The sequence below is a fragment of the Phoenix dactylifera genome, chromosome 13 (genome assembly GCF_009389715.1).
Source record: "Phoenix dactylifera cultivar Barhee BC4 chromosome 13, palm_55x_up_171113_PBpolish2nd_filt_p, whole genome shotgun sequence".
NCBI lineage: Eukaryota > Viridiplantae > Streptophyta > Magnoliopsida > Arecales > Arecaceae > Phoenix > Phoenix dactylifera.
Window position 1 is genome coordinate 7673404 of NC_052404.1, and position 130313 is coordinate 7803716.

General features: G+C 38.6%; 13 protein-coding genes across 29 annotated transcripts in view; 5 read left to right on the forward strand and 8 right to left on the reverse strand.

Moving 5' to 3' along the window:
* Positions 1-5001: 5001 nt before the first annotated feature.
* LOC120112890 (galactinol synthase 2-like) lies at positions 5002-6783 on the forward strand. Its single transcript, XM_039132909.1, has 4 exons — positions 5002-5485; positions 5638-5961; positions 6052-6186; positions 6291-6783. Exons 1-4 carry the CDS (start codon positions 5147-5149, stop codon positions 6510-6512), a joined length of 1020 nt encoding a protein of 339 aa, XP_038988837.1. The 5' UTR covers positions 5002-5146; the 3' UTR covers positions 6513-6783.
* A 2409-nt stretch (positions 6784-9192) lies between these two features.
* LOC103709630 (trafficking protein particle complex subunit 4-like) lies at positions 9193-13226 on the reverse strand. 2 transcript variants are annotated; one of them, XM_039132910.1, is made up of 4 exons: positions 12737-13226; positions 12420-12588; positions 11630-11668; positions 9193-9581 (listed from the first exon to the last, which is right to left on the reverse strand). In XM_039132910.1, exons 1-4 carry the CDS (start codon positions 12794-12796, stop codon positions 9385-9387), a joined length of 465 nt encoding a protein of 154 aa, XP_038988838.1. In that variant the 5' UTR covers positions 12797-13226; the 3' UTR covers positions 9193-9384. The 2 variants fall into 2 exon arrangements, with proteins under 2 accessions (XP_038988838.1, XP_008793292.1); XM_008795070.3 differs by lacking the exon at positions 11630-11668.
* Positions 13227-19816: 6590 nt separating this feature from the next.
* Positions 19817-27221, forward strand: LOC103709631 (YTH domain-containing protein ECT2). Its single transcript, XM_008795071.3, has 8 exons — positions 19817-20112; positions 21846-21909; positions 22407-22554; positions 22657-22730; positions 22830-23339; positions 23634-24182; positions 24284-24496; positions 25779-27221. Exons 2-8 carry the CDS (start codon positions 21868-21870, stop codon positions 26853-26855), a joined length of 2613 nt encoding a protein of 870 aa, XP_008793293.2. The 5' UTR covers positions 19817-20112; positions 21846-21867; the 3' UTR covers positions 26856-27221.
* Positions 27222-30059: 2838 nt separating this feature from the next.
* Positions 30060-36070, forward strand: LOC103709632 (pyrrolidone-carboxylate peptidase-like). Of its 8 annotated transcripts, none has more exons than XM_039132916.1 (6): positions 30060-30166; positions 31413-31781; positions 32830-32934; positions 33041-33088; positions 35452-35670; positions 35838-36070. In XM_039132916.1, the coding sequence occupies exons 2-6, from the start codon at positions 31515-31517 to the stop codon at positions 35925-35927; spliced, it is 729 nt and encodes a 242-aa protein (XP_038988844.1). In that variant the 5' UTR covers positions 30060-30166; positions 31413-31514; the 3' UTR covers positions 35928-36070. The 8 variants fall into 8 exon arrangements, with proteins under 8 accessions (XP_038988844.1, XP_038988843.1, XP_038988842.1 ...); XM_039132915.1 differs by having other exon boundaries at positions 30143-30273; positions 31410-31781; XM_039132914.1 differs by lacking the exon at positions 30060-30166 and adding an exon at positions 30173-30508 and having other exon boundaries at positions 31410-31781.
* An 875-nt stretch (positions 36071-36945) lies between these two features.
* On the reverse strand, positions 36946-41025 carry LOC103709633 (zinc finger CCCH domain-containing protein 3). Of its 2 annotated transcripts, none has more exons than XM_008795079.3 (5): positions 40564-41025; positions 40353-40432; positions 39929-40007; positions 38226-38285; positions 36946-37599 (listed from the first exon to the last, which is right to left on the reverse strand). In XM_008795079.3, exons 1-5 carry the CDS (start codon positions 40691-40693, stop codon positions 37490-37492), a joined length of 459 nt encoding a protein of 152 aa, XP_008793301.2. In that variant the 5' UTR covers positions 40694-41025; the 3' UTR covers positions 36946-37489. The 2 variants fall into 2 exon arrangements, with proteins under 2 accessions (XP_008793301.2, XP_008793300.2); XM_008795078.3 differs by having other exon boundaries at positions 40353-40435; positions 40564-41019.
* Positions 41026-42328: 1303 nt separating this feature from the next.
* LOC103709635 (shaggy-related protein kinase alpha) lies at positions 42329-47914 on the reverse strand. The gene is made up of 13 exons (XM_039132911.1): positions 47603-47914; positions 45929-46119; positions 45711-45803; positions 45361-45420; positions 44825-45097; positions 44336-44410; positions 43979-44035; positions 43755-43895; positions 43606-43656; positions 43314-43409; positions 43131-43214; positions 42887-42989; positions 42329-42777 (listed from the first exon to the last, which is right to left on the reverse strand). Exons 2-13 carry the CDS (start codon positions 46040-46042, stop codon positions 42695-42697), a joined length of 1230 nt encoding a protein of 409 aa, XP_038988839.1. The 5' UTR covers positions 46043-46119; positions 47603-47914; the 3' UTR covers positions 42329-42694.
* A 2427-nt stretch (positions 47915-50341) lies between these two features.
* On the reverse strand, positions 50342-61575 carry LOC103709634 (protein FATTY ACID EXPORT 1, chloroplastic). Of its 2 annotated transcripts, none has more exons than XM_008795080.4 (7): positions 61284-61575; positions 55517-55715; positions 53835-54078; positions 51627-51794; positions 51111-51157; positions 50981-51021; positions 50342-50893 (listed from the first exon to the last, which is right to left on the reverse strand). In XM_008795080.4, exons 2-7 carry the CDS (start codon positions 55691-55693, stop codon positions 50800-50802), a joined length of 771 nt encoding a protein of 256 aa, XP_008793302.1. In that variant the 5' UTR covers positions 55694-55715; positions 61284-61575; the 3' UTR covers positions 50342-50799. The 2 variants fall into 2 exon arrangements, with proteins under 2 accessions (XP_008793302.1, XP_008793303.1); XM_008795081.4 differs by lacking the exon at positions 61284-61575 and adding an exon at positions 59661-60057.
* A 4192-nt stretch (positions 61576-65767) lies between these two features.
* On the forward strand, positions 65768-69058 carry LOC103709638 (probable protein phosphatase 2C 47). Its single transcript, XM_008795085.3, has 4 exons — positions 65768-66156; positions 67493-67684; positions 67772-68007; positions 68205-69058. The coding sequence occupies exons 1-4, from the start codon at positions 65953-65955 to the stop codon at positions 68800-68802; spliced, it is 1230 nt and encodes a 409-aa protein (XP_008793307.1). The 5' UTR covers positions 65768-65952; the 3' UTR covers positions 68803-69058.
* Positions 69059-72653: 3595 nt separating this feature from the next.
* LOC103709637 (ubiquitin-40S ribosomal protein S27a-like) lies at positions 72654-73490 on the reverse strand. The gene has a single exon (XM_008795084.4). The coding sequence runs from the start codon at positions 73357-73359 to the stop codon at positions 72889-72891; it is 471 nt and encodes a 156-aa protein (XP_008793306.1). The 5' UTR covers positions 73360-73490; the 3' UTR covers positions 72654-72888.
* Positions 73442-74974, forward strand: LOC103709710 (peroxidase 5-like). Its single transcript, XM_008795195.2, has 3 exons — positions 73442-73455; positions 73941-73968; positions 74213-74974. The coding sequence occupies exons 1-3, from the start codon at positions 73442-73444 to the stop codon at positions 74972-74974; spliced, it is 804 nt and encodes a 267-aa protein (XP_008793417.1).
* A 1816-nt stretch (positions 74975-76790) lies between these two features.
* LOC103709639 (protein WHAT'S THIS FACTOR 1, chloroplastic) lies at positions 76791-92052 on the reverse strand. 7 transcript variants are annotated; one of them, XM_026805634.2, is made up of 4 exons: positions 90305-92052; positions 85586-85760; positions 84420-84912; positions 76791-77645 (listed from the first exon to the last, which is right to left on the reverse strand). In XM_026805634.2, exon 1 carries the CDS (start codon positions 91941-91943, stop codon positions 90636-90638), a length of 1308 nt encoding a protein of 435 aa, XP_026661435.1. In that variant the 5' UTR covers positions 91944-92052; the 3' UTR covers positions 76791-77645; positions 84420-84912; positions 85586-85760; positions 90305-90635. The 7 variants fall into 7 exon arrangements, with proteins under 7 accessions (XP_026661435.1, XP_026661434.1, XP_038988845.1 ...); XM_026805633.2 differs by having other exon boundaries at positions 84420-85004; positions 85119-85760; XM_039132917.1 differs by adding an exon at positions 88852-88967 and having other exon boundaries at positions 84420-85760.
* Positions 92053-93624: 1572 nt separating this feature from the next.
* On the reverse strand, positions 93625-117105 carry LOC103709641 (calmodulin-binding transcription activator 1-like). Its single transcript, XM_008795091.4, has 12 exons — positions 116792-117105; positions 114180-114299; positions 112033-112148; positions 111006-111094; positions 106481-106526; positions 104950-105406; positions 104475-104731; positions 100569-101066; positions 99768-100459; positions 99037-99622; positions 95748-96056; positions 93625-94292 (listed from the first exon to the last, which is right to left on the reverse strand). The coding sequence occupies exons 1-12, from the start codon at positions 116829-116831 to the stop codon at positions 94209-94211; spliced, it is 3294 nt and encodes a 1097-aa protein (XP_008793313.1). The 5' UTR covers positions 116832-117105; the 3' UTR covers positions 93625-94208.
* A 5359-nt stretch (positions 117106-122464) lies between these two features.
* LOC103709643 (EEF1A lysine methyltransferase 4) overlaps positions 122465-130313 on the reverse strand; it is an 8200-nt gene continuing 351 nt past the window's right edge. Inside the window, exons 2-9 of the mRNA XM_039132918.1 lie at positions 129481-129594; positions 129220-129288; positions 129048-129067; positions 128734-128786; positions 128601-128631; positions 128406-128484; positions 122912-123045; positions 122465-122797 (exon numbers count right to left, since the gene is read on the reverse strand). Of these exons, the coding sequence (XP_038988846.1) occupies positions 122753-122797; positions 122912-123045; positions 128406-128484; positions 128601-128631; positions 128734-128786; positions 129048-129067; positions 129220-129288; positions 129481-129594 (545 nt within the window). The 3' untranslated portion in view covers positions 122465-122752. The remainder of the gene's footprint in view (positions 122798-122911; positions 123046-128405; positions 128485-128600; positions 128632-128733; positions 128787-129047; positions 129068-129219; positions 129289-129480; positions 129595-130313) is intronic.

Sequence of the window (130313 nt, forward strand, 5' to 3'; positions counted from 1 at the left end):
GGACCTTAGCCCCTCCAGGTCAGGGCTTTCTTTTTCCGGACTATGTTAATTAATGAAGTTACCCTCTGGGACTTTTCCAAGGCATCTCTGAAACGCCCTAGTGGGCTCGACACACTCTGTATGCCCTGGCAGCACAAGTTATATACCGATAAATCTATAAAGTCACCCATTTGAGCTCGCCTCGGGGACTTAGCGAGAGTCCAAGGGCCTCACAACTGCAGGTTCTATTTACAAAGTCATCCCTCGAACTCAGCTCGGAATGCCCTGCGGCATCAACGGGGAGCCAAGAAAGAGCACCCCCATCCGCAGAATCCTGCAAATACGCCCATGATTTGAGTGGGGGGCATCTACAAGTCATCCCTCAAGCTCGGCTCGGTATGTCCTACGACATCAATGGGGAGCCAAGAAAGAGCACCCCCGTCCGCAGGATCCTACAAGTACGCCCCTGATCTGAGTGGGGGGCATCTACAAAGTCATCTCTCGAGCTCGGCTCGGGATGCCCTGCAGCATCAACGGGGAGTCAAGGAAGAGCACCCCCGTCCAAAGGATCCTACAAATACGCCCCTGATCTGAGTGGAGGGTATCTACAAAGTCATCCCTCGAGCTCGGCTCGAGATGCCCTGCGGCATCAATGGAGAGCCAAGGAAGAGCACCTCCATCGGCAGGATCCTACAAATACGCCCCTAATCTGAGTGGGGGGCATCTACAAAGTCATCCCTCGAGCTCGGCTCAAGATGCCCTACAGCATCAACGGGGAGCCAAAGAAGAGCACCCCCGTTCGCAGGATCCTACAAATACGCCTCGATCTAAGTGGGGGGCACTACAAAGTCATCCCTCGAATTCGGCTCGAGATGCCCTGCGGCATCAATGGGGAGCCAAGGAAGAGCACCCTCGTCCATAGGATTCTGCAAGTACGTCCCTAATCTGAGTGGGGGGCATCTACAAAGTTGTCTCTTGAGCTCGGCTCGGCTCGGAAAGTCGTCGGGCACTTGCAGACTTCATTACGTCTGAGAGGTGCGGGTTATCGCCGTTATTGTGCGTCCGCCTCGGGGCCAGCTATTGAATGAGGTATTTTCACTCGAAATCCCCCTCTCCAAGAAACTGATAAACTCGATATCGATCACGAGCCTCAGAGCTTCCGGTACTGCAGGAATCTACCACAACGTCCCTTGAATTAAATTCGAGACGTCCGACCTTATATCGATCGCACACCGAAGGCATCTCCCCTGATTACTATTGCGATAGGAGCGAATCGCGCGAGCTCAGCTTGAAAAGCTCGACAATCGCGGTACTTGCCCATAAGAGCGCCTCCTTCGAGCTCGACTCGGGACGCCCGGGAGCTAAAGAACCCCGCAACTGCATGGTTTGCTCTACCTTCGGGGGGATTCCTACTCTCTGGTGAACGCTCATCTCCGAGCTCACCCCTATTCCCCAGCTGGCGTCGACCCTCGGACAAGCTTCTATCCTTAAGCTAGTCTCCAGTCGGTTTCTTTTTCCTCCGACTTCGCCCTCCTGGGCAGGGCTTAAAGTGGCCCACGATGTTGGACAAAGAGCTACAAGCTCGTCCTATGGGAGGGTTATCTCCGAATTGGAGGTATATGCTGTGCTCAAGGACTTCGGCAAATGCCAAACACGGCTCCCGCTATGCGGGATAGGCTGGGACCTAAGTTACGTAGTTCGGATTTCGATATCCAAGCTTGAAGCGGGACGAGCTCAAATACTTGATCAAAGGCGCAATATGCTGAAAGAAATGCAGACTTCATTGATGATAAATTAGATCGTCCAGCCCACAGCTAAAAGGCCACCCAGTTTTGGCCCAATAAACGCCAGTACCGACCGGTTGAATCCTCGGCCCGGCCTAGAATCTGCTCGACCTCGGACTCCGCCAAAAGCTCCATAGGCCTCGGATATTTACCGACTCGCCCGACCAAGTTCGGGGCGTCTCCAATGTTCGCTGACCCGCCCCGACCAAACTTGGGGCGCTCACTTCAGTAGCACGCCCTGACCCTCGAGCTCGGGGCGCTCCATCGAGTACATCTCGGAACCCTGGGAGCCGAGCTATCCTCAGCATCCGTCCAGCCGACCTCGCCAAACGCATGATGCGACCTCTCAATGGGTTCGGCCTCGCCAACAACTGCGCCCATGTGTGTACCCACGCCCTCCTACGTGGCCGTACATTACATCGCCTCTACGCCACGCTTCGATAGCTGGCCCTCGATAGTCAAAGGACAACACCACGACTACTTCGGCCATACCTTGCTACGACTGTCAACATCTTACCGTTCTTGAGAACGGACAGCACCACATGCCACCGGCCAGCCTTAGCTGCGCGCCATTCGGCTCAAAGCCACGCCCCCTCTTATGATGAGGGCGGACAATGCCTCTGCCACCTGGGCCTCTCAACCGGAGCTATAAATAGCCTAGTCAGGTACTTCTAAAGGACTTTTTGGCTGGACCAAATTTACCCCACTCTAACTTGACCGTCGAAGGGCCATTGCTGGAAACACCCGTGAGACTTTGTGCACGTCCGCCGTTGCCGCCGCGCAGGAGGTGGCTTCTATCTTTTTCCTCCAATCATCGATGGTCCTTCGACTCCACCGGCGTGGTCACCCTCGGGCCAAATTCGAACCACAACACATGGCATGAGCAATATTTGTGCACCATTGACGACCAAATTAATCAATAAGAGTATATATATATTTCTAAAGAAAAAAATTTTGTGGATTAGAGGTTGGCAAGAATTTTTTGCTATGGTCAACAGATTGTGATTGACTCAAGCTAGTGACACGCGTCCAAACCAACTAGTCTTTGCGAGGTCTAACAGACAGTCGAGTGGCACGTGGAAAAGATCACCGACCTGACATCATTCAGTAAGAAGCACGACACGCAGGCTCTTTTTTGTCTACGTGCCCACTTCCCGTTCGTGCTTGCCGCCACATCGTACGTGTCATCCGACGGTGTGCGAAAGCTAAAGGGGTAAAGTGCACCAAGAGTACGTTTTCTTTTGCCGCTTTTGGTCGCCCATCACGACTGGGCCCCACGAGCTCTCTTGGTCGGTCGGATTTTGTAATGATATTCGGAGTCTGAATTTTGCGGTCTTGCGAGCCTGGCGACCGCCGACTCGTCGAGTAACGGTATATTCGGAATCTTGCGGCTGGCACGTATTCGAACCACCCATGTCGGTAGACCTTGCACGTCATTTGCAAGCTAACGGCAGGAACGTAGAGAGGGACATAAAACTTTGCGACCGCAGGTTCAAGTCGACTAACCTAGACCAGCGATACTGACAAATCCAATCTGTTCAAAACAAATATAATTTTTCAGTTATGTCTTGTCTTACTTTATTTTTTTATTTTTCAAAAAATATCTATTTTTTTTATTTTTTCATTTTTAAATATAAAATAGATTTGATGTAATCAATTATTTTGAATGTATAAATATGATCATCATGGTCTACATGATGATAGTGATGGTAAAGATAATCGATGCTATAGTGATGGTGACAATAATGATGATGAATATTGGTGACGCGGTGATATGGAAGGAGAAGTTTTTTTCTCTTGATTATAAGGAGACCCTTTTCGAAAAACTATTGAAGCATCGACAAAGAAGCTTTTCCGTAGAAAAGTACATCTTCCGATTCCATGAGTTGATGCTTCGCAGCAACCTTATGGAGACGAAGCGACAGTCCCTAACTAAGTACCGATTCGAGCTGAGGGACGATATCAAAAAGGAGCTAATGACGACGCATATCTTCAGTCTAGAGGAGGCATACCAACTTATGTATTTTCATATCCACATTATTGATGATGGCATCAATAATGTGGGTATGATGGCAACGATGATGGTGGTAATACAGTGGAGGCTCTAGTAGAGATGACAATATATGATTTGACCCATCAACTTGATTCGTGAACAATCTGTTTTAAGCAAGTTTGGGTTTGATATAAATGGGTTTAAATTGTAGATAGACTAATTCGTTTAAACTTATTTATTAAATGGGTTGGGTTCATGTTTAAACTTTTGACCTATTTAACTTATTTAATAATTGGATCGGGTCATAATCCGATCCATCTAACCTGTTTAAAATATGTTTAACCAGTTTAAAACCTGCTCAATCTGTTTATGACCTGTTTAACTCAACCCGCTTAACATGTTTAATTTATTTAAATCTATTTAATCTGTTAAAATCCTATCTAATCCATTTAACTTGATTTGATTTATTTTAATAAATGAGTTATGTGGATTAGATCGGATTATCTGTTTAATAGATAGGTCGGATTTAGATTTAAAATTTTGATCTATATAATAAATCGATCGTTTTGAGTTGATAAAATTTTGGCCTAATCTACAATTAACTCGATTATATCTTACCCGACTCGGTCCAATTGCCACCTCTAAGCTTTAGTGGGGGTGACAATATGCGCAGATGGTGGTGGCAACGACTATAACGGTTGTCATAGCAATATTGTAGTGGTTATGGTATAGATAATGATGACTAACTATGGTTTTTTTCAAAATAATAGGAATGGTGGTCGAGAAAAAATGTATTAGTGTGATATAAGTTTTCTATTTTAAACTTAGTAAAATTAATATTAATTTATATTATTTAAAATATTTTTAAATAATAAAAATTAGAATATTTTATGCCGGTTTCTATAATTTTATTTTATAAATAATAATAATAATAATACCAAACAAGCCTTTAATCTCGAACGGTCCGTTAACCGGTATTGGAGGTCCAGGCGGGAGGGCTCCAAAGTTGTAGCGTTTTCTTTACTTTCCAAAAATATCCCTTTCACGAACATTCCCGGAACCCTCCTGCAACCGCTCGATCCAACGCATCCAACACGTGTACGGTACACATCCCAAACCACCGTGAAAAGCTACAGACAAAATAATCCATCTTTCCGCATTTTCAACTATACAGTGGGCCCTCCCGCTCCTCCCCCCCCCCGCGGTTATTTAAGACCCCCCAATCCCCCACTTTGAAAGGACTCACAACTCACAAGTTCCCCGATCCCTTCGAGTTCTTACTATTGCTTCTCTGATCTACTAAAGCTGTCAAGCTTTCCCTCTTTTGTTCGGTCTTCCCGAGCCTCCCCCTCCTCCTCTTTTCTTTAGTTCTCTTCGTTCGTTTTCTGCGATGGCGCCAGAGATCGTCAGGAAGCTGGCGGCGATGGCCGGCCGATATGGAAAGCCGGCGGCGAAGACGCAGGCCAGGAGGGCGTACGTGACGTTCCTCGCCGGAGACGGCGATTATTGGAAGGGCGTGGTGGGGCTGGCCAAGGGTTTGAGGAAGGTGAGGTCGGCGTACCAGCTGGTGGTGGCGGTCCTGCCGGACGTGCCGGAGGACCACCGCCGGATCCTCCGCTCCCAGGGCTGCCTCGTCCGCGAGATCGAGCCCGTCTACCCTCCCGAGAACCAGACCCAGTTCGCCATGGCTTACTACGTAATCAACTACTCCAAGCTCCGTATCTGGGAGGTAATCTCACCGCCTCTTCTCCGTCCTTTTGGCACGTGATATGGGCTGCCGCGTTGCATGCGTCCCTCGTGGCATTTTCGTAATAAAAACAAAATCTTGTAGCCTACGACGACTGTCTTATTCTGAATATGGTATTGGTATATGGTGTGCAGTTCGTGGAGTACCAGAAGATGATATACCTGGACGCGGATATCCAGGTATATGATAACATCGACCACCTCTTCGACCTCCCGGATGGAAACTTCTATGCGGTGATGGATTGCTTCTGCGAGAAGACGTGGAGTCACACGCCGCAGTACCAGATCGGGTACTGCCAGCAGTGCCCGGATAAGGTATCCTGGCCGGAGGACAAGCTGGGTCCGCCGCCGGCGCTCTACTTCAACGCCGGAATGTTCGTCCACGAGCCCAGCCTCGCCACCGCCGAGTCTCTTCTCAAGACCCTCAAGTCCACTACCCCCACCTCTTTTGCGGAACAGGTAATCCCGGACTCCTTTTTCGTCTATTACGCAAATCGCAAGGGCTTTTGTGTGAATTGGTACGAATTTTTATATATTTTCTGGGTGCAGGACTTTTTGAACATGTTCTTTAAGGATATTTACAAGCCGATCGCTGGGGTTTACAATTTGGTCCTCGCGATGCTGTGGAGGCACCCGGAGAACGTGGAGCTGGAAAAGCTCAAGGTGGTCCACTACTGCGCTGCGGTACGTTTGATGAATTCCTGACCGTCTGATAAATCTAATGGTTGTTGCTTTGAGCTTCGCGCTGATGATGATGGGTGAATTTTATTTTTTAATTTTGGATGCAGGGTTCGAAGCCGTGGAGGTACACCGGGAAGGAGGCAAACATGGACCGGGAGGACATCAAGATGCTGGTGAAGAAGTGGTGGAATATTTATAACGACGAGTCGCTGGACTACAAGGGGCCGGCGGCGGTGGAGGTGGCGCAGGATGAGTTGAAGCAGCCGCTCCTGGCGGTGCTGTCGGAGGCTGGGGTAGTGCATTACGTCACTGCGCCCTCGGCCGCATGACGTGGAAAATGGTGGAAGTGGATGTAGGTGCAGGGTTGAGCCGCAGTTTCCATTTTATATCTCTTTTGGAAAAATAGGATGTTTTTTGTATAGAATATGTTTTGTGCATTGTGCAGTGAAGCTCAGAGTCACTGTGAACATGTGTAATTGATACATAACATATGTTTGTATGTAATAGATTGATACATAACATATGTTTGTATGTAATGGATTGACAAAAGAAAAGAAAAAAAAAAATTGTACAACTAATTTTCTTTGATGGTGCAATCAATGATCTTCTTTTCTTTTGGGCAGACTGGGTAATGAATGAGCTTTGTTAACAATTTGGAATTCATGGTGTATGTTATGATCTCCCTTCTCTGATTTAAAATTTATGCGGAAGCGCTGCTCTCAATGAATATTAATGATTTGCACGGATCCTTTGGCCTGAAGCCATGTACAGTATGAGTGATTATAAGTAGTAAGGAGTGATTATTATGAGGTTTACTAGAACTTAGGGGGACTGTGGATTCTATGATTCCCATCTGGGATGTGATCATCCCTGATGTATATTTTAATCCATTCTTATCTTTTCCTTCGCCAGGGATCCTTCTTAGTTCTCGCCACAAAACATTAGAAACAAACCTTCCATCACAGTTGGTAACTGACTAACTAAAAACCCCGGAATTTTAGTTTTGAAGTTGTCACAAATAGTTTTGGAGAACAGTGCCAAAACAATGATTCTACCAACTGGCTTTGCCCCAAACTGCTATTTGTTTAGGTGCTAATCCTGTTTGCTAAAGATCGTCTATATGATAATATAACCAACAATTGTTAGTTTCACCAAAGGAAAAACCAAAAAAGCAAGGGTTAGATGCATGCAAGGTTGCAATCGGTGCAATCTAAATTGACGAGAAGTGTAAATTTTTTACTGTCCACTATATGTTCATCTATGATTCATGGCATGAGTAATATTTGTGCACCAATGACCACCAAATTAATCAATAAGAGTATATACGTATCTCTAAAGAAATTTTTTTTGTGGATTAGAGGTTGGCAAGAAATTTTAGCTATGGTCAACAGATTGTGATTGACTCAGGCTAGTGACACGCGTCCAAACCAACTAGTCTTTGCGAGGTCTAACAGACAGTCGAGTGGCACGTGGAAAAGATCACCGGCCTGACATCATCCAGTAAGAAACACGACACGCAGGTTCTTTTTTGTCTACGTGCTCACTTCCCATTCGTGCTTGCCGCCACATCGTACGTGTCTTCCGACGGTGTGCGAAAGCTAAAGGGCTAATGTGCACCAAGAGTACGTTTTCTTTTGCCGCTTTTGGTCGCCCATCACGACTGGGCCCCACGAGCTCTCTTGGTCGGTCGGATTTTGTAATGATATTCGGAGTCCGAATTTTGCGGTCTTGCGAGCCTGGCGACCGCCGACTCGTCGAGTAACGGTATATTCGGAATCTTTCTCCGTGTTGGGACCCGCTTTGGATTGCGATGTTAGAATAGGTCAGCGAAAATTTTGAAGCGGATAAGATCACCGAATTCATACTAGTCCTCGAATCTAAATCAAATCTTGTTTGATACAAAAGAGTATGTACTTAATTTATTGGATGGTGTAAGTTTTATAGTAATGCGATGCCCTCTCTTTCCTACAAAAAAAAAGTATTTCTACATAGTGTCACGTGTCAACCAACAAACCAAGGATAACCGAGAATTGTTGGATAGCCAAGCTAATAGAGGTTAGGTTAGAAGGGCGGTTCGAGGATTGTTTTGGATCGGTGGGTGGGGGATGGGAAGGAAGGTTTTTATATTTATCATGATTTTTTGGAATATAGTAATTTATTAAATCACTAATATAGGTTGTTGAGCAATACCAAATCGGCTACTTCAAAATGTATCTAATCGGATCGATTAGAAACCAGCACGATTCAGATTTTTAAAATAAAATGGTGCTGATCGACGTAGACTCTCCCCTCTTTTGGTTATTAAATATGGTTCGGCTTGCGTGCGGTAAAGACTCTGATGGGGGCATGGCAGAGGCCATGTTATTTTCCTTTTTTTTTTTTAATTTAAAACTCTTACAAGCCATCATAAAGCATGATGAGGTCAAAGAATATCTTGGAGACTACTAAATATTAGCTTATCTAAGGTGGAGAATGCTGCTTGGGTACCATATATATATATATATATATATATATATATATATATATATATATATATATATATATATATATATATATATATTAAAGTTTCACTACTTCACAAATGGTGATTTTTGTGTCATAACTTGATGGTAGATCTTGATGAGACCAAATTTCTCTAACTTCACATAATGATGTATCAAAGTTGCTTGATGTATGCTGGTAGACCTGCTAAAAACTTTATATAGGTTTTAAATGTGCAATGTCTGCTGAAAAACCTTGCAAAACAATTCAGTGGGTAAACTGAGGCCTAATTAAGCTTTCAAGCGGGCAGACTAAATTCTACAAGAGCACCTGGACCTTTATGATTTTGTTTCCACCTTATCATGCAAACGAGGATGCTTTAACAGTGTAACCACAAAAATTCTAACAAAAAGTTTGCCACTGACTACGTGCATAAATATTGATCTGCAAAGAAACATAATAGAAAACTTTCCATCCCAAAATGAAATGATGCATGCCTCAATTCAAAAGTATAAGCTGGACAGAACAGGATTAAAAATAATTAACTGATCCAAATCTTGAACATTTCGAAAATTATCCACATTAACAAACTCAATTATCCACAACAACAAAAAGTGCTTAGGTTCATTCATATTGATTGACAATACAATTATCCACATTAACAAACTCGATCGAGTTTGGGAAACGAACAAGTAAAAGATTAAAGTTGGGACTTCTTTTTCAACGCCCCAACAGGGGAACACGGTCTTTCTGGATTGCTTGAGAAAGGTTCACATCAAAAAGTTCACAACGGATTGGCATCTCCATTTCATAGAAAGGGTTCTTCAGAACATAATCCGTATACAACTCATAGATAACTTTTAGCAGACCTTCCATGTGTAGTGTGCTAGGTTCGCAAACAACAAAAATTTTTGTACCTGTCATATATTTATTGGAAAAAAAATCAACATATCAATATGATTTAAAATTTCTGTTGATAATTAAAAGAGATACAAGATCCAGAAGAACATTGACAAAAGGATTATATCATAGAATTTTGAAGACATCGTATCTGGTTAAGGAGTGTGCCAAGCATGGAAACATGCGAATGGGCATAAAAACATACTGCAGATTTAGGCTAAAATATAGGCACACTGATAATGATGGCCGGTTAAAAGCATTTTAAAAGGACACCAATAAGCTAGTAATGTAAGCTTCTCTCAAACTCCATGAATATGACTATCATAAAGATAGCTATGGTGGCAAATAGATTATATCTAATCTCTCATCAGGATCCTTGAAAAATTTAAGGGCAGGGCTTGGGTATCAAGCATTCTCCGGGACCATAGCAGTGGTACTAAAAAAAGTATGCCCTTTAGCTTTGGACAATTTACTTTTACCTAAATCTCAAAGCAACTTGACATAAGAACATGAAATTGCTGGTAAAATATATATGTGAGCTATTAACTTTTACGTGGACAACTATTCCTGCTTGCAGACTATAGAAGATAACCTATAAGGGAACTGGTAGGTCAAGTAGTGGTCACAGGTGCGTGAAGCAAATAATTCTCCTTCACACTCCATATGGTGGCTGATACACAATTAACATAAGGGGCAAAAGACTAATATGAACAGAATCCCACAGATACCAAGTTCATTGTCACTCAGCTTCCAAATAAGAAAAGCCTGGATGAAAACCTCGCTACCAAAATACATGAAATCTAACTATCAACTTTTGTTTTTCTTCAAAGCATGTCATAAGCCTGTTCTAGGACTTTGGTTGGTCTAACGACTGATACATCTGCATATCAAATTGTGAAAACTGATTGTAGAATGTGTTCACCATCGTCCTCCATAAAATTATTATCTTAGGTGGCTTTGGATAGGGAAGGGTTCTGATATGGACAATGTAGTAGGAGAAAAAACCATCATGACAGACTCTAGGCTTTACCTTTCCTCAATTGATATGGATTTTCACAAACAAAAATACTTCAAGATAATATCAAACAGCATTTGTGGTTGCTTGCAACATCATGCTCATGGAAATGGAAGATGTTATTCTTTGAATTTAGATTATGTCAACCATGCGATTCAACAATTTAAGAAACTACAATCTCTTTAAAATCTTCTACTTTGTGAGGAACTTACTAACTTACAATACGTCCGTCTAAGATGTAGGTGAGAATGAAAGAAAGAAGCTATTGAAGAAATCAAATAACATATAGGATGAACGGCTTCAAGAGTTATGGTTCTAGATTGGTGAGAGCTATCAGTGGAGAATAAGGAGAAGTAGGAACAATTCAAATGCCAAAGTTGCAGTGCTGTTAAGTAGAAGTGATGGTATTATGCAACAACCTGCAGGATGCTACTAGTAAACTAATGGATGATGTTACAACACTGCTTGAACATAATAATTAGTATCCGTAAGTCCACTCATTTCTCTCTCTCTCTCTCTCTCTCTCGCCCTCTCCCTCTCTCTCGGGCTGGGAGTGTTATAATACTTCCTTGACTCAATGTTGTGCATCAAAATTTTCAGAGTTACAATGAAGGAAATTTAGGAAACTACACAGCTGGGTTTTACAAGCAAAACCACTATTTTCTTGAATTAATCAGATTCAAATTGTCACTTTCCTGACAAGTCAAATCACTTTATTGCACTGAGACAAAGCAAGTATTTGTTATCTACTCAACATAACAAAATTTTCATGCTACCACAAACAGAAAGAGTTTAAAGGTTATTTAATTTCCACCAAAATGAAACAACAGAATCTAGTCAATTAATACTTTTCCTAAAAACATCATGGAATCAACCTTTCGCCTAATAAATGACATCCATTAGTTTATCTCACCCATGCAACTGGGTTAGAATATGCTCCTTTCGGTTTGTCTATTGCTGCAATATGGCATTGTAATTTTCTAAATGCATCAACCTTTAGTCCCTCATCAATAAACCTCCATTATGAACACCAATATGTAAATAGCCTACCATATTGCTTTTTGCCTTTTCTTTGTGTTGTTTGGCTTACTGCAACATGGCATTCAAACAGGTACCTGATTAGATCAAAGAAATGAATAGAGACACACATAAACATGTCAATTCAATATCTAGCCTTTCATTGGATACCTGCCCTTGGAATTAAGTATAAGAAATGAATAATTCTTGCATCAAAAAAATGTAAAAGAAATAAAAATTGCGTGTCCCTGAAAATGAAAAGAGAAAAGGTATCAGTGTTTGGCACAATGAATTGAATCAACACTTCATGTTATTTCCCACTAAATCAATTAGGACATTCCAGAGACTGTATATTTCAAGACCAAGTCCTCTTTTTCTTCAAATAAATCCCTCCAGTGCAAGACATCCAAATGATAGAATTCGCTACAAAGATCTTTGACTTTTCCGGTAGTCTTCTCCCATCATAACCTACTAACCCCGCTTCTTGACCTAAATAGGTAACTTAAAAATTGATTATTAGTCCTAGAAAACCTATCAAAGTGAAAAACCAAGCCAAACAGGTACATTAAATTTCATGATTTCCAAGCCCGCTCTCGAGCATTTAGCTCACAAATCATATAAAATTGCACACTAATCTATATTGGCAACTCAAATCCATAGTTCCCATGTTTGCTCTCAAACAGTAAGCCCAAGATTTTACCAAAAAAACTAAAATCAATTTAAAGGTCATCTATATCTGCCCTTTTCTAGTCTCCTCTCATACATCAACCTCAACAATCTAATCAAACTGGGAACAAATCATAGAGATGCGTCGACTTGATACCAGTAAGGGATTGGAAGCAGTGGAGATCGAAGGTGTCGGCCTGGAGGAGCTCGATCCCGCTGCATCCGGTGGTGGGTGATAGCTGCTGCGAGATCGCATGCATCGAGTGCCACAAGCTCGCCAGCCTCAAGCTATCGTTCGTGTCCATCCGCCCCGCCGATCCATAATCCTTTCAGCACCCCAAAACTCGATAAAAAAAAATCTAACTCTTTTGCTCAAAATTTATCGAATCAACAATTCTTACAAGAACAAAGCAAAAATCTGAGACTACCATTCAAAAAAACAAAAAAATGGTGGAATTAGGGTTTTAAATTTACCTTGTAGAATATGAGACCGCCGGATTTGTTAATGATGAAGAGACTGTAGATCGCCGCCATTGCGAAGACGAGATCCAAATTTCGTTCTATTGTCGAAGAAAGATTTTACGGGAGGAATCTTCCCCCGGATCGAAGGGTAAAAAAACCTGAGATAAGGGAAGGAAAGACTTCGATTCCCGCTCTCGATCCCGCTTCCCAATTGCTCCCGATATCCGAGAGCACCAAATTTATAGCTACTCATAGAAACTTTATGAGGACGTAAGATCTGCCGTCCGTGGGTTAGCTCCGTGTACACATTAACGGCCGGATCGGATGGGTACGCATACTATTTTTATGCAAGGCATCAGAAATTTGGCGGGTAATGGCACTCCCCGGAGGGTTGGATGGCCCAATTGGGTGATATTGCAACACTCCACGTCGCCGCTTGCAAAAGCATCACTGCCTCTTAACGTTGGGACTTGGAAGGTTCGCCGGTTTTGACTTTTGAGTAGGGTGGCACTTTGCTCAGTTTCATTGGTACTCGACTAATCTTGCATGAGCAAATCCAGCTGAACCACTATAAAGAAGACTACACAGTAGTGGAGGAGCAGAAGCATGCCCAGTCTAAAGATTTTATGGATAATAGCTTACTTGAATTGTACCTGATTCATTGCTATCTCTAGTTTTGAGAACTCCATGTTGCGAATTATATTAACCCTCGGGATGAGAAGATTGCTTAGCAGCCACTGTGCTCACCTTTAAGACCCCTTAAGCCTTAAGCTTGCTTCCCTTGAATGAAAGAGAAGTGGGAAGAGGGAGAGAAGATGAGGGAGGAGAATGGAGAGGTATTCGTCGGCTGTTGCGTTACTAGGAAATAATGTTAAAAGTAGGGCTGCAAATGGGTCGGGTCGGATCGAGTCAAATTGGTCGGGTCAACCCGTGACTTGATCTGATCCGACCCGATCCGAATTTTAGGACCCACGGGGCCAGGTCGGGTCCTAAATTTGGACTCGTTCTATTTTTCGGGTCGGGTCGGGTCCACCCAATTTTGATCCGGACCCAGACCCGACCCGACCTATTTTTTTTGGGTCAGTTTTTTTTTTAGAGAATGTTGCATTGATGCTTGGAACCAACTTGTTGAATTTAGAGAATGTTGAATTTGAACATGTGAATATAGCTTATCTAATAAAATATCTATTTTCTTTTCCAAAAAGAATTAGGACAATAATTGCTTGATGTTATTTACTATTATATAGTAGAACTTTGAATATAAAAATATATAAACCCGGATCCGACCCTATCCGAATGACCCGTCGGTCAAAATTTGTAGGCATGGATCCGACCCAATCCAACCCGACCCGATTTTCAATCGGGTCATGTTTGGGTCCAAAATTAGGATCCGAACAAGAAATCGGATCGGATGGAGGACACTCAAGACCCGACCCGACCCGACCCATTTGCAACCCTAGTTAAAAGTAAACAAAGAACGGAAGGAAAAGAAAAATTACAAAACAAGGAAAGAAACAAGAACATTAAACTACCAGCAGATTGAAGAAAGCTTATAACTACGACATGGCCACATCAGAGGTGGTTCTTGTCCAATCTTTTTGCCGAACAACCTGTCTATTGTCACCAAAATCCGATATGATGATTGGAGACATGGAGGGCACTGATTGATCTATTCTAGTGAAAGATGAAGCACTGATATGCACATAAAGAGAAGAGTAAATAAGGTTGCCGAAGCTAATCCGATCAGAGATCTTCTGATACTTGATGCAAATAGAGCTCTAAGGAACTGGAGATGTAGAAAAGATAAAGAAAAAGGGAAAGTAAAGAGTTTGTTGCCTTTATTCATATTTAGGGTCTTGAGCTCTTTTCTAGATGAAAAGTCCTAGTCCTGCTAAAGTTGGACTCTTTAAAGTTCCAACTGAAGAATTATCTTTTGATTTTTCTTATCCGGATCAGCCCAGAAATATAAGTCTGACTGAAGCTGGTTTTTGCTATGCCATATGCCAGCTTACGATTGGTAGATGAGATTTAGCTACATTACTCTCATTCCTTTTTATCCAAATTAACCAGCAAATAACTACGGCAATGGAGAACTACCCCTAATTGCCGGCCCTTTCTAAGTTCATTTAGTGGCCAGTCAAAGTGTTAAACCATCGAACTTAGAAACTTCTTTGGCTGTGCTGTTTAAGACCTAGTCCAATATCTCACGAAGCCCTGGAAGTGGCAGTGCAACCAAGAACTAACAAAAATTAACATTCATTATTTTCTTTCAGTTGCAAGGGTGAACGTACTCTATGAGTATTTTAAAGAGAAAGGAAAACCGAATGTAGTATAAATTGATGTGCCTTCATATTTTTTCAGCTGCGTCACTCAGCACAGCATGTTCGATAAGATAAGGCCAATCTTCATGCACCTGCCAAAAGAATTTAACATTAGCCCATGGTTGAGCCTCTTGTCAATATCCCTTATCAGAGGGTTATTCCGTGCCAAGTATCAGCAGGGCCACATAGGATAAAAATTGGTTCCGAAGATAAAAATCAGTCTAACCATTGTCACTAGAGAGCACCTCATCTCACAAAAATGTGTCTCAACTCATTGTCATTGTGGCATTAACTTTCTACTATTCTGTCCAAAATTTTACCAGATTGTCTGTGAAATTTCTACTATTCTCTATACTTTTTTGCTAGATTAATACTACATAAAGATACCATGTTATGGCTAGTATTTTTGTCACATCGTCTCGATGAATATTTGACCCTATCATGCATTCTTCGGCGATCTGTACTAACCACCTCTTAAATGCCCTTTAGCAAGGATTCAAGTCTCCACGGAACACCTACGGGACACCGGAATGGGGTACCATCCTATATGTTGCTATCATCCAGCATCTGGATCGGTGCATCTTGAGATTTCCTCTATCCCAGATGTCGAAATAGGGTTCATGTGAAAAACTTAGACAACTCCATCCCCCGAGATTTAAAACCTTGCCTTTTAGCATCATACTTTGTACCACGACAAATCGGCAAACCTCATTCACATTCTCACATATGGTTTGCCACATCCATGATTTCTTGTTTGCAATAAACTGACAACCGATATCGAGACCATTAAAGCATTAAAATTGTGAAGTGCTCAAAGAATAAGGAGAGATATCCACTATCTATACATCTTGCACTCACAATGTCCTTTCTCCTACGACCTCTGTTCGTATTTCATATTCCAACCAGCTTGCAGTGCAACCTGATACCTCCTTTAGAAGCATTTATCCAGTTCATAATGTTCCATTGCCGTAATGAACTATAGTTTCACTAAAATACTTGGTAGTGAATGTATTCCAATGGGAACAAACATGTCATCAAACTATCACGTTTTGGATAGCATATCAGCGAAACTAGCGTAGCTGGTATTTGACATGCAAGAGTCATGTGTACATTTATATGTGATGCCCTAATCAATGTGGTGACAACATTTGCGCAACAATAAACATGCTAGCCACCTAATCTGCTTTTAATCTTGTATTAGACAAACACAAATCACCATCCACTTCATCCAAGGCAGCCCCTTGATTGTAAAATTATATATACTAACAGAAGCCAGGGGCAACCATTCTCAAGGGATATCCCTGATTTCATTGTTCTTTTGTCAAGATGAAATCAATGTCAATCACGTAGATTCAATCTCTAAACCATGAAGGAGTTTGTGATCTGCCCGATCATATATTGGCCACGACTTCCCATCAAAGTAGATGGATAGCAAAGCTACATCATCATCGTCGTCGTCATCTTCCTTATCATCTTGAGTGAAAAGAGATAAAGAACACCTCTTAAAAACGATACAGGCGTGACCACCAATAACAAAATCTCGTACGATCAAGTTGTAATCAAACAGCCAACTCTATGTGCATGACAACATTCGAGAGGATATCACAATCAAAATCGCTACCTACTAGCCAATATGTAGGAAAATTAGATTCTCTGAAAACATGATTGGTATCAAAGAAGTCCAAAGATCCAGAGAGATGGAGAATATCGAGAAGAAGAAAATATGATGATCGAGAAGAAGATTTTCTGTTGATCCAATTAATGGCAATGCTAGAGTTATCTTCAACCAAAAGTTTTCTGCACTGTAAAATGTAAAAGACTTTTGCATCCACATACAAAACAATCACTAAGAATCTAATATTCCTTGTTCTTAAAAAAATAATAATAATAATTTCCCTTAAAGTCTTCTATGAGAATATGCTTCCATGTTTCTTCGAGGGATAGATTGGGGGCAACACATGCACCAACATTTTCTAGTCCATAATTAAATCTACCAACCGCTGAACCTTCTTATGTATGCCCTGATTTCTCAGATATTTTCTATTTCCAACAAAACTTATCAAAAACTTTCAAGGTGGGATAACTTAGAAAAAACTTAATAAAAAGCCCACAGCATAAACTATGAGTAGCAATAATAATAAATACAGGAGTTTAATGTAAAGGACTAGATTTTCGATGACGTGACCACCCGTTTCATTCAGAAAATTCTCGACAAAACCCAAATAACTTCCAACGTATGTGCCCCTGCCTCCTAGTTAAAGAAATCCAATATGACCAAGTAGTAAGATATCGTTTTATCTTTGGCGGCCAAGATCAGTTGCCACCTCAACATCGAAAGCAATACCTTTTTCATGAATACGACTCACATAGCCTACCTTAAAGAACGGCAATTTATGATTCGACCTGTCAACTCGATCCATAAACAACTTACTTTAAACAGATTTGTGTTTGATATAAATAGATTTGGACCGTGAATGAATCAATCTATCTAAACATGTTTATTAAATGAGCTGGGTTTAGATTTAAATTTTTAACTCGTTTAACCTATTTTGACTCGTTTGATAATTGAATCGGATCATAACTCGGCCCTTTTAACCTGTTTATGACCTATTTAACCCAACTCACTTAATTTGTTTAATTTGTTTAAATCTATTTAATCCATGAATAACCCATCTAACCCGTTTAATCTATTTAATAAACGGCTCATGTGGGTATGGTCGGGTTACTTGTTTAATAAAAAGTTGGATTCAGATTTGACATTTTGATCTATTCAATGAACAAGTCGGATTTGGGTTGATACATTTTTGACTCGATCTGCATCCAACCCGACCTATATCCAATCTAATTGCCACCCGTACCTTCTTCACACCCATGAAATATTTTTGGTTGAACCTGACATGGTGATTGCTCGCCATGGGTCCTCTATGTTGCACTAGCAGCACCGCAATACAGCTATAGATGGCTGCCATCAAAAAGATGGATGACCATGAAATAAGGCAATCTATGAGTGTATGCTATGTCATACATGGTGCGTGTTGTTTGATGGCTATTCATTTTCTGATGGCGGCCATCGAAGGATGTTTAGCACATCGCTGAGGATCCTCGTTGGAAAGGAAGACAAGCATTGAAAAAAAAGGGTGAAGTGTCCAAAACCTATTGACCTGGACAAGAGAAAAAGCCCACAGGTTGGACCAAAATCCAGGGGATTATTGTTTGCAGCCGAATTCATATGAAACCACCTCCACCCACGAGTTCTATGTCGCTCCCCAGCGATAATGAGACAATGGGAATTCCACTCCCGCTTTGCAGCAGCAGAGCACAGAGACTTCGCAATCTCATTTACTTGAAGAACAGCTATAGCCCTTCTTTTATAAGGGAAGATGGTTATCGTGTACAACAGTACAACTCATGTACAGCTGCAGTATAGGTCATCTACAGCTATAACTACAGTACAAGCTCTAACGGCTAGTTTACAGCTACAGCTAAGCTAACAACCTTGAACATATGTTTGAGATGAAGCTGCAACCCCACGACAATGGAGCGTCCCAAAAATGGGATGACTGGCAATTTAACATGCGAAATCACAAAGAAAGAAGGTGTTGCCAATCCCCACACCACCTCATTCTAAATCCGTGAATTGGGCCATCTATTTGGGAATGGCCCATATTAACTCAACACCATTGCAGCCCAATCTCGTCGGAGGGGTAAAAAAACATGATTAGATGAATAATTATATTTTTAATTGACTTGTTCATCCATTGGTAAATGAGGTACGTAAATTCTTTAAATTTAAGCTACTAACGAGAGGGTGGGATGTTGAACCACACCCCCTCCCACTTCCAAAAAAATTCATCTAGCACCTATAAAAAATTAAAGACAGAATTTTGTTAAAGAATGAGGACAATTTTGCAGTCTTATGAAAATGACGCAAAACTATAAAGAAACTAATAATGCTGCAGACTAAATTGTGACATATGTAGTTAACTATATTGGTACTATTTTTATGGATGGCCATGATAGATATGCCTTGTGAATTGTCGGTTATTTTATTTTTCGATTCCCTTAAAGATATTTATTCTAGACTATTTTAACAAATCTGGTTTATCAAAAAAAAAAAAAAATCAAGATTCAATCATAAGTTTAAAGAGCATTACCTTGAAGAACTTTTATTAATAGACTCGTTAATTTTTTTAAATTCATTTTAATATATATTTTGTCAATCCTATGTTTACTTCTTAAGTTAGTTATAAATTATATAATTAGACCCTAAACTTTCAATAGTATATCACAGTCAACACACAGGATTAGGGGGAAAAAAATCATGTGCCACCAACTTATATAACCAATGTGATCAATGTAAATGGCAGCATGCAATTTACCATTCTATACCTTCCAAATTTAGTTATAGATCCATAGATCAGAAGAACATCTTTATCATTGTTGATCAGATCAGGCACCTATATTTCATCCATCTGTGGTATCTGCGCGAACACGGTCGGTTGGAGTACGAGCGCCCATTTTTTCGGGACTCTACTTTCCTTTTACGGGAAAAAATCATCGCTTTGAGATTCGTGCAACTCCGATTGCAGCACTCAGAAAAGAAGCTGCGCACCCTAGTTCCATCATCGAATGACAAATGTACCCTTTCCATTGGAGAGATTTACGCCACGCCCTCTCTTCATAGTCATTTTTCCCTTGTAATTACAGGGAGAACAAAGGGGTATTTTCGATTTTCAGTTTGCAGTAAAGGAGGCTCTCCGCTCCCCCCATGACGCTTTCCGTTTGGGAATCTCCCTCCATTCCCCTGCCCCTGCCCCTTCACCTTCCCCTTCCCGTCTCTGCAAATCGCCTTCTGTCCGAGGCTCCTCGCTCGCCACTTTTGTTTCTATGAATTTTAGGGCGGGTTAGGGATTTTTGGAGGCGCTTCTTTGCACCAGAATTGGTAAATTATGGTGCACGAAATCGCTGCCGCCGTAGAAATTTCCCATCTTTCCCTCCCCCTAACCCCTCTCCTCCCCCTTTCGGAGTCATTCATGGATTGAGCTAAGGTTGTCTTTCAAATTGCTGGTAAGCTTCCCTCTCTTTCTTTTTTGATCCTCCTATCTTGTATCCATGGACAAAATATCACCTTTTCACTTACTATGCTGTGTTTTGCTATGTGTTTGGTGTTTAATGGAAGATTTCATGGTTTTCTTAGGTTCTTTATGGGATTTTGAATTTCTATGGGGGGGCAAATTTGATATTGCTTTGGGTTTATGGTATTTTGTGCTCTTAGATTGCATTTTATTAAGTCGTTTTGGCTCTATCTTATTAAGTTGTATTGTCTGTTGTTGTGGCTTGTTGATTTATTGATGTTAGCTTCTTATATAAGCGCAGACCTTGTGTCCCGGCTTTTATCTTTTAGAAAGGATAACAAGTATGAATATGATGTTTTAATTGCTTGATATATGACTATAATTTGTTTTTGGTGATAAAGGAATAATCTTGCCTTATGATATATGGACGGTTTCGTATTATGATGTTAAAGTTGATGCTTTGGGTTACTAGAGAGGTTCCATCATGTTAAAGTTAGCCTCTGCTTTGATCTAAATGGCATCATAGGTAGTACAGCAAACAGGTGGATATTTCATGTTGCTGTGCTGTACATGTTGATAACTTACTCGAGAATAGGTATTATCAGATGCAGAATTACTGATTCTCTGACAAAGTTTTCTTTTGAGTGAGATTTTGGAAAGTGCATCCTTTGCCATAAGCTAGAGAATGGATGGCCGCACATAGAAATACATATTTTTGTGAATAAATTTAAATTAATTTATGAGAAGAATGATATTATGCTTATCAATGTCATTGCATTCCACATTAATTTCCAGCCAAGACAATTTCAGGACAATTCTATGTAGGTATACATAATGTAGTATATTCAAAAGATACTGATTCTTATGTTTGCTTGCTTTATGCCAATCTGATTTTTATACCAAGGGAATTTGAATGATCATCCATAGTTGATTTTACACCTATTTTTATATTGAGTGAATTAATTTCTGCAGGTGTTGATTGCCAACTATTTAATCATTTTTCCTCTCCCATGGTAACTCTTGAATGTGGTTTCACTTTAATAGCCATTATCTACTTTTTGGGGGAAATCATCTTGTTGTTAGATACTGCAATCACGACCAGCATGCCTTGTCTAGATTGCTTTTTTCTACTTCACGAACAATAATTTTCTATTTGTTCCTACAAATGGTTCTAGTATTACTGCAGAATTATTCAAATCCTTTCAACCAGAGTCTGGTCATGGTGGCTTTGGTCTTCCTCTCCTTTTTTAAAGTTCCATCAACACAAGTTTGAGCAGCTCTTCTTACTAAGATATCTGATCTCCTTAGATCTTCATTTGACATGTCAATACCTTTCTAGTTAGTTCTGTATCACTTTGTCTGCAACTTGTGCAATTCCATTCCTTGTAATATACTTGTAGCATTCTATCCTTCGCTGCCCTCAAAATTCATCTCAACAATTTTCATCATTTAAATGATGCAACCTTGAGGGCCCTATTGCCCTTTAGTTTTATTAGGTTTGGATGATAAAGTTCTTGTAGGTAGTTGAATGTATTTTCAATAATTCTTCGTATATACAAGGTTCTTTTAAAACTTATGTCATGTTTGATTTTTTTCAAGATTTCTCCAAGAATTGGATTTCCTGTGAATACATTTTATTTGATTAATTTATTATATATTACGGTTGATGGACATGACTATTTATAAATCCATACTCTTTCATATTTCCTATTGTTTCCTCCATAGGGGCAGCTGAGCTGGTGCATAGATGCATGCTGGTTCTGAACGTGGACCTACAGAGACATACACGGTACTCTTGCCTCTCAACAGCATTTAGTTGCATTATGCCTTATAATATTCAGAAAAAAATGATCTTGATATCCACAATTTCAGTGAGTCTTGAATGAATCAGTGTTCCTTATTAGTCATGGAATGATTAAACTTCAGAAACTAATGAAATATTTACATAATTGATTGAAAACAAGGATCTGTAGAGCTTCAGATCAAGGATTTAAGTGCTGCCAGCATAGGGTGTGCTGATTTTTTTTTTTAAAGACTTTTTGTTTTGGTGCTGAGCAGCATCAAATTGTATTTATCCTTGCCGAAATGGCATGGGTTGATACAGACCACGACAGGTTGAGACCCTGTGACATGCAGGAAATCGCAGCATGCATTTTCTTTTTCTTTTTGCATGAGATCTTAGTTGCTTTTCTATGCTAAGCAGATCTTATTATAATTTTAACAAGTATTTTTGGTCATAAGCTTTCCATCTATTAGTAAGAACTGTTCCTGTCCTCTGGCTTACAGATGCCTGGTGGTGGTCCGAACCCCCGTATAGCATTTGTTCCACCTCCTGGTGGGGTTGATTATATGGGTAATGAAGTGGCACCAGAATATATTTTTGATCGGGGTCTAAACTATCCAGGTGCCAACAATTATGGGTATTATTGTACAGGTAAATTTTTTAGCTTCAGTGATTTTATTAGGTCATCGACTTAGATAATTATGAAAAAGATTGGGTGTGTCAGTTGCCTGACTGGTTTACTTCATAAAACAGGATTTGAACCGCCTGGTGAATGGGGTGAGGATCATAGGATTTTTGCATTGGATGGTCAAGATCTTCATTACTCAGTAAGGTTTAATTTAAGTGAACTCTGATTAGAATGACTGATATATTTGTTTTATTCAGCACCAATGATCTTGTAATATCTCTGCTCCTTGATCTTACAGGGTATGCAAACTGATAGTTTGCCATCTGGATATTATACACCTAGCTATGGATATGCGGAGATGCCTCACGGTCAATATAATCCTTACATACCTGGTGCTGTCGTAGGAATTGATGGCCCATTTGTAGGAAGCCAGCAGTATCTCAGCAGTCCATACCAGACTCCTGTTTCTTCACCTGCTTATGCTCCAGTCCTTGTTCGCCCTAGTTCAGATTTTATGCCTAGTAGCTCTGCAGACCCTCTGTTATTCAGCACTGGTGCATCAATTGCGAGCGGACCTGTTACTGCAGGCACAAAATCTTCACTTCTGCAAGCATCTATCGGTGCAGCTGCTTCTTCTCAAACAGCTGCCTTAGGGAGTCTGGCACCAGCGTTTGTGCCTTACCGGCCCTCGCATCGGAATCGTACCACAACAAAACCATCGGAAGGGCCACAATTTAATATACCACAAAGTAATCAACATTTATTGCAGGACTCCATGATGCATGGTAGTGTCTGTACTACAAATCAGGTATTATTACTAAAATTTAAGATAATTCTGGTTTCAGTTGGGGCGGAAGTCCATTAAAGGTCCTTTGTGCAGTTGATTTTTCAAGGGACCTATTTGGCCACTTAAAATGATGAGTCAAGGGCTTCAATTACTTTATTTTTAACAGTGCCATTATCATTTCATGGTCCTTGTTTTGTTTTCCTCTTTCTTCTTTGTGCATTTCCACATTGTAGGTCCCGTCAGATTATATTGCTAACCTTTTCCACATTTGTTTTTACTATATTGGGGCTTGTGTTTGAATATATTTGTTCACAGGATGGTCCTTCTTCTGGTTTGATGCAAGGAACAGATTGCTTCTCACATGGAGTTGCTTTTGTTACTGGTCCGATAAAAGTTACTGCATCTAATGACTTCACAAACACTGGATCCAATGTTCGTGGATGTGCCTCAGTGGATACATATAGACCAAGGTTTCATTTTAATGGGGTTGCAAACAATGAGAGTGGAAGCCCAAATGTATTAGTTGAGCAAAATAAGGGACCTAGGACAAACAGGTCAAAGGGTAGGTGGATTTCAGCAGGTTCTGATGGAGCCGAACCGAGTAAAGTAAGTACTAGTACTGCACAAGGAAACATCACGATTAATGCCGGCCAATTTAATAGGGACGACTTCCCAGTTGATCATCCAGATGCCAAGTTTTTTGTCATCAAATCTTATAGTGAAGATGATGTGCACAAGAGTATGAAGTATAATGTGTGGTCAAGCACTCCTAATGGAAACAAGAGGTTGGATAGTGCATATGAAGATGCACACAGAATATCTGTGGGAAAGTCAGGAAAGTGTCCTGTCTTTCTCTTCTTTTCTGTGAGTGATCTGCCTTTTCATTTGGATGCCTTGTCCGAGGCACTATTCTGTTGACGGGTGATATGGTGATCCTTAACTAAAAAGAATTCTGCTGTGTGTAGGTTAATGCAAGTGGACAGTTTTGTGGTGTCGCTGAAATGATGGGACCTGTTGATTTCAAGAGGGACATGGATTTCTGGCAGCAAGATAAGTGGTCTGGGAGCTTCCCTGTGAAATGGCACATCATAAAGGATGTGCCAAACACTAGCTTTCGTCACATCATACTAGAGAACAATGAAAACAAGCCTGTAACTAATAGCAGAGATACCCAGGAGGTTTGTGGCAAAACCTTCTTGCTTTACTATTTGCTGCCTTTTTTCCAGCATTGATTTAATGTTGGCCAAGTGCATGCATGTGAAAATTATTTTTGCATATTGAAGTGTTCCGTTCTATGGCAATGTTAACCAGCTATAGTGTGACAGTAGGTTCTGGACACTTGGACAGTTTATGGTCATTGAATTCTCCAAACTCAAAACTAAGGATTCTGGACATGTTTCACATATGTAAATTGTTAATTTTGTGTAAGTATTTGGATGTAGTTAAATGTTATATTGTTTTCTATTAATTGCAATAGCAGAGATAAAGAAACAGTTCACATATAATCCATATCATGTATTTCTGATTAACCAATAACATGGCATAGGTTGTCCATGAGTAGACATGGCTGATCAGTGCAACTAATTTGTCAATATGTTGAAATGCATGTGGACCTATGTTGAGACTTTAGGTTTCATTTTGTGTTCTTAGTTTTTCTCAGGTGTTTTTTGTTTATTAATTTTTTTCTAAAAATAATTAAATACGAGTCTAGAGGTGACAAATGAATGAGAAAGACTTAAGTTCTTTATGATTTGCTTTGTCGAATTTTGAATTCTTTGCCAAGACTGTGAGCATCAGTACACATATGGTTTGATGCTTGTCCCTACTCTTGCATTTTAGCCAAGTGAAAAACTAGACGTCACATTCAGCAAGTGTAGCTTTTGTTACACTTTTATAATTTGTCTTATCAGGGTATTGTGCATAGAGTTTCTTACGTGCAGGACTTTAATTAGGCTTTTCTTTATTGATCAACCTGGTCTTTTTATAATTTAAACTTCCATCACAAAGAGTTAAGCATCATTCTTCCATTTTTGGATGGAAGGTTGAATGATGATATTCTTGTTGCTTCTGTTTAGTTGTTGAAAGATTATTGGACAGGTGGTCTTTGTTTGGTGCTTCAGTTTCCATTTAGATTTCCATATCAAGTTCCTTGTTGGTTCTATTACTTGGAGAGAGCTCGTAGTGAATTGTATATTTTTGTTATAATATTTGTTCATTTCTTTCTTTCCTTTTTGTTTTTGCTTCTTTTTTGCTCTATTATCATCAATTAAACTTGTAGCACATCACCTGGTCCGTAATGACTCTCAGCTGCTACATTAACTGTAGAATGATAATCAGAACTGAATGTTTTACTACTACTTTCTGTTAGCTCATATCTGATGCATCTGTAATGATTATCTTTAAAGTGGAATTCCTATTTACTCCAATTTGAACTCATTATTTTGCCTCATTTATGTGCAGATACCATATAACTCAGGCATGAATATGCTAAATATATTTAAAAGTAGCCCTCTGAGGATGCCGATACTTGATCACTTTATGTTTTATGAGGAGCGTCAGAAGGTGATGCGTGAAGAAAAATACAGGCATCATGGAAGAAGCTTCAGTGGTTCTCCTTATGTGCCTGTATTTGTTCCTGCAAGCGAACCAGCTGGTACAGCTGAACACCTCCTGAAAGCAGGTGAAAAGCTATCAGTTACAGATCAGTCTTCAAAAGCAGTCAATGAAGGGCCTGGCACCGCATCTGGTTGGCCTCCACCTCCAGCTAACAAGGAGAGGCAAACTGATGGTGTAGTTAATCGTCCTCCAAATGGAAAACAGCTTGGTATTGCAATGGATCAGCTTCCTAAAGCAGTTGGACAACAGTCTTCCAAAGCCGATGGAAAATGTCTGAGGGATGCCTCCAATCAACATCTGGAGGCAGGCAGAACACAACCAAGCAGTGCTGTTGCTCAGCATTCAAAAGCTGATGAAGAACAACTAAATGCTACTGTTGATCAACATGCTAAAGTTGATGGAAAGCAATTAAATGCTGCAGTTGATCAACTTCGGAAAGCTGACATAAGAAAACAAAGTTGTACTATTCATCTGCCTCCTAAGGAAGATGGGACAAGGAATGAAGTTGATCAGCTTTCAACACCAGATGGTTCTATAAAGACCAAGGATGCTAGGAGTTCAGGTGAGTTACGTCCTAAGAGCGGACAGTTGACAGCAAAGTGGGGTTCCTCCAAATCATCTTACGATACCACCAGTGCTAAGCATGATGAGGCAGGAGATACAAAGGATGTGAATACTGTAATGAAGATTGGGTTCCTCTCTATTGATCCAAGGAAAGGTGATTCTAGAAGCTCTAGGGTGGTGGCAGCCGAGGCCACTCCAACGGATGTTGTCAAAGTTGGTTCAGTGCAAATCAAGGTGAAGGGCTTTGGTGAATCATCTTCCAGGCTTACAAGTGTAGGGACTCTTCCTATTGAACCTGAAGGACGAAAAGGTAATATGCAGGGATCGATGGCTGACATTCATCTGCCAAAGAAATGAAATCAAGGATTGCAATAGCAGGCTAATTGCTTTTGTCTTCTTTTATATCATCTCAGTGGGGCCTTTAACAGGGTTGTCAGTCAACTTACTGAAGCTTGTCTTTCTTTGTTGGTCCTATTCACCCCACTAAATCTCAGAACTTTTGTGGAGATTATTTGCTGCTTGTTTACTGCATTGCTAATTGCCCTGATTGATCAGTGTTTCGGGGAAATGGTATTGAGTGTTGGGCACTTGTTTTCATCCAGATCTGAAATTTCATTTTGGAAGCTTACAGGATGAATTCTTCTCTGTTTTTTTTATATCAATAGGCGAAATATTGATACTAAATTGCTGAGTTATTTCCTAGTCTATCTGGCATTTTCTTTCTCCTGCTGTGGTCTGTTAACAACTTTGATCCATCAGGCACATATTTGAATGAGTTTGTGGATTTTCTTCTATAGAACGAACCAAAAATCTAAGCCAAAAATATGATGTTGGGGTAGTATACTTGTAAATATTGTTCGATGGTGATGGGTCATTATCAAGCTGAATCCTCTGAAATTCTGAAGAAATACCTGAGTCCATGCAAGCTAATTATCCAGTTATATAACGGCCGGGGATATTGGCATAAGGCCATGCTTGCTTTCTTGATTAATGGTTAAATCTTTTGATTTTAATCTTGTGGTCCATTGCCCATCAAATGATTATATTTCATTGAAAGTAATATTTATTTATTTTTTAATTTCTTGTGCTCCTTGCTTTATGTTGAATGATTACAAAGCCAGTCTAGTAAGCTGCGAATGATACATGATGTTGAGTGCATCAAAGGTGGAGGGTATGAGTTATATTACAAGCTATATAAAAAAAAAAAAGCAGCTTTGAGAAGAGTGATATGGGGCTCTCTGACAAAAAAAAGAGGAGTTAGAAGCCAATGCTTCAAAAGAATGATGCCATACCGATGGGATAATTCTCCACAAAAATCATTATTAATCATCGTAACATATGTTATTTTCTCAAACTAGCTTGGACAATGATTATGTAGATTTAAAATAATAAAGCTTACAACAGTCATTACTGGCAGAAAAGAATGGTAAATAATGAAAAACTTACAATGCTAATAAAATTTTTGAATTGCAACATTATATTGGAAAGGTGAGCAAATGACAGACAGCTATTCCTAATGTTTACGGAAGTAGATAGAAGCAGGCTGATAGCTCTTGAACTTCTGTTTCTTTAATTTTTTTTTAATTTCAGAAATAATTTTATGGGACCTTTTATTTATTTATTTTCTCTCTATTAATTGTACTATGATTTCATCAAAAGGCATTATTATCTATAAAAAAAATTCTAGTCATGAGTTATTAATTAAGGTTTCAAGTGCCGTTTGAGTATCAGGATCTTTTCGGTGCACGACCGATGTAGGATTGAACGTAAACAAGAATAGCTCAGGAAGGAAGTAGGAAGAGAGCCGGAGGCGGATAAGCTCACCGGCGGCCGTGCGGAGCGAGGAAGGCCGCACGTCGGTGATCTCGCCGAGGTTCGGGTGGGCGCGGCCGCAGCGAAAGGCGGCGATGACACCTTTGGAGTCGGGTTCCTCCTGGTTCGCAGACAACAGTCCGCTGTCGGGTTTTCCGCTACGTCCGGCCGCAGAGTTTTCATTCTGGGGGCGGGTTTACCAAAAAGCACAAAAGGGCAAAAAAACAAAAAAATCCATCGATTCGACGGCCGTGAACACGAGATTGGCAACCCCGCGAGAAACCGGCGGCTTCGGCGGGATTGGTGGTTTCGGGTGCCCACGGATTAGGATGTTACGTGCGGCCTGCGGGCGTTTCATGGAAATTACGACCTTCTGATCTTGACACGTCACCGTGGGACCACCAATTCGTGGCCAGCGTGAGGATCACGGCGGATGGACGGCCGGGATTTGAAGGGGGCGGACGCCGGCAATGGGGTTACGTAGGATCCACGCGGCCGCCGAAGAAGAAGGTACGGTGGCGAGAAGGGCCGGAAATGAGTTCGGTTTCTTTCTCTTTTTTTATTTAATTTTTGTTCAATGGCTGGCTAAAATTGACTACATGGAGGTAAGGCTAATAATTAAATTGACCCTCTTTAGTGGGCTTCATGTCTTATTAGCTAGCATTGTCTTGCTATCCTATTCAAGAATACTCAAATATTTCTATCATATATTAGATGTCTTATGTACAAATAAAGTTCACAGATGCATCGATGGGAATAATTAACATTTAAAAAACAAATAAACAGAGGGTTTTCATGATTATTTGTCACTCTTTCAAATGTTATAGTCGTTTGAAATAAGGTGGCGAAACTATTATCATGAAAATGTGGCAATTGTGAATTATTTTTTTTATTTATTGCCACCACAAAAGTTGTCATACATAAAAACGCCGGCAAATGAGCAATGCTTTAATACTATATTATTTTTAAAAATTTATAGAGTATCTAATAATCACCTCCATAACGTGTCAATTATTTCGTAGAAACCGATAATAAATATATACAGCATCTATCTATTAAAGTGATATATCAGGATTCTTAGTATGTATGGCTTTCACTTATAAATACCAATATATTCTTACCTTTCTTATTCTATGCATTTGTTGTTGCCGCAAAAAATAAGATTTTGCATAAAAACAAAGAGAGATTTTTTTTTTTATTATTTTTTGATGAGTTAAAGGTGGAATTTTGACGCATTAATGTTTATTACCGCTCCATACCTTTTTTTTTTTGTGATAAATTTTTCATCCATGATATCTTCAAGGACTCACCAACTTTAATTACTTTCTAATATTCGTTTGACATCTTGATATACTTGCTCTTGTAGGACTAAACTCTAATCTGACATCATATAATAATTTTTAACACCTGGCTCTTATTTTTTTTTGTTGACACTCTCTTGAATCTACCAATAGTAATTCTTTTATATAGACTTATTGTAATCAATACTAATTTAATATATGGTTGATAGCTAAGATAAAATTTTTAGAGAGTGCGATCCACTAATTATATGGAGGCTATGCATCATATGTATATATGGATATGAATATATATATATATATATATATATATATATATATATATATATATATATATATATAAAAAGAATTAAAACAAAAGAAGGGAGAAAAGGAAGTAAGAAAAGCAAGGAATCATAACAAATGCGACTCGCAGGTTAATTTGTTCTCTTCCTCTTCCTTTATCGCTATCTAATCTCGTGTCCTTGATCTCTGCTGCAATCGCTATCCTGTTTGAAAGAGACCCAACACCATCTTCTGTCTGCTCGCTTTTTATATCCTCCCCTATCTCCCATCAAGGCGAGTTCTGATCTCGCTCATCGTCACCCACGACGGCCATTTTATTCATATAAAAATCGGTTTTTTCGAATCGTTTTTCGTTTTCTCCGTCTTTTGAATGGTAAAAGGTGAGAACCTTGACGGGTTGGTCGATGAACTGGTGCTGAAAATTTCTGTCAAAATACTTTTTTTTCCGTCATGTTTCTTGCGTTTTTTGATCTTCGATTGGATTTGCTAGGCTGCTTCGTGTGTGATGTCCTTTGATGCGTTTGAAATCTTTGATTTTATCGAATTGTGTCTCTATTTCCATGAATCAGTTCACATGCCCATCCTCATAACTAGAGCAGATTCCCGCCAATTATCGTAAGTAAAAGCTGAAAACTTTCATGATTCTATTGTTTTCTAATCTTGGGTTAGTTTCTTTAGTTCGCATCGTCTAATTCCGATGTCAGTGGTGTATTAGGCTTTCTTGAAACTTCCCAACTGGTTGCTGGGGCTTTTGATCATTGAGGGGATTCATGCTTTCTAATCCATTAAAGAGGGAGTAGTTGTTAGTCCATTCATGGATTTTAGTCTTCTGCTGTGATCAAATGGAGGCTTTCGATGGCCCAATTTATTGAACTATCTCTGATGCCTAGTTGTATGTTGATAGTCTTCTTTGCTTGCCCTTTAATTTCATTCAATCAAGTGCTGTGCTATTTTGTGTTATTTCATTTTCCTTTTTGGAATTTCCCTTTTTGTACTCTTAATCAAGTTTCTGTCTCTATGCATATGACTTGTCTCGGAGTTTCTGTAAGAATACTACGTTTTTTCTTATATTTGCGGCAAATATTTGCTGAGATGGTACCTCTTCCCTTCTATTTTTGGTGATTTTTTGGCAACTGGTCTTGGGTTGCAAAAAGGAGATGCAGTTATTACTGCAAGGGTATCTCATCATTCACAGGATTTGGCTCTGACAAATTTCTCAGTTTTGATGTCTTTTCCATCTAAATTCTACTTGTTTGGCTTTAGAGCGCCCACTGTTTTGGGTTTCTTTATGAAGATTTGTTCTAACTGGCCTGTTCTGAGCTCCTTCTAACTTTTTTGCTTGATCTCAGCATGTGTTATTGGTTCCAAGTCAACTGAAGTGGTAGCAAGAATTTCTTTTTTTTTTTTTCTTGTACAGTGGAATGCATTTGATATTCACAATCAATACTGTCTCTGACTTGATTTGTTTCTTCATCATTTTACTTGAATTGATTATCTATTATTTTCTTATCTGAAGCAGTTTGTAGAACAATCAACTACATTTGGTTGCTGGTACAAAGAGAGCATATATAATTGAACTAATTAAGGATTCATTAGCTTAATATACCTGAAATTACGATAAATGGGTTCGGAAGGGCCTTCAGTGATAACTGTTCATGCTACTGGATTCAAGAAATTTCATGGGGTTTCTGAGAATCCAACAGAAACAATTGTCAGTAATCTGAAGAAATTCATGGAAAAGAAAGGATTGCCAAAAGGCCTTGTTCTTGGGAACTGCAAGGTTCTTGACACTGCTGGACAGGGAGCACTTGGTCCACTTTATGAACTATTTGAGTCTTCTGTGAGTGGACGAGACAATGAATCTTCGAATGTGGGGCCAGTCATTTGGGTCAGTTGCTCAACTTCTCTCTCTCTCTCTCTCTCTCCTAGGATCAATCATCATGTGATTTAGTGACTATTTGAGGAAATTGTGCAAGAAATAGACATTTTGTCTAAAATTATCCAAAGAAGCATATAAAGAAAATAACTGTCCACCTTTTAATTCATAACAGAAAATCCTCTCTTTATAGCCCTCTTGGATTTTTAACTTCTCCAAGTACCTCATTTTGCAGCATTACATATTTAATATGTTGGACATCAGTGTTCTTGGTAAGGATTCATATTAATGTACTGAATCATACTTTAGATGACAAAACAAGGTGCTCTGAAAAGTATGCATCATTGGAGGCTAGTACCAGGATGGTATTAAGTAATCTAATAACATCTTTCAAGTGTTATTATTCTCGGGGAACAAATCCTGTTACTCCTCCTTATCTTGTTCTTTTGAGCTGTGATTTTGTAACCAAATAACATCAGCAGACATGACAACTTAGCTTGGATATGGCATTGTGACGGTTTAGAGCCGCCAGAAAAGCTTAACTTTAGTTCTATTTCAAAGGATCTATATAATGCATTCCATCTAGATTTCATGGCCAGATAGGTTCTATAAGATTCGTGAATTTTACAGTAAATGCTCAGTTAACCTGATTCTTAAACTTGATATGTTGACTGTTATTATATCAGTAAGAAAGTGGGTGCTATTTTCTTTATTAGCAGTTTGGTATCTGACCCACTCTAATTGATGAGTTTGGTTGAATCTGCTGCAAAACTTGTAATGATTTTTCTTAATAGGCCACTTGATTGTCAACAATGCATTATAGTTCTTTATTTATGTGATTTCAGTCACGTACTGCATCTAGTCAGTCACTATCCATTCACATCTCATCATGTACACTATTTCTTTCGCTATCACTTAGTCGTGTTTTTTCTGCTTCATCCTCCCTTAGCTATCCTTGCAGACTTGATTATTGCTTATTTTTAACATGGTTACCTACCTCCGATTCCAATTTATTTCTTTCATGCATGTTTTTTTTTATCTTGTTTTGATGCTTCATCAGATCCATTTTGGAGTCAATAGTGGTGCAACAAGGTTTGCCATTGAGAATCAAGCATTCAATGAGGCTACTTTTCGTTGTCCAGATGAGCTAGGATGGAAACCTCAGGTTAAATCTGCTTTGCAATGTTGTTCTTTTTATCATTAGTTTCTACATTAATTTTATATATTTTAAATTCTTTGATATCAATTTTTCTTTGTTGTTTGTATTGCAGAGGCTTCCCATTGTACCTTCTGATGGAAGCATCTCACGAACACGTCAGGTATGCTTGCTTTGATGGCACTTATATTTGTTTCTTTTATGTTGACAAGATTTGGTGGAGCCTAGTTCATACTGTCAGGTAATAGATAATTTCTTTTCAAAATAATTTTCTAATGATCTTTTTTTGACATATATATGGCCATTGAGAGGCTTCCAGATTCTATCATATTCTATCATGGTAGATTAATTTGTGGGCATTAATGGGAAACATATAAATAAATGTTGTGTCAGACATTTGGCCGTTTAATTCCCTTTTCCAGAAGTTGTACCGCAACTGTTGATCAATTTTTCTTGCCAACAGTTACTTTTCCTCAAAGCTTTATAATTTTCTTGTAACATCCATTATCATCAGGAGCCACAAACTCATTCATTTAGCCTTCTCATATGTTGCAGTGACATGAGCTTGTGTCTGAGGAGCCTGCAGCTCATCCTTGCCCATATTCTTGAGAACTAGGATGCCTGACTGAAATCGGATGTGGGTGGGATTCGAACCCATGATTCATATCAATGTCACTGGTATCGACAACCAGTGGCTTGACCAACTCAGCCAGTTGGTTCCCTCATGTCACACTTCATATTAGCAAGTCTTTATCTCAATGGATCTACAAGATTAATGGTTAATTGAGTAGTTAAAAGCTTCAAATGATGTAATGGGTCTATATCTAGGAATTTATGAGGACCTTTGCCGCACTTGCTGAGATAACTGTTGTTCCCAAGTTGTTGGATGGCCATCATTCATTTTTATTGGCTTGAAGGCTGAACTAAAGAATGACTTACTTTTTGTATGAAGACATTGAAGTTACTAAATAGCCTATCACAGTTTCACTCATCTCTTTCATCATGTTGTCAACTTTATAGTATTATTTCAAGTCTCATACAGACTCCTCGTTCCTTGTTTACAAGAACTCCCTATATCCGTTTTCGCACCTTTTTATTCTTTTTATAACAAGATCATTATTCAAGAAGCTAGATCTTAACTTCCTTTACGATATGTCTAGGCCTTTAGGTTACTTATGTTTCTCATTGTTATTATGCAAGGTCTCTAGCTGATCCATTGTCATATGCTTTTATGTTAGTCACTCAGATCTAAAACTTCTATAGGATGGGGTGAGTTGCTCATGATCCTACTCATAATATAAATTTGTTTGTTACTTAGTGTGTCTTACCATTTCTTGGTTAGAAATGACTGGTACTGAGGCATGTAATCATTGTTCTGTGCTGCATTCATTATGTCCTGAAGCTTGATATTTTTACTTGTCTCTTTTTTCCATCCGTTATTGACTTCATATTCTGGTGTATCTTGTTATTGTGTGATTGGGTTGCTGATGTCCTTACTCATCTCTATTTGGAGATTCTTTTCTCTCTTGAGAAGTTATGAAGCTGAACGTTATTTAGTTTTTGAGTGTCAAGATGGAATATTGTACTATGGTGATACTGCTCTGAACTAGCCATCTTTCGTGCCTGAGTACATGGGGCTTACTAACACCACTCCAACAACCTTAGTTTGTGACAATGAATAAGCTTATCCGGAACCATCCAAGTCAGCATGTGTCCCTGGTTACAACTTGTTGATATTTGACTCTTGGAAGTCCACGATGTCAAAATTTATAAACGTAATTAAGTCAATTAGATATGTAAAGAAAACAATGTACTTCTGAAGCATGATAGAAAATGTAGACATTGTAGCCACGAAGAGAAAATTAATCAGGGAAGATATTTCCTTTCTTTATTTTGGAAGATTTTATAATTTTAATCTATATTTTGGAAGATTTTATATTTCCTTTCTTTATTTTGGAAGATTTTATAATTTTAATCTATATTAGTTGATTAGATAAATATGCACTGTAAGGTCTTGTTCCTAGATCTTGATATCTTGCTTTTACTTGCCAAATTGTCCAACCTGTCTTGAACTCCAAGTTCCTGTCCATGTCTGCGCCATCGTGAAGATATATGGATTGAATACCATGTTTGTGATATGATTTCCCTTAAGTTTTCCTTTTAAAAGATTTCCATGTTTCTTCTTGATTATAAAGACATTTATCTAAGAGCCAACATATGTAATATCAACAATTACTATCAGACATTTATGGGACACTTGGTTTAGGCATTTAGCTGATACTGGTACTACCTTTGAATAAAAGTCATAATTTACCAGAAGAAAATTGTTTGGAAGATCATTCAAGAAGGTCGAACCGGAAAATTATTTATGAATATATATGATCACATATGTATATTTTGATAATTTTCCCTTTCACTATCTTTATTATTGTGGTTTGAAAAATTTATCAGAGAAAATCTTGCTTTTTCAGTTTCACATATTTTTCAAGCTTTAAGAAGGGTTCCTTTTTCTTGGTAATTTCACAGACTTCACTTCCTGTTAATGAAATTGTCAATGGCTTAGCCAAGATGGGATATGATGTAATGCCTTCAGATGATGCTGGTCGATTTGTGTGCAATTATGTCTACTATCAATCTCTCCGGTTTGCAGAGCAACACCGAATCAAATCTCTCTTTGTACATGTTCCTCTCTTCTTGACAATTGATGAGAATTCCCAGATGCAGTTTGCTGCTTCCCTTTTGGAGGTACTTGCTTCCTTGCACTAGTACTTCTCTCGTTTCTACGAAGAAAGGTCCCTCTGCAGAAAGCTCTTTTTTCCATTCGGACCTTTGACATTTCAAGCGGTTGGGTATTTTTAGGCTAAAGAAAATGCGCATTTGTTTGGTAGTCCAAGTCTTTGTATGTCTTGAAGGTATGTGCGCAAAGATGGCTGATGAAATCCACTGGAGAAGTTCATATGCTCGTGTTTGTTCCATCCTCGTATGTGCAGAAAGATGGCTGATGAAATTCCTGTATGCTTCGTAGGATGCAAAGCAATGCTTGTGTGTATGTATTTTCGTTAGATCTTTCTTGCAGGACATGAATCTTGTAAAGAAGTCTATATATTGCTCTAATAAATTTCGAGAAAATTGCTGTTGCCACTCATCTCAGTGGGTGTTATTATGGTTGGCATGAAGTTCGCTGCTATCATCATGCCCACCTTGTCCAGTTTCATCTATTTTGATTTATATCAACGCTTCATGGAGATTGGATACTATTTTTTCTTGTGATAGCATGACAAATTGAGTAGCACTTCAACAACTCGGCCTTCATTATCTCACAGACTAGCTTGAATGCTAGAAAGCAGCAAACTTGTTGCCATTAGATTCAAAGTTTTAATAGCATCCATCCAGATGGGATCTTATTCATGATAAGACACATTATCTAAATTAAATTCAGATACCCTAATAGATTGCTCTTCGCTTGGTTAACTTTTTGGGCTGAATGGTGGTGCTACCATCCTGGTACCTTATGATGATGAGCATTTACATCTATTTATTTCTTATGTACAAGATCCATGAATGCAAGTTTGTGCCTAGCCAAGACATGAGTTGAGATCTAAACAAGAAGAATGCCAAATTTCAGGTAATGTGGTACAGGATCAAGTCTTGCAGGCTAGAATGACTTTTCAAATCAGTTCTATGGCAAGTCGGGCGTGGCTGGCTGATATGTTGTTTGGTGAAGTCCATATAACAAGTGTTTCCACCATCAAACCTCAGCTCTGGCAACCAAACTTTTTTCTCAAGTAGAAAAATTTCCCTTCTTTGCATCTTTCATCTGACAGTTCAAACTCATCATATAGAAGTACTCAGCATCCATTTTAACAAATTCACCACAAACCTTGTCAAGAGTCCAGCAGAACTATTGATATGCCATACCCTGATGATGTTCAAATTAATCCAGTCTCCATTTAAATCAATAAGCTTCTTGCGATCAACCCTTTTCTCCATGGCATGTAATGCAAGCATATGATGTCATGCTTGTTTTCACCTGACATTTGCTTTCTATTTCTTCGGCTGCTCCTCCTTCCTGGTTAAATTTTTAACCGTTGCCATGTTCCGTGCCAAACAGAAAAAGGATCATCATATTCAAAAAATAAAAGAGCAGATAACAGTGTCTTCATTAGCATTGAAGGAGATTATTGGCTACAAAAAAACATCGTAGGAAATGAATAATAAAATCTTCATCAACTCTCATTATCATTTCTTTAAAATGTCCCGGCGCCTCCATACTTCTAATAATTGTTGCTTGCTTCATTCCGCAAATATTTTTTTCTGAAGTTCTGAACAAGAATCAGCACTATCAACAGAAAACATAAATATGGACATAACCCTGTTGATAATATTATCATTATGGAATTCCAGCAAGTCATGACAAGATCACTTAAAATTACAAGTTAATAAACTTCATGAATGTTTTGAGCATATGCCCTTCGGTATAAGGGTTCACTTGTCGTGGATTCAATTCTTCATGTACATGCACACTATGAAGTTGGCCACAGGCTTCTTGAGATTTCAACGAGATTTATCCCCAGTCCACAAAGGCAAGAGGTGAATAACCCCTCTCTGGAGGTGGTCTCAGTGATGGAGGTAACTTGCCCCATGAAACTCCTGTGTGATCTAAGACCATGTCCCCTGTGTATAACCACAAAAGGAAAAAAAATTAATGCACATGGATTAGTTATAGAAAAAATTTACTTGTGAGCATTGCCGTCAGGCAGTAATACACAGAAAGAGGATTTAAAGGTTAAGATTACCAATATCCACCGGGAAACTTTTAATGGAGTTAAAGCGACGTAGAGGGCTCATGGGCAACAGAAGAGCATTGTGACAGAGTAATTGGATGACAAGGAATTATATGGAACACAAAAGAAGCTATAATCATATCTATGTATCAGCATGAGGAATCCTACCATACTAGTTCCACACAAGGTCAAATCTTCTATCTGTGAGAATGAAGATGTCATTACTACAATCCATCGTACTGATAGTAGCAATCAGGTATCATGTAGTAATATATCTAAATTAGTATAGCTTTACAAATGTCATGCACCTATTTCTAAAATAGTAGAAAATGATAGCAAGATTTAGCTTCAAAGTATATGCTAATCAAATATGATAACCTGGATAGGAATCCAAAATCATCAATTTTTAATTTAATTTACTTTTGCCTCACCATTTACATTTTCTTCCTAGCTATCTCTTTTTGGTATGCTTTATTTTTTATACATGTATGTAAAACCTAGTGTCTGTTGATTTACCTGACAGAATTCGATTACCCAAAAAATTAGGTGATTGTACTGTCTCAACAAAATTCAACCCTGCGAAAAGAAAAAAAAAATAATTGTCAAAAGTTAAAGCAGAAATTTTTGCTATAACATTTTCAGCGATGGAACATGGATAATTCTATAAAGCAATTGAATAAATGCCGCGTAAAGTCATGAGCATCCTCATTCTTTTTGTTGAAGTTTCAAAAATATTCAGATTTCTTTAGATGTTGGCAATGACATGCCAAAAACATTTCTGAAATATCTGTGCATCCTGTTGTGATATCAAGTAATTGTTTCAACTTTTGAAGAGCACTTCTGATGCCCATTGATTAAGGGACAGACTTTAATTCAATGTCTACTTGAGCCAGCCAGAAGGAACTCGAGCTGTTAAATGAATCTGAGTAACAAATAAGTAAATCTAGTAATATCAAGGGTTAGAAGGGGACTCAATGCAGAGAACCAAATATGGCTTCAAGCATCCATCAAAGTATTGAATCCTCCAATATAGAGTAGCATCAGAACCCCAATGACAAAGCACTACTCATATTTGGACACTCATTTTCAGTAGACGACTAGTAGGTGCTGCCAGATCCCCCAGCGACAGACTACTAATAAACTGACATAAACTATCTGGATGCCAGGTGATGTAAACTTGCTAAGGGTGTAGTCAGATATATCCGGTCTACATCTAATCCATATCTGCTTCAGATATGAACCAGATACAGATAGAGATGTGGATACATAATTATGCAACTCTTTTTTGGATAAAGATATAAGAAGGATAATCCATATTTATATATGGATGCTGCATAATATTAATGTATACATATGCCTACCCATTCCAATATCAAGTCCATAATTCATGTTTACATAGCTTTAGATCTATATATTTTCCCATCCAGTTTGGAGTTGATAATGCCCTTCAAACAACATCCTTTTCCCATTCTCTCTCACCTTTCAAACTTCCCCAAGCTTGCATCCGATGCAAATCCTTGTATACTGACATGTAACATGGATATCGGTTGCCCTCACTTTGTATTTCTCTTAATCACACTAAGCATAAACATGATTTCAAGTATTTGATTAAGTCCTTGTACTCCTAGTTGTCATCAGAAAGCAGCTGTTCGTAAAATTATCCATGAGTCTCTTGTCTGTAGGTAATCTGCTCACCTAAGTTCAGTTAATTATGGACACATCAAGAAACCAACAGGATGGTGAACAGTCATGGCTTCAAGTAATGATCATATCATTACTTCAAGACTCAAGTCCTTTAGATGCTACTTCAAGTAATTATCATGTCATTTATAAACATAATATAGTGGCACTGCAAAGTCAATCACTTTTTAGTAAAACAAAATATGGCTGGTACTTCGAATGAGGTGTTCTGAAGTAATATCATGACAATATGGTCACTTTTCCTGCCACGATTATGGCTTTGCTAGAACCTAAACATGTTTGTAACTACATTCAGAAGCACAATCACTCTCTAAACCATCATGAAAGTCATTTTTTCCCACAAAAAAGAACTTGTCTACGTGCTGCCAGCGAGAGCTAGGAGTAATTAATAGTGCCAACCACATCACTGAATATTTACAACAATTTATTAACTTGTCATCTTTCCTTGAAAGGAATCAACAGATAATGCATACAATTAAACAATAAAAAGAATCAAAACTCTATCATAAGCAACTCACCGGATACTGCTGGAGTTGGATTTGCACCATCTCGCTTTGGATGAAAATATTTACATGCATCTCCATACTTGCAGGTTCCCTACCACACCAATCACACACATACTGGTAAAATAATTCCAGAATTTGATATTTGGAGAAAATCCCCCTAGTATAGCCCTAAATCCTTTCAAACCTGCATTCCTTTTTATTGAGACAAAGATCGAAGTTATGTCTTATTTATTCTTTTCTTTTCATTTTTTTAAACTTCTCTCAAATTTCTACTAAAATTATAACTATTATCCAATAAAGATGCAAACTTTTCCCCTAAAGTTGTCATCTTGAATGATGTATGCTCATTGAATACAGGCATTCTTCGATTTTCCAACCTTTTTCGCGAGAAGAAGCGAGGAAAGTGAAAAAGAAGAGAACATGGGTATTTCTTTACCGTGCGAACGAAATGATGGCAGACTCCTTTGGCCAAGCTCCCATCGGGTTGAAGAAGAGGCCCGCCACCATGTGCCTCCGCTGCTGCTCCATATATTATAGAAAGAAAAGATGTTAAGACCAAAGCACGCATGAGGGCTGTTTGTGGATATGCGTCAGAAAGAAAGAAAGGGAGCGTAGCATTCGACAGAAAGCTAATACTACCCTCCTACCTTTGAAGGAGTCATACCAGAGGGCACGGGCGCGCTGGTGCTGGAGGCCCTGAAGGTGGCGCCTCCGGGCGGAGGGCGTGTCCTGGAATTGCTTGTCGCAGTAGTCGCAGTAGTACTTCCCCAAAGGCATCCTCTCGGTCTCGCACGCCCTTCTCTCCCTTCCTCGCTTCTCTTATATGGGTGTCAAGGAGGTCAATTGGCTGCAAGGAGGGTTCCTTGAGGTTGGATTTTCATGTTTATGGGCTAGACTTAATTTCAACGGCTCGCGCAAGACACTAATTTTGAATCTTCAAATGCGTGCAGTTGGGTTTAGCCTGATGCCCGTTAGAATCCCAACTTTTGTGGCATAATACATTGCATAAGGGTGAGATTTGATAAGAAGCGAAGTGAAATAGAGAGTAGGGGTGGCATTGCATAACTGTATGCGTAATCTTTTAACATGTTTCAACCCATTGTAAATTCGATTAGATTATTTGTTTAATAAAATAATCATGTTCTTATCTAGATTTTTGACCCATTTCATAAATTATTTTTGTCTATTCTCTATTTGACCCAATCTATATCTTATCTAATCCGGCCCGAAGGATTTATGTTTCTTCATTGCACGTCGCTTCAAGATCTATGCAGGTAGATAAATCTAATAGGCATGATATCTGCCGTCTTGTTTTTGGAAGCATCCTTATGATTGATGGGATTTCTTAAGAAAATGCATGAATTCTTGCAATAACAAATCATATAATTCATGAATCATTGAATATATTCCTCATTTTGATTCTTAAAAAATATTTAGAAGTACTCAATTAAGAAAATTATTAAATATTTTTTAATTATTCAAGGAATTTCTTATTATAATTACATTTCCAAGGTCTTGAAGAGATCAAGAATGAATCCCTTTCTCTCTCTCTCATTCTCTCACAGCAGAGATTGCGACTTCTACTACCATCATGAGGATTCAAATAGACCAACTTTCGAGCCTAGAAGTACCTTGCAATGCGCATGCATGCAAAACCGACCTGACCCAGACCCAATCATGCGAAGAAAGACGACGATTTTGTGGCTAATGATATCAACAACGTTGGACCAACGGTCATCCACAAGATTGATCATGCATGCAAGCAAAATTTGATTTACAGGTTCATCATCATTCAGCCTCACGCAAAGCTAACGATTGCATGCGAAAGCAGATCATAAGGTGGAAGAGAAACATCAAACACTGGCCCAGAACTAGCGTTTAGTGCTCATGGAACTAGCTACATCACCCATGCATAGTTTCACGCCTGACCCCAAATGGAAGCAGTACGACTGAAGCTTGTGCCACATCACCGGATGAAAAAATTGGCCGGCATCATGGGTTAATGGTATGTAGCATGCATTCTCAAGGGTTATAACAGGACCAGGTAATTAACCAGTCCTCTGGTGTTATACTCCACTTGTTGCAGTTCACAAAATTTCAGCATTAGGATTCAAACATAACTTTTACTATGAAAATAATAATAATAAAAAACAATTACCTGAAGCCCCAGAAGCAGTAAAGAGGCTAACCAACATGAGCAAAGACTGAAACGATCCAAGACACGGCAGAACACTGTAGATGGCTAAAGCAAACTTCAAGATAAGTATTGTTTATATATATATATCCTCGCACAAAGTTGATGAAACAACCGAACGGGAGCTGTTCAATAATGATGGCCCATAATCCTGATTAACAAATCAATATGAGCAACCTTGAGATACGAATGATGCAAGATGAGCGGCGAAGGGGCAATGATGTTTTCCCTAACAGGAATAACACGACAATATCATATTGGAACCCGGAAACAGCATTTCGATCCATATTTCGAATAAATCAACAAAACAAAGGCAATCTCTCTACTCTCTACATATAATGTTATAAATCTACAGTGATGGATGACAGAAACCAAGGGTTAACAGAGACCCATAGAGGTTCTGGGCGTAGCAGAAGCTTCTCGGACTACTTCACAGAACAAGGCAGTGATGGAAATACACACAACATAGCAACATAGTTTCATCCGACCACCTCCGCCACCAACTCCCAAATCTCAGAAGATTCGCATTTCTTCCCTACAGCACATACCCGGGCTATTTTTAGGCAATCATTCTATCGACGAGCTTATAATCCTAGGAAGGCACATTGCTTTCTCGCATGCTCTGGAATCAACTTCGATAAGATCTCCATTGGCACACCTTTCAACTCTGATCATCAACATGGAACAAATAAATCACTGAGGTCATTGCAGGCAAACAAATTCTTGCTGATAGTGAAGCTACAGTAAAACTAACAATTATTTCTATCAAGACTTACCATGAGGCTTGAAATTAAAGAGAGGGGGCAGAAAACGACCATTTGGTAGACGGGTACTTGGATCACGAAGCTCATCAAAAAATGGATGAATCAATGCATCCAGCTGCAAAGATAAATAATATATTAGGCATGTGTGTGGACTCTTCTTCTTTTTTTTTTTTCAGGGTGGGGGAGGGGGATGATGCAGAGAAGCTTGTGTTTTGCTGTGCATAGTAATTGCATGGCATTCCCTCAGAATACTTACAGCAGTACATCGCAGGTTTGGGGAGTACTGAAGGAGTCTAGACACAAGATCCACAGCCTCAGGCGGCATTCTTTTATGGAAGATCTGATCAGACACATGAAAATATTAGATTACAAGAAATAAAGAGCCATCATAGAACATGGCTCCAAAATAAAGTAGGAAACAAGGGAAGCCAATTCATACCTTGTGCCATGGGTGAGCTTTAATCTGTGGGAATTTAAACTCTGTATAATTTGGGTTCATGCATTTGATTTCTTCCCTTGTTGGGGTGCCTAAGACCTGTAAAAAAAAAAAAATAAAGATGTGTGAGTTAAATACACATATACAAAAAAAAAATATAAATGCACATGCACACCCCCACATACATATATACATATACATGCAATTACACACACATATATGCATATGTATATGTACACATATAGCATGTTGAGAGGGTGTGCGCAGAAAAATACCCCGGCCAGAGTAACATTACCTTGATTATTTCAACAAGCTGGTCAACTCCACTGTCGCCAGGAAAGAGAGGCTGTTGAAAGACAGTCATATTTATTGATGAGTTATGGCAATTAAAATTACTAAGAGCCCAAGTCATTTTAGCGAGTAATTGTAGATGTGTTTGTCTACCTGTCCTAGTAGGAGTTCAGCAAGAACACAGCCAGCAGACCAGATGTCGATTGCTGTGGTGTACTCGGTTGCACCAAATATAAGCTCAGGAGCTCTATAGTATCTTGAGCAGATATAGGATATATTTGGTTCTCCCTTCACCTGTTAGCTCCAAAAATAAATATATCAACTAACACTACAATAAGAATAACATCAATCTCAGTTCCATGTACAAAAACACGTACCAAAACTTTTGCACTACCAAAGTCACAGAGTTTCAGCTGATGAGTATGTGGGTTGACCTGTTGAAGAATAAACGCATGGTCCAGTTATTCAATGTAAATTGCGAGTTAATGTAAGGAAACAACTTATAGAAATATGCCATCATATCTGTCAATGTATTTTGACACTAGTAAGTACATACGATATTTTCAGTCCACTACTGACCTCTCTAGATAATGAAACTCTCAATATGATTGATCAGTTTAAATTATCGTTTTTATGCATCCGTCTTTATCGGTAGGAATAAGGTGTTCATATTAAAATGCTGAGCTTAGCATGAACTAAGAGGAATAAATAGGCATTATGTTTAGTAAGCATACCAGAAGATTTTGTGGCTTAATGTCTCTGTGGCACACTCCAATGCTGCCATGAATATAAGCCAATGCTCTGCAGATCTGTTAAAATATCAAAACAGAATAAGAAAAAGCCAGCTTACATAGATTTCCAGAATTACTTCCCCAAAGCAATCAACTAAAATACTTGCAATTCAATGTCTTGAACAGACTGAATCTAACTTTAAAAAGCACATGGGTGTTTATCTGAACAAATAACAAAATAAATGTTCAGCAAGTGCAATACCTGTTGCAAGTCTTAAAATAATTATCAATTTAATAACTCTAGCCTCTATTAAAGTGTCTAACAATATTAATACCAAATTACATGTAACAGGAACAGCCTAAAAACAACAGAATTGTGCATCATTCTCACTTGATAAACTATGACTCACAGGGTAAAAAGAACATGAACAAAAAGTTCTCAAAAAGGAAATCACATGCAAAGACCACATAACAACAAAGACTCGTTCTTACCTGGTACATGTAAAGTTTCACATATATTAGTGGCATACGTTGGTTCATCTTGTTGTAGTGTTTGACAACACGATGAACAGTCTCGGGCACATATTCAAGTACCAAGTTAAGATATAGCTCATCCTTCTCAGTTGTTGAAAAGAAGCAATGCTTCAGAGAAACAATATTTGGATGATCAAGAAGACGCATGGTTTGCAGCTCACGGTTCTTGTACCTCTTGTCTTGAAGAACCTTCTTTATTGCTACTGTTTCGCCTGTCTCCAGACACTTTGCCTATTAAAGGGGAAAAAACAAAAGGTGAAAAAATTAGTACATTCAATCTCATTGGCACACAGATAAGTTTGTCAAATAAAAAAAAGAAAAGAAAATTGTAAATGATGCATATAGTAAGACTGGAATAGTCACATTAAACCAACATTATGCAGGCATGTTCTACTTATCTAATCAGTAAATAGACAAAAATGGTGCACACGCACATTCCTCTAACAAACTATGATGACATAACTTTAGACAACAGCTATGGTTATTAAACAAACCTGGAACACAATTCCAAATGATCCATGTCCTACGACTCGCTCAGCCATATAGCTTATAGTCTGCCATTAAGAGGGAGAACTTCTATAGTAAGACTTTGCAGTCAATACAACAATCAATAAATGAAATAAAGTGCAGAAATGAAGTGATATTGAAGATCATAGAAGTTGATAGCTATTTATGTTGCCAATCCCCATATAAGAAATCAAATTTAAGCAAAATGTTGTTCTGTGAGGTGTTAATAGCTCTACTCCACCATACCAAAAAGGCATTTCAACTGATTAAGAGTTTAAAAATCAAAAATTTCAGTATTATGTTGAATGTCATAACCAATAATGATTACTGCTTTTACCTGTTTTGGCTGGCCATTTCTTCCACCAATAGTGGTTACAATTATATGACCAGTTTCGGTCCCGTTGCCATCAACAACTGTTGCTTCCACCTCCTGTGCAGGTTCAGCAGATTAGAAATCAATACATGCGACAGGCCAATTTCTAAACACAAGATAATGTCTATTTCCAACCTAGTGTCACAGAAAAGCGATATAAATGAAAAAGCATGCCAGTCTACCTTGTCATCCCTTATCTTCATATCATTCATCTCATCTGGCAATCTGTCCATACCAACACTAGTGCCACTGGCATTTTTCATCCCTGATGAAGTCACCACACTCGCTGAAGACATCTGGTGCAAATACCTAAAACAATCTGAATTCAATGGATTGCACAAGCGACTTTGTCAAGGTGAGCCAATTCATTTACCTGGAAAATATATGATGATATTTGTCAGCATACACAGAAAAGATGCAATGTAATACTCACATTCATTTCTCTTCATGTAAAAGAATTAAATCATTGTATAAAAATATACACAGGAGATTCAATGAAGGATTAAAAATAAATTAGGCAGGAAGCATTAACAGGAACTCATGTATAAAGTAGGCTGAAAAGCACGATTAAAGTTTATAGAAAAACCAAAACAGAATGTAAGTTCAAATTAATATACTCACCCATGACTAGAGAATGACAAAGATACTCTGATGCCTAAAATGTAACACCAAGAATAATCCAAACTTGCAGTTGCATATTTTCATACATAGCAAAAAAAAATAGTCATCCAAAAAAGCCATCAGATGTCGAACTTGCAAAGCTTGACTACTTGCATCCTCATTGACCATGCAACCAAATTTCTCAAATCGACAATAGAATTTGCTTGAAATTAGCCAGCATACAAAATGTTCAATAATTATCCTTCAAACTGAATTCCAGAATATCTACAGTTCACACAAAATACTAATACTACTAAGATAGGAATGTGTATAATTAGTTCAATTCTAGCAAGATATCATCCATCCCCAATGGACCCAATTTTCCACATCAATCACACCATCCATTAATGGTAAACGCCTGTAATTATCCAAGCAAAAATACACCACCCGTTCATGCATGAATAACGACAAACAGAAGTACGCTACATCGTCACCCGAAACGGCAATTCAAGGTTCGAATACACTACCAAATTTCAGAGCCACAAAAACGAATTTTCATTCAGTCCACGATGAGTTTCTCGAAAGTACTTAAATAAATTTTGCTTCTTGTTGGAGTGATCAATTCTCGCACTATCTTCACAAAGAATGTATACATTTCCTAAACGAACGACAGAAGAGCGGCATAAGGAAAAAGACGCCCGAAATTGCTTGAATGCTGCAAAGATCGCATGCTACCACCAGCCTAACCTAGATACCGCCCTAAATCATAAAGACAGAAAGAAAAACAACAAAAAATGGAGGAAAAAGAAATCTTCCCCAGGATGCGGAGGAGGACAAGAAAGGGGAAAAAAGACTCAAACGATACAAGACCTAAAACCATATCAGACAATTCAGATCAAAGGATCGAAAAATATCCAAAAATCACTCTTTTCCTTAGAAACAAAAGAGAGAAGAGAGGGGGGGGGGGGGGGGTAGTATGGAATTTTATTCCAAAAACATTTTTTTGACAACTGCAACATCTCCACGGATCCGCTGGAAAGCAAGAATCAAAAAAGAATCACTTCAAAAAGGCAATCAAAACGCAAAAATCGGAAAACCCTAACGAAAAACTGCAACAAAGATCAGACATCCGCGGAAGACGGGAAGAACGCAACACGGATCCGCTCAGAAAAATCATAAACCGATCCAACGAAGCAGATAATTCTTCCAAAAACCACAGAAAATAAAACAAATGCGGGCGCAAAGGAGATCCTCACGAGATCCAGCCGACGCCTCCGGAGATCGCCGCTCCGATCTGCCTAATCACGTCAAAACAACGAAACGGCGACACAGATACCGAGCAATCAACCCTCCTCTTTCCCCTCTCGATTCCGACGACAAAGATCGTGTTGGCTTTCTTCTTATCTCTCGTTTTCTCTCGCTCAAATTTCTGGTTCTTTTTTCTTCGGTGGCGAGGTCTGATGACGAGTTGGAGGAGAGTGTCAAAGAAGAATGGGAGAAAAAAAAGGCTGGATTTTAAGGGTCGCTCTATGTTGACCGTTCAAACTCGAAGTGATTAAACCAATTTTGGCTTTTTCCTTTCGCAACTTTACTTATATGCCAATACCCCCACCGACGCTCCTCAACCCTCCGCTAAATACACCCCCCCTATTGCTCAGGACACCCTCCAAAAATTAAAAAAAAAATACCCAAACTAACCTTTAGTGTAATTACCATATTGCCCTTGAAATTTTCTCAGTACACCCCCCTTCCTCCTCCTCCGTTTCGTGCTCCGTTCGGCACTGGATCGCCGAACAAAATGCTTCTGTTCGGCTGAACGGTGCCGAACAGAAGGCTTCTGTTCGGCGATCCAGTGCCGAACAGAAGGCTTCTGTTCGGCAACCCTCAACCGAACAGAATCCTTCTGTTCGGCGGAGGGGAGGGGAGGAGGGGTAGGAGGGTGGGGAGGAGGCGGCGGAGGGGGGAGGGGTAGGAGGGGTAGTTGGAGGAGGGGGAGGTGGAGGAGGAGGAGGAGGAGGGGGAGGTGGAGGAGAAGGGGGAGGAGGGGTAGGAGGAGGAGGAGGAATGGGAGCAGGGAGGAATAGGGGGTGGAGGAGGAGGCAAAGAAGGGGAAGAAGGCGGAGGGGGATGCAGAGTAAGAGGGGATGGGGATGGGGGGCGGAGGTAGAGGGGTGGAGGAGTAGGAGGAGGGAGGAGGGAGGAGGAGGAGGAGGGTGAATAGGCGGAGGAGGAGAGGAGAGGGATGAGGGGGAGACAGAGGTGGGCGGGAAGAGGGGGAGGGGGAGGAGGAGGATGAGGAGGGGGGAGGAGGAGGAGGCAGAGGCGGGGCGGAGGAGGAGGGGAGAGGGATGAGGGGGAGGCAGAGGTGGGCGGGAAGAGGGGGAGGGGGAGGAGGAGGATGAGGAGGGGGGAGGAGGAGGAGGCAGAGGCGGGGCGGAGGAGGAGGGGAGAGGGATGAGGGGGAGGCAGAGGTGGGCGGGAAGAGGGGGAGGGGAGGAGGAGGATGAGGAGGGGGGAGGAGGAGGAGGCAGAGGCGGGGCGGAGGAGGAGGGGAGAGGGATGAGGGGGAGGCAGAGGTGGGCGGGAAGAGGGGGAGGAGGATGAGGAGGAGGCAGAGGCGGGGGGTGGGGAGGTGGGGGGTGGGGAGGGTGGGGGTAATTTAGGAATTTTTAATTTTTTAGGGGTGTCCTTAGCAAATGGGGGGGTGTAGAGAGTATTTAATTTTTTTTTAATTTTTGGGGGGTGTCCTGAGCAATAGGGGGGGTGTATTTAGAACTACCCGCTATATTGGGCTTAGCTTTCCACCTAATTACGTAGATGCCCTTGTACGAAGCTAGAATTACACCACGTTCTCGCTGCCAACCCGCGGTGACACGCCTGGAGTAAGCCTTATGATTTACCTTGGTGATCAGATCTCCGTCCGTTGGCGAAATACTCTCGACCGGTTCTACAAGGCTAGCCGTCCGATCAAAATCATATAGCTTCCCCTCTTCGGCATTCGCGAACTGCCGTGATTTTATTTTTTAAAAGCATGTTAAATGACGATTTTGCTCATATAAGTGTACTTCATTACAGTTATGCCCTGGGAAGTACATTTTTTTTGGTCATCACCGGTCGCTGTCGAGGATCGGACGGCTCAGCGGTGGCCTGAGCTCCGGACCACAAAGACCTCTGATCGGGACCACCGATGTCAGGCGGAGACGGCCGCGCCGCTGAGCCTGCGACTCATCATGGACCGTCGCCTCGGTGGACCCCTGCCGCACCCAATTTCCCACTGCAATTATTGCGGCCGTTGTTCGAGGACGGGGTCATGGACGGTATTTCCCGTAAAAAACACTGAGATTTCCGGTGTGGGCCCCACATGTCGGAACTATTCCACAGAGCCCATTATCTGGTGGTGGACTGACACCGACCGCCACCTCTGTCCTATCATGAGTCATGGGCTTCGAATCCCATCACCGAGAGGTACGGTAACCACTGTGCTAATTTAATCATTGTCTACTACAGATTTGGACGGTGACCGTAGCTTAATTGGACCGGACGATAGTGGGTTTGGTTGATAAAAAAATGGACCGGTCGTCAACCCGTGGTTAACGTGTCGTTTGACCCAGCCCCCCAGGATGGAGGCCGAAAGGACCGCCATGAGGTGGTGAGTATATTGGGAACAATAACCAAAATTTTAGCAAAACATGTTTCTAATATTTTATTAGATTGCCGACGGAATCATTAGGCCAGCCTCATGGCGATGGGCTTGTAGACCCTTATCCAAATGAACAAAAAATAAAGCGCGACAAGTGCTCTTTCATCCTTGTAACAGTTCTCTTCATGCAAGCAGCGGTAGACCGGCCGGCAAGTTTGGCCTCCTGTGGATGGGGTTCCAGGCAGAGGAATCAATCAATAGTTTAAGAAATTTCACCCTCTTTTGGTAATAAAGAAAGTTCAACTTTAAAGGCAGAAAAACTGAGTACGTTCCGCAAGATTTTTCAGACACTGGGGCCCAGAAATGCTTGGTGACGTTTCAAATACATAGCATAAAATTCGCACTTTATTACATCACAAAAAATACATAAAAGCCAGCTTTCTGACAATTTCGCAAGCACTAAAAGTATAATTTACCACTTATTTCACATCCAGCAGGTTTAACACAGGGAATGTCCGCGTAAGCCGTCTGTATTACATCAAATTTTTTTCCATGATCCTACCTTGCAACTTGTTTTGAAACTTTAAACATGCTATTTATGTAAAGCAGTATCAGTTGTAATACTTCAGGACGACGCACTGCTGCTGAACTGTCAAATAACATCAAATAACTGGGTCTTCCGCAATTTAAATCCAGGACCACATTTCTCATCTCTGACAGGCATAAGCCAGGGGAAGAACATGGGAGTGTGTGTGCAAACAAGCAACAATAGTGCTAACATGCTCTCAAAAGCAATGAAGTTATGCATGAATTTTACAGCTGTGTTGGGGGAGCTGCTCTCAACTTCTTTGGTGGTGGGTTTCCTCCAGCAATCAGCACATATGAATAGAAACAAATCATTGCAGCACTGTCATTAGGTACAAAGAAGGTTGTCATGAATGAGTAATATTCCTGAAATATCAATTAATCTAGAATAAGCATGTGACAGGAATACCTTATGAAAACATAAAGTCCTGAAGGAAGGAGTTTCTTTGTCTGCACCAAAGGAGGGGAAAAATAACATCCAAGGACTTAAAAGTGGATAATTTGTTAGATGATCAAAGGTGAGGAATAGCATTTCTTACCAAAGAGTATGACCGAAAATGCTTGCCAAGAAGTGCAGCAGCAATGGCTGCAACATAAGTAGCAGTAAAGTCAACTGACATGATACAACTTACTTGGAAAATTGTGATTCAACTCAAATGTTACTATGAAATTTTAACAATATCCAGGCACCACAACTGAAATAAGTTCAATTAATCCACTAGCTTATTGTAGAGGATATAACTGCGCAACCATAGAATCAAGAACTTCTCTGTTTGTGGATTTAGTTGATACTCTAGAACAACTACCAAGTACCAGGTCAATAGGAATTTAGCTCTTTCCTAGGCAAAACCAATTAAACTTGGATCACAGCATGCAAGAAAGTTTCTAACTCATTTTATAGAATTAAGTTTTGATTGAAAAATCTACAAAGGATACTAAATTTAAGAATTTTTTTTAGATTGAACTCTTTCAAGAACGGTTACCCCTGAATTCCATATTAAAAACTAACATCATTAGATATTCATTCTTGGATAAAGATAGCAGTACTTAGATACCTGCTTGCCCCAATATGAATGGTAAGCTGGATTGTCCTTTCCTCCAGACCTTTAGGCTAAGTACACCTAGGGCCAGTATAGCACTCCCAAACAGCACACCTGTAGTTAGACTAGCAGGATTTCTCGAGAAAATAAATCCAAGAAGCCCTCCACTGAATACAAATCCACCTGTGAAATAAAACATTATGATTATCATCCAGGATGCCACCAGCTGAATTTCTTTATGTCTAACACTATACAGAAAATATTACCAATTTATGAAATCTATAAAGGTGTGACAGTTTATATTACTTATTGTCTTTTATATTGAGAGGAAAAAAAAAGCTAATTTAAATAGCATAATTGATTAAAGAGAAACCGTTTGGCGATCATACGTTTTAAAAGTTTTAGAGAGAATTCAGTATGAACAACAAAAAGGGCAACTACAACCAACAGAAAAGAATAGCCTGTCTCAATAAGAAAACAACATTTTATGAAATGAAGAGTAATAATTTCCTTAAATATATCTTTAAGAAAAAAGAGGACAAAAATATTCTTATATCTGATTGACACAAAGTGCTCTTATTGAGACAGGCCATTGCCATGTATTAGCAAACCTTTCATTTGGATAATATAATTAGTCTTACCACTTTGACAGGCCATATACAGTACAAAGCAGGGATCTGATGTTTGCAAGGGCACAACAATTCATCTTGCTTCGAACAATCATATAGGTAAGAAACATGCTTAAAATGGAAAGAACGAATCAGCTAGATTCAAAAAAAAGCTGCTCGTTTTAGAGATTCAATACCAAGAAAAGCTAGCTGACAAGTAGATTGCTGAACCATGTGATCACAAACAATATTACTGCAATTGAAAGATTGGTGAACAGAAAGACTTACTACAGATGAACATGGAAGTAATTCATACCTCATATCAATGAAATCACCAACAGAAAGTACTAATTCCTTTTCTATGAATGGGTAGTGGTGCATGACATATTAAATTTGGAAGCAAAAAGCTAAAAATTTTAGTGCATGATGCCTTCGTATTGATGGTTTTAAGAGAATTTTTACCAAAAGAAGAGAAATCATCTTTTCTTTCTTGAAAACCCCATTCATGTGCTTGGCTTAAAGCAAACAAAAAGGGGGCTAAAGGTTACTGATTGACAAATAAATACAAAGCGATATACAAATATGGGAACAAATCATATTACAAATAGATATTATTTCCATTAATTTATGGACCCAAGATCTGCAATCACATTTCATTACTGAAGCTTCAATGTCGCACATCTTGTTTGCTATATATCCAATGCACAAATTTCTACAAGCTTGATTCAAACTATACCATTAATTTAAATAAACACATAAATCCTTGACAGTACTGAAACAGTGTCAAATGTAAATAAGCTTCACATGTTACAATCCTAAAGGTATGACAAATTATTAATAATCAGCAGAAAACATCATTTATTTATTCTTTCTTGAAAACTTCATTTCATGTGCCTGGCTTAAAGCCAACAAAATGGAGGCCCAAGGTTTGCCGTAACATTCAGTACCGTACCGTCTAGGCATACCTTACTACATGGGTACCAAACCGGTATGCATTCTTGTACCATACTGACACTCACTACATCTTGCCGTCTCGTACCATACCACATACAAACATTGTAATAGGACGATACTAGTACAGGGTCCGATACTGAGATGGCGAACCACATGGGGGCCTAAAGGTTACTGATTGACAAATAAATATAAATCAATACACAAATATGAGACACAAAGCAAATAGATTTTACTTCCATGAATTTATGGACTGAAGATCCATAATCACATTTCATTGCTAAAGCTTCAATATTGCACATCTTGTACCTCCAATGTGTTTGGCCATATCCAATGCACAAATCTCTACAAGTTTGCCTCAAACTATCACTAAAAAAATTGCATAAAACCTTGATGGTACAAAAACAAAGTCAAACTAAACAAGTTCAACAGGTGAGAATCTTAAAGGTATAACAAATTATTAATAATCAGCACAAATTATCATTACCTATATTTTTGGCATGTCTTTATAATTCAAATAGTTGGAACACAAGATATTAATTGAAGATCAATATGGAAAACCAAGCACCTAAGTACAGTCACATGCTCCGTTCAATGAGTTGTCAATAGATTAATACTTTAATGTAGGGTGCAGGGAAAATTTACTGAATTAAAACTTGCTTACCAAAGGGGATGCCTAGACAAAAATCATGGATTTTTGCAGTCTGTTTGTGTAAGATGGATCCCTCTTTCTGGGCATGCATGTCCATCTCTGGTTTTCCATCATGCAGTTCCTTAGAAGAAAATGATTTTACTGGCTCATCACTAAGCTTCTCTGGATGATCCTCCAGTGAATGCTTAATAGAAGTATCAGGGTCAATACCAGGGTTCCGTGTGCTCCTAGCATTAACACACATGGATATCGAAAGCTGCAAATAAAAAAATAATAGCAACAAATCTAGCCTGTTAATAGAATAAGATATTAAAATAAGCAAAAGGAAAAAAGAAACATGATCTACCAAACAACTCAGGCAGAGTATAATCAGTAACGACAACTGGAATCAAACTGTCACCTCCCTGAAGAACTAGTAAAGCACTGGCTATGGTACCAAGAGTTATTAACAAACCAATGCCTTTCTTCAAAGCGACTCGTCGATGAAGGATGCTTTGATCTTGGTTCCATAGCTGTCATCATGCTTTAGGAGTTCATTATCCACATTCTTTGCATTCCTATTAATTTATAAGTTTATATAGTTCATATGACATTGCGAATTTCCACAAGCCTAACATGTTGACACATCATGACTCAGGTGAGACTTGCCAATTCATCTTTTCTTAAAGTCAAAGCAACTGCAGGTAACATTAGAATCACTCAACAAAGTGAAAACTAGATGAATTGCCTTGAAATAAAAACAATATGGTACTGGGTTCGTACCGGTGCGAAACGGTCCGATCCGCACCAGTACGCGACCGATTTGATCAGTTCCGACCCTGGAACTATTTTCCACACTTGAACCGGACCGGTCCGGTATGTGCTGAACCGGCCGGTACGGGCCGGTTCAACATACGATGCACCAAAGTATTAACTTTATTACAGACAATTCATGTAGTTTTCCCTCTGGTTAGTTGAGTAATTATGATGTTAACTAGAGTTGCTTCCATTAAAGAAAAGATGAGTTCGCAAGCATCAACTAAGTCACCACATGTCAACACGTTAGGCTCCTAGAAATATGCAATGTCACATATAACTATAAATTTATCAGAATGTAAAGAATGTGGATGATGCAAAGCATGCTAACAGCATTCAATTTGTAGCCATGAAAAAGAAAATGACTAAAAAAGTTAAATCAGTTTTTGTTACATTTAGAAGTTATTTTGCTAAAAGGATATCTAAAATTTGAAAATAAAATATGCTTTGTATGGCCAAGTAGTTGAATCCTATTTTCTTGCTCTTGACCAATTATATTGTCAAGACATGGTAAAATTTCCACAGAAAATGAGGCCCAAACATTGAATAGCAATCAAACCAAGGGGCATATTTTATTTTCTAAGTACCCTCCAAAGTCCTAACGCTAATTAGTTGCTTTTCAATCATCTCTATCTCCTTAGACCCATTATTATGATATACTTCCTCTCAACAGCATTAAATGGCAAAGAAAACAAAGAGTGGAGTTGATCTTTAGTAACCCTACTAACCCCAATTTAAATTATTCCCAAGTTTGTCATGTCCCAATAATATGACCGGTCGAGAGCAAGAAATTTTGATTGACATGAAAAGAAGGTAAGTATTGAAAGTGGTCTATAGACTAGGCCTTGTCACTAAATCTAAACACGGAAATGAGCTAAAGTTTCAAACCAGATTTATACCTTCGGGGTGACAGTGACAGGAAACCTTAGGACACAACCTTCAAAGTGCCTATGATTGAGCTCCACCCAATTAAAGGAAGAAACCCTAGACTTAAGGGGTGAAAGGCAAAGACCGTCCAAGGAAGCTAAGCTCCTCTTCACCAATAAACCAGCCCCTGATAACTGTGTCGCCACCATGGATATATAGATCAAAGGGAACCTGAAATAAAATTTGTAACCGATGGTTAGAAAATAGAAATGTGAGAATTTTAGCAGATTTGTCAAAAAATATGAGGAAATATTGCTGCGTGAGAAATAATCTAAGTTAAAAATCATTGTAATTGAAGAAAAAATGAATTTTAAGAACTTACAAATTCGAAAAACTTCTAAATGCATGTTTGGTACTGCTTTAGAAAAGTGCTTTCATGACTTTTTTAAGCAAATGAGCACTTTGACATCATATGAAAGTGCTTTTACAAGAAAAGAGACCAAAAAAAGTGCTTTTAGAAGAAGCTAGAAAACCTAGCTTTTGATTCCTCCCCCTTTTATAAAGCAAAAGCAACACAAAACATGCCCTAACTGTTCTTTTTCTAGAATAAGAAAAATATAATTTGGAACTCCCATGAACTTTACCATTCCTCAATCCGGTTTTTAGATTGGTGGACTTATATGTGAATTGCCCTCTTGCCATGGTCAATGTAATAATATATTTAATATTTGTTGGATATGCAAAATACAGTTGTAATATGTTTACCTTTAACGAATGGTTGAAATGTCAGATAGGAGACATACCCAAGCCATTCCATCTTAAGGTGGACTACAACAAATATACGATTTTTTGTTAATTAGAATTTGTAATTTTTTCACATGTAATTAAGGATGTAAATGTTAGATGAGTGGCACACACCAGTCCATCTTAAAGTGTAAAATATGACTTTTGGTTGATTTGAATACTCTAACTCTTTTCTAATTAGAATAGAATGCACTTCCTCTTTATAGGTTGACATGCAATAAGTCCTTGGGCATGTGCATTGGCACACGCGCACCACCTAGTCTATATAAAACTGTAAGAAGATCCAATATTTTACTTTTCATCCTTTGCATAATCAAATAATAATGTAAATCAAAGTGATATATACTCTGAAAATGGTAATATATAATAAATTTCCTAGTCCTACACATTTCTATCTGACCAACAATAACTCAACTAAAACTAATTGGGATTTCTCCAACTTAGTCCAACCTCATCTTAAGCTAAATTTTGATAGGGTTAGATTGTGGAAAATTTTCGATTCAAGTGCCCTCATCTCCATTTCATTAGATGTTACACATTGATCTAACATAAGATTTTAGTTGATCGGATCAGGCTTGCCCCCAAACAAAGTTGCAATTCCTTAACAATTTCAAGATTTTGAGTATTTCATAACAATGGGGTTGCATAACAGCTAGGTCCACTCCACAAAAACCATGAACTGTTGTAAGTTCAACTGTGTCAAACACAAATTTTTGGCATGTACTTAGGTTGCTCCTTTATAGAACCTATGGGGTTTGGCCATATGTAATATGGTGGTGACAATGATAACAGTGGAGTCACTAATCCAACTGGACCTTGGTCATACCTAACCTAATCTCTTCTTAAGATCCATTTAGTTGGTACATTTATGGCAGGGGTGCACATGGTCATGTTGGTTTGGGTTAGACCAGAATTGACAATCCCAATCGATTACCAAAGTTTGATACCGGAACCAAACCGATTAATGTTGGAATCAACCTAACCTGACCCAATTAAGATCGGATTGGTTCAGATCGGTACCCGAGTTACCCAGAAGTTTTTTTAAAAAAATAGTAAATAAATATTTGGTTTTACTTGAGCAATAAATCATAATGGAAGATAGATTAAACATAACATATAATATATTCAAAGGCATCTAGGATAACAAAATCAAAGATATCTATAAATATAGAATATAACATGTTACACATTATAATAATGACAAAACCAATACTTCATACAAAAAAGCAATAGCAAACCAAAATTACGGGTGAAAATCTATAAAATATAACCATACATTGTATAATATATAATTAATATAATACTAAAATCAATTTTAGATACCCATGTGCAAATGTGTATATATAGGGATTGGGTTGGTTTCGATTAAGGTTCGCCGCATCGGTACCGAATCCTGTACCGGTGCCACACTAGCATAGTGTCTGTACAATACGAAATTTTTTTGGTGTACCGAAAGTCGATACGCCATCCGTACCGGTACTGAATCCGGTACCGTCCGGTACGGTACGACATACCATGATTTGGATCTTAGTCAACCAACCCCTTGACTCGAACTTGAATTGATCTAATTGGATTTCTAAAAATCAAAACTCTAACTGACCCAATCCTATTTCGAACACGAACAAAACAAACCCAACAAGATTGGTAGGTTCGATTCTCGAGTTGACCCAAACCTATGTGGACCCCTAGTTTATGGTACACGTGCACTCCCATAAGATTGATTGATGTATGTGGTTTAGGCTAGATTTACTTTATCAAGGTATGTTTCCATTTTGATTGAACTAGATCAAAGTCAGAGCTTGAGTCAATGTCAAGTGAAAGATTTTATAAGCTCCCATGGATTGTTATGGATTTAAAATAAATATAATATCAAATTTATTAAATTATTTTTAAACATGATATATGGTCTATGTTTATTAAGAAAAACTATCTCAGGCAGGTTAGGTTAAGGAAGACAAGAGGTAGGGCTAGGGAAAAGGAATAAAGAAGATGATAGGGGTGAGGATAGAGGAGGGCAACAAAAGTGGGAGCAAAGAAAAAGGGGATGGAGTTAAGGGTGGTGAATAACAGAGGAGACATGAGAGTGAGGGCGAGTAAAGGGAAACGGTCATGGGGATGACGGCAATGATGATGGAGGACAATGTGAGCAACAATGGGAAAGGCGGATGGGCATATTAGGAAGAAGGGAGAGAAAGGTGGCTTGTAGGCACATGCATATATATAGAAAGGGATTTGAGAGTGGTCAGAGTCCATTATTCTCCTTTCAAGTTAAATCATAGTTATCTTTAACCATACTTACCTTTAACTTTAATTAATAAAACTCAGATGTTTAAAGAACTTTTGAGTAATTGATTTACTCATGTCTTTTAGTTATGCTACATTTGCAGCCAATTCTATATCCAAGACCATACCACACATCTAAAATTTCCTATAGAGTTGGCTCCAATCAAATTCCAAATTTATTTGGGAGTTATCAAAACTTTGTTTCGGATGTATTATAACTCATTTCTGAGGGATCGACGCCAATGAAATATAGCCCTATATAACTCAAAGCCACATGAATGATGAACTGGTATGATCAATGTCTCAACCTAATGAACGGGAGTATATGGTGTGTTAGACAACCTTAAAGGTGGATTGCATTAGAAGTTGGATAATGGAAGCCCACGCTTAAATTCTAATGGCATCTATGTTTACTATTGTTGATAATTTTATTTATTTCTATTTTTTTTTATAGAGAATCCCATTTCACTCATTTTTATATATTTGTAAAGGCTCTTAGAATGATTTTTAAATGGTCTCCTTGCCCCCACTTTTTTTTGTTAGAGTGACCTTCTCACCATTGAGAGATCATAAGTGCAAATATACATTTCAAAACTTGATTAATATATTGATGATCATCCATCAAGTTAAAACTATCCTTCTTTCCTATTGCTGGGCAATAGTTGACATATGTTATGATGTTAATCACTACTATCAAATCAGATCTTCGCGACAACATGGTTGTTGTGTTCAATTTTTTTGCTGAAAGTTAAACAAGATTTCTCATTAAAAAATTATATTTATTTTTTCACAATGCCGAGCAGGGGTCTTTGGCTTAACCAAAAATTTATGGTAAAAGAGCAATACTACTGATCCAAACTGACACAATTCCTTGATCAAAACAAGAAATCCAAACCCCTAAACCCAAAAACACCAATTTTTAGTCCAGAACCCCATATATGCCGATGTAATACACTGATCCCACAAGTTGCAAAGCCGGAACCAACAAGAAAAACAAGGAAAAAACCTAGATCCACGAAAAAGACCGACTCAATGTTCAAACCTAAGCTAGATCCGTCCTTACTGGATCAAAATCGCCAAAGAACTTACCTTCTAGAAGTCGCGAGGAGCGATGCCAGGGAGCTAGGAGTCTGCTGATGGGTGGAGGATAGACTTGCGGAGGACGACGGCCACCCACCAACGTTCGGAACCTTAAAGCTTGGTGATCTTTATGCTAGAAACCAACGGTGTGAACGGTGGACGGACCTAGTAGAGATCAGGGTTTCAGAAAAAATGGAGGATTGGAGAATAGGTCAAATATGAGAGGGAGGAAAGCTCGCCGGAGACAGCGACGGTGGTGCAAGACGGTGGCGGCGGTGGTATCTGGCGGTCTTGGCTTCGTGGGAGGTTAGGGTTTTAGAGATGAGAGGGAGGGTGAGAGGAATGAAGGGAAAAGAAGAGAGGTAGGCGAGGTCGTGGAAGCTGGCAGCGGTGAAGGTGGACGAAGCCTCATCCTAGCCGTTCCTTATTATATATTATATATTATATATTATGTATTATATATTATATATTATATATTATATATTTACGATATAATATAATATAATATAATAATGAAATATAATATAAAATTATATAATGGTTTTATTATGGTGCTTTTTTTTATATCTTTTGTCGAAAAGCAAAGACTCATACTGTCCACTCCTTATTACCACGTATATAAGAAAATTTGCCTTAGCCAATTATGAATCAGTTGCCATTAGGTATCCTATCCCCAGCTAAAATTTCTAACCCAACAAAATGTCATCGAATAAAGCCATCAGATGTCAAACTTGCAAAGCTTGACTACTTGCATCCTTATTGACCATGCAACCACATTTCTCAAATTGACAATACGATATGCTTGAAATTAGCCAGCATAAAAAATGTTCAATAATTATCCTTCAAACTGAATTCCAGAATATCTGCATTTCATACATACTAATACTACTAAGATAGGAATGTGTATACGTAGTTCAATTCTAGCAAGATATCATCCATCCCCAATCGACCCAATTTTCCATTCAGTCCACGATGAGTTTCTCAGAAGTACTTAAATAAATTTTGCTTCTTGTTGGAGTGATCTATTCTCGCACCATCCTCGCAAAGATTGTATACATTTACTAAACGAACGACAGAAGAGCGGCATGAGGAAAAAGACGCCTGAAATTGCTGGAATGCTGCAAAGATCGCATGCTACCACGAACCTAATCTAGATACCGCCCTAAATCACAAAGACAGAAAGAAAAACAACAAAAAATGGAGGAAAAAGAAATCTTCCCCACGATGCGGAGGAGGACAAGAAAGGGGAAAAAAGATTCAAACGATACAAGACCTAAAACCATAGCAGACAATTCAGATCAAAGGATCGAAAAATATCCAAAAATCCCTCTTTTCCTTAGAAACAAAAGAAAGAGGGAGGGGCTCACTCTTTTCCTTTGAAACGAGAGAGAGAGAGAGAGAGGGGGGGGGGATCACTCTTTTCCTTTGAAACGAGAAGAGAGGGGGGGCGTTTAGTATGGAAAATCGGAAAATCCTAACGAAAAACCGCAACAAAGGTCAGACATCCACGGAAGACGGAAAGAACGCAACACGGTTCCGCTCAGAAAAATCATAAACCGATCCAAACAAGCAAATAATTCTTCCAAAAACCACAGAAAATCAAACAAATGTGGGCGAAAAGGAGATCCTCACGAGAGCCAGCCGACGCCTCTGGAGATCACCGCTCCGATCTGCCTAATCACGTCAAAACAACGAAACGGCGACACAGACACCGAGCAATCAATCCTCCTCTTTCCACTATCGATTCAGACAAAGATCGTGTTGGATTTCTTCTGATCTCTCGTTTTCTCTCGATCAATTTTTTGGTTCCTTTTTCTTCGGAGGCGAGGTCTGATGACGAGTTGGAGGAGAGAAGAAGGGAGAAGAAAAAATGGTTCTTTTTTTCTTCGGGGGCGAGGTTTGATGACTTGTTGGAAGAGAGAAGAAGGGAGAACCAAGGCCGGATTTTTAAGGACTGGGTCGCCCGACCCAACTCGATTTCTAGTTCGAATCCAAATATTGGACCAGACCTAATTTAATTAAAAATCGAGTTGGATCGAATTAGGTCTACAGTTAAAATTTTTGATCAACAAATCATTCGGATCGAATCTAATCCATATATAATCTAGCCATAATCTACAAAAATTGGATCCGGGTCAGATTCGAATCGGGTCCAGATCAAACCTCAGTCAAACATATAGAAGGAAGAGCATGATTGGGCTTCCCCAGCAAGCGTGCAAAGCCTGAATCTAATTTGGGACAAGGAAAGACCGGGGGTTCGAATTGAAGCCGAGGGAAGGACACCAACTCAGGCCCCATCCGACTCCGCGTAATATCAGAGCCTGGACCGGGTCCAAGTCGAGTACCAGACTGGGCCCCCTTCATTTCGGGCCGAATAGGACTTTTTAGCTAAAATTAAATAGGACAAGCTTTGTGCAATGTTCAAAAGAAATGTAGCCCAAACAGCAAGCCAGGGGTGTCTCGTCTCAGCTGGAATTTGTGCTATAAGTTACGAACTTGTCTCGGTCCCAAGCTGTCCCATTCCAGACTTCCAATGGCCGAACTCCCAGCTCCAAAAACAAGAGTGATGCTACAGTGGCCCAGAACAATTAAAGGTCACTCAGGTTTTTTTTTTTTTTGGTACATCAGCTGCTCACACTGTTCTCGCATCAGCATAGCCAACTATATCACTAGCTAGATCACTCAGGTTTCTTGATCGCTAGATATCTTCATCAAGTCACTTGAAGTCACTTGGCAAGCTAGGCGTTTCCATGCTTGCACACTCATCTTGAGGGGGAGTGTTAGAGACCGAGTTTTGACATCTAAATTCACAAACAAAACTTTTTATATGCGTCCCTGCGGAATTTGCCGTGCTTGTTAGATAGTTCAGAGTTTGTTGTATTTGTTAAGTGATTTAGAATTTGTTGTACTCATTTCCATATACTCTTTTCATGTTATATTGGAGTAGGAGCCACATATTGGTCCTTATCCGAATTTTAGAGATAAGTTAGTAAAATTCCATATTCCACGTTGATGGGTTGTAGGGATTGGGCTGCAGACGAGCTGCCGCCGGATCACACATTTCTCACGAATTCACAATTCACCAAGGATGACTTTCCAATTTCTATTTACACCCGCAACTCCATCTCTCACTCATCCATCTAGCTCCACCTACTTTGATTAAAGACCATGTAGAGAGAGAGAGAAAAAGAGAACTAAACATGGCTTCACTCCGATAGATCTCTATTCAGATCCAGTTAAATCTACATTGAATGATGGAGGTCGCATATTGATGATCTAACTTGTTAGATATAATTTACCATCTTTTTACTATTTATATACCAAAAATCATGTAATTTGAAGATTCTTAACCTACGTATCAAGTGGTCAAAAAATTAGACAATCTAAATAAAATTTTATATATATATATATATATATATATATATATATATATATATATATATATATATATATATATATATATATATATATATATATATCGCTTGATGCATAAGCAAAAACTGTTTTTTTATGCATAGACAGTTTAAAGATAGTAAAACCTCAGATAATTAATATGGGACGTCCATTCCTTAATATAGATTTGATCAAAGCTGAGTAGGGATATATTCGAGTTATGCTCTCTCTCTCTCTCTCTCTCTCTCTCTCTCTCTCTCTCTCTCTCTCTCTCTCTCTCTCTCTATATATATATATATATATATATATATTGAAAAGGTCAAAATCACGAAGGGCTTTAGCCTTGGCTACGTTCAGTCCCTCGCAGTTCTTCCCACCTACTTCTTGTTTGAACGCGGCCTTAAAGAAAGCCAATGATCCCATTGTGGAAGGCGTGGCGATTCCTACTTTCCGGATGGTGACCATTGTGGGGCACTGATGGGGTAGCAATGGAAAGGAAAAAAAAAAGGAGAAAGCCAGCAACCACAAGAGAGCATCTCCTTAGTCCTCCCTCAATTTGAAAACTAGAAGACTAGTTTGTTTGTGATTGGTGGAAGCACCAATTTTTTTCAACAAAAGGACAATTGTAACAGTAGGTAGGGAGAAGGAAAGAGTTCGACCAATATTTTAAATGCTTCCTTGCTTCCTTGTGGAATGTAGAAGGAGGAGGTTCTCGATCACCTTGGAGTGATGATTGTCATGCTTGGATCATGCTTCGTTCCAAACTCAAACAAGTCGGTGTCACATAAAAAAGCTACAAGATTATTAAAAAAAACTTTAATCTTAAACCGGTGTTTTCAATGTGCATGAACACTAATGGCTCGCATCACCAAATACCTTAGAATGATGCCAATGCAAATTAGATTTGCCCCTCTTAAAATCAACTGCACATTTTAATGGCATACGTATAGGTATAAAATTAATGCAGTTATATGCACCCAAACCATGTGGGCTCCAAAAAAATTGAGCTCTGCGATTCATGACCTAAGTTAACTATTCGAACCAACATAAGCACGCAACTAAAGCTTTTTTTTTTTTTTTGGATAAAGCGGGTGGAAAAAACAAAATACTAAGGAGTGCCAGAAGCAATTCTCCATCTTCAGTCCACTAGGTATTACCTAAGTGACTGGTTACATAAGTAGCCACCTAGTCCGCAGCCCCATTAGCTTTACAAAAATTAAAGCTTCTCTTTCGATGATTTTGTAAATTTTTGACTTGTCTAGAGAGTGCTCTTTCACCAAATCAAAAGAATAAGTGCAAGCTTGGTGTGGCTTGTCCTAATGAATTGGTCTAGTTAGATTAGTTGGAAATTATAATCACCTATTTAATTTGTTGGCCACACGCGCAACTTCATATGTAATTTTTGATCTAGTTAATGTACTCTACATAAGTCTATGCTCTAGAGTAATAAGTATATTGTTAACTCCAATACTTATTGTACTTTAAACCCCCAGTAGATTATTAAAGTGATTTAAGTACCTCCATTTTATTTTACCAGAGTTACATCTTCAAAAGTTAATTAAATATGCTGTATCTCTTGACACCGTCACTGCTCTTCTAAAAACATTGGGAACCAACGGTTTGGCTTTCAGAAAACCCTAAGCTTCTGGTCTCCGGAAGCTTTTAATCCTATCGACCGCCCGTTGAATTTGTGCTTCGGCAGCCTCTAAGCTTATCCTATATTTCGTATTTGACCGCAGCCTTTTTGTAGTATAACCTCGTTTATTTGAAACCAATTATTTTCCAAACTTTGTGAATTGGACAGAGTCAAATTGGTCTTATAAACTCATTGTTGAAATTTTGCTGTAAAATTTGTTAAAAAAATTTACTAGGACTTTGTACAATGCACCTTGCATATATCCAATTTTTCAAGTGCGCTGCATCTATGGCCAAATATATGTTTCTTGTGGAATATTAGTGTTCTTCTGCAATATTATTGAGGTATCTCTTTTATATTAATTGAAGGGAGAAATAAAAAAAAAAGTAGGTGACTTTTTTTTCATATCATTTTATTATGTGTGCTGTGTGCGTGATTTCTTAGACGGATGTTTTCTATTCGTTTGGCCAGCTTTTATTTTTTGATCTGAATGGCTATACTCATAAGGAGCCAGTATATCAAAAAGAAAAAAAAAAGCTTTTCTGGAATGTCAGATTAATTTTAACCTACCTTATCACCTACCATAAGGATATTCTCATAAGGAGTTCACATTAAGTGAGCATCTTCGTCAACGTGGAACGAAGAATATTCTCAAGAGACTATCTTTTTTTCTGGAGGGAATTCTAACGAGATATCCTCTTGAGACTGCCGTGCGGAAAGAAGCGTCCCGAAGGCGCCTATTTGGGTGGGCAAACCTAGTCTCCCTAGTTTACCCCTTTCCAACTCCTTAATCTCCATCAGATCCCACCAACGTATCATAATCCAACGGACAGAAGTACTTTCCGTGAACGTTGACTTTTTTGCTTGCAGATCCAACCGTGGGAAGCTGTGAATCGTACGGCTATCATATAGCGGAGCATTGACTTGATAATTCAAGCACGATTCGCAAAAGACTGTGTAAGGGTATTTTAGTCATTTTAAAGTCAAGAAACACCTATTGCAGCGCCTATTACCCACACGTGGCAGTCATGGGAGCCACGCCATCGGTCGCGGCCGGTCACCCCAGTTCTTTTATGAAGCCTTGCACTCCAGAAGGGATCTAAGAGCGAAGAACCAAGGAAGAACGCCACAAACCCTAGGAAAAAACCCTAATTTTTCTGCGCCTGTGCTTCGAAACGGATCGCGCCAAGGAGGGATTTTGAGGAGGTTTTCGATATCTTCGCATCGTGAGCATTCGATTGGCACCAGTTTTGAAGGGGGGTTGAAGAAGAGATGGTGGCAGAAGCGGAGGGTATTCACCAGAGCATCCCGGTGCTGGACGTGCAGTACCGGTGTATCACCAAGGGAATCGAGGAGATAGTCGACATCTCTGCCGCGACGGCGGTGGCGGTGGCGTCGCCGCCCTCCTCGCCGGGGTGTCTCCAGGTGGCGCTGGAGCCAGATGCGGTGGCGGTGGACGTCGCAGCCTTAGAGCTGGTGAATTTCTGGTTTTTTGTTGTAGTTTTCTTGTGAATTTTTGTTTTTTGTTTTTTGTTTTTGGTTAGGCGGTGATTGAATCGCGTGGTTGACCAGATCTAGCAAGGGTTGAATACATATCGCCTGCGTAAATTTTCGCCGAATAAGGGTGTTTTTCTTCTTCCTTTTTTCCGTTTTGATCTGAATTCCTGAAATCTCTTTGCAGTGATGTAGGAATTATTTTGAGAAATTAATTATTGAATGCCTATTATCTCCTTAGCTCGGTTGGGTGATGTAGGAAGTAGATAGAACTGGAATTATAGAAATTGTGGCCCTTAATGTGAAATTGTAAATGTTTTTTTTGGATTTTTACTGATTCTGAAAAGAGGAATAATTGGATGAAATGATTACTTGGTTTAAACTGATTACCTTGAATTTTTCTATTCTTAATTTTGCTGTGAATTAGTTGAGTTGAATTTTCAGTAATTAACTTTTTATAGGTCTTCCCCCCACCACCTTCTTTTGTTTGTAAGTAGGACATTTGGGGGTTATGGGTGAGGTCCTGATTCCTGAATCTCTTTGTGCGATGCTAACAGGGCAATAAATATGCTGTTCAATCCCATTGTTGGAATTGCATAAGATTTGCTCTTTTAAAATACCAATTTTATGTTTATATAGGACTAATTCTTTTGGCGATGTCTTATTCTTCGTTAAGAGAAAATTGAATGAAATGATTGGTAGAATAATTACTTGTTTTAAAATAGTTGTGTTGAATTCTGTTTTTCTTTTAGCTGTGAGATAGTTCAATTGAGTTTTCAGGCTCTTTTTGTCTTTGAAACGGAAAGGGAAAAAGTTTTAAAGGTTTCATTGTTGTCCATCTGCATAGATTTGAACAGGATGAAAGAGGGTTGTATTTAAGGTTTTTTTAAATATAAATTAGTGATTTAGTATCTCTCTGTATGAGATGTTAGAAGTTATAAAGTCTGCAAATCTCACTGCATGATTGAGTAAGGGCATCATGATTTTTTCCAAGACCTACATATCTATGTTCATATCCAACTCCCTTTTATGACATCTTAAACATCAAAATTGCTGTAATTTTAGTGGGACAGCTATTTGGAGCTGGAGTTGTTTCTGACACTATTAGTTCATTTGATTGGTTGCTCTCATCGTGAATTTTGCTGAATAGGCAGGAGTCTTGAGGTCCATCCCAGTTCCATTGTTCATACAGATATCAGTTTTGTACATGTAATAATTTTAGATTAAATGATATTCTATGTCTGTTTGTTTGTGGCCCAAATTCCTTGCTAGAAGTACTAAATTCCGGTGTACATATTCAATTTGCCCTTTTTTTAAGGATTTGAGAGCCTTAAATGCCATTCCAAATGGGCCCATGGAACCTCTTCAGTTTGTCCCAAGTTTTCGTTCTGGTAGCTTTGCTGACATTGGGCCTCGAAGATACATGGAGGATGAGCACATCCGCATTGACGATCTTTCAGCACATCTGGGATCTTTACTTAGCTGCCCGACACCTAGTGCCTTCTATGGGGTAACTAATCAATCTGTCATGTTATCTTCGTACCTTTTCGTGCTAACATACACCTCGATGAAATAATTGATGAATTTCCTTGTAAAGGTGTTTGATGGTCATGGAGATTCGGATGCAGCAGCCTACATCAAAAGGCATGCAATTAGGTTCATCTTTGAAGATACCGACTTCCCACAAGCATCAGAACCTGATAAGGTTTTCTTGGACTCGGTGAAGAATTGTGTTCGGAAGGCATTCCTCCTTGCAGACCTTGCTTTGGCTGATGACTGCACCATTAGCAGTTCCTCTGGGACCACTGCACTGATGGCATTGGTGTTTGGAAGGTGCAATTTAGATTCCTCATCTCCCCTTTTCCTTTCTGTTGCTATTGTCCTATCGTTGCTTTCGGCGCAGTGGTACTCTGTCGTTCTGCAGTCAGTTGAATGCTTCACTGAAGTCATTAATGTTCCATATTTAGAAAAACTAAACCATTTTAGAAGTAGTAGTTTCGTTTCTGATCTTCATGCTCTGTTGTGTGCAGGCTTCTCTTGGTAGCCAATGTTGGGGATTGTCGAGCTGTCCTTTGTCGGAAGGGCAAAGCAGTGGAAATGTCTCAAGACCATAGACCAATCTATGCTGCCGAGCGCCAAAGGGTTGAAGAATCTGGAGGCTACATTGATGATGGGTACCTCAACGGAGTCCTCTCTGTCACTAGAGCCCTGGGGGACTGGGACATGAAGATGCCCCGAGGCTCTCCCTCACCCCTCATCTCGGAACCTGAGTTCAGACAGGCTATGCTGACGGAGGATGATGAGTTTCTAATCATTGGCTGTGATGGAATATGGGATGTGATGTCAAGCCAGTGTGCAGTCAGCATCGTGCGCAGGGGCTTGCGGCGGCACGACGACCCCGGGCACAGTGCAAGGGAGCTCGTCAAGGAAGCACTGAGGCTCAACACATCTGACAACCTCACGGCGATCGTGATCTGCTTGTCCTCAGAGGACCGGAGTTCTCCACCATCACCTTGCTCTCAGGACCAGCAGCAACAGCCGCCGAGGTTGAGGTACTGCAAGAGCCTGTCGGCGGAGGCCCTTTGTAATCTGAGAAGCTGGATGGACAATGATGGAGGTGGCGATTGAGAGCAAAAGGAGCGGAGGGAGGTTTGTGTATGTACATTAGTAGAGATGAATGTTGATGATGATGAAAAACAATTAACTTAAATGTTCTTGCTCTGCGGCTGCTTTAGGGAGGTCACAGAGCGGCCAGGAGTTTTGTAGGTTGTTCTCGGTTCGGATGGCTGTCGGCTGTGTGCATAATTTTAGGGTTGGATTAGCTGGAATTGGTGTATCATTATAGTATCATTATTTTGTGCTGATTTATAGTATCTCGGTGCAACTCTATGTTTCTTGTCGTGCTAGGTTATTCATGTCCTGGGGTCGTCAGGAGACATAAAATCCTTGACTTGGATTTTTTTGACCTACATTGGATGTTTGACTTGGAACACTGAACAAAGAATCGGTGCGATAGATTGCCAGGATAATTTCAAACTCGTATCTGACGGGCCACCGTTTTAGTAGCTCGACTGCTCGGACATTTCCGGGCAGTTGACTTCAGAAAAGCTCGGGTAGGTTTGCCAATTAGAAGATGGAGGCTTTAGAACCCTAGTTGTTCCTTTATTCCTTTTGCCAGGAAAAATAGCATGCCCGATGCCCGCAAGGAATAGGTTATAAAGTTTCGGGTTGCATCACTTGGATTTCAACTGGGATGCAAACTCAGGGATCAAAACTAGCGTAAACCTACATCTTGCTCTCATGAAGCTTCTTTTTCAGGATTGGAAGTGGTAAAAACCGAACTGCAGTATCCAATTTTCCTAGCACAGCCAACGATTCTCATGTTACACACAAAAATTGTTGATCAAGGTTGGCAATTATTAGATATGTCATAAACTCGTACCCTCTCCACTAACCTGGGCAGCATTTAGCACCTATATTTTCAGAAGGCTTGTTATGAACGCAAAACTAGAATTATCCATGATAAGCAAACGTGACTCTAATTGAAAACTTAAGTGGAAGAGTTTTGGCAGGAGGCAAAATATTTGGCTATGAAGATTTCACAAACTGATTAATGACGGTTGAGACAACTTAGAACACAAACTGCTTGATATCCTCATTCCTCTCTTAACTGCCAATGAAATGTTCATAAGCCTCCCAAGAGTTTCACTTGACAGGGTTTAAAGCAACCAAAAGCAACCTACCCACCACAAATAAACTAGTTGAATGCATGGAAATATCCCATTACATCAGAATATCAGATCCCTCACAACTCGGCTTGTGTAGACAAGCAAAGCAGGCACGAGTCAGGCCAACCTGGGAGGAATCCAATTGCCATTTTGCAATACCTGACAGCTCTATTGCTTCACCATCATTATCGAAGAGGAAACCAGTCATATTTTCTCGCTTTAGACCTCAACAAATTCTCTTTGCATGCAATTGGAAAAATTAAGTGCCCATATTTTGATTTTCCATGCAAAGTTTTCTAGAAACAAACCAGCAGTCCTAAAAACACATCTATGCACCTACTAGTCATATTATCTACAAGCAGCTTGAGTTTTTTTTTTTTTTTTCCTCACTCAAAGACAATTGTCATAATACTATTATGATTTTTTATGTTATAGAGAGATATTTAACTCTGTAAGTTGAACTTCATGCCATGGCACTTGGATATTTTTATCTAAAATATCTCTTCTCTTACTTTTCTTTTCCAGCAATCTTTTCCTTGCAGTTTTGATCAACAGTGTATAGCTTAAAGGATGTTGCCAGCTATATACAACATAACTGTTTCTGATAATTCCCCAATCATTTTGAACCCCAGCCATTTGGTGAAAATATCTCCTCCGCGGTCCATCGCATATATTTTGTGAAGGAGTGAGTTTCTTATTTCTTCAAGCCAAATTTCTGAAACATGTTAATCTTATCCAAATCACCAGCGAGTTCTAGTTTGGGATTGAGAAACCTTATTGATTAAAAAATATAAATCAACTTAAGTTCTATAAATAATGCACATCATTCTAACATATGGAAGTTGAGAAAAAACTTGGAAAATTTCTTGGCATCCTCTTTGTATCGCATTGGAAGCAGTTAAAGCACTAAGCGCAAATCCTCATGCAAAATCAGCCTCCTCCCAATGAAAATTTTCAGGTTCAAAAATAAAACTTCAACTATTCTTAACACAGACATTTTTTCAAACTCATACCCAAAAAAAAAAAAATCTTCATTAATATTTATAACTGGTACAGTTATGAATTATTGCAGAGATTAACAGTGTGTTGTTTTCTTATGAGATCAACAAGAAAGAAGGCTTTTTAAATTAGATTGCATAAACAAGCAATTAAAATGAAGAACGGCGAATAGAAAACACCGGCCAAAAGAAAATTGCCAAGAAAAACCAGTTTGTCATCTTTTATCTTATAGAGAGAGAAGCAGATGAAAACATAACCATCTCGGAGCAAGATGGATTACTGGTACTTCTCGATCAGTTGTTTAGATGATGCTAGCAACGACGACTAAAGAAGTGTTTGGTATTGCTTAAAGAAAGTGGTTTTATGACTTTTAAAGCAAAAGAAGAAAAAAAATACTTCCTGAAGAAAATAAATTTTTGGTAGCGTTATTTGAAAAGTGTTTATAAGAAAGGTCAACAAAAAAACTTCGAAAAAAAGCAAGAAAATCTAGCTTCTAACTTCTTTTCGAAAGCAGAAAAGTCCAATAACCAAGGCGATGCCTTGCACACCTCCTTTTTAAGAGGTAAATTGTAAAAAAATAAAAGAAAAACAACCTTTGATGTGAAATAATCTCACAGATTTTCCTCAGTTTTCAATGAAGACCGAAGATTACTCTGTTGTGAAAATGACACAGAAGTATGATTAGACGGCTAAGTTATGCACAACAGGGAAGGTAAAAGCTAAAAAGACAAGCGAGGATATTTAGATGTATATTAGAAATAAATATGTTTTAACAAATGATCAGTACTCATATCCAGAGAACTAAACTGATAGTCCTATGCACATACCAATATTTGATCCATTTAAAATAAGCCCTCATCCCTTTCTGCAAACAGGGATGGGGAAGGAGTAAAGGAAAACAGAGCAAATGTGACACCGAAGGAAGCCCACAGAAGAAAAAGTCCATCAACTATAAGTATGCATCCTAATGATCCATGGCCCCAGCATATATACAAACAGGAACGCAAAGGGACCAGATCAATAAACTACATATCACTACCACCTTTTACATACACACAAGCAAACAGCATGGAACAAAAGCAAGTAGTCATCAAACCAAATTCACAGCAACCATGAAAATACAACTTGAAATGTATCATCATCCACCAACATAAGAAAAGACACTATCTGCAACCAAGAAGCTACTGAATATTTTCACTTCTGAGTTTGGAGTAAACATTTGATAAGCTATAAGGCTGAAAATGGACAAACATGAAAGGGATACAAAATTAGAGCATAGATGAATGCATACAAAATTTGATAACTGAGTGTCCTAGAGAAAGCATAGATGGTTCATCTATAGTGGATAGTGTTAAATAGAATGAGATGGAATTAGGTGCATAATATGGTTCATCTATAGTGGATAGTGTTAAATAGAATGAGATGGAATTAGGTGCATAACTAACAACAAATAACTCTCCATCAGAAAAGAAGAAACAGGAATCTAAAGACTATGTTGAGACAGACTTTGGACAAGCCAAAAACTGATCTCATTTACAGTAGTTCTTATATTGATCATATCTCCCGTATTACAAAATTCTACATCAAGAGACGCTGCTGCTTGTCATCAGTTTAAGAAAATAAATGAAAAAAAAAATCTAGGGTAACTCATTATTCAAATGCATTATAAAAATAAATAAACTAACATAACAAAAACAAGATATCATCAAACATTCCCCCCAGAAAATAATTTCAAGAATTAAAAGCACGATATCTGGCCGTCAGATAAACCAACAATCAAGCATTCCGGCAATCACAAAATTCCAGTTTCAAATGTAACATAATCCATCCATGTCATAAAAACATTAACCAAAAATTAGATCTCAAATGTATTTTTTGTGTCCTTCAAGACTTTAGACTTTAAAGAGACAAACCATTTAAATAAACCCTTAGAAATAGATCTAGAATCGAAAGCCTCTCTCTATATACCGATCTCCAAACGGATCTCTCACTCAGCTCCGGCCTTCTGGTAGACGTAGGTGAGGCCGCACTTGCCGCAGTAGTGGCGATCGAAGTGGTTGGCCATGAAGGTCCCAGCGCCGCACTCGGCATTGGGGCACTCCTTCCTGAGCCTCGTGACCTTGCCGGTGTCGTCTACCTTGTAGAACTGGAGAACGGCGAGCTTGACCTTCTTCTTCTTATGCTTGATCTTCTTCGGCTTGGTGTAGGTCTTCTTCTTCCGCTTCTTGGCGCCGCCGCGGAGGCGGAGGACGAGGTGGAGGGTGGACTCCTTCTGGATGTTGTAGTCGGCGAGGGTGCGGCCGTCCTCGAGCTGCTTTCCGGCGAAGATGAGGCGCTGCTGATCCGGCGGGATGCCCTCCTTGTCCTGGATCTTGGCCTTGACGTTGTCGATCGTGTCCGAAGACTCGACCTCGAGGGTGATGGTCTTGCCGGTGAGGGTCTTGACAAAGATCTGCATCTTGGCAGTGTCAACGGCGCTCCGGTGGTGGAGGATAGCCGCCGCTAGGGTTACGATCTGGGCCTCCGAGGTCCGGGAAGGAATGGGTCTCCGGAAGTTAGGGTTTTGAGATAGGCGATCATTGGTCAACACTGCGTTGGGTTGCAAATGATTAATCCTGGCCGTTCCATCTTCATCGCTGATCGGCAACGGGGAAGATTGATTTTTAAAAAAATCCCTTTTTCTTTTTTTATTTCTTGCTTTGCTTTGTTTCTTTCTTCTTCTTTTTTCTTCAAAAAAAAAATCCCCTTATGAGGCCTATGAGATATTGTTGTTTTTTTTTTTTTATACATCAGCAGTACACACTAGTCTCGCATGAGCCTTACCATTTAAATCAAAGAACTATGAGATCTTGTTCATATTTCATTCTTGTGCTGTCTATTTATTTGAGTAAAGCTCAGCTTGAAATAAGCACGAACCAAGCTTGATGGGCGATCCAAGTTTGAACCCATTTGATAAGTTCAAAATTAATTTCAATTTAGACTTGATTTAGGGCATTGGGATTCAGCTCAATAAGGCTCGAAACTAAGAACATATATTAGGATGCATTTCCATGACTGCTTCGTTAGGGTATGTACGTACTTGTCATCTCTGTAAACTAAAACCATGCACATACAGTATATACAAGGCTAACCACATGGTTAAGCTAGAACTCATCAGGATTAATTCAATTAAGATGAGCTATTATAAGCTATATATGGATAAACTTCGTTATCCATGGAAGAGATTTCACCGTAAATTAAACTTCCCCTCTACTATTCTTGAAGTTATTGAAAGGTGGCTTGACCGATATAATTCCGTGCATGGCTTCCAGGGGTGCGATGCTTCCGTGCTTCTTAACTCCACCCCTGGGAACTCTGCAGAGAAAGAGGCCGCGCCAAACAACCCAAGCTTGCGAGGTTTCGAAGTGATCGATGCGGCGAAAGCTGCGGTAGAAGCGCACTGCCCTCGCAAGGTCTCGTGCGCCGACATCCTTGCCTTCGCCGCGCGCGACAGTGCCTACTTAGCCGGCGGCATCGACTACCAAGTGCCGGCTGGGAGGCGTGACGGAAGAATCTCGCGAGCATCCGAGACTGCCGGCAACATTCCATTGCCGAACTTGAAGGCCGACCAACTTAAGAAGAACTTTGCGAAGAAGGGCATGTCGCTCGACGAGATGGTCACACTCTCAGGAGCCCACTCGATTGGCCGCTCCCACTGCTCGTCCTTCACCAGCCGACTGTACGGTGCTCAAGATCCCTCCATGGATCCAGCCTTCGCGGCGCACTTGAAGGCCGAGTGCCCGCCGTCGACGGCCAACCGCACCGACCCGACGACGGTGGTCCTCGATGCCGTCACGCCGGCTCGTCTTGACAACTTGTACTACTGGAATTTGTTGAAGCACAGGGGAGTGCTGACTTCGGACCAGACACTGCAAGCTAGCTCCGAGACGGCGAAGCTTGTGTGGTACTATGCAAAGGACCAGTCCGCTTGGGCTGACAAGTTTGCAGCTGCCATGGTGAAGATGGGTTCTATCGAGGTGATCACTGGAAGCCAGGGGGAGATCAGGGAGAAGTGCTGGGTTGTGAATTCGTAGGACCTTTTTTATAACATCCTAACCACTGTGGGTACCTCAATTTATTTTCTTATTCTTTGACTATTTTCCCTTCGATTTGAAGGAAACAAGTTGTGCACGTATGTTGGAAAAAAAAATAAATAATAAAATTGTTCGCCTGAAAGGAAATTAAAATTAAATACATGGGTTACTTGTATTTCCTCTACCTGGGCTCCAACTCTTAATTTAATAGTTGCTTAAAATTAATCAATGGAAGATGGGGCGGTCTTGTCACCATTTTGCTTCGGCTAAAGGCAGTGATAACCGCAGCACAAAACAGGTACTTAAGAAAAGCCAGTTGCTCCCTTAATAATCCTATTTTAAAAATCACATAACAACAACTCATAATATTTTTTTTATTAACATTATTATGTGTCAACCTATATTAACTTTTTTTTATTAGCATAATCTTATTAGAATGACTTTAGGGATCACATGACAACCTATATTACCTATAATATTTTTTATTGTTAATGAGATACTATATCAACCTACATTATTTTTCATGTATAAAATATGTACACAAATATATATAACCACTGAGATGTACCGAATATGATAAAATAAAGAGATAAAATTATTTTTTTCTTTTTTTTATTTTTTTTCTTCTTCTTCTCTAAATATTTCAACATATTTGTTTTCCAGCTCGGACCGAAAAGTGCAAATGGCTGCGATTTACTGTCGCCGCCTGCTAGTCCATCTGCGGATTTCCGCATATTGTTCTTAGCAGATGTTCTTTAGATTAGAAATTTATGCAAGCATCCTTGCAAAAGGTCAGATTTAGTACATTGTTGCACTCTTTAAGTAGTTTATCCACCATCGATCAAGAGACAAATCTCAGTTGCACACGTCTGCATATACTTTTTATGCAGATTTTCTTCCGCATAGTATATGCGAACATCAAAATTATTTTAAGCTAAGTATAGTATTTGTTTTTGAGGATTCTGTGCAAGGTTCGGTCCAATATAAAATAATTAGTGAGACGTAGATCTAGATGATTCAGCTTAAAATTTAATGGCTTAATTTTTTACGTTGAACTGGATGCCAACATTCTCTAGTTGGACTTGAAGTTCGTATTTCTCTCCAAAAGATGTTTGAACTTATCTTGAAACGACTATTGTGTGATCCAATGGTGGATTTGTGTGAAGGAAGGAGAATTTTTCTTTTGTCCGAAAAGATACAACCCCTGCCCCCCTCCCAATTCCTCTCCTAATGGGTGGTGCATGGAGCCTGATAACGAGGCCGAGGCCACACTTGATTGGGTTTCTCCCCACACCACTAGGAGGCAGGGTATTTATACAGGCTTGGCTTCCTCCATTTTGGTGGGTGGCTCCATTCTCAGCTACACTATAAATAGAATAGATGTGTTCTTCCGAAATGAGTTTTAACATGTAAATGCATATATTATATCTTTGTTTCAAAGTAACACTCAGCTAATTAAGCAGGTTTCTTCATTTAAGATGGGAGTTGTTTGATTGCTGCGAAGACATGGAGTCTGATGAATAGCACTCTGAAACTAAAGTATTAATCAATCATGATAGAATATTAACAGGTTTCTCTGAAGCTAAACATACTTTCCCCCACTTTCCTCTCTCACATTACTCCCTGGAATGGAGTTCGGACTGCTGACATCTTCTGAACGAGTTTGCCCTGCATATAAGAAAAATATCTTGGAGCATATCTTCGCATTCTCACATCCGATATCCCAAAAACAATACTATCACACAACATTATCATAACACCTCTATGGTTATATTTGCAAGCAATGCATTATTTAAAACAGTGACTCAGCTCAATATAATAATACAAACTTACCACATTGAAATTTAAACAGTAAACAGCATCCTGAAACGAGAGTGCAACAGAAAGCAAATGTTCACAACAATACAAAACATAGAACTCTAATATAAACTGTTCTTCACAGGCATCACTCACAGCGAGGACTCAATTATGGCTCTGACATCTGAGTAGGTGCTGCAACACTCTCAAATTGAGGAGGGTGGGTCAAACTTGGGACACCACTCTGCAGCCATACGATGGTGAGGATGATGATAACATGTGCTGACATCGAATTGCGAATGCCAGAAAAACGAGCAACAGACTGCAGCCCAAGGCTCAGGGAATACATGGCCACAGTGATGATGGCACCTCTACTTGCCAGTTTAGATATCAACACATCCAACGCTGTCTGGTCTATACCAGAATGCTCTCGGTTCAGACAGGAGATGAAACCACGTATGGGGAGCTCGAAACAGAAAACAAGCAGCAAAACAGAGGAAGCAGTGCCTACAACATAAGCCAGCAGAGGCATGCCAAGGTGCGCCGCGAAGAGAAACCATTCATAGACTAACAGAAGGATAGGATATGATCCCAGAGCCAACACAGAAAGCAAAGCTACAAAATATGGAACACGAGCAGAAGAGAGGCAGGGGAGCCTGACAAAAATTATGAGTGCAGATATTGAGAAAAGCAAAGCAAGAACCTCTGCAAACATGTAGACACCAAACATTTGTGGATGAGATCGGCGCAAGTCATCACCCATTCCATAAGGTGACAGGAGGGCAGAGGAGAAAAAAATGACAAAGTTGATACAGAATAATTGAGCATGAAGCATGTCCTGCTTAAATGAAGTGGTCCACCAATTTCCCATAAGCTGAAAACATGGAAAGAAATGATATAAGTTATATATTAAGTATTCCTCCTAGACGAGTATAGAACAGCATGATACAAGTTAAGATAAAAAAGAAGAGTACAGCAAATATCATGCATGTGTTCTAGGATAAATTGATCACTTCCTGCACCGCTGTCACTTGTCTATTTTCACTCATCATGGGCATAAGCAATTCAATGCTCCATAACACAATGAATACATGATATAGCATGCTGATCTTACATATCCATCAAAATGAAGAATTGATGTGCTCAATGACAATATTTACAAATTTTAAAGTGGTGAGCAACTCTAGTTTTGCAGTCTTTCAGATGCTTCAAACTAGCTTATCAGTATGAGCGAATAAAAATGGCATGCTTCTGCAGTTAAAAATCATATCTAAAACAGAGAATCATCATTGACAACCAGTAATACTTCAAATTCAACATTCTAATACCTATAGAAGCTAAAAGGATGATAGAGTAATAAACTGGTGAAACTAAGTGACAGCTAAAAAATGTAGGGAAGGCTCCTTTATTTATCTTTTGAATTGATAGGATGACCATGAAGAGCTATTGTCTCAGAGAAGCTATTGAAGCTATTTAAATGTAGCAGCTTTATGTTGGCTTTCCCCATAACATAAGGGCTTCAACAATTATATGCTCTTGCACTTCATGTATAACAATCAACAGTGCAGATTAATTATAATTGTTGCCAACATTAGACCATAAATAACAATAGCTTACCCAAATCAAAATAGGGAAAACATAACTTTTTGAGAGAAGGGGAGTGAGATCCACCTGTACTATGATTACCTACCTACAGATTTTTAGGGTTCACCATCCTAGAATAACACCCATAACAAGTGATTGCTAAACAGAGAACATAATACATTATTTTGTACTTGTATCATAGTAAGAGAAGAAAACACTAACAGTCCACTTGCTAAACTTCATAAGACATTATCCCAATGCGCACAGGTTGCCTCTACCATTTATCATTGATACATGCCAATAACTTTAACAAATTCTACTACTAACATACCTAAACTGAAGAGGTTTAACAGTTAGAAATTCAGCCCAGCAACAAGAAGATTACATGATGCAGTCAACATAGAACCTAGTGTGGAAGTCTGCCATAAATTTCTAGAAATTCCAAATGGCAGTGCAGGAAGACAGATTTCACTGCAACTTGAATAAGGTATCAAAGAAGTCTAGCATAACATCATATCCATTTGAGTTCAGATCCCCATTGATGGAGGATCTAGTTCAATAACCCACCATTTGTGTATCACATAATAGAAGGTGAGTGAAGAGTGTAGTACATGTACATCCTAGTCCTATCCAATCATCTGTTATTGCACAATACATAAGGGGCGATGATGACTTGGTGATGCAGGACAGAAGAAGGAGAGAGAGGAGGGAAGAGACGAGGAGGAGAAAAAGGTAGAGGGAGAGGGTAATTCAATGTCCTCCATTCTCAAATCTCAATACTGCAAACCGTATTCTCAATTAATATAGTAATAGACAATGCCCGCCGAACCGGTACCGGTCGGCGGCCAGTACGGTTCGGTACCGGTTTAGCACCATGCCGTGTCGGTATGGGTAGGGCGTGCCAGTTCCATACCGGCACACCTATTTTTTTAAGTTTTCAAGAATTTTTAATTGGTAATCCCTCTTTTTGAACTTTTTCAATGATTTTAATTCTAATTTAATATTTTTTTAATATTTTTTGAGGTTTGTTTGATGTTTCTATGATTCTGATTTAACTTAAATGATGCATCTTATTGTTTTAAAATGATACAAATCATAAAATGATTAGTGAAATATTGCATGCTACAATGAACAACATAAAATATCCTCAAATCAAGTAGTGACGTGAAAATTAAAAAATAATATAATCAATTACATACATTTAAAGTACAATATACATATCGATATCTAAAATAGGGTCGAGTGGCGATGCCTTTCATAGATCTCCGGATCATCAACATAGTCAAAAGGCACATTAGCCCACCCCTCTAACCAAGCGGCGTTGTAGTCTTATACGCTCATCCCATAAAGAACGCGCGCTGGTTATAAGCACTCTCGGATCTCTCGCTAAAACTCTGGCTTTGAGATGTGTCCTTTGTCTGATAATACAGCTGTGGAGGAGCCCTTCGAATATGCCGATAACAAAATCCGACCCGTAAAATGCTCCGAACTGCGTAGAATAGTAACCACCGAAACATGCCTCAGACACCATATCCATATCCATATCCATATGCGTATCCATATGGGTCATAGATTGTCTATGGCTGCGGATAATAGAATCCAGTATACAACTCGAAATCTGATACGTCTATAGATTCTATTCCACGTGCGAGGTCATCTGCAGCTGCATCATGTCCTTCTGAATGACCTCGAGGAGCCTGTCCCCTATATACAATCGTATCCTCGCAGACTCTACCATACCGTGCACCGTGGTTCCTATACTGTGTAGCATGCGTAAACTGAAACTCACCTGTGAATCGGTGTAATTTTTGAGTTATTGGAAAGGAGAAGCAGTGGAAACCTCTCCGCCGCTTTCAATTATAGTTGGGAAGGCCTTCTCGAGCCTTCCCAACAACAAATAGAGGCACAAACAAATCAAAAGAGGGTCCGATTTATAACTGGGTCGACTTAGTGCGAACCGAAATTTGAATGGAGCCGAAAAATAGAAGCGAACCAACCTGGTTTCGCATCGGGTCAGCTCAGTACTGCCCGAACTGGACGGTTCGGCCCAGTTCGGCAGACCATGGTAATGAGTTTATATATATTACCAAAAAAAGAGGTTTATATAGACAATCCAAAACCATAATAAGAGTCTGCATAAAAATAAAATACCAGAGTCCCCATAAAATTCTAATTCTAGAGTCCACAAATTTCTAATCTTACAGGCCATATAAAAATAAAATTTTCTAATTTTCAAATAAAATAAAATTTTCAAACTTTTATATATGCGCTTGATAGAAGTGTGCTTGGATTTCTTATTGGGCGATCCTTCGCTGCTTGGACATGTCTAGTTCAAACACAAACTAAAAAGGAACTAAATTCTTTCCATTTGAATAGCCATAAGCACATATGTTGCATCAAACCGCAAAACCAAAGTTTTCTAATTCAATTGAATCACTATAAAAGGATAAAAAATATAGCCCAAATAAGCAAACTAGAGAGGATCTAAATTCTTTCCATGTGAATAGCCATAAGCACATATGTTCCATCAAACCGCAAAATCAAAGCTTTATAATTCAATTGAATCACTATCAAAGGATAAAAAATATAGCCCAAATAAGCAAATGTCAGTTTCTTTGATTCAGAACAACAGGGACCTAATAAATTGGTAAAAATCAAATATTGACTTTCCTTTAGAGCAATAATTTCATCATGCAAGTTGATTTTTTTTAAGGAACTGATTTTGATCATGAAAGATTGCTTTCAAAGCTGATGAAGAGTGCACTTAAGGTCCAGTTCACTGGCACCCTATTCCAGAGAAATCAAGTGTGATTCTTGGGACCTATGCAATCCATAGGGTTTTGGGATCATAACAACATCTCCCATCCACTATTAAAGCAACAAATTACGATAATAATATGTTGAGATCTATAATATTTCCTTTGTTGGATGTGTACATCCAAAAGTTCACTCCCATATCTGATCAAAAATAGAAATTGAACATCAATTATTCATGTTTCGATTGATATCCACTACCTTGGTAATCAAAAATTAACTTTCCCAAGATAAACGAATCATGGACAACAATGAGTTCATTAAGGGACTAATTGAATTATTTCAAGCCCTACCAAATAAACAAAGTTAACATTTCTATAAATAAATCATCCTAAAATATTAGGGTTTCAAGCGATCTCAAACTCCAGCAAAAGTACCTTGAAGCCGAGGAAGCGGTGGAGAACAGGAATCAAGATTGGAGACAAGGAATGGAAACAAAAAGAAGAATTAACCAACTTACTCGATTGCCAAGAGTAGACCGCAGACTGCCCATCCCGAGTGCTGAACGCCCCACTCCCACTCTCTCCATTGAACAAGAGAGGATTAGAGTTTTATCACTCGCAGCAAGGAGATTGCGCAAGTGCAATATATCTAGTGTTATAATGTTAATGCTCTAGGGTACAACTCCACCCCTGAATAATGCCAACTTCTAATAAATTCTTGAACTATCTAACCTGGTGGACCTCAGGCTTACGCAACTCCACCACTTTTTCTTTTTCGGTTTTAATCCTATTTGATAATTTTGGCATTACACAGTACACGTGTAGAGCTCTAGTCTTTATTGCCAAATATTTCACAAAGGAGTGCAAAATTTTTTATTATAAATGATAATTTCAAATAGGTCCAATACAATTTGTGTTATTTTAAATAGAAACTCCATAGATTGTGATCAAAGCCATTTTACCATTTGCTTGCTTGATGGTGGCTCCCCAGAATGAAAGTTTTTGCTACTTCTTAATTTTATCCATACATTTTCTTGGAGTTCTATTTCATTTTTCGGTAAAATTTTTGTTTTTAATCCTTCAGGGTGACGATACTTCAAAGGAGTTAGACAGCTGCAAGCAACAATTGGATGCTTGTCTACAACACAGTGCTAGACTAACTAGGTAGACAGTCATTGCCCATTATCCAAATTTCCATGTCTCAAACTTTCATCATGCAGCATGTAAAGCTTTTATGTGCTAGAATAAAATATCTAGCAAGTAGATGAACAAGGTTACAAGTGTAAATTTGGTAGCTACCAATGTCTAATTCTTTGCTAACAAAATTAGTCTGATTCACTGTTAGATGGTCATATGCTAGAATTTTCCAAATTGTAATGTTTTAAAATCACAGAAATTTTGTGTTGTTGCTCCCATAGATACGTAATAGGATTTATTTCCTTGATAGGCTTGCTAATAGGACAGTAAATTATTTCTAGATCATATGGCAGAAGCTTATGCTAAAAAAGTACAGGGAAAATGCAAAAGCAGATCTATGAAAAGACAGAATGATCTGACATCAGATACTAGTTTAGGAAAGTTGTTAATTTAAAATGTGCATAAGGCTGCATATGCGGCCACATATGCGGCCGCAGTCTCCTAACTAAGACGCATACCCTATATGCCGCTATCCTATGTGGTCAGCCCATATGTGGGCTGAAAAATGGTCCGCTCAGCACTTTGTAGACATATATGTAGTAGAATTAGCACTGTGGGGTTGCATATGCAGCCTAATTATCATTATATGACCACATACATGGCCCTTTTGGCATTGGGCAACCATATTTGTTGCCACTCTAATTGAGGCCCATGCAAAATAGGCATGTTAAGCTAATGATTAGTTGGGTTCCAACCCAGCCAGATATGTGTATATTAACATTGTCAAATGTCAATGTATTGATTATTCTATAATCATCGCTACTTAGAATCGAGTACTAAGTAATAAGCATTAATTGCTAGATATCATTATTATTTATAAAAAATATTGTTATTACTATAATATATTTTATTTATTTTAAATATTAAAATACTAAATACTTTTCAGCACAAAATATTTAAAAGATATATGTGCTCCCATATGCCGCTGCATAATGCATATGCATTATGCGGTCTCTTGACCGCCCGCATACTGCATCTGCTTTTTAAAACATTGATTATAAATTTATATATTGGAGGCAAAAGGTCAACCATGTCACAAATTCATATCTACACTTCAGTATATCATGAGACGTGCAGCTTTTCATATTGACCCAAATTCAGCACTGTAGATTGAACAGTTAGAGTAACATAAACTCTCTTTTTCATGGAAACAAAATCTAAATTTCTTGACAACAACTACATGCCCAAATTGACTTTGTTGCTACGACATGTTTGGTTGAAACCGAGTTGTTAGGGGGCCTAAGTTGTATCTTGATACTTCCAGCATACACTTTTCATGGTTCATATAACAGCTCACAGGTAGCTCTAAACATCCTAGACTGACAGCAACAAATGTTTTAAGATCAAATAAAAATCCGTGCTCATGCAAGAACTGGTGGGATTTGTACATGCTTGCTTGCACTTGTCGACAAGGTTTTAATTCTCTGATGTTTGGAGAAAAAGGTTGAGATCTCCCTGCCCTTTGAAAATATCCGCAAATGGAGGTTGAGAGGATATAAATTTTTGATTTGGCAACTTATCGAGCCTTAGAATCACCGTAAAAATCATTTTAGGTAATTTATTTCTGAAAATTTAACACCCTCAAAGATATATAAAGTGAACATGGCATCTCAGCTTAGCACTTTGGCTCCAACATTTCTGCAGACAAAAATCCATGGACTAATGTTCATGTTGGATGTCAACAAGGAAGTTCTGATTTGCATTGCAAACTACATTACTTGGACTCTGAACAAGCTGCAATTCTCGCTTGTAAGAATCACATTACATACTAGATATGTCTTTTAAAGTATGATTTCTTCAATGCAATGATTTGTATGTCTACCCTTCAAGTTGGAGACACCCTAGTGTAAATTACAGAAACAAGAATTATATATGCATCCACCAGTAAGTTAAACAATCTGTGTCAGGCCTTCTAAATAATTTAATAGTACAGCTGCTGTTGGCTGCCTTGCATGGTCAAACTAATTTTAAAGTGGCATAGCTTAACAAAATTCAACTTTCATAGGTGGAGCAGATATAAGCTAAAGCAGATTTCGAAGTTGGTATTGCATCTCAAAATCACACTTACAAGTTTCCACATAAAAGCCCAGCTGACGGAAAGGGGGACATACCTTGGCAGTTTTTGGTGATGTTGAAAGGGAGTTGAGGATGCCAGAATCTTGATTAAAGCTATGAAATCACAAGTTACATTGAATGAAGAGCTTGATAACCTGAAGCAAGAGAACAACAGATACTTGGGAACTCTTACAAAGTACATGATGGGACACATCTTAGAGAACATGAATATGGTAGAGAATCGTCAGAAGAGCATATCATTGCAGTAAAGGCTATCCATGTAGATAATGTCCGCATACGAGTATGTGGTGACACTCAAAACATGGCAACATGAGATGGAGCAGGTCCCAGAGCAGGTTGAGGTGGATACAGTTAAAACAGTTCTTTATCTTGCAAAAAGAGATTGCTACACTTCAGCAAGAAGGGGCTTTGAGGAAGATGACTCGTCTTCAGCAGAGAACTCTGAGCTCTCGAGAACAGGTAATCAAAGAATTAATAACCAAGTGTGTTTTCTGATCCAAGAAAACTCGAAACTCTCAAATCTTGTCGCTGCAAGAGATGCAGAAATCAGTGTATCATCTGATGAGCGGGAGAAGACAATTATTGATTTGACACATTTCCTTCTGGATGGTTGCAAATCACTACAAGATGCATCTAAGTACATCAAAAACATTGTGGATTCATTTCTTCAAGGAAATACATAAACACATGGAGCAGGCTATGAAGGTCTTTGTTGAGAAGCATTAATTGCGGACCTGCAAAAGAGGCTAAAAGATGCACAGCAAATAGAGGTGGAACTGAAGTAAAACTTGGACTTATTGAGGGGAGCAGCTCTTGCTACAACTCAAGTTCAGCAGCTTGAGAATGGTGAGAACTTGAAAAAGTTATTCCATTTAAGAAAATTGTTGGATGAACAAGTATTAAAAATAAAGGAATTAGAAAATATTGTGAAATGCAAGGAAAATCGTATTCTAGAAGCAAAAAAAAAAAAAAAATGCCGATGCCCCATTAGTGATCAAAAAGCTGTATGACATGAATACTGCAGAATCTCTGGAAGTGGGAATAATCGAATCAACAGTCAATGGACTTCTTGATGGAAATTCTAAGGTAGAGAATATAAACCAGGACAAAGGCTCTGGTCCTGCCAAATCCAAAATTCAAATTCTTTCCATGGATGCCGAGAGAAACAATGTCAAACCAAAACCCAAAGGAGAAAATATACCTTTCAGTTGAAAATGTTGGCACCCAAGCTCAAAAAGCTAATGCTGAAGAAAATTCAAATGCATTGGAATAACTGAGCGTTCAAGTGGAGATGGCAGTCCAAGGTATTGTAGAGTTTAACAAAGTCCTACATACCTCATACGCTGATACTGAAAAATATATTGGTGCCCCAATATCTGACATCAAAAGTACTTATTCAGCGGTCAAGATATTGTTTCATGAATCAATAAATGAGATCGTGAAATTAATAAAACAATTAGGGATTTGAAAGCATAAAGAATGACTGTTCCTTCAATTATGTTGAATATCCACAATTTGGAGCACACACTGATATTCAGTCTACTGCAAGCTGTTATATTCAGTCTACTGCAAGGCAGATTATAGCGGATGGCCTGGCCCAGACCAGTGAATGTTTGAGCAGCATAAAATCTGGCTTTAACTCGCAATTTGGGGGGGGGGGGGGGGGGGGGTAGGACATCATCCATTTATGAACACGAAGAAAAACTGATTCCTGCTAATTTGCTGATACAAAGTCTTATAAAAGATGTAGCTATGAATGCCTTGCTTCAAATACGCTTTTTTTTCATGAAAAAGTTATTGTTAAATGTTCTGCAAAAGGAAGCTGTTCAAATGAGCCACCTCACATTGGGACAGACAATGCTATTTTAGATGTTATTCACAAAAATCCATCAGATCAGATTGCATATTAGAACTGGGCCGCATGCTGCAAACTCAGGAGGAAATGATAGAGGAAGTTAGGTGGCAGTTGCAAAACCAAGGAGGTAACCTGTTTCTTTTTTTGTATTATCTTTTTCAATCTATATTGTTTTCAACAATTGGACATCAATGTACGTGGTTGCTTCCTCATTGATCCACATAAATTATCATTCATGCAAAGATTGTAGGCAGTGCTAATTTGTTCTATTATTGTTATTGCTTCTTTCAAGATTAGTATTGATAAGGTCTGATATACACTGTTGCCCCCTTCCCAAGATTTTAAGCTTTTGGAGTCTAGTAATCAGTTTACATGGTATCAAAGCTAAGGGTCATGAGTTCGAATCTCCATTCAAGCCAATTTTCATTATACCACCCATTTGTTCCTGAGTCCTTTCATCTCTTGACTCCTTCCTGGTTGAGTCATTCTTGACTCATTTTTATCTTGACTCAGTCTTACGTGTTTATACTTTCATATGCATGCTTCAGGATGCACATGAGGAGGTATCGAGGCCTGATATATATTATTGACCCCTTCCCTAATAGCTTGAGCTTTTGAGTTCTAGTGGTACGTTAACATTTATGATCACGATAATTTGATATCAACTACGACTAAATTTAGCCATATCTTTACAACGTTGTAAAGCATAAAGCTAGCATCAAATTCTATAAGAGTTGTTTGGCAATGAAGACTTTGATAAACCTGAAATAGATTGAAGCTGTTAATTGAATGATGCCCTTAAGATTCTTTGACTATTTGGAGATGTAGTACAGACTTGAAGCCTTTATGACTCAAATGTGGTATGAATTCCTTCAAGAACATGTAAACATGGATCCAAAGATTGTTCATTATATGGAAAGTCGGAATCCTTGGTGGAGAAAATGCAGTATGCACCCATAAGGTATTTATTGATGTGGACACAAAGCATAAGTGTGGTATGAACCTAAGATCATACCCTGGAGAACCAAGATGTTGCATGAAACCCTTAGGAGCACGAATATGTGCCTCATCTCTGAATGTGTTGCAAACTACAAACTTAAGGTTAGACCGAAGAGGACCTAGTTGAGGTATGGATGTCGTGAAGGAACATGCCATTGAATGTTAAACCAAATTATGGCATAGATTTGAGGTGGATGCTATTACAGCTATTGCACATATCCCTTAGGAAGCATTTATATGTGAATCAATTTAAGCTTGAATGCGGTACAAACTTCAAGGTTAAACCCTGAGGAACCCAAGTATAGCATGGAAACCTTAACAAGCAAGTAGCTTGAAGATGTTATGGGCATATGGTTAGATACCTGAATGACCTGGATGCCTCGATGGATTACATACCACTTGGTATTATATGTTATTGATGTCTTCAGATCAGATCAGGGTTAATACTCATTGAAGTAGGCAACATCTTATTGAACAATATTTAATGCAATTTAATATGTTCAGTACTCTTTATACTTATTTAATGGTTAATTGGTTATGATATATAATTGTTGAGTATAGAGTATATCTTGCAATAGTTTAATCTTTTTTCAAAGATCATAAAATTTATTTTTTTTCTCTAGACTTCTTAGTAGATCATGTATTGTAGTCGAAGTATCATAGTTTCCACAGCACTCTGTTAATGGAAGATACTTTAATTTCATTCTATAGATTCATATTGTTATATAATTTTTAGGCATTACTACTTTTTCCCTCAGAGGATGACTGTATAGTCTGATGATCAAGATACGCTTTTGTAAATGCTTGTTAAGTTCTGTTATCAGGCATTATATGCATTTGCTTAAAAAAGGATATGCTAAGTCAGTAAGGCATCATTATTCTGATCTTGGAATACCTTATGAAAGGTGTGAAATTTGCTGTTTAAAGTGATGATTGAGAGGAGAAATTTGAGGAGTGGTAGGAGTTCATTGAACCCACAAGCCCATCTTTCAGGATAGTGGAAATCACATTTCCAGTTGTTTTCACTATGCCTAGATACCAAGGATTAGGATAAGAGTGGACCTTCCCTGATACCTGCAACTCTTCCCTCCCTTTCCCACCTTAAGAGAAAAATCCAGATAGTTTGGAGATATGCACAGATGGCCTATCCAGCCATCCAAACAGGCCAATAATGGTACTCCTAGGTGCATCAAGGGGCCCTTCTGTCTATGGACCACTTGACTGCCTCACAACTTCGGTTATGAGAGAAGCTGATATAGTTACATACCCACCAATACAGGCATATCCACAAGGCATGTACTTTTAAGGTGTAAGCAACCTTGCAGCATGGTGTGTGTTTCATGGCATGTCATGATACCAACCAATGCTTAAATCTTTAGGGTATAAAGTGATGAGGTCAAAATTTGCAAACTTAAGCATGAGAGAGAGAGAGAGATCACAATAAAAAAAATTAGAACGTTGATATGGTTTACATCGGCATAGGGTATAATGTTGCATTACAACAAATACAAATGTTACTAAACTCGAAAAATTTCTAAATGTATAATAGAACAATAAAAACACATCCACATGCATGCATAAATAGTTGTAGGTTTGTAGATATAGATACTTACCTTCACGACTCAGACAGCTTGTGATATCTTAAGGAAAGATAATAAGTGACCGACACAATACATGTGAAACCATCTAACTATTGCTTCCGATATTGGAGCTGTTCTTTTTATTGCTCCTAGGGATAACAATTGCAAAATTTAAGAACTGCTTTAACAACAGCAAGTGCAGAAATTCAAGTGTAACACATTACAAGAATAACACAGAATTCTAATATATGGTTATTGATAGTCAAATAAAATGTATGATATTTCTAGTGCTTTCAAGTTTCAGCAGATGCTAAGGCTTAAGATCAGTCATGCGTGGCAAGATGCAGAGGAAAAAACAAAGCAGACAACTGGTTTTCTGCTGAAATTTGAAAAGCTCAAGAAACCATGGAAGAGGCTAAGCTCGTGCTACAGGCATTGCTGAAAGCAAATGAAGATGCAAAACATGAAAGGCATCGGTGGAAATGGCCAAGCCAAGAGTTGCTGGTAGATAGACCTACACTGGTTGAAGAATTGCACTGACTTGAGGCCTCAAATTATTCTTTACATAATCAGAAACGAATACTACAAGAGAAGATTCATTCAAGTAGAGTAGAAGTATTAAGCATTACAACCTCCCTAGGAGAATTATTTCTGAAATGCAGAGGATCACAATGAAGCGAACGTTATATATTCCGATATGTTTTCCTTTGGGCAGGAGCCCTTTCTGAGAAAAACAAGCATTTAAGTGTAGATTCTTCTCTTCAACACATACAAGTGGGGTCTTATTCAGTACTTGGAAATTAAATTTAAAGGTAACTTAACTAAATCAGCATCCCTCCAATAGCCTATACAACATTCTTATGTTTCCTACACCTATGGAAATACTTTCACAATCTACATCCAGGTTCAAATTGTTAACTACATAACTAAAAGTCATGGACATCTAAAGGTATCTTATCGATACACGGATTCCACCGACACAAAAGAACTCTTCCGTGGATTTCCAAGCACCACTGTTTTTTCTCCCAATCCCTTTAAGAAACTTACCAATTACTATACCTAATTTGCTTCCGCATTTTAAGAATGTACGCCTTTCAACTAGTTCTCTCAGATAAATGCCACAAAGGAAACAATTTCTTAGTGGACCTACTAATTACTCCTCCCACACGTTCCAAGAAAAATTTTCATCCCTCAGCAACCTTTACATTACCCCACAGGACAAATATTTAGAAACTAACATGCCCAAGTATAGCTCTACATTACTATTACGGTACATTGTTAAACACTGCTGGAGTCTTCTAGCTTGGCATTTTCTAGTTTTATGATCCAACATCGCAGTACAGATCTGCATCACTATCACAGTACATATAAGACAGAAAACATTCAAAAAAAAAAAATAAGAATACTATAAAATTTGTACTTCATAGATTTAGCACTGCCATACTCAGGAATGATCACAAAAGGTATTGATAGGGGAATGACTTACAAGGTTCTTCTTCATACTTGCTTGCTTGATTGAAAATTTGAAACAATACATCCGACTGCAGGCATCTGTTTGCATAGATAAGCAAGGCCAAGTAATAATATTAAAGCTCCCCTCTTCAGATTACATGATAACCATTTGTCATAGGTGATATAGAATCCATAAAATTACATCAGAAGCCGCAACCCCTAGTGAAAAGATTAGATCTCTGAGCAATTTTTCAAATCGACAATTCTCCCGGTTCTGTTTGAATCTAAGTAAACCTCTATAACATGAGATAAAAGAGAATTTTCCAACACCATTTGAGAAGATGGCTAATTGTAAAAAGAAAGGGTCACAGCCTTTCGCTGTTGTCATCCTCGGACAGCTCAGCATTCCTCTTCGCCATCAACTCCAAGTCCTTCTGCATCGCCTCCCTCTTCGTACTCAACCTCTCCATGTACTCATTGTACCCCTCCTCCATCATCTCCACAAACTTATCCCTTATCTCCAGCAAAGGATCCCTGTCCACCAGCTCCCCTTGGTCATACGCCTCCCTCAGCATCGCCGTCTTGATCCCTCCCTTCAACGACACATAGAAGATCCCCGAGTGCCTCGTGAAGGTGTTAGCAAACGCATTCGAGAAACGGTACTCCCCGCAGAACTTCCCCAGAACCGGCACCGCCACCCTCTTGAGCAGCGAGAGCGAGAGCACCTCGTGGAGCACCGCGACCATCCTCTTCTCCATCTCCGGCGAGGCCGGGTGCCGCCCGGAGGCATCAGCATACGGCGATATATAGGGAAGCTCCAGCCAGTCCCTGACCCACTCCCTCATCTCCTTCTTGAGGTAGAACCCCGGGGGTAGGCGGACGATGAAGTTGGGCCGCATCCGGACGCCAGTCAGGCGGGCCTCCTCGTCGGCCCGCTGCTCGATGACGGACTTGGCATACTCCTCGTTCCAGGAGACCAACTCGAGAAAGGATCTGCCCTCGCCGGGGCTGCCGACAAGGCGGAGGAGGTGGGGGTATTTGGGGACGAGGGAGGTGAGGAGGTCGTCGGGGAAGCCGAAGTCGCGCTTGACGTTGAGGAGCTTCTCGGCGGGGATGACCCTGTCCCTGGACATCATGAGGAGCTTGCAGAGCTTGGCGAGGACGAGGGGCTCCTGGCGGGCGCGGAGGGAGGCTTCGAGGGCGAGGAAGGAGCGGAGGCGGGGGGAGGGGCGGAGGAAGGGGACGGGCTCGGTCTTGGGCTTGATGCGGTCGGGGTAGAGGTCGAAGAGGTTGGGGTAGCGGGAGAGGAAGGTCTTCACCTTGACGGGGAGGTGGAGGCGTTCGCGGCGCTTCTCGAGGTAGCGGAGGGGGATGGCGTGGCCGGGCTCGTTGAGGACCTCGCGGACGACGCGGGCGCAGAGGCGCCACCGCTTGTCGCGCTCGATGGCGGAGTCGAGGAGGCGGTCCTTGCGCCAGGCTACCTTGAGGCTGGAGATGGAGCCGGTCTGGATGAGGAGGAAGACGGGCCATGGGGAACGGAGACGAGTATTTGGTTTAGTAGGGTTTAGGGTTTGCAGGGGGATGGAGAAGGGGAATCGCGCGAGCAAAGGCATGGTCATGGTGGGATGGACCACCGAGGTGGTGGTGGCATTACTCACCTTCCATCCATCCATTAACAGAATGTGATGGAAATCGAAGGTTACAAGCCGTCGGAGTGGACATCACGCAACAGAGGACAAGCATGGGGGACGGATCATACTATTTTTTTTTTATTATTATTTGTTGACTCGAGCACAGCAAGCAACACAAAATAGGAAAATATATATATATATATATATATATATATATATATATATATATATATATATCTGAATTTAAAAATAAATTTTTAGAATGATGGCAACAAATGAGACGATCTAATCAGCAGGTTAATTCATGGACGTATATAATCTGAATCATTTTATCACATAAAGAACACCATTCGATTGCCTCAGCTAAACTCGGCCAAAGAATTCGTGAACGTGGCAATGAAGAGAACAAGGTTTCCTGCTGCATAAATCATAATGTGGTCCGGCTGTGAATTTTCTGGGACAGATTGGCGTAAATGATCATTTCCTGGCTGCAAGAGATTTAAAAGACGTGTTAGGGTTACGTTCGGTAAGCAAGTAGAAAAACTAAAATGGAGTCCCGTGATGTCTCTATTCAAAAGAGAAAATTAGCACAACCTCCTTGGGAAGACAGCAATCCCGCTGTTTGCTTCGACGTCGCATGTTTTCCTAGTCACCAAAGGTTACACCCGTATTCTGGTCTTGCTCGCACTCGATCTCAGCCAGGCTTCTGCTTATCATAGTTTCCAGATAAAGAAAGCCCTTCCTAAAATTGAAATTTGAGAAGCATAGCAACCGAAGGCTACAATATGTTCGTCAAATAACAACCAGGGGGAAAATCTATAGCAAATGCCAGGGAAAAAACAATATTGATTTGCACATTAATCTAAACACTAACAAATTATTTCTCTAGAATTATCCACTTCAAACATTAAGGGCATATCAGGGTTGGGAGGAATTGAATTCTAAAATGGGACTGAAAAATAAATAAGTACCATTTTAGCCCTTTGGTTAAGAGAAAAGAATGAAAATACCCTAATTCTTCAAAATTCAATCTCATCTCTCACCTAGTATTTTAAATCTCATTCCAATTACAATCATGAAATAAATGCATCAAAAAAATAAGACCATTCCGATTCTCATTCCAATCTATTTCGATTCCGATGATAAACTAAACATACCCTAAAAGTAAACTAAAAATATAAATATGCATAGCTATACTACCCTATAGCCAAGAAAGTCCTCGACATTTTGCTCCTCACTTCCAGAGAAACATCAACCTAAACCTGGCACCTCACTAGGACAACGTTCGCCCAAATTCATAGGAACACAGACTAATATACCACTGCAAAACAAAATAATAAAGAGGGGGAAAGGTGGCATAACATTGCTGCATTTCAGACCACTTAATGCCGGCTCGGAAGAACCAGGCAACCCACTCCGAAAACAGATCCATTCCCTGCCTATATATTTTGATACACTATATGCAACAAATCATGTCTCATACATTCCATCTAAGATAAAGGCTAAAATGCTGCACGCTTCATACTAGCATGTGGTTCGATCCAAAGCTGTTGCTGAAGCATGGGTCCAGAACCAATCTCGCAGTGACTCCATTCCAAACTTGTGCTCTGAAACATATGGGATTATGACTTCCCCCTATGGACTGATGGTGAATAAACAAAGCATTCCATACCAACCTGCTGCCATGGATAATTATATATACAAATCTAGCAAGATCAGCATCTATGTAATGATTGATTATGTTTTTTTATTATGAATATAACTGATTATATAATTTGTACAAAGATCCCCATTCTATAATTGAGAAAAAACATGCACTGCATTTTCCTCGCATAACCCCTGTAGGGGGAATTGATTCATACAAACCAAACAAGCAGGCAAAAGAAATTTACCTATAAACATTACTTGACAAAAACAAAGGACACAGATTTCAACGCTGTAAACCACAAAATGCTACTTTCCGGTGTTAGAACACTTGCTCCTTTTATAAATATGATGCTGTGGTTGCATGCGGGCACCGTTATCAAATCTTGGACATGATACTATCTAAAGCACAGACCACCCATTCCTGCATGGTTGCAATGCTCTTCACAGATAGAATAGCAGGTGGGTCTATCATACATGTACAACGTCCCCCTTTCCTATTTTCCCCTTTTTCACATTTGACAAAAAAAAGCCTTTATATCTTACAAATTACATATCACAAATACTTACAGGAACCACTTGGATTGGTGAGGACCGTTCGAGACTCTAAAAGACCTGAGCAACCATCAAGAATTCAGACTACAATTGTTAATGTTTAGTGTATCATTGTTGCAAGTAGATCTCCTCTATCCTCTTTTCCCCTTTTGAATTTTGAACTCGAGCGGAGGAGCTTTCTTCATCTCCCAACTGTAAAATAAATTTTTGATTTGAAAAATATAGAATAAATCATTCAATCCAGGCAAAATAAGAACTAAGAAAAAAAATGCTGACAGACACCTCGTACTGATGAATTTTGAGCTCTCCCTCTCCATGACAATAAACAAACTTTAACTGTGCCAACCATTTGCACAAAATAACAAATAAAACATGCATACTTTAAGAGGACCATGAAATTACATTAGGCAGTCCAAACAAAAAATTTTGATTGGTCGCATAGATATCATAATTGCCTGATCCAGACTAGAATAACTTGTATGATTATTACATTCAACTATCCGCAAATTACTATTAGGCATTCATCAGGTGAGATAATAGTCAGACACTCAGACTTGTGTGCCTTGGACATGGAAGCATCTAACACAAGGTCAGACACTAATAGAAGTGAACAAGCTTCCAGCATATTCAATTTTTATTGGTAGCTAAATCTGGAATTTTTTTATCAAAGAAAAGGTAAAAATATTAATTGAAAAGGAATGAAACTTATTGCAAGCAAACCAAGAAACTCATCATAATAGGAGATTGGTAATTCACCAAGTAGATTGCGAAAATTTTAACCTGCATCTGATCAATGTGTTTGACAATGTAACTTTCAACAGCAAATTCTGCTACAAGAAATATCTTAGCTTATAGATGTTAGGTTTGTTGCATGGCAAATGGAGGTGATCTCAATCCAACATATATATCATGCTAAAAGATTGTTAGCATTGTTTAGTTATAGCGAAAATAACGTAGGAATATGCAAAATCTAGGATTCATGGATGTTCAAATTGCAAGCCATGACCATACCAAATGCACAGGTCACAAACGTTCATTAGACAGGATATATCTTGTACATTTGTTTTTACATTTGTTTTTAAGTATCATTCTCTTAAAATTAAAAATAGTAGAAATCACCCTCCATATAGATAAATTTGAGGATGATGATGAAGGTTACCCCCCCCACCGCCCCTTTTTCTAATGAATACTGATCTTTTGATGATAGGCATGATAGCTAGGTAACTTCAAAATTTGTGACGATGATATTAGAAAGAGCAAAGACCATAATCTACAGATTTGAATGATGGCTAAATCATGAAATTTGTGGATGCTCATGTAATTGTATGGAACAGGGACCATCAGTAAATGATATCTATCATATGCATGCCCAAAATATACAGGCAAGGGAGTTTTTTTGTTTTTTGGCATGGAGGGAGGGGGATGGATTTCAAAGCAAATGTACTGTAATGATTGTAACGAGTACAAGAAAGATATGATCAGAAACAAATAAGACAAAAAATGCAAACTTAAAATGGCGCATATGTTTAGCTCCTTAAGATGGTGCGATGAGTGCAGCTGATCTTTAGTAGCATAAGCAGGTCTGTGAAACAGAATCTTGGTAATACACCTCAATTACAAAGGCTGCAAATGTAAGTGCAGAATCACCTTGGATTTATGGGAGCATGCGACCAATCTCATGTACTGATCACGGGCTTCTGGGTTACGAGCCATAGACTGGACTCTTGCCAATGCTTTCTCTACACCCGCCACCTTCTGTTTCCGCCCAAGTCGAAGAAAATCATACTCATCAGTCTTCCCAACCACTTGCTCAACATCACTACTTGCACTTTCAGCTCGAAAGCCTCGTAATCCAGGTCGTTTGCGCCTCCAGCGCAATATGGCCTTTTCAACAATACTAACAGACCAAACTACCTTTTTATATTGCTTACGAACCTGATGTCCCCTCACATGTGCCTGAAACAACAGCAGTTAACCGATTATATATCACAATGTTTAAGACAACTCATCGCCATACAACCACTTTCTTCTCAATAATGAATCGGCAAATCAATCTATCAAATAACAATGGAAAGACAAGGTAATGAAAGTTGAAACAAGTATAACAGAATATAGAATTACATGTGATGCACCTACAAAGCCAGGTTCCAGGTGCTATGTTACCTGGCTTATCTGTTTTCACTTCTTGCAGGAGTCGAATCAATAAACAAATAAGAAATACTGGAAATGCATGGTGGGAAGGCCTCAGAGGTCCAGCCTAATGTGCTGGACTTCGAGGTTTTCATATTATATATTACTAGAATGCATATTAAGAAATACTGGACTTCTTTTTCTTTCTTAAATTACTGGCCAAGCAACTGCCATGAAAAGGAGTCATGTTCCCTCATGCAGAAGGTCATAGCATCTAACACGCACGTGCTGGACTCCAGGGCTTTCCCATTATATATAAAAGACCAGCATCAGGCACATGCGATGCACATAAGAGGGATAAAGAATGGAAGTGATTTTCCTATCTATTAAGACGGACTTTGATTAGCTGCTTCAGTTCCTAGAATCCTTGTCATTGGATTCCTGAGACCAAAACCCCTGGGAAACATGAAAAAGGAAAAAAAATAGAAAAATGTCTGCCCTGCTACACATGCAGCTACTTTGGTTTCTTCTTTTTTTTTGTGCACTGGGATTCCTAAACCCATTAGAAACATTATTTGAAAGAAAATATAAAAAAGCAAATACTTAAGGTCCAGCCATGCATGGACTCTAAGCCATTCATGTTCTAACATGGTAGATGTTTGGCATTGACACCAAAATAACCACTGTTAGCAAATTCTTGGCTGCCGCAACCTGGTGGAAGGTATCACCCTTGACAATTCTGATATAAAGATAAAAGCAACTACAAACAACATAAGCCATGACATTAAAGTAAATATGATAACTTCGTAATATCCATAACCAGTCAAACCAACGGGCAGGTTGTCGAAAGCAACATAAATAGAGTCCAATTATGAATCTTGCTCTGGTTGGTTCTTGCTCCCATTCCTACCCCATGCTTATAGATAGAGCCAGGAATGACAATATTATAAGAGAGAAGCCTGCAAGAAGGCGCTTCTACCAACTAATCAGTAGAAGAGCAGGAAACATTATGTCCAGGTATATGACACAGGACTCGGAGAAAAACTGCACAGCTTCCAACTAATGAGCTCATCCCGAACCATTATGTAATTACTTAATGATGCTATATTAATTCAATATAGTAGATGAGATTTGTTTAAGGAAGATTTGCAAAAAGGCTCAAAACAAGGTTTTAAATCCCATGTAGCTGCCGGGTGTCCTGCCGTCCCAAGTATCAAGATGGAGCATCCCAAGTGTTGGAACAGGACGAGTCGTGAAAAGAACCAGGAGAGGAAGAGACATGCATCCATGGAAAAACTGGGATAGCCTCCAGCCCACAGTTCAAAAGATGTAGTACATATACAACCACAATAGCACAAAAAAATAGCAATGCTTACTTTACAAAATTGAAAAGGCCACAGCTACAGCAATGCTGCAGATGGAAAATTGACAGTGATGTCAAAGTCGCCTTCCCAGGTGGTCAGCCAAGGCACTTCAGTAGGTCTGAACTGAGGCCAGGACTGCCTAGTCACAGAAGTGTAATATTATATGCTAATATTGCAGAGTTCAAATTCAACTCTCTCTTCCTTCATCTCTAATATATTGACTACAAGGAGATTTTCTAAGGAAAAATATCCACTTAACCTTATGATTTTCCAAAACCTCGCACTTAAGTGCTGTCAAACCTAAATGATAATTGACCTTGTAGCTCCTACAACTTACATGGCTAAAATGCAACTCATTGAGCCATTGCTACTTGAAGATGTCTGCAAAATGCATAATTGGAATTGGGGACACGGTAAACTAAGGAATAGTTCCTAATGTCGCATAAATTGTTGGAAGGCCTTGTAACTAAAACAGTAAACAAGATACAAAATATAACTATAAAAGCCATCAATCCATGGCCATTCAAAGATGCCTGGAAAGTGCATTGTGGGAGATGAAGACGCTACAGACTAGGTAACAATTCTTAACCTCCAGGTGATTGCATGGCAGTCCTAATGACCCAATAGAAGAAGAGAGGTGATAAGCAACTTCATGAATTTTTAGGATTTCACAACTCAAATGATGCACTTACTTTGTTATCTAACTATAGATTTAAAGGCTCAAGCAAAATTAGTGTGTCATAGTATGCTTCTGTTATGAGACTGCCTCACACTAACCCAACAGGTGAGTTGGATAGAGGTGAGGAATGCAAGATAAGAATAGCAATGATGTAAGATTACATTTTCAACTTGTTCTATTAAGTTAATCTAATCTGTTACTTCAGACATTATGAGAAAATATTCTAAAAGTACAACGAGAAAAGCACTTATTATTTCAAACGTATGAAGATGTTAAGATGTGGTTAGAAGTAAACATTGCATTATATTCCTCATTGGAAAACAAGACTGGAATGTGTATGCAACTAATGAACAATGGGAAACTTCAAGAATGGTAATGAATTGCTGGCTCATTCAACCGTATATGATTCGTTAAAATCTACATCATTTTCCATTTCTTTTTCGCTCTTACATTTTAAACCTTACAGTCTACAGAGAAATATTTGAAAATTGGATGCACATACATTATTCAAATATTGACAGGTGCGAGTTCATAGATCACAACATTGTGCTTGCATTTTCATGTATAATGACTATGCACATGTTTCTAGTGTAAAGTCATCCTTAACTATGCTTCCAGATGATCGTAATAGAGCTAGAGCATCTGGTTAATCATTTCATCTATGCAACTTATGCAGCAAAGACACAACAAATATTAGCAATAAACTTCATCAAGAAATAGCTTATGGTAAACAATATAAATATGGTTCGAACTTAACATGTACCTGGATTTTCACAATCCGGTCACGGATCTTTAAAAATTCTTTACGCCCCTTCCATCCACGATATTTCTGCTGAATTTTAACAGCAGCAGTATGCAAAGCTTCATTGAAGTGACTTATCCTATGGAGCTTATAGTTCAGAGAGGATAGCACCATCATGTCAACCAAGCTCTCAGCATCGTCATCCTTGCTCTCTCTTAATTGCCTTTGGCGGAACGAGTGAATTCTGAAGGCAGCCTGAATACGTGCAGCAGCTTGAGCTGAATTCCTCACAGCAGCAAGAGATCCTCTTAGTGATAGCTGCTCTCCCTTATCTCCATCCAAAGAATCTATGTTTTGATCCTGTATAGTTTCAATGGCATTTTGTGCAACAAGAGTTGTAGAAACACTATCGGTGACACTTTCTTTTAGTGCTAATGAAGAAAGATGGCTGGTCAAATCTGCTTCAGCCAAGTATCCAGCAATTCCTTTATGCCCTCTACTTGATGCTAAATCAGCAGCAGTTTGTCCGTAGGGGAACTTTGATGTTGGGTCCTCAACTGCACCAGGAGCAGCTCGCAGCCTAATTAGCGTCACAACTGTCTCCTCTCTGTCCAGTCAACATTAAAGTCAGTTATAGGAGGGAAGATTATAGGCATAAAATTAATGTGTAGATTGTTGTAATACAAAGTATGGAAGTGCTGAATTCATAGCCAATACCTAACAACTAGAGGCCTAGAAAATTTTAATCAAACCTGCCATAATATGCAGCCCAATGGAGCCCAGTCCGGCCACGTGCATCTCGAAAACTTGGACTGACACCAGCAGTAACTATAGGAGCCATTGCCCAATCATAGCCAAGAGCAGCTGCCAAGTGGATTGCTCCTTGGCCTTCCTCGTCCAAAATATTAGGGCCCCTGCCTTCCTCGTGAGCTTTGCAAACCAGCCACTCATATAGCTTACCTTTCAATAACTTCTGGATCAATGCATCTCTAGGATTTTTATTGAATCCCTGAAAGGCCTTTGAATCCATCTCAATTTTTTTCCACCCATTTTCTTCTTCATTCAGCATCAAAAACAACGTTTGCTTTAGGCTGCACTTAGAACAATTTTCAACCGAGCAGAACAACTTGCTCCTATCTACTCCTAGCGATAACAACTTTGCAAAACGTACTTGAAAATAAACTTCATCTTCTGGTTCACTTTTTGACACTAAAGAAACACCAGATAGGTTTTCACGATATTCAAATTCTCGAATTTCACTACAGGCTAACCTATCACTGCGGGTTATATAGAAGGGTACCCGTCCAGGTGTATGCGCAGGAGCTTGACAGTGAAGGACATTTGTAGTCAAAACTTCAGCAGGAACCTCAAGTTCACCAAACATACAACACCACTTGATGCTTGTGGGCTCTACGCTGCCTATGAAGGTACCTGAGATCAGAACCTGAAATAAACAGTGGTTAACAGTGGGTAGATATCTTGGGGTTTGAAACTGAGTTTTCTCACTTACATGTATATGTATCATAAGAACACAACTATCAGACAAAACATACCTTTGTTTCAACACCAGAATAAGCCCAATCAGGTGATAAGTCAACAATACTGAATAGCTGTTCTTGTGAAAGAGAAGGACCCAGTGAATCAATATCCAACTGCATATGACGAGGCAAGCTTGAGACCTCCTTGTCATCATTCTGAGTATCAAGTGCATTCCAATAATTGCAAGAATCTGAAGCCATCAACGAGTCGCTGCAGTCTTTACCAATCTCTTTGTTCATCCATCTCCCAAAGCTGTCTAGCTTTTTCAAATCCCCATGCTCATCATTATGTGCATCACTTTTCAAAAGCTTATTGGAAGTATTGGAAACTTCAGCTTCATATTCCAGAGGCTGGTCAGGAACAGAGATGTTCCCTCGAGAGCTACTATTATTCTTAAATTGTCCTGCTACATGCGAAAGGTCATCGTGGGGCACTTGATATATACGAGTTGATTCATTTACCAAGTCCTCGTCATCAAAGCTGTTCATGTTTTCAGTGTTCTCCTCTTTCACCTGCATGATAGGAGGCAGATTCTCAAAAATAACCGACAGAATGGCCCAAAGAAGCCGTAAAACATGTAATAAGCAACAAACATCGACGTATAAACTTGCACAACATCCAAATACATGCATATATGCAACTATACAGGAATCACCATTATATGATGGTATAAGTGTACATATATCCAAGAGTTTGGGGTACTGCATAATGACTTATGACTTTAAACTGGAAGTAGCATATATATTTCTATTGAAAGTGCATGCACTGAAATGGCAGATCTGATGAGGAAATGATGAAAAGAGAAACAAAAATAAGAACACTATATACTGCCCAAAATTGTAACCAAAGTTTTGAAATTTGTCAAGGGAAAAAGGGGGGAAAACTACATTTAATAACAAGAGATCTCACCAAGTCAGCATAACAAACAGGACTCTACACATGTCCATATAAATTTGCTTACTTAGACATATCAGAAGAATTGATTAGCATCTATATAGATATAATTTTGTATCTGGATGATTAAATGTCTCATCGTTCCTTTTACTAAAATGGAGAAGAAGCTGAAGTCGCCATCTAAAATAGAGTAGCTAACTGAACTGATGCAGACATCTACAGGGAAAGGACTTCAACTACCTCTATACTTGGAATGGTCATAAACTCATAATGATAATTTGCTTCCAATAAAGTTATACAGCAAAAAAAAACCAAGCAACATGAACTATACATGCTGAAGGGAGTAGATATTATGTAAGAGTCTAGGTTTGGCATTTCTATTCCCTCATCAAAATAGTACAGAGCTCTTGCCCCTTAATTTCCAGCTTAAAGTGACCCCATTGAGCAGCTATGGGTACATGTTAAAGAGGTTTGCAGGGAGAGACATAGTGGTCAGCGATGATCCAAAAACAATTTTCCATCTCAAGCCAAACAAATCTCCATCTCAAGTATTAGGGTTTAGCGGAAGGTCCGCCGTAGCGACGTACCGGTGGATGCCGGTACCGGTACCATATCCAACCGGTACTGTACTAGTTTGGCTGGTTCGGGCCAAAAGCCAAAAAAAAATTGTAGCTGGCCGGTATAGGCCGGTACCGACCAGTACGGGTTGCGAATGGTCGGAACTGAAAAATGTAGCTGTACCGTACCGGTTCTATCCGGTACCAGTACGTACCAGCCCGTACCGATGCGTACCGACCGGTACAGCAAACCATGGTTTAGCCTATGAAAGATAAAAGCATTTCTATATCATGCCCATGCTGGCCAGAGGTCAACATGGTGTGCATACTATATTGTACCTGTGTCTGATATATTTTCAAGTAGTTCATTGTAAAAGCTAACATTGCACAACTATCTTCAAAAGAAGATCAAACCACATGATAAAACTATGAGGTGGCATGCAACTATTCACAAAATAGTAACGCATTATCCATATTATGGAAGCTTGCACACTATGTGCTACCTCTTATTTCAACCTTCGATCTGGTGTAGTAAGATACTTTTACATTAATATCATGTGCTGTCTATGGATTGGGCTTTCAGATCTTTACACAAGAAACAAAGAATCATTAAAAAGAACAATTGATTATGACTCCTAGTCGTGACAAGTAGAAGCAGGGCTATATGAATGTCAGGTAGCATTTATAATAGGAAAATGGGTAGTGGCCTACATTGCTGTACAGTACTTTGTGCTGGTGTGTATAGCTTTGACATGCATTGGTGCAAGTTGTAACAAGACAGAGTGGCATGGACAGACTGGATATATGCACCCATACACCATGCTGCCAACATGATGACTCACGCAGATAATAAATATAATGCAAAATATATTGCATTTTACTGAATTCGATACGACAAGCTTGTCTAAGGTACGACACACAAAGTTTGACTGTGAACAAGATCTAGGCAGTTGGGAAATGGTGACATAGGAAATAATAGTAAAGTTACAGGAGGGTTGACAATTTGGACTAGCTTGATCATGATCTGATTGGATTTTTGATATTCATATTTCAATAAATCATAGGTAAAAAAGGTGACTAAAAATTTTTGAAGTTAAAATCTATATGATCTCATGATAGCACAGTTATTGGTAATGAACTTTCAGAAGTTAAGAAAGGCTTAAAAATGAGCATAAGAATAGTTCTTCAGTATGGTGTAGTGCCCAATATATGGGGTTCCAGAACTATGTCTTATATCTATGTTTATGGTACAAATTCATTGTGTTCACCTATAAAAGAGATGATGAAATGTGATCAAGAATTGCAAGGGGCATGAATTATTTAGTAACATTTAAATTAAAATACATATATTGGCTGATCCTCCAAGGACACTGTTATGCTTCAATAACAGGAAATATTCCCACATTTCAGATGCATGTATACCAAATAACAATAAACCAACAATAGTGGAAAAAGAAAATTTATAAACAGATGAAGAAGCAATGGACTTTCAAGCAAGCAAGCACAAAGGCAGCTTAATAATATGCCATAAGCCCTAATAACATTTATAAAAGCAAGAGTATCATCACCACTCTTAGGGATACCAAGCTAATATAAAGACTAACTAATGTGAACAGCTTGCTAGAAAAGATCAAAGGAATACACTTTTTATAGAAGAAAAAGGTAATTCTACTACCAGGACCGTTAGTAGACGACAACAAAATACAGAGCCCCTCTACAAGCCATCCAAAAGCCCGTGGCCAACAACTATTCTAAAAAGGCATGATAGTTGATCAAACATTTTATCCTTTCAAAATAGCCTCTGCTGCACTTATCTAGTAGATTTAATTATCTCTCCCTCCGTTTCTATAAATGTCATCCAAATAAAACTTGCTCACTCTCTCATCCCACCTACTCCAACAAAGTCTTTGTAGCCATGTCTATGTGGGGAAAGAAATCTTTCCCCATATGCATTCTCAAACTCAAGTGGTGGATGGCACAGAAATTTGAAGATGAGGTATATTTCCTACCAACTAATCACAAAACAGGTAATCCATCCATCCTCTATCCCCACTTAAGAAATTATTTCAAAAGGCCAGATTTTTTTATGCTTCTATAAATGTCACTATGATTCTGCAATACTGTAAATAAAGACATGAGTAATGAGATTATTTATAAAGATAATCATCATATTCTTTTTGTGTATTACAAATAGTTCTATATTAGCATAGTTGGCATTGACATCACTAAATGCAAAAAACAAAACCTATTCACAACTTGTCTCTGAAGCCACCAACACATTCATAAGCTATATTTTAATTACATGTGGAAGTTCTGAATATTGCCTACCAATTTCAAACTATGCTAGAAGCTCAAACGCTTCATATATAGTTGTCACAAGTTAAATGACCTAGTCAAGCATGAGGCAAATATTACAAGGATTCTTTATGTGTTTGAAACAGGATAAACAAGGGAACCATAACAATGCACCTGATCATTTTTCTTGCCAACTTCAGTAAGAAGTGCATTTGCTATGACATTATATCCACCATCTGTGACATCATTAAATATCCTGTGGTCATTTGATACAGAATCAGCCATTCTTTTTTGCATGTTATCAGAGCAATTTGGATGTCCAAAAGAAATCTTCTGCTCCTGCATGTTGCCATTTTTTCCGCTAATACTAAGAAAATCAGGCCATCCAGCAGAACCACTAGGATTGTTAAAACAAACTCCACTAAATGAACCTGCAAAGAATGGTTTTAAGAAACTGAGCACAAAGAAAAATTCAAGGTAATAACATAAAATTGAATAGGTTTTAAAATTTCCTAGCAGTTTAGAAATGTATGTGTCCTTGAATACCATAGTAATTCATAAAATAAGTTTTTGCTCTCTGTTATTAACAACATTGAAAAATGGTGACAATGGTAAAACAGTGGCCTAGGCATGCCGCCATCAAGCCTACCAGCTCCTTGTGAGGCTCCATGAATCTTTTGCTGGTCTTCACTTATAAAAAAGTTTTGAAGAGGCACTTGATTCCCAAGCAAAGGATCAACACTTGAGCCCGCAGTATTTACAAAGCCTCTCGGATAGAGTTGTGAGGAACCACTGCACCCTACAGTGTTCTCCTCTGCCATATCATTTCCAGCCAATGAAGCAATCTGGAATCCCGACCAAGATACAGAATCGGTAAGCGAACCTCCACCAAATTCCTCCCCAGAATCTGCATCCTCAAATTCAGAAGACGGAGCCTGTCCATTCCAGTCAGCAGCACTAGAACTTGATGCATAAGATGCTTGAGTTGTCAAAGTAGATGAATTCAAGTGTGAAGAGTAAAGAGCTGAAGTTGGCTGTGTTCCTTGTGTACTGTGCACTTTGGCCAGATCTATATTTGACGAATGAGGAACAGTAGACCTGCTTCCCTGGACAAAAGTAAATAAATATTATATAGTAGACGCTAGAGGATCTGAAGCCCCTTCTCACCACCCAGCTCCCAAAATATACAGTAGAACAAAAAAAAGATACACACAATCAAAAGTTTGCACGACTTGGTAAAATTACAGATTCAAGGGTTGCAGACCATTTTACAAAATATGCATGTTAACCAAAGAGAGTGACTTTTGACCCTCTACAAAGATATCTGACATTATCAAAGAAAATGATAGCAATTTTAATATTCATATAAGGTACAAGAAGTGCACAAAAATGTTAACAAAATCAGATCGGTAAAACTAATGACAAGAAAAGTTTTTTGAAATTTTATATAGATTACGTTCTTATTCCAATGTTTATTTAACTTAATACACCAGCGTTCACTTCAATCGGTAGAAATTCCAGACATTTGCAATGCATTTGGATGCCAAGGAACAGGGAAATTTCATTGCTGGAAATGCAAAGAATACACTTGTTAGTTTACAGGAATGTTAAAGGTGTTACTGCAATCCAAGATTTAAAATAGATTACAGCGAACCAAGGTAGTCCTACATCATAGCTCAAAGTTGACTAGAAAACTGGTGTTCATGCTTCAAAGATTATACTGAGAGTCCAGTTTCTTGATGGATCAGAAGTTAATAGACACTTGGGACAACGGCACCTCTTGGCACCTCAAATTATCTAGTCAGCATGCCATTGTCATTAGATGCCTACTATTGAGAACCATACAAAAAGTTGTCAAATCTAACATTTAGCAATGGTCATATCAATTTTACAAATTTTGAATCAATTGGTCTAACTAATATCCATTACATGCAGACATCTATATGTATCTACACACAGGTGCAACATACAGATGTCACCAAATTGAATTCTTAAACATTCCCATGTCGGATTTCTTTGGTCACTTGGACATTGACATACATCTGACATGTCTAAGTAACGATAAATGCATCCAAAGATGTAAATTGCAGTTGGTTAATATTAGATTCTCAGGCAGCTCATACAAGAACTCTACGAAAGTTCAAGAATAACCCATTATAATATAAGGGCTAAAGAATCACCTCATTCACATCTCGATAGTGCACAAGAACAATGTGCTCCAACTGCCTGGAAGAACGCCAAGATGACAATATAAGAATTTAATTTTGAACTCCAAAATTTACAATAAACAGATCTGGCTTGAGAATCTAATAATACTAGTAAACTTTCTTATGCAAATGCACATGGAGGAACAATAAACATTAAATATCAAACAATAACAACACAATACAGATAGTTGTTATTACAATACAACCAAGCATCTAGCTGAATACAGTTTGCATGTCTATAAAACTTGAACACTTGCACAATAATTTGCCAAGTCACCAAACAAAAAGCTCCTCTACACATCTTGCAAAGAGGCAAATAAAGGCATAATATCACAAGTACAAGGGCTTACCAGGCTTAAAAGCATATCTTGTCTGGCTTTAGACAGCATGAATGAGCAAGCAAATAAATACATGACAAATCCTAGAATCATTTGGCAAGGTGTTATCCTAGAGCGAACATATATCCAAGACAAGACTTTATGCATTGGATGCAGCCTCATGCAAGTCGCCTATAGAATGAATAACCCCACAAAACATTATTATTATCACCGCCATCTGGAACAATATAATTCACATCTCAGCAATAGACTGCATCATCTTGGCCATTTGATGATAGCAAGTCTTTCTTGACATTGTATCACTCCCACAGCCACTATGTACCGCATGCAGCAAGTTCCTTGCTGAACCAACATTAGACAACATCTCACCAGAGGCTTTGCAAACTTTGCACGACCATAAGTGGGAAGCTAGTAAACTGAATATCGCATATGACAGATTTGTAAAAGAGATTGCCGATATAGGTGAATAACTATTCATTGAACCACTCCTAACTTTACTAGATATCAAGATTCTTTTTTTCATATTGATTTTTTTCTTTTTCCTTTTGGAGGGTGGGGGAGTAAGAATTAAGGAGCTATGAAAGCAAAAAAGATGGCCAAGAAGAAAGTTGCAGCCGTAATTAAATTCTTATTGATCACAAACAAAAGGTAATTATAAATAAAAGGTAATTCTTGGAGAGCATCATGAACACATTAAGTTTTGAATTATAATAAGGGCGCTGCAAGCATGTCACCACGTGGTCAATCAAAAAATAAAGGAGCACTTCAGCAAGGAATGTTTGTTATAGGGTTAGAGAAGCATTGCATGCAAATATGAAAGCTTTCACAGCCAGCATAAATCCCATGCACTGCTTACAGGACACTATCATATAAGTAGATCAACATATTTACTTGATGAGGGTCATGTTAACTGTATGAGAGTTTAATATTTTTTGAGGAACAAATGAAAAGTAATACTAATTAGAATATGAAACTTCAAAACAGAAGAGCTTCCAAACAGGGCACTCATATTTCATTCTATTGAATAATGATACGACAATAACAGCATCATTAGTCTTTCAAATTGGTGAATATTTGCCTGCTAGGGCTACGCAATTTATTCCAACTGAGGATTTTAGTGGGGGCAATTTTAGTCGCCATAAGTTTGGTGCATTCCAAATTGTAAGTACTGCAGCAAATAATCAACAATGTATCTTGAATGATACGCAACCATAAAAGAGCTGCTACTGCAAATGGATATAATGGTCCACATGTGACCAGGTGCTCCTATTACCTGAATGACCAATAGGTGTGAAAGATGGTAGGCTGGATCCAAGTGAAAATCAAGCAAAAAATAAATGCTTCAGACCTATATTTGACTCAAATAGTTGGGGATTTGGGGCCATGTTCAAGTTCTAATCCTTAGAATAAGCAGTGGTGGGAGAAAGGCGCCAAGGGTATGAGCAGCAAGGAGAGTTGCTAAATAGCAGACAATATTAGCAACATAGCACAAACTTGGATCCGTCAAGAGTAGGAGCAAGGGGCAGTATAACAAAAGTCAGGACGCTGATCAGGGGAGAAGAGGGAGGTAAAGAAAGCTCGGTGGCTAAGTGTAGGGGTAGAATGTGAGCTATATGAAGGATGGGGTCAGGTAAAATCACAGGAAGAGCAGAGTGATGGCAAAGTGGATAGAGGGTGAGGATGGGGATAATAAGCGGTCATAAGGTTACATACAAATAGGCTGCTCAAATCTCAGCAAAAGGAGGGCAGAGCCAAGGGGGAGGAAAGCAGTGAGAGGGGCTGAGACTCGAAGAATTGGGAAGCAGTGAGCCAATGGGAGATGGAATGGTGAAGGTTTAAAGTTCCACTTTCTCAATGTAGAAGCTAGGCGGGAAATTATACACTAGTTACTAGTGGTTGTTATTGGACTTTGTATGTGCAAATAATCAAATCCTCTCTTTTTTATTCCTTATTGTCCTATTGTGTCAATTTATCCAGATCCTGGAATCAGATTCAATCCGAATTGGGTTATTACTTATTACATTATCAAACAAGCTTGCAATACCTAATGCATAATTTCCAATGAATCTCCAGATGAGGTCATCGTCTTAAATAGCAGTACAAACTACAAAGCATTATAACAATTTTAGAAGCTCTCATAATGTTTTATGGCCCTCCTCCAAGAAGAAATTATTAGCATATAAACTTGCAAAAAGATAACAACCTTTACTTGATAGTATTGATATTTGAGAACTTCAATTTTAGAATCTTACATCAATTATTTCAAACAAGGGTTGACGTACTAGTATTAGAAGACATGTCGGTACCTTACCAATATGGTACAATAGCATACTAGCATATGGTACACCTCTGGGAACTGGAACAAATTATTTTGTGACAGTGTGGTATGGTGCCAGCAGGCATAGTGGTATCAATACTTACTGGTATGAAAATGTTAAGGCCAGTATGGACCAATACACAATACTTAAATATTTGATTTCAAAAAGTGAAACAGTGATAAAAATTTTAAAGTAAATATATATTTTGATATAAAGGTTTTCAATTTGATATGATTAAATTTGTATGACAATAAATTTTAAAGAAGGGATGGCAATACATCTGACTTGAAATATGCTGACTTCCTAGCTTATTTTCTAGAGAATTATGCACGCAATCAGCAGAAGAGATTAAGTGCCAGAGTTCTTAAGGGCCCAGCCTCATACATTGATTAGCATCCTTGGATTTGCTCAAACATAGACCTAAAAAGTTGTCTTTTGTTTCTTTCTAGCTCACTTGAGCTTTTCTTTAAGAGTACTCACAGTAGCCCCTCAGGTTGTGATGACTCTTACTAATGAAAAAGCAGGAGATAGCATAACCCTCTATCCACAACATAGAGAGTTTAATAAATAAAAGTCTCAATGAAAGGGTTTCAACAATGAATAACTAAAAAATAGACTGGATTCAGCAAGGGATGTCGCTGTTTTTACAGAACGGGTCTATGCCTCTCCTAGCTAATAAGTGGATAAATTGCACAATCTGATCCCGAATTGAATTTCGTATCAATTAATTCAGATATCCATAATCCAAACCATGGTCTGCCGAACCGGTCTGTACCGGCCGGTTCAGCCCGGTACAGACCAGTCCGGCCTGGAACCGATACCCGGACAGCGTGGATACCACTTCCAGCTGTTTTCGGGCTGGTACCGACCGGTACGCATGCATATCGGCTGCATACCGGTTTCGTACCAGCCCGTACCGGTGCGAACCGGCTGGTTCGGTCCGGTACCCATTTTTTTTAAGAGCGCGTGGCCCGAAACCCTCGGGCAAAGCACCCCGTGCAGGCGAGGGGCCGCGTGCCTGCGCACGGCGCGATTCCCTGCGCTCGAAATCGCCCTGCGCGCGTTTCCCCCGCCCACGCACTGCCCCGTGCGGGTCATAAATGCCATAGAGTGGCATTTAATGCCACTCTGTGGCCAGCTCTCGCGCGTCCACACGGGCAAGGGCGCGGACGCGAAACAAAACGAAAAAAAAAGAATTTTCGTGCGCATCTGCGCGCGTCCGCCTGCGAACCAAAAAAAAAAAACAAATACCGGTTCTTACCGGACCGGTTCCGATACGCCTACCGGTACCGATTCAGCATACCTTGATCCAAACTGATTTGGCTGAGGGTAACAGGACAGTATAAATGTGTATCAAATTTTGTGAATCAAAAATCTAATTCATCAAATTAAAATGGCCAAAAATCATTGATTTTTGAGAGAGAATCGATAGAATATAGACATGTCCAACACCATCAACAAGGTCCACAAAGCCAGTACTTAGGACCGTATCGATACATTACCGGTTCGATACAGCATGGTAGGCACTCCATGCTGAGACAGACTTCCAATACTTTTCTCACTCCTAGCCACAATAGGAGATGGTTCCGCTCGATTCGGATTGGTATGGACCAACTCAACTCAAATACCGAATTGAACTTCAATACCGTACAACTATCTTACCGGTACGGTAGTGATCGGTATGGGGCAGTACAAATTGACATAGCAAACCTTCACCAACAAATTATTTGTAAAAGGGGGAAAACGTTTTTGCATATAAAAGTAGCACATTTAGATGAAGAAAGTCGTTTCAGAGTTAGTACAAATAGCCTACAAAGTTCAAATTATTAAAAAAAACCTCACCCATCAAGCATCCAATAACTTCGTCTCTGGAAGTTCTCATTGTCCTCACCATGCGCATAGTAGCAATGAAGAACATCTACACTTCCAGACTAGAAAAAAAAAGGTGAAAACTCCATTAAAATGAAACAAAATGAATACTGCAGACATGAATAAAAAAAAATCAAAAAATACAACAGGATCATAATGTTTAACACCTAAAAATCTCAATGAACATGAAATAGATAACATCCATCGCAATCACAAACATCAACATTACAAAGACATATATCACTAACGCCTTATCAAGCATCAAAACAGTAAGATCGAGTCTGAATAGCTAGTATTAGATATTTGATAGTTTTACTTGTATTTACTGCATTAATCATTCTATAGAGATCTAACCAAAATATGCAGACAAAGCAAATATTTTAAAACTCAAGCCAGCGAGCTGAGCAAGTTATTGTTGATGAAACCAACAAATTGCTATCTTCACTGTCAAATAAAGAAAACATACAAAGGAAATTAATAAACTCTACAAAGTGCTAACTGATATGATCCTCGAGTAGAGGGAATTAAAATGACTTTGTCATCACATGCTTTTTTTCTCAAGTGACATGAATAAAAAATTAAGGGGAAAAATTAATAGGTAAAAATAAAAACTAGCTGAACATCAAGGAACTGACTTTTGAGAGTATATTAAGAAACATATTGTTTGTTATTTCATGAGAAAGGCACTGCATGAGCAACAGGGCACTAATGAATTATAACATTTTTTTCACTTAAATTGGAAGACTATACCAAAGGTTTTTAGGTACTCTGTGAATTACAATTGAAATGAACAGAATGAAAGAGACTGCATGAGCACTGTATGACCACATTTTCATTTTTTTAATTTTAAGCCTTCCCATTGTAAAAAATGTAGCCAGATATTCTCATTGCACCACATAATTTTAACGAACGAGAATAATACATACCGACAGCACAGAGCTAAGAAACATAAATAGGTATCCAGCATTTTGGATATACCATAGAGGAAGGAATACCATACCTTCAGTTTTTCATGAGCTTCTCGAACTGTTTTTCCATCTCTCTTCTTTCTCCAATTATGGCCATCCTTACGGAAATACCTAAGTGCCTTCCGATCAAATAAGAATAAAGAACCACCTATAAATTACCAGCATCAAACATGTCAGCTATATTTAATGATAATCATCAAAGTGTGCATATATTGATAAAGCAGCATGTGAATCAGTACTACAAACCAGCAGAATTGATATAGTATAGCACAAGAACATTTACAACAGACCACACAATAACTGAATGACACGGGTGAGGTGGAAGACCCAAGAAAATTATAAAGGAGATAGAATAAGAAAGCCCTCTATACAGAGCATTAAATAAATGTCTACAAAGTGAGCTCCAAATGACCCTTTATAACTAAATGCAAGGTCTAGTAAGTCTTTCACATGCTCCATGTTTTTGTCTTTTGCTCCAAATTCTAGTAAGTCTTGCACATTCCAAATGATCCCTTTATAACTTAATGGCTGCATTCATCCCAGGTCATCCACCAAATGACTAATGTTGTTATGATGGAATAGAACTAACATCGATTCCATACTGAAATGCAAGGTCTAAATTCATCATCCTCAACCCAAACCCAGTAAGCAGTCAGGTAGCTTCCAAGTCCAAAATTACCTTAAATTGGGGGATTGCTTTCATGCCACTAACAACTAGAACCTAACCAGGATCACTTGCAAACTTATCGCACCATCCAGTATGCAAATAAAGGCATCAAAGCATTACACTTGGGGGACTGTAACTTAGATAAATAATGATGCATATCAACTTGAGGCTGCAAGAAAACCCAACCCCACCAAAATATAGTACTGGATCGTGGTAGCAACTTGGACCTTTACCATTAACATATGTAAGGGTTAGATCATAATACAATTTTTCAGCACAATAAATAGATAACTTGCCCTAATTTTCTCATTTTGGTTTCTTAACTTAAAATACATAAAGTTGAATAATTATTTCTCTTTTCGACACTATCGCTTTTACAAATTCCATATGTTTCAGGGAGAATGCCAAAATGAAAATAAATGCCAAACTGTTCATCCTAAGCCTGGGCCATTAGGTACTTTGAAAGTAAATCTGCTCATGCCCAAAACTTTTAATTGTAAAGTTTGGGTCAGATCAAGTGGTTCTGGGTTCAATATTTTGACTCACAGGCAAAGCCACCAAATCATTGTCCAGGTCCAAGTGTGTAATTCATCACAGTTTTTGTTCTTTTTAGTTTCCTTATTCATCAGTTTGCAAGTCATGTATTATTAAGTCATGTAAACTATACTTTGATCATTACAGTAAATACAAGGCCGCTACATAAAGTGCACTGTATCTTGTTTCTTCCAGAAGGCAATAGTTTCTGTCATTTAAATCATAAAACACAAAAGCATGATTATCTTTTCACTTATCTTCATCATTTAACAGTGGTTTATATAAAGATAATGTCTATCTAGATTAATAACTTTCATTTTTATAAACCAAGAATGAAGATAAGTTCGATGCTCATCAACCTCTCAGATCAATGACCAAGATAAGATAGCATATCAGCAGATATAACTCATATTTTGGAACCCCACTAGAAACCACTTACACCATACTATATCTGACGTTAACAATGATTATAAATTAGAAAGGTATATCTTTAAATGAAGAAAATATGTCGAATCAAGCAATCAAGAGAATCGGACAATTGAACTTCTATAGTTGTACTCACAGACTTATACGTTCAATAGGAAAACTTTAGAATTTGGAAGAAAAAAAAAGAAACACACTAATGCGTGGTTTCATTATCTAAGGTAGGAATGTTCAGTATTTTCATAATTTGAATTTATAAGTTATTTACTATCTTATGATAGTATAGGTGATCCAAGGATCCAGGACAGAAGTCGTGACAGGAGAATTGAGAAAGCCCCAACTGGCAGAATACATGTCCTAAAAAGAAAAGCAAGGCTTGCTGGTTATGGTTACAATGCACGCCTAAAACTTTTAATCATAAATAAGACACCAAAACCACATGCAGCAGATCAAAAGACAAAAGCATAAAGAAAAATAATGTTATGACTCCTATAATGCATGATTTATATAGATGTATTGAAGAAACAACATATCAACAATCAGATACATGCATACCACGAGGCTTATAAGGTGGATCTGGAGTCAAATTAAACCCCCGATAGTTGCGAAGAATCTCACAAATTTCACTTGGACGAAGCCAGCGAGTTTTTGCCTCTTGCAGAATCTGTGCGATGTCTGTTCAACGTACATATATACTCAAAGAGTTAGAATCCTGGCATATTCCCATGGTTACCTACAATTTGTTGTTACAATGTTTACCAATGACATCACAAAGAAGAAAGCAACTAAAATACATCTTAGTTGTACTCTAATCAAAATAAAATATCTAATTTTGACTTAGAGCAAGGTCCGCAATCTCGGTACCATATATTGTATCAGTTCGGTATAGTACACCTCTGTGTCGAAAGAGCTCTCTTACTATTTTTCTTAATTTTTATCTCGGTACGGACCGGTACGTACTTTGGTACGCTTCGGTATGGAGCGGTACACCTCGGTACGGGCGGTACGGAGCTTGCACCGACTTGAATGTGTGTTTCGTACCGGTTTTCTCCTAGTACGACATGATATACCCTATACAGGGCGGTACGGCAGACCTTGACCTGGAGTTTATTTTCAGATTCTTATTCAAAGCATGTCAAGAAAGCATAAGTGGTAACTGTTGGGTAACGCTTATAATAAGCCTTGCATAGCTGTTGGACAACAGGAGCAAGTAAATGTAGCTAAAGTATTATTGATTTCACATACCTGTTACAACTAACAACACAATGAACATATTCATGAAAACATTTTAAATAAGAAACATGATAGCTGAAACTTAATGGAGGATAAACCAGATACTAATTTTGGTTCGCATGCAGGGTATAAGTCAAAATTCAAAGAAAATAAGAGAAATAATGGATTATTTATATAGTTTTTAACATTTTCCTACTATGGATGTTAAGAAAACATTAGACTTACATGTCAAATCTTTGACATAGAAAAAGATAAATCAAATCATTCAATTCGGTTATCAATGAGATGGTTGAGATGTGAATGTTAAGCAATCTAAACAAGATTTTGAAGAATGAGGCAAGGCACAAGTGAAGAACAATGCTCTTGTATTAGACATTATGGGAAGTGTTCCAACATGTTTCTAAAGCTTTTTATTAGACTATCATCTACAATAGTCAAAATAAATGAGTCCTTCGTGAAGTCATAATTTTCATGTCGAAAATTCTAAGTGAAATGGAGAAACGCACTCCCTAGAAGAATTCAACTTTTCCTTTGCCATGCACACTTAAATATAACAAGTCTAATAATAAAAAATCATCTGGCTTTTCTATCATGAATAAATATGTAAATGAAGATAATTTTGAACATATGAAAAAATATGGTTGTGCACAAAAGGGCGACTTATGCAATACTTTGGAAGATGTAAGTCAGTCCATGTTCATCAATTATGGTATTAAAAGTTTGTGATTTGATCAATAATGAGTTAATGCACAGTTATAAGTGGGCCTTTTATATGTCGATTCTATAACTGTAATGTTGGAAGTGCTTATTTTGCTTTTAGGCGATTAATTTGAACAGCATACTGCAAACTTCTGCAACATTCAACAAGTTTCTACTGGAGAGGAGTAGAGGCAAGGAACATTAGGCCAATTAGGTGGAACATGAAATTGCCTCGCTCCATTAAAGGCATAAACAATGAGATTGTTGGGTTAAAGAAAGTGCACCTAATTGAAGAGTACTCAGGTGGATGTTCTGTTCAAATGTAGAGATGGTCTATGGTGTATAAGGAGATTAGAAATGAGATGAAAGTATTTTTGAGTGAACAAAGAATAAAAGCAAGCAAATCAAGCAGAGCAAACAGCAATTTGGAAGTTGGCATCGAAATCCATCTATTAGTGAAAATGACCATGGCAAGAGTTCTTAAGCCTTGTAGGTATTATGTCAGGCTCGCCATGCAATTGTTCGGGCAGCCCTTAGATGCTTAAGCAGGGTGTACCACTAAGCAATGATCGCTTTATCGCTAGGAAGGTGAAAAACCAATTTGTATATTTAGAGAGGCAAATAAGCAACCGCCAGATCACCAACTATCAATCATTCCATTCAGACGCATCAAAAAGTACAAGGAAAGAAACATTAAAGGATAATCAAATTAGTATCTTAACCCGCAAGAATCAAGAAGCTTCTCACTACGACGTGAGTTCTGGCATGAATTTTATGAAAAATATTAAATTTTTACATGTTGGGATTCCATGACGGCTCGTTCTTTGGACGGCCAAACCATCTCCAGTCAACAGGAACAATAAATTCAACTTCATGTAGGTCATAGTCACCAACACATAACCAAAACAAGATCCACAATCAAGATTTCCATTAAAATACTAATTCAAAACATCCTTTTTTCAATAAACACCAACATATCCAACAAAAAGATACATTCTTGTTTTTCCCATTAACGAACTAGGTCCAAACAACTAAAAAATAAATCTTCCAGCATTATCTCGACCAAAAAAAACCCAACTGTACACGACCAAAACCTAATAACAAGAATCCCGGTGCAGCACCTCACCGAAGGAACCGCAGAAAGATTCGATTTTGAGCCAAAGAAAAAGGTAGATTTAATGGTAAAGCAACGAAATGGAAGGGATGACCGGGAGGAGAGAGGGAGAAAGACTCGCCTAGTTGGGGATTGAGAGCATATCGCCTTCCGTCAGCCATCCGCCAGCAGGAATCCCGCGGGACAACCTCGCATCGGCTGAAACCCGGCGATCGATTGGCTCGATTGTGTTCGAATGGGTACCGAGAGGGGGATACGAGCGAGGGGAGTGCGAGGGACGATCGTGGATTCTCGAAACCCTAACAATATCTATTCTTCCGCCTCCTCGGAATCGGTAAATCGGCCTCAACAACGAAACGAGATGGCGAAAAGAGAGAGAGAGAGAGAGAGAGAGAGGAGGGAGAGGGAAAAAAGCGAGGCCTTTTTTAACGAAGAGTAGAGGCCACTTGAAAGCGTACAAAGAAGTCAAGGGACCCCTTTCACACAAGAACTTGTGAAACCTATTAAATATTGCAGATAAGCCCTGCATATTCCCGTCTCGTGGAAAACTTTATCCTTTTACGTCTTGATCCCTAGCCCCTATGGTCACGTAGGCACGTGACCAATTTAACGCAAATAGTTTGTTACAACTCATTTCCAAATCAGCACGGATGAAATAATTAACCAAAAGCCCGTTTGGTGTTGTTGGTTTTGTATTTTTGTTACCTGAAAATAAGTGGCATAAGTTTGATCTCGGCAGTTGATAAAATTTCTTTTATTATTTTTATTATTTTTTGAAGGTAGATACAAGTTCTAAAGATTTTACAGGTGATTTAAGAAAAAAAATTGGTTGCATATATTCGTCCAATTTATTTCAGTTTTTTCTTGGATTTTTGAGGACGGAGAAAAAGTGTGAACAACATTAGACATGCCTTTGGCAATGTTATCAATAAGTAAATACATAATAATAGCTGTAGGACTTTGTTGTGTCTCCAAATATCCATTGCCTTATATTCCAATATGAACTTGGAGATAAAAAAAAGGCAGAGGGATAGTTTTATATTGTATATGTAAAATTCTTAATGAGATTTTTAGATTTGCAGGGCTACTTTGTATTGCAACCAGACAAAAACAACATATTCGAGATTAAAAAAAGAAATAGAGTGTACTTACATATAAACTTATTAGATGTACTTTCAATGCACAGTAAAAATATGGGTGGGTTAAATTTAAAATTTTCAACTTCTTATTAACACCATCACTATATAAAAACCCATCATATTTGTGGTGTATGATTTACACCACAAAAGTGGTACAGCATAGAACGACTGCCGCATTATTTGATCATAGAGATAGATGGCTATCAAATAAGACATGTGTATGGCATGCAAAATGCATAGCGTATAGCATACAATGTCTATCCTATTTGATAGTCGTCAGTTTTCGTGATTAGATAATGCAGCGGCCATCTAGGGTTGCACCATGCTTTAATGCAAATTATAAAGAAAAAGAGTATAATGGGGAGCATGAAACCTTGGGATATACTGAAAACATAAAAGCTCAGGGGCTACATGCATGCTGGCTAATTGCCAATCATCTTATTTAATTTAAGGGTCTTTGAAATATTTTGTCTAAGATTTTATCGAGAATATATATATATATAATATCTCCTCATATCTCTATTTGAAATCAATCTAGATAATATTAATTTAATTTACAAAAGGCCCTATCTATTAGCCTGACATCTCTGTGACTAATCATGGACTCTAATTAAGTTAACTAAAGGTGATAAATGATGAACGTATTTTTGGCTACTTTTAGAAAAGTTTCATGAACAACAAAAAAAAATCATCTCCTTCTGCATGGTAGCATAAAAAAAACTCTTCCCCTCTCTAGAGTTTGATGAACTTTACAATCAGTTTCTCTTATTAATTTGAGTCAAATCGATTCATTGGAGTTCTTAGTTCAATGATAACTCTAAAATATCTCATCTTGATTCTATAAACATATCTCTAGAATGAAAAAAAAAAACTTTTTTATTATTTCAGAAGTTAAGATTTCTTTAAATGGACCAAAAGAAAAAAGAAGCATCGATCATAGAAGAAATAAAAATTCTATTTATGTTTCATTCCTCGAATCTCCATCAAAGACTTTAAAAGTCGTAAATTTTTCGAGATAGCAAAGAGATGGAGAGCAGGGTTGGATGGAGATTTCAGTGACTCTCGAAATAGAAAATGAGGTAGAATAGTTCCATTCGGCGGAAAAAAAAAAAAATCTAGACTTTTATCTCAATATTGTATTGGCTAGGATTTTTCTATGAAGACATGGATAATTTCATCTCATAAGCTGCAATGGCTCTAAACTAAAATGCTCCTGTCCACTATCTTCTTAAGCCCAACCTAATCCAAGGTGTTTTTGTAAAAAAAGTTAACATATTATATAATTTTGACAAAGTTTGGACGTGACATGTAAAAGATCACTAATTCAATTATTATAGACAATATGATTCATTCTGGTCCATAGTACTCAAGAGACATGAAAAAAAATAATACCCATAGGACGATGGCTATTATTGCTAACCTTGTCACAACGTGGATATCGATGCAACGGATAAACTTCAATCTATAGGTAGCTTTTGTCTGAATTCTTCCCCAAAAACTTCCCCCAAGGGTTACAAAAGAAAACAGCCGATCACAAGACTCACCTGCCAAGAAAATTACGAATTACGTGATGTTAAAATGTTGTTATCAAGGCTTTTGACCGCTACCTCTAGGACGACGCTGTCTGGTGGACCCCACATTTGACAGTTCGGTGTACGGTACCTGGAAATCCATATGCGGGAGAAATATTCGCCGTCAACGTAATCTTCCGGACGCATCCCACCCGTCCGTGAAAGCCAGATTTAGCTCTTAGCTGTCATCAATTGAACCGGTCACGTAAAATCCAAGTCTGGATACCACCTATCCTATGTTTGGTTGGTATCAGATGGATAAAATTAGAAGGTTGGATAAATTCGGTTCACCGTGGGTAAAATTATTTTTTATTAATCTTTTTTAAAAAAATTCTAACACTATATTTATTTTTCCATTTATATTCACAATTTGTCAGTTGATTATTTATATAAAATTAATTAACATTTTAAATTAAATTATATATTAATCAGTTATTTATGTAATTAATATAGAATAAGTTAATTCATATATAATTAGTTTATAAAATTATTTATTATATTAAATTAAAAATAAATTTAGATATTTTTATAATTTTATATAATTATGAATTATAAAATTTATAAATTTATATATTATTTATTTCTTTGGTATAAATGAGTATCATAAATTAATAATATTAATATTTTTTATAAAAAATAGTTTAATAAAAATATCGTACAAATATTATTTTCTATTCTCTCTCTATCAAATGGAGAAAAAAATATATATATTTTTTTAATTTATCTTTCGTACCAAACATAAAGATAAAAAAAAAAATAGGTATGGCTCCCATATGAATGAGATAGCCTTGCCACCAAGGTGGTACCGTGGTGGTAAGAAGGCGATAATTCTATTCGAGTTATTCGGATTCGAAACGTGCAACCGTCGATTAAATTAGGGGACCGGATGCCCTACGCCCGGACGGCTTGTTGGCGGATATGCTTTCCTTCCATCTGTACCAAGATGGTGCCAAGTGTGACGTACTCATCTTTGGATAGAAGAGGATATGAGTAAAATGGAGTCTACCTACATCGAATATTCTTCTGACGAGATGGGGGCCCAGTGGAAGTTGTTACTTGTTACGCTGGGGTAGGCTGGTCCCTTTCTCCTTTCTACCTCTTATTTTTAGTTAAAAAAAAAAAAAAAAAAAAAAAAAAAAAAAAAAAAAAAAAAAGCCTTCATGCGAGTGGGAGGGGTCCGTCCAAAACAAGGAGAGGTACGGATTAGGGTAAGCGGTCCGTTCTACGAGTAAAAAAAAATAAAGATCACGTGTCTTCATGAGATAGCCGTCGCAGCACGACCGAATATTATATGCGGGCTTCGCGAAGACAGCAAAGCGGCAGATCACGTGAGGAGAATTCCTTGGTGACCGTGCCCTTCTCGGCTTATCGGGCTTCACCGAAGAAATAGCAAAACACTAAATCCCGTCACACCCAAAATCACACCCCGTTGGGCCTTCCGGTGGGCCACCGCATATAAGGGAGAAGATCCTGGCCACCGTGCGTTTTGGCTTCTTCCGGTGCAGAGCGGTCTCTACAGAGAGTAGGGAGAGCGGGGTCTAGAAGGAGAGAGGCACGTAAGAAAATAATAAAATATAGTGGAGCCCACCAATTTGGGCCCTTGTCAGGTGCTGTTTCTGCGGCTTCCTGCGTCCTGTCCGCTCCGCAGGCTGGCCCACGTTCTCGTTGACGGGACGGGCGTTCACATTATAATGAACAGCGATAGATTTTGGTAGGCCCGGCATTGGGATAAGGATAATTAATTACATGGAACTTGTTGGCAAAAGATTTGGTTATTTAGTTTTTGATAGTCCCAGAGAACCAGCTAAAGCTTATGAGTTATAGGCGCCTTTGGTTCGCGGAAAAAGGAAGAAAAAAAATATGATCAACTAAAAAAGTAATGAGATGCCTCTTGTTAGGTTAGAGTTTTTAAAATAAGAGAGACAAAAAAAGTTGTATTCTCATGTAAATATGACTTCCATATTTCATGGAAAGGTCTTTCACATGAGAAATATGGAAAAATTATTTTTCCACGAGTACGAAATCATTTTATTTTTATTTTTTTTCCAAGAAGACCATTCAGCATTAAAAAGATATTAAAGACTTAATTTTCATTAAAAGTATAATAGAAATTACACATAATTTTTTTAAAAAAGTGGATGGTCAACCAAACATAAGCACTCTGTAAATGTCATGATTAACCAAACATGCCAAAAGTAGTAAGCATTCTCTTTCTATAAATATGTTTCTCAGAAATTATATTCTTAGGAAGAAAAATGCTTTCCGCGAACCAAACGGGCTCTGTACAGCTGTAAGTATGATTTCTGTTGACTATTTTTATTAAAAAAATAATTTGTACCGACTGCCATACTAACTACATGACAACCTTTACTACGTTCCTGCCACTTTATGAGGTCACAGCATAGCTTGAGAGCATCAAAAGCGTCATGCCATGCAGGGAACCAGTCAGCAGTTGCATGGCTCGTCTGGATTGACACTGGTTCGGTGGAGTTTCATCAAGTTTTCCTTTTGCTTGTGGGTTAAATATTATACTTTGGTGGTTATCAGGGGGCGCGCACTGATCCCTATCTTAGCGGTTGTTACTTCCTATCCACAACAATTGACTGCAGCATATTGGAATCGTGTGATGCATCACACCCTGAACTCGCTCAAGCACTGCTTCCCAACCAAGCTTTCCAATATAGGTTAAATCGACCGTCTTTTAACCACCGCCGAGCTATTTATTCATCTATCACTAAAGAATTTTATGGCTTTTTTTTTTTTAATTTTTCAGAGGCAATCACCAAATTTGCTTACATAGTAGGGAAAGAGAACATAGAATCAAAAAATTTGGTAATGCTTCTTTTTTTTTTAAAAAAAAAAGGCATCAAGGACCAGCTTTCAGATTTCCTATCTTTCTTCCACAATTAACTCTTCCAGCATCCAGCATCAACACTCATTAGATACTGCTGATCCTAACCTGGCTTGAACGATGGCAGAGACACTCGCCTGCGTAGAGCTAAGTGCGAGCAACAATATTGGAAATAAAAGAGGGTAAGATCCAAATTAACATGGATCTAGTCTAACCATGTTAGGACAAATCACTACACATATAAACCACATGGGATTCAATCTAGCAAAAAGCTCCGGATCAGCCCAAGGAGGATAATAGTCAAAACGTCTAGAAAACCAAATGAAGAAAAGACATTGAAGAGAAAATTACAGTACATTGGCACCTTTCTATACATTTTCAAAGGAATTAGTGTGGAGTAATCAGTACTCATGTCCTCCCCAGAAAACTTACAATGTATTTATTCCTCTCCTTTATAGCATCACAGGCTTCCGACATGAATCACGTAAGAATCATTTGGAATCTTAGGTGATAACACATAGCTAATGTTCAACCCCTTCGTTTTGATCCTGTCTTAGGGATTTCTCCTGAAACAAGATGCACAACCATTTATATGCAGAGCATCATTAATTAGGTTATGAGAACCCGAGAGTTTAGAACAATGAGAATTATATGCAGATTATTTTGAAAGAGTTGCTGACCTTTATGCAGACATAAATGTAATGTACTTCATTGTTTGCACCAATAATTGCAGCAACTGAGCTACCATCCTCATTTAAAGGTAACGGACGAGTCAATTCCCAGGTCTTCTGCTCTGAACTCTTCTCCATCCTATCTGTAACAGCAAACAATAGTCAAAACTGTTAAGTAAAACCTCCACGTTTCATCTGACAGCTGCAGTATATATAGAACTTTGATAATGATGCAAGTAGAACATAACATAAATTTAGTAAGAATAATAACAGGAAATAAGTACTTGATATAGTCTAAGCAAATCTGAATTAAGAAGCGATGCATAGCTCACCAGACATTAAATAAAAACAGAATGCTGTAACTTTCATTAAGAAGGATCTTTCCCAAAACAGGAAGTATCTGAAATAGAGCAACCGTATTTAGGACTAAATCCAGATAACTAAGCATAAGGACTTTGCTGATGATACGATTTACCAACTTGGGTTTCTTCTGTCTCTAGCATAGCATCAGAGCAAAGGACAGAAGCATTTGAAAATGAACATGAAAAGCCAACACCGTACAGCTGAGTGTAGAAAATATCAAAACAAGCATTAAAAAAAAGGAAACTCTATTTCTTCCAGCTATTGACCCAAGAACTGAATGAAAGCAAACAACCCACCTCATTGATATGTGGAGAGACCTACTCTAAAGTTTACTCTTTGCAATCCCATACCCAATAGTAAATACCTTGGAATATGTCAATGAGAACACCCAAAAGCATAAATTTCCAGCCTCTCATAGGGAGGAGCCCGAAGTATATTCTGAATCCAAACATCAAACAGATGCCAACATGTGCATCTAAGAGAAAATAACTTGATAACCTAGACAGTATACAGCAAACAAACCCTTGTATACCTCAACTTTATTAGCAAAAAGATCAGAATCACCATCTTCAACCAAATTTTTACTTAAGAATCTCCAGGCAATTTTGATGCTACTTCTGCACCACTCATGTATTTAGCCCCATATTTTGGTCTAACGATCATACACCACCCTCCATAACATCACCCCATGCCACTCCCAGTGTAAGCTAGCCAGAGTTTCTAGATATTGCAAAGAGGTTATTTAATTGATCTTATATTGAACATTATGGTTTTAGCCTCTCTTAATCCACATAACCCTTTGGATATTTCGTGTAGAAGGCATTCTTCCACAGACAGAAACTGTAGGTCCTGTTCTGACAGAAACTTCCATTTTAAACTCAAAACAAAAAGGTTGCCAAACAGGAAGAAAGAGTCATGACATCTTAATATGCTTGCAGTCAGCATCTCTACTACTTTAACGGCAGAAGGTTTCTCTGACTAGAGTTTTCTTTTGTAATCTAGATGCCCTGTTTTAACCAAACTCCAACCATGATATTAATATTTTCCCTAGTGGCCTCCCAAGCAACTCCCCATTTCTGTTTCATCCATGTCCCAATGGGAAGGGCCCAAAGCCCATCAAGAGTGCAGACTCTGGAGCCTTTCCATTTTTTGCCCCTTTTTTGCTATCACCAATTTGAGGACTTCTCCTATATGAGGAGGATTAAGGAAGCTTTTCAACAGTATTATTTACTGTAGACAGGGCCCACAATATCTACAGCAGATGAGTTCACAATTCTTTTGGGAATGGATCACATGCATGGCACATGCTGAATGTTAGCATCCATAATTAAGTATCACGTGTCATGCCGAAGATTATATCAGAACATGAGAATACACTTAATAGCAACGTGTAACAAATTCACCCACTATATATTTCATTTGAAGCTCCTCAAATATTTCCATCTTTAAGAAAGAGTATATTTTAGCATATTTGAGTCCTTATATGATTTACAGTACTTAAGCTTTCCCTGCCACATAATTTGATACATGACAATTTTTCGGGCTATATATGGATATAATATCATTTAATGTATTTCCATAATGCAGTGGTCAATAGTCAATGCACTACAGTGTGTAGTAAGGTTTGCTCCTCCTGTAGCGCTGATTTAATCCTACCTTGTGGCTTAAAAGAAAATTCCCTATTTTTTCCTGACCCTAAATTAAATATTAAATAATGATAGACCGGAAATGAAAGTCTCTTTCTCAGAAATCGTAGTTAAACTTCATGTTTCACTGTTCAAGACAGTTTTTATCCCAAAAAACAAATATTTATTTGTGCTTCCTAAATATATATCTGTTCTTTCAAATATATTTCTAAAGAATCATCTATCTAAATATGCCAATGCTTGATGTGGCATCAACACCTGCAAGTTTGTTTGTTCCGATCCATTCCCTAACAGCAAATTCTGCAGAGCATGTCAAAAGTGACTTCCTGAATCCATAAAATATCCTCGTTCTTGCTAGATGAAGCCCAAATTAGATTCTAAATCAAAACACCAAAAATAGCAAGTCCTAGCACAACAATCATAATCACCAAACCTCGGAAAGCCGCCAGCCCAAAAACAAAACCCTTGAAGAAAACAGGGGGAAAACAAAAATCTACTTAACAATCCCAGACAATTTGACACTACACGTGCACCATTTATGCATTTAGCCCCATTTTTCGCTCTAATGATCACATCTCATCCTCCATAATCATCGCACCACATAACTAATTTCTTTCCCATATAGATATATAAAGTTTCCAGATATTTTGAAGAACTTCAGTTGATCTTATCTTGAAGGCTATATGACTTTCATCTCTTTTAATCCACATAACCCTATGCGTAGGCCCCTTGATATCTGCAGATCATTTTTCTACAGACAGACATTGAATTTCTTATCCCAAGATAAACTTTACCTTATAAACATAATATAATTAATTTGCCAAAAGTTGAGAACAAGTAGTAATGGCATTTTAGCATGTTATAGTTAAGGATCATGCGTCCTGCCCAAGTCCGCAACTCCTCAAATGTTTCACTCTTTAAGAAAGAAAGATCCTTTTATTGTTTACAGTATCAGAACTTTCTCTGTCAGATCATTGATACTTGATAGTTATTGGACGATGTTTCAATATAATACCATTTAATGTAGCTCCATAATGAAGAGGTTTGTTTTTCTAATTTTCTTATAATGTTATTTTGATGCTACGTTCTCATTTTAGATTTGAAGCCTTGTTAGAACAATGGTGTTGCCATAGAATAGGATGTTTCTATAACTTATAAAAGCAACAACATGCACATATGGGAGGACAATCGTGCACAATGTTTTAAGTCAAACTTCATGTTCCAACATTCAAGACAAATTTTTGTCATGAAGACTTTAATATGCAATTATGTTTCCTAAGCATATTTCTGTGCCTTCATATATATTTCCAAGGAATCTTCTATCTATACACACCAATGCCTAGTATGGAGTGGTAACAGTTACAGGACACTTGAGGTTGTCTTTAAATGACACTTCTACCATACAATCTGGCATCTTCCATTAGCACCCTATTTCTCGTTTTCCCCTTCTCCTTTTGTGAAGCTTAGGGAACAGTCATACATTACGTACTTGAAGAAAGGCTTCAGCATGCCAGGTTTAGGGTTTTGTAAGGTAAATATGTGCTGCAGTACTTCAAGAAATATCACGCAGAAAGAAAAATTTTGCCATTGTTCCATTACCTGTCTTCATTAAATCAATTAAAGACTCATCTTACAAAATCATTGACGTGATCTAATGCATGATTCTTAGCAAAAGCTGAAGTCGAAGAAACTGTACTTTCTTTGTTCCCCTCAAATATGCTCATAAATCAGATTTATATATCAAGCAAGATCTAGTGACACTATCGTACCTCATCACCACTCTGCAAGATCTGATTCACGAAGTCATATTTGAAATATCAAGCAAGGTCTATGAAGATTGATTTGATAATGCATCACAGATGAATGATTTGGCTCCTTTTTTTGACTTAACATATTAATTAAAAAAAAAACCAATGGACTATCCAACAGATGATGCTTCCTCCTAACTTGGAGAAAACCACCAGTATTTAACCCAATGCCCTTCTCCTTTATAAAGAGAACCTCGCGAGAATGGAATCTCCTCCTACACTACAGATCCATACCCTTCAACCCTTTAAGCTCTCTAAATTTTCTCGCTACTTGATTAGATGGGTCCATACACCAAGACGACTCGAGTGTAAGCTTCATCTTTATTTCTAACTATATAAACTGGCTAATTGAGATATCTACCAATTATGCATCCCAAAGTAATCAATCTAATCCTTAATGCTCCCACCTAGTCCATTTCTATCCATCCTTCAAGTCTCAAAGAAACCCCTAATGCTCTTGATCAACCTTCAAGCCACCATTTCAGTCTTAATTACATGAAAAAATTAAATACATATCAGATAAGCTTAATACTAAAATCAACCCTCTCGCCACTCTCCTCTACGTCAATCTTTGGCACCTCTCTTCTCAGCTTTATACTTGGATGAAATATCAGAAAATTGTAGACCTAAACTCCTAAGCATGGTTTGCCGTACCGGTCCGTACCGGCCGGTACGTACCGGTCCGGCATGGGATCGGTACCGGATCGGCGTGGAATCCGGCACCGGTAGTTTATTGTTGGAGGACCGGTTCGGACCGGTACGGGACAGGTTCGTACCGGTCCGGGCCACCACCGGTACGCCGACCGGTACCGGTACGCCGAACCTTACTCCTAAGTATCCAATCCTATGTAGCACTCTGAATATCTCGCTCACATAGGCATTTTCTATGGCCGTTCTTAAAAATAAACAAGCTTACCATATCATATTGGAAGATCCTTACACTGACCAGAGGCCAAGGGCCATGCAACTTCATAATCTAGCAAGAAATCAACTTCATGAGCACGACAATGTGTCTCAAAACCAACTCTAACTCTGGTCGTTCCTTCATCAAATTTGCAAAAGAAATGATAGTAAACTCTCCTCAGCTCAAACCATACTTCAGGAGCCTGCAGTTGAGACATGCAATCTCAAAGGTTAAGCTTAACGGTGAAGTTCTTAAATCATATGATAACAGTTGAGACAGGTGAGGGATGTGCTTCTGCTCCGTAATTGTCAGTTAAGAGAAAAGGGTCCATATTTTGAACTGAAAGGCATATCTTGACCAAAGACTTCTCCAATTTGATTGAAGCCACAGGCTACTGCATATTGCATGTAACGGAACAAAGGGAAGAAAAGATTAAACAAATGAAAATTTTCAGGAGATCATATAGAATGAATCCCCCAAGTCTCAAAGTTGAGGAGTGATGACTTAAATTTTCTCTTTTTTTAATTCAACCGACCTTTCTTTCCATCCTTTTCTTCTTTCTTTTTACTCCCCCTTTTTCCTTATTTATGTGATCAGACCAAAGAAAACATTACAATGACTACATTATGTATGAGATAAATATAGAGACTCAAAAATTCCATCCATTCAGTATTACATAAAACGATAAATAAAGCCAAGTAGCTAGAAATTGGAGTGAATAACAGACACAGCCATGTTCACAATTTGCTGCAGCAACCACATTGATACTAATGTTCACTGACCTATTACATGCACATGTATATTCCACAAGTGTAAATCCCTCAATAAATGCAGTCGATAACTTGGATCTCCATAAGTAATCTACATAAGTGAAAGAAAAGTTAAACAAACCACTGAAAAGAGACTATGCTGTTTCTAGATCTGTAGAAAAATAAATAATTAACAAAAATAAGCTTCAACAATGGAAAAAAAAATACCAGGATATAAACTCCTTTATCCTTGAGGACCCTGACAGAGATTTGTTCAGATAAGCTCAATTTAAGCTGAACAGCTAAAATTAAAAGAAATAAATGCTCAAGAAAATTTATAAGATCAGGCATTATTTTTTACCTGCCAACCTCCTCCAGCATTTTGGTTGCATTATGTTGCGCATTTTGTCCACACTACAAATCAATGAATCTAATATCAGTCGCTTCTCAGTATAATGGAAAAGCCTCAGATTCCAGCACCATATGCTGCCTTCCATGTCAGACCAGCCACCCTAAGAAAGGAAAACAATCATAGTATACCCCCATTCTCTCTCTATCTTTCTTTAATTGATAGGGTCTGCCAGCTTTCAAATTTTTATAATAAAGCACGAGCATTGAACGTGCTGGACTCTAGCATTATAACAAGAAAAAGTATTTGAGCTCTAAGGCACTCACCATGAGAGAGTCAAGGGTTCCTGCAAGGAAAAGTAACTATAAATAAAAATGCAATAGATTTCACAAAATCATATAGTTTCTTCTGCAAACAAACTGATAAATAAAGACCAAGAAAGGCAAGAATAATAGAAGTTTTGACACGAACCCACAAGTGAGATTATCTAAAAAGTACCTTTATCAATAATGGCATCAAAGGAACCATCTTCAAAAGAATTCATGTCTCTAACATCCATTTTGATATCTGACAAAATGGTCAAAAGGAAATCAAGAAAGTACAATCCAATGCTTTCCTTCAATTCTCCATCTCTGATCCCAATGCACCCCCCCCCCCCCCCCCCCACACACACACACAAAAAAAAAAAAAGAATGATAAGAAAGGCATAAAGAAATCAAAGATTAAACAACTTTAAAATAACTACTATTTGTAGGATACACTTGAGCTGCGGTTTATCCTGATATTTCTTTTGCATAGCTTCAACTACTACAGAAGATATGTCTATGTTCACAACGTCCTGGTAACCATCAGCGATCATGTGTTCTCCAAGTTCTGTTAAATTATAAGCATAGGACAGACATGAAATATTAATCAGGAAAAAATTCAAACATATACAAGATCATAATATGAGAAGACAGCTGACAAGTCATGTGAATTAGCACGGAAAGGTTGAGAAGAAATAACATATCATATATGGTTCATTCACATGGAGACCATTATACTTACAAGCAAAAAGTAGGCATAAAATCATCGGTGAGGAAGACAAGAGCAATGAAAAAAGCATGTAGGTCAATTTATGGAAAGAGCTCCATCGAGTTGAAACCACAATGTACAACCAGTTCAGCAATCTGCTGGCACACACCAAATATCTTGAACTTCAAATGGAAATAAATCGAAGCAATGAACCTCCAAGTCTTCCCCTTAATTACATCGCAATAAAAAGGCACGAAGAACCATATCTTAAAAATCGAGGCTCCATATCCCATCTCCAGCAAATCCATGACCAGCTCGGGTATTCAAATTCACTAGTTTCTAAGTCGCCTTATCAATAACACGATCAAGATTCTCAACAATAAGAATGACAAAAGGAATGACCCAAGAACCTAATGTGTGCATTTTTATATAACTGATTAAAAAAAATGGAAAAGAATTTAAACCAGCACCATTATAGATGTACCAAAGCTACTCAACTAACTCTCTGGAATCCCTCCCTCAAACGAAAGAAAACTGATCTGAGGTCTCGAACCCAATCCGGTCGGCCATCAGGGAAT

Coding starts and splice junctions, on each gene's coding strand:
- LOC103709710 (XM_008795195.2), top strand. Junction 73,969..74,212: donor TCCATGACTGCTTCGTTAGG/GTATGTACGTAC, acceptor CATGGCTTCCAG/GGGTGCGATGCTTCCGTGCT.
- LOC103709634 (XM_008795080.4), bottom strand. CDS start 55,693: ATGGTGGCGACACAGTTATCAGGGGCTGGTTTATTGGTGAAGAGGAGC. Junction 51,795..53,834: donor TTGTCTAGGCATCCCCTTTG/GTAAGCAAGTTT, acceptor TTTATTTCACAG/GTGGATTTGTATTCAGTGGA. Junction 51,158..51,626: donor ATTCATATTGGGGCAAGCAG/GTATCTAAGTAC, acceptor CTTATGTTGCAG/CCATTGCTGCTGCACTTCTT.
- LOC103709630 (XM_039132910.1), bottom strand. CDS start 12,796: ATGGCGGCGATCTACAGTCTCTTCATCATTAACAAATCCGGCGGTCTC. Junction 11,669..12,419: donor CTGCTTCCAATCCCTTACTG/GTATCAAGTCGA, acceptor GCCATGTTGCAG/TAAGCCAAACAACACAAAGA. Junction 9,582..11,629: donor AAAAGGCAAAAAGCAATATG/GTAGGCTATTTA, acceptor AATATATGACAG/GTACAAAAATTTTTGTTGTT.
- LOC103709641 (XM_008795091.4), bottom strand. CDS start 116,831: ATGGCTGACGGAAGGCGATATGCTCTCAATCCCCAACTAG. Junction 114,300..116,791: donor TGCTCTCAATCCCCAACTAG/GCGAGTCTTTCT, acceptor TACGTTGAACAG/ACATCGCACAGATTCTGCAA. Junction 112,149..114,179: donor TCCACCTTATAAGCCTCGTG/GTATGCATGTAT, acceptor GGTAATTTATAG/GTGGTTCTTTATTCTTATTT.
- LOC103709631 (XM_008795071.3), top strand. CDS start 21,868: ATGCATGCTGGTTCTGAACGTGGACCTACAGAGACATACACG. Junction 22,555..22,656: donor TTATGGGTATTATTGTACAG/GTAAATTTTTTA, acceptor TTCATAAAACAG/GATTTGAACCGCCTGGTGAA. Junction 22,731..22,829: donor GTCAAGATCTTCATTACTCA/GTAAGGTTTAAT, acceptor TTGATCTTACAG/GGTATGCAAACTGATAGTTT.
- LOC103709633 (XM_008795078.3), bottom strand. CDS start 40,693: ATGCCTTTGGGGAAGTACTACTGCGACTACTGCGACAAGCAATTCCAG. Junction 38,286..39,928: donor TCCAACTCCAGCAGTATCCG/GTGAGTTGCTTA, acceptor TTCTTTTCGCAG/GGTTGAATTTTGTTGAGACA. Junction 37,600..38,225: donor GGGTAATCGAATTCTGTCAG/GTAAATCAACAG, acceptor GGTTATACACAG/GGGACATGGTCTTAGATCAC.
- LOC103709637 (XM_008795084.4), bottom strand. CDS start 73,359: ATGCAGATCTTTGTCAAGACCCTCACCGGCAAGACCATCACCCTCGAG.
- LOC103709632 (XM_039132916.1), top strand. CDS start 31,515: ATGGGTTCGGAAGGGCCTTCAGTGATAACTGTTCATGCTACTGGATTC. Junction 32,935..33,040: donor AGCTAGGATGGAAACCTCAG/GTTAAATCTGCT, acceptor TTTGTATTGCAG/AGGCTTCCCATTGTACCTTC. Junction 33,089..35,451: donor GCATCTCACGAACACGTCAG/GTATGCTTGCTT, acceptor GTAATTTCACAG/ACTTCACTTCCTGTTAATGA.
- LOC120112890 (XM_039132909.1), top strand. CDS start 5,147: ATGGCGCCAGAGATCGTCAGGAAGCTGGCGGCGATGGCCGGCCGATAT. Junction 5,486..5,637: donor CCAAGCTCCGTATCTGGGAG/GTAATCTCACCG, acceptor TATGGTGTGCAG/TTCGTGGAGTACCAGAAGAT. Junction 6,187..6,290: donor TGGTCCACTACTGCGCTGCG/GTACGTTTGATG, acceptor TTTTGGATGCAG/GGTTCGAAGCCGTGGAGGTA.
- LOC103709639 (XM_026805635.2), bottom strand. CDS start 91,943: ATGGATGGATGGAAGGTGAGTAATGCCACCACCACCTCGGTGGTCCAT.
- LOC103709635 (XM_039132911.1), bottom strand. CDS start 46,042: ATGTCTTCAGCGAGTGTGGTGACTTCATCAGGGATGAAAAATGCCAGT. Junction 43,657..43,754: donor CTGAACTCCTACTAGGACAG/GTAGACAAACAC, acceptor GTCTTTCAACAG/CCTCTCTTTCCTGGCGACAG. Junction 43,410..43,605: donor AGCTTGTTGAAATAATCAAG/GTAATGTTACTC, acceptor TTTTTTTTACAG/GTCTTAGGCACCCCAACAAG.
- LOC103709638 (XM_008795085.3), top strand. CDS start 65,953: ATGGTGGCAGAAGCGGAGGGTATTCACCAGAGCATCCCGGTGCTGGAC. Junction 66,157..67,492: donor ACGTCGCAGCCTTAGAGCTG/GTGAATTTCTGG, acceptor CCTTTTTTTAAG/GATTTGAGAGCCTTAAATGC. Junction 67,685..67,771: donor CACCTAGTGCCTTCTATGGG/GTAACTAATCAA, acceptor TTCCTTGTAAAG/GTGTTTGATGGTCATGGAGA.